Raw genomic sequence first — 127931 nt, forward strand, 5'->3', positions numbered from 1 at the left:
AAAAGAATAAAATTTTGCAATTTACAACAACATGGATGAACTTGGAAGGTAATATGCTTAGTGAAATTAGTCAGTTTGATTCTGGCACTGTGGGTGGTAAATTCCATTGGATTTACAGCATTGGTTGAGCTGCCCTGAACAAGTTTAAGTCAATAGGGTTCATGAGCTTCTCAGATGCACTTTTCAGGAAGGATGCAAAGACTCCAGCCAGCATATGGCTGAAATGACAGCAGATCCATCCCCACTCCAGCAGGCAAATAGAAAGCTAATCTTACATAAAAAAGAAATAAAAAACAACCCTACCAGTTGTTCCTCCTCCAGGCTGGGAGTCAGCAGAAATGATCCCAGGATATCTCAGGCATCGGAAATCTAATCCATACCGGTAATAATAATACTACGAGAAAGAGAAAACTTAACTTTAAAAAGAATCTTTTAAATCAGGTAGAGCAATGCAAAGAATTAACAGCCTTTTCCTCAAACATCCCCCCATACGGTCATCTTAAAATCCTCCTCGAGGAAATGAAGACCCTAGAATTGCCATTTTTCTTTAACAAATAACCCTGAAGTTTGTAATTTTCAAAGAATCACCATTCTGGTGATTCTGGTAATAACATCGTTAGACAACACAGTAAATAACAGATCAGCTGACTGGGGAGTTTCTGTCTTTCTTTGGAAGGAAGACCCTGCTCATTGTCCTGAACCAATCTCCACGAGCCTATCCTAGGAGGCAGTGTTGGAGAGCAGAGGGAAAGAGGGTCGCTGACACACATCAGCTGAAGGGCCAGACACCGGCTAAAATGCCCTTTATGGACATTTTAGTCAAGTGGTGAGGACTCTGCACTTTCAATGCTGAGAGCCCAGGTTCAACCCCTGGTTGGACAACTAAAATCCCATAAGCATAAGCTACAAGGCATGACCAAAAAAAGATGTGCTATACAATTATAAAGACAAAGTGCATTAAAAAAGAAAACCAAAAGGACACTTGAAGTTATTTTAAAGTTAGCTCTGACAATAGTAATATCAGGAGCCTGAAAGAACAGTGGAGTACAAATAAGATGGGCAGCAAATGAAGGAGGGGTGCCACTCAAGGGGCATGTTTGAAGTGCTGAATGTTAGCATAGGGCTGAGGATTCTGCTGGAGCTATGGGTACTGGCCACTTGGCAAACACAATCAATCCCCAAGCATTTCTGGGGGCAGGGATTGGAGGAGGGAGGAAGTCCTCTCCAAGGATGAATTAGCAGGTGTTTGAGACAAAAACAGAAAAGGAAACACTGAGTCACCTTGCCGGACGATGCTTACCTCGCCCATGAGCTCAGCGTGGACCTTGGACACCCCATAGATGGTCCTGGGTCTCTGGATGCAGAGGTCAGGGGTTGGGTTCCGTGGAGAAGTAGGTCCGAATGCCCCGATGGTGCTTGGCACAAACAATCGCAGGCCGTGCTCTGCGGCAACGTCCAGGACATTGTGCAGTCCTAAAACAAGCAGCCATCGTAACCTGGGAGACCTCTTTGCAAGGAACTGGGGAATCCTGCAAACAGGCCATCCGGGGCACGACCAGAGACTCACCAGTGATGTTCACGGCTCTGGCCAGGGACACGTTTGCTTCTCCCACTGCGCTGAGCAGGGCGCTGTAATGAAACAGCCAGGTGATGCGGTTGTTCACCACAATCTCCCGAAGATTCTTGTAATCCAGGATGTCAGAATAAATAAACGGGCCTGCAAGGAGCAGTGAAACAGGCAAGTAAAGGAGTTCAGGGCTTGAAAACATCAACGGATTTTCCCATTGATTTTGAATTCCATTGCTACCAACTTGGTAACAACTATTCGGACACAACTCAGCATTTTCCTTATGCAGAATACAAAGCCCGACCCCCAGGTGTTTCCCTGGTGGCTCAGATGGTAGAGAATCTGCCTGTAATGCAGGGGACCTGGGTTGGATCCCTGGGTCGGGAAGGGTCCCTGGAGAAGGGAATGGCTACCCACTCCAATATTCTTGCCTGGAGAATCCCATGGACGGAGGAGCCTGGCAGGCTATAGTCCATGGGGTCACAGAGCCAGACGCGACTGAGCTACTGACACACACACTCCATGGTTAACAACACCTAAGTCTCACACAGGACTTGTACCTGCTGAGCACTATTCTAAGGGCTTTCTGTATAGCAAATCCCCTACACAGGAATGAGTTCATCCTGAGAGCACGCTCGTAAGCCCCGCTTGTGCATGTGTGTGTTAGTTGCTCAGTCGCATCCAACTCTTTGCAACCCCACGGACTGTAGCCCGCCAGGCTTCTCTGTCCATGGAATTCTTCGGGCAAGAATACTGGAGTGGATTGCCATTCCCTTCTCCAGAGGAACTTCCAAACCCAGGGATAAGTCCAACAAAGTTAGCCTAGGTACCCAACTAACACAATCAGCTATATAGTATTATACTGTAACAGGTTTATAGAACTGTTAATACAAATCATACATACATAAAAAACAAAAAATAAAAAATTTTTAATCTGACAGTGTAGCACCTTGAAAAGTACAATAGTACAGCACAGTAGCTGGCGCACAGAGGCTGGCATGCACCTTCACATCTTTGAACGTTTGCAAATTGAAAGTTCGTATGTAGGGGACTTACTGTATATTTAACTCTCAAACAAACTTTGAGGTGAGTGTTTTGTTGAGGAGGAAACTGAGGCCAAGACAGGTTAAGTAACTTGCCACAATCAAACAGAATTAAGATTAAGAACTGGGATCAAAACCAGGCAGCTGGCTTGAGTCGATGCCGTTCATGCCAAACCTGCAGGTACCTGGTGATTTCATTCCGCTTAAATAAGCTGCATATTTTAAAGGAATAGATAAAATGGGTTTACAAAAGCCAAAAACCCACCGTGATATAAATGACCCACAAATTGTGGGTTTAACACACCTGGTTAGGTTAGAGGTAGAGCCAGATTTCTGCAGTGCCAATTTCCCCCACTTTCAGCACATTAATGCTCTTCCCTAAGGTGAACCGCAAAAGACTGACCTGGAACCAGGAAGGGCTAGGAGATGTTATAAAGATATTTTTGATGAGGAAGTGATCTAGGAAGCCAGCGCCATCTTCTCGGGAATGTCTTGATGGATCCAGCCCTCCCAGACATCTTGTATTCAACCCAATGAAATGAGTTTTAATTTCTGACCTGACCTCTAGAACTTTAATTTCTTAAGTCACTATTTTATGTAGGTTACAGCAACAATAAGATGCAATGCACACATTTATCCAATAAAATATGTTCATGGGAATTTCAAAAAAATAAAAAATACATAAAAACATCTTTGAGGTGGTAAACAACTCGACTATAGGAGTCTGAGATCCGTGTGTATGCACAGGTGTTTAAGAGCAAGTCCATGCTGAAATAGGAGGATTAATTCCTCCAAAACTTAGAGGTTCTTTTCCTCATTTCAGAACTTGATTTCTGTGTGCTTTGTCTCTGAGTTAAGTTCACTAAAAACTGAAAAGTAGGAATCCAAATTTTTATTCCACAGCTATGGCTACAGATTATATCCAAAGATATTACTACACAATTTACACCAAGGTCTAATGAACTTCCATCCTTGGATCACCTGAACAAGCAATGACTATACCAGTGACGTTTTATAGAACTAATGAAGACAAAAACACAAAACTTTTTTTTCTTTTCTGGCTACACTCCCACAGCATGTGGGATCTTAGTTTCCTGACCAGGGATTGAACCCATGCCCCCTGCATTGAAAACATGGAATCTTAACCACCTAATGACCAGGGAAATCCAAAAGCAGGAAACATTTTTAAGTAGCGCAAGTGTGCCTCAAATACTCCTCCTCCTTTAATTCACAAGCCTGGTTATGAGCGATGACATGAATCCTACGAGCTGCCTCTCCAACTGCTCTGAGAGCCTCTTACCACTAAGGAAGACGTGTTCCGGGGGCTTACGAATGTCAGACAGAATCACATTGTCCTTCCCGAATCGTTTCCTAAAGGGAAAGTCAAACATACGAGATGGTACACTTGAGGACATACCGGGTCCCATGAACGCCATCCTGCCCAGAGGAACTGCCATGTACTGCCCGCCTCCATCCCACCTTTACACAGGAGCCTTTCTTCCTCTGCATCCTCAACAAGCACCCCTGCAGTTCCAGCCACACTCGGGGCTGCATCTCCTGTTTGTACCTTACCCCATCGTCGTCCGGGAACCTGTCACCAATGTCTTCCCAGTGCCCTGGAGTCCTTCCCTCTTCCCCCCTGTCCTTCTCTCTTTTCCTTTTATCCCACTTTCTCTAAATCCCACCTTGCTCCTTTTCAGTGTCTACAGGTTCTTCTCTCAGGCCCCAAACACCAAAAAACTGACCGACTCATTTGGAGGCAGGTCTTACTTTGCCTAACCGAGAGAAGGCAGAGGGCAAAGGACCAGCGTGGGGACACGAGTCAGGACCTGAGACAGAGTCTGCCATGCTGAGAGGCACAATGAACCACATTCCCAGCGGCCATTTAGATGCAATGTCGTAAGAGTCAGGAGCAAGAGGGGAGAGCAGAGATTCAGTGGTTAAACAGGAGCAAAGATAAGCTTCACAGACCCCCAAACTCAGATTTTAATTTCAACTTTGAGAGCTCTTACCTCAGAAAGTTAGCAAGCCCCACTCCAAGCTGGCCAAGACCCCCTGGATAAAGAAGAAAAAAGTGAAACTTCAATTTAAATCGAAGCAGTTCAATTATTCCCAGGATGTAATAACAGAATAAAACTCCACTGGTAATCTTAGCTAATTAGGTAAAGCCCCAGGATGGCCTGATGGAGTTGAATCACCTTCTCCGAGCTAGGTCATAGACGAGTACAGATAAGATGAGTTTCAGAGACAGAACATTCTTGAGCCGAGCGATGGCTGAGGGGAAGTCAGGGAACAGGGAGAGAATGGTCACAGGAGAGCAGGAGCATCTCCCAGCCAGGAGCGCACTACCAGCTTTGGCTTTGTTATTTGATGGGCTATGAAGCTTGTCTCCTATGGGTACCAGAACACTAATAGTAGCCACATGTAATAGTTTTTTTTTTTTAAAGAAACTTTTTATTCTGCATTGGGGTATACCCGATTAACAACGTTGTCATAGTTTCAGGTGGACAGCAAAGGGACGCAGCCACACGTATCCACGTACCCATTCTCCCCCAAACTCCCCTCCCATCCAGGCTGACACTGAGCAGCGTTCCATGTGTCATATAGTAGGTCGTGGTTGGTTATCCATTTTAAATACAGCAGTGTGTTCACATTGATCCCTAACTGTCCCTTCCCCTCATCCTTCCCACCCTACCCTGATAATCATAAGTTTGTTATCTAAATCTGAGTCTGTTTCTATTTTGTAAATAAGTTTATTTGCAGATATAATAGTTGGATATCAACCTCTGGTGGGATTATCCAGAGCACTCTCCTCCATTAGACCTGCAGTGGAATAGGAATGGAGAAAGAAGGCAAAAACCAAGAAGTCGCCTGAAAAAAACAGTAGATAACTGGGTGGGTTAGGAGCTGCTAAGAACATTAAACAAATGATTACAGCATCTTAATCTGGATGCTTACAAATGCCATTGGTGGACATGGGAGAGCTGGGGGTCTAGGAACACATTTAGGGGAATACAACCCTAAATTCCATTTTGGGAGAAAGTAATCAGGCAGGAAGATGCAGACTGTGGGATCTCCTGTAATCACGTGTAAACATGTGGCTGAAACCAGCATGCTGATGGTAACACCTGGAGGGTGCTTTGTTGGTGGCGGGAGGAGGGACTCAGAGACACAGAAGATGCTGGGAGAGTCAGGGAGGGAGGCGCTAAGGGAACAGACCTCACTCGAAACCCATTTACAGCAGAGGAGGAGGTGGCAGCAACAGAAAGGTGCACACACTGAGGAAGGGAAGATGGATAAGGACGTGAAGTCAAGGCATGAAACTCTGGCAAACAGAAGACAATAAAATGCGCTAATCAAATCAGCGGTGGGCTCGAGACAGCTGGAAGGACTTGTGGGCAGACGGTCAAATCTGCAGTGAGCAGATGCAGAACCGGGGGTTGGGGGGACAGGAGATGCCAGTCTGTGGACAATGAGATGCGGGCTCCATGAGGTCACGGCGAGAAGTCCCCTGAGCCCCGGGCAGGCCCTGGCTATCTTCTCCACCTCCAAGACACAAATGTGCAGTAACTCCTGGCCAGAGGAGCCTGGCCAAAGAAAGATGCGCCAGACTCCAGAGTCCACGTTTTGTCCACACACCTTGGATCTCGAGCAGGAAAGGGGAACCAAGTCCCAGGATAGCTTTCTCATCCCCAGGTTCCCAGGTCCCTTCTTCAGATGACAAGAAATTCGGGCAGGGAAACCAAGCCCCGTCAACAGCGACAAAATAAACACCAGGGATTCGTACAATTCAGGAGGAAGCCAAGAGTGGGAAGGGAGTTTCTGAAGAATACATGTTACCTGGTGGTATGTCAGACATTCCAAAAGCGAACATACAGTCACACAAAGAAAATAATGAAGCTACAAAGGTGAGAGAAAGAAAAAAAAAAAAACCCAACCTGTAATTAAGACACGCTGCTGGTCTGCTCCCAAGAATGAAGTGGAGTGGAAGTTGGCATCCATTGGAATCTGCCGAGGGGAGGTGCCCAGAAACCGACTGGGCAGGACAGGAGCCCGGCAGCCACAGGCCGGGTTCTGCAGCATCCAGCAGGCAACCCGCCGCAACATCCGAACAACTGGCATGGTCTCTGAGACACACCTGTAACACAAAAGGAGCGGAGTTCAGAAAAGACACACGCATCCCAAGGTTCATGCAGCACCATTTATAGTAACCAAGACACGGACGCAATCTAAGTGTCCATCAACAGATGAATAGTTAAAGAGGATGTGCTTCATATATACACAAGGGAATATCACTCAGCCATAAAAAAGAACGAAGGGCTTGCCAGGTGGCTCTAGGAGTAAAGAACCCACTTCCCAGTGCAGGAGACTGAAGAGATGCAGGTTCGATCCCTGTATCAGGAAGATCCCCTGGAGAACGGCATGGCAACCCGCTCCAGTACTCTTGCCTAGAGAATGGACAGAGGACAGAGGAGCCTGGTGGGCTACAGTCCATAGGGTCGCACAGAGTCGGACATGGCTGAAGCAACTTAGCACTCAGAAAAGAATGAAACAATGCCATTTGCAGAAACATGGATGGACCTAGAGAGTATCATACTGTGTGAAGTCAGTCAGAAAAAGAAAGACAAATATCGTATGATATCATACGTGGAATCTAAAATATGATGCAAAAAAAAATCTACAAAACAAAAACAGATTCACAGATATAGAGAACAGACTTGAAGTTGTCAAGGAGGAGCCGGTAGGGAAGGGAAGGAATGGAGTTTGGGATTAGCACAGGAAAACATCTTATGGAAAAACCGGAATGAATTTTTTGGCCAACGTGATACTCTATATAGGATGGATAAACAACAAGCTCCTTCTGTAGAGCAGGAACTATATTCAATATTTTGTGACAAACCATAATGAAAAATAATATATATATATGTATGTATAACTGAGTCACTTGCTATATAGCAGAAATTAACACATTATAAATCAACTATACTTCAATAAAATTTTAATAAACAAAAAAGCAGAGTTCAACATGTAACTGCTTACCTTCCAGACCCCTCAAGACACAAACCATGTAACCACGACTAACACCAAGATCGCCAGCTCCCAAGCAAAGCCATGCCCTGGATTCATGAACCAAACCCCGCTGAGAGCGGGGCCAGGGAGCCAATCTAGAGACGACCGTGAGCCCAGCCCCGTGAAAAGGGACAAACGTTGCTCATGCAAAGTTCAGGCAAACAAAGGCTGGCTGAGATTTAGCACTGGAGCCGCAAGTGCTGACGACAATGGGATCTAAAGTCACAGTGGAGGTTACTGTGTACAGAGCTGTCCATGCCAGGAACACCAAGTCATGGATCCAAGTGAAAGCCTCCAATCTTCACAACCATTACCATCTGTCCACATACCACTGAAGTGCAAATAGGTCCCGGACTAAATAACACAGCACCCTATGAGACTCAGATGTTCACATCTGAGTGCTAACTCAGACATTATCTTAAGGATGATCCAGACTAGAAAAGCAGATCGCTAAGGTAAAAAGGCCCCCAGCAGTACTGAGTAAGCCGTGACTAATTTCTGTTTCACTGCCATCTCTTAAGAGAGGATAATTTAGAGAGCCATTTTCTCCCCTCTTCCAAGATCATGTGTATTTTACTGCAGTCCAGTTCCTCTTCCTTGCCAACTTTATGCAAGGTGAGCATGTCACAAGAGTAGATCAGAGTGCAGGGCGTACTCTACCGGTTCAAACAGCAACCTTCCTGCCCACCCTCCCCAAGGTCAGGTCTTTGCTCTCTGCACACTGCCCTGTGGCCTCCACCTCTGTCAGAGGTCAGATTTCCAACAGCACTGGGAGATGAAACTTCAGACAATGTATGTTAGTTTAGCAACGTGGACAATTCATGACTATTACTATTCTACAACTATCACTAGCTAACATGTATTGCTCAATACAGGCCACAGGCCCATGAATGCCTTTCTGCATTATAGCATTTAACCATCGTAACCATCACCCATCTCAGGGAACCCGGTTTTTAACCATCAAGCAGCACTACGGTCCCTGTTATGGGATGGCTTTGATTAACAATGCATATACATTAAAAACAAAACCAAAAAGCCCTCCACCCATCTACAGCATGTAGCTTTTCCAAGTCAAGATTATTATCTTGCCATTTCCAAGTTCAGTTGAATGCTTTTAAGGTAGCAGCTCTCACATTTTCTGGTCTCAGAACTCCTTTTGTTGTTCAAGTTGCTAAGTCGTGTCCAACTCTTTGTGACCCATGGACTGTAGCACACCAGGCTCCTCTATCTAGTGTTAATATAAATGTATTTTATGAAAATACATCTTCCAAAACAAAAAAACATCCTGAGCAGAGTGCCACTGTTTTACATTTACTAATCTCTTTGATGTTTTCCTTAATAGAAAAACAACTGGGTTTCTGCACCTGCTTCTAACTCAATCTGTTGCTTTGATTGAAGTAAATGAAGCAAATCCAGACTCACAAAGGAGCAGTGTCTTAAAAGCCTTCTCAGATAATTCTGGATACTCACCTTTGATATCCAGAACTCAACACATAGTAGTTTTTTTTTTAAAGTTAGCTGCAACACAGAATCTGAAGATATTATCATGAAATTTTTGTACCTGTAACATTAGAACCCACTAGTATATCTAATGCTTTGAACAGATCTTTTATTCCTGTATGATTTTACAATTCCATGCATTGGTCTTTCGGAAAATACTCATTCAGTGAGTTATGCAGAGCTTCTGACTGCTAACACACTTGACTGTACAATTCCCCAAAGTTATACTAGTTAATGACACTGATCTCATCAGAAAATTCCTAAGTATTGGGAAGAAGTCAAGTTCAGAATAGTAGATATACAAGTTAACCTGCAACAGATACCATTGGTTGTTTCCTTGACAGGCTCACTAGGTTCTTTTTTTTTTTAATGAAAATGTTTGCTGATTTTCCAGGTATGAATAATCATAGTTCGTCAGTCATTCTTTCAGGTAAAACTAGTACTCTATAAAAAAAAAGTGACCCTGCAAGTGGCCAAAATAGTTCAGTTGGGAGAGCGTTAGACTGAAGAAAAAAAAAGTGACCAGTTCAGCTCACAATTCAATCACACAAAATGCTTTGTCTCAAAACAACCATCATATTTTGATACACAACAAGTACACCCATTTACCACATGATACACAAAAAAGATATATCTCAAGGTTAAGGTTTAATAAAAATTAATCACTTTTTACTGTTTCATAAAGGGCATTCTTAAGTAAGGGGCTTCCCTGGTGGCTCAGTGGTAAAGAATCCACCTGCAGGAGACACGGGTTGGATCCCTGGGTTGGGAAGATCCCCTGGAGAAGGAAATGGCAACCCACTCCAGTATTCTTGCCTGAAAATCCATGGACAGAAGAGCCTGGTGGGCTACAGTCCACAGGATTGCAAAAGAGCCAGACATAACTCAGGGGCTAAACAACAAGAGCAACAACAATCCTTAAGTTTTCCACTTTATGTTTTTTATCTGGAAAGCAGATGGCAGTGAAGAATACCGTGACTTCCAGGACCACGTGGTGCCACTGCCTTGCTTCCTGCAGAGGGACCAGTACTTTCGGCCACTGCGGCTGGCGCACTGTCAGTGAAAACTCAATAGTTATTCCAGGATAAACCATGAAATTCACAAAAGCAATTCTATACCAAAGACTTGGGCACTATTTGTGTTTGCTGTCAAACATTCACTAAAAAGATAGTCTTTGATGATTGGTTTGGTGTTGATAAGTGTATGAAGACAAACAGAATGGTAAGTCCAGCCATGACCACAGATTCTTCCACTTGTAAGATATATACTTCTACTGTCAGTCTTCATGTTTGCAGCTAAGTCTCTGACAAGTTACTGTATTATCAGGCAGTGGCGGTGCTGAGTTTTTCCCATGCTTTTTCATACAAACAAGGATTTATTGTTTCTCTAGCCACTGCAATTTGATAACCTATCTTGTCATACTTCAATAGTTTTTTCCTTTTCTAGTTTGGCAAGCTGTAACAAATAATTTTTGGCTTTTAAAGAGATCATCCTATCTATACTTCATTCATTCAGAACGGTTGGTCTCAGAATAATGCTATTGCCACCAAAATATTACTCAAAACATTCTGTGGCATCAGACACACAAGCTAAATTTCTAACATCTGTAAAACCTGAGGAAAGCGTTCATATTTTCATGTATTATTTAATTTTGTATATTTATCTGGAGAAAAATTCCTCTTTCCATGATTCAGAGAACTCTTGTGCCATTTCTTTTTAGCATTTATACACATAGATGGTATAACTTTGAGTTGAAAAAAATCAAGTCCTCTAATAGCCCTCCTTTTAAGCCAATGATGTATCCTTAAATTAAAAAAAATAAATTAAAATAAACTTTTTGTTATTTTTCCATGTAGGTAAAGGCTCAACTTAGAATTTCAAAGTAATGACATATTGATATTAAAAGAAAATGGGCTCCAAAGATAACAGCAGATATAACAGCATGTAGCTAATAAAAATGCATAGAAGTGATAAGAACAAATGGAGTTTATCTCTGAAAATGCACATATTTATACTTTAAGCTTGCTATCCTTAGAAGATTCTAGAAACACAAGAGTACAGAAGCACACACCCCATTAGACCAGCGGAAAAGCTCATCACAAGCCTCTATGTGGCCTCTAGAAGATTCTACCACATATCTGAGAGAGAAACAATGAAAAAGGCAGAAAAACTTCTGAGTATTACTGTAAAAATAGCCTTGACCTCATGGACCTTACAAAGGTCTCAGGGAACCCCAGGGTTCCCCAGATTACACTTGAGAATAACTGTTCTAGAGTAAGACTTGCTTTGCCAAGATAGTTATCAAACTTACAAATGGAAACCATCAAAGATGACTGGAGATCAAATGAAAGTCCATAGACTTTCTCCCCTAAGCACTTTGCTTACTTTAATTCCAAAGGATGAAAAAGAAACAGGCCATCAGACTTTCCCCCTTAAATAATTGAGCATCTCCCCAGCGCAAGCCTTGCTAGGGTGGTTGTTATACAAACCTTCCCATCTCCAGGCATCTACCTTTCTGCCCTAACCATAGCAGAACTCAAGAAAGCCGTGGCATGGTGAAGAGAGTAAGAGAGATGCAGACTCTGAGCCCAACTGACTGTGACTATTGGGACATGGAGCAACTGGTGAGGAATCGAGAAGAATAACACGGACCTCTAATTTGTGCATGAGCTTACTGGAGGAGCAGATCAGGTAAGAAGACAAACGAGCTTGGTTTTGGACATGCTGGTTTTAGGTGCCAGGAGCCAGTAAGGCTGCCTCTCCCAGGGAGCTATGAGTCCCACTGAGCAGTTCCTAATGCATGTGAGAATTCAAATACCATGTCAAACAGGCAGGCAGGAAAGAGAAGTATCAGGGGTTTGTCTACACCACAATAAAGAGAATGTCCCCTGTTTCCAGAGAACATTACTTCCATTTCTTGGGGAAAAAAACTGTAATTCAATTGTGATTTCTCTGAAGACAGATAATTCTATTTCAAAAATATTAAAAGAAACTCTAATTTGGAATATTGAAAACCAAGAAAATAGACCTTTTCTTCAGAGGATGCATCATCGGTTTCCCTTAATGTTCTTGCTGTCTTGTGATCTTCCCAACTCTCTAGGTCCCATCATTCTCAGCCACAGAGATGTCAGGGAGTGTGTGACGGGAGGATTCCTACATGCTGTCTCTCATGAGTCCTTTGTCCCTCTTCAAGCGGAACAGCACGCTGCTCCCAGGGACTGAGGTCATTGTGTGAGGCAGACTTGGGTCTCCTTTAGTAAACATTCTCTTTTTGACAAAATTGCTTAGTCTTGCTCCCCCTTCATGAGATATGGATTGTCTCCTGAACTTGTGACTAGGATTACCCCTTGTCCCCTTGGTAACAGTTACTGTATGTTTGGTTTTCTGATCTCTATCATTCCCGAAAGAAGTTTCTTGTACCACAGCTTATATATACTCATAGAAGAATCATTAAAGCACCTTTGCTCCATCAGAGCTTAGGTCCCCGGGTCTTTTTTTGTCTCTCTCTCTTTCTCTCTTTTACTTTCTTATCGTTGACTCCGTACCACCAGGTTCCGGTCCATTAAAGGACCCCAACACAGAGATAGTAAATAAAAATGTATTAGGTCATGTCTCCAGCACATTCAGTATGAAGCTACAAGTATCCAGCTCCCAACAGATGAATGGATAAAGAAAATGTGGTATATACATGTGATGGAATATTACTTAGCCTTGAAAAAGGATATCCTGTCAAATGCTACAACATGGATGAACCTGGAGGACATTATGCTGACTGAAATAAGCTGGCCACAAAAGGCCAAATACAGTATGATTCCACCCATATGAGTTACATGAGTTACCTAAAGTAGTCAAAAAGCATAGAAACAGGAAGTGGAAATTTAGTTGCCAAGGGGACGGGAGAAACGGAGAGGGGATACGAGTGCTTAATTAACAGGCACAGCTTTCATTTCACAGGATAAAAAAGTTTTAGAGATCCATTGCACAACACTGAATACACCTGGCAGTACTGAATTGTACTCTTAAAAATGGTAAGGGCAAATTTTATGTTATGTGATTAATTTACCAAATTTTTAAAACTCCAGACCCAAGAAATGGTCAGTGCATACATATATTACTGGGGAGCTAGAAACTTCACCCAGTGTAGATCAATGCTGCCCCAGAGACCCACAAAACCCCCAGCCAGTTCAAACTCCCAAGCCCTTGGTCCCACCAATCCCCTTAAATGGTTCTTTGCCCTCTGCTTAAAAACCAGCTGAAACCTAGCATTCTCATCCAGCTTTCACCTTTCCTTCCAGTCTCAGGGGTCTCCAGAGTGTTTATACTGCTCCAAACCTACATCCCCACCCTCTCCTAGCAGGCCTTCTTGATCCACACTCAGTGAAACTGCTTTCACCAAAGGTCAGTCATTGCCCAGTTGACAACTTCCTGGCCCCAGGACCCTCTCCCAGGGCTGACCATGCCCATCTTCATCTCCCCTGAGTTCTCCCACCTCTCACTCTGCTTTAAGGATCAATAACGCTTATAACTGCTTATTTGCAAGGCAGTCTTGGCTTTATATCCTCCCGTTCATTAAATCATAAAAAATTCATAAAAATAAATGTATCCTCTTTTTTTTTTTTTTTTGGCTGCACCTTATGACATTCTGGATCTTAGTTCTCCCATCAAGGACTGAACCTGTACCCTCGGCAGTGGACACAGGGATGCTTAACAACTGGACCAGCAGAGAAGTCCCCAAACATGTACTCTTCATAGTAACGATCTAACAGGAAAATCTGGCACCTCAACTATTGAGCGCTGAGGCAGCATCTGCTTTCCCGAACTCTTATTTAAGCCTCACAGTAACTCTGAAGCTGGGATCTTTTCTCCATTTTGCAGAATGAATTGACCCGCCCAAGGTCAGGCACATTATTAATTACCAAAAGGCAAGGGGTTGCAAACCATGTCCGTTGAGTCTCAAACCCTCCTGCCAGCACCCCCACTCCTCCCTGCCAAGAGAAAACATCGGGTACCTAAGAGAGGGGACAAAGAGGGAGCATCCTCGTGGTGGCGAAGGGGCCACCTTCCCCGCTGCCCCTCCTCCCCTGCAGCTCGGCTCCTCCTCCTCCTCGCCGCTCCCCAGGAGAAGAGTACCCACCAGCACCCGGGGTTCAAGGCCAGACACCGCCCTCCCTCCAGCGCGAGCCGGCGTACACCAACCTCGCCAACCTCAAGAATCCCCATCCTTAGAAAGGGGACACCACATGCTGACAGGATTTAATAAAAAGCAATTTATAAAAGCACTTATTTAGCAAACTGCTAAAGACTCCATCAACCAGCTGGTAAAGTCTAGACTTAACGTGGGGATGATCTGAAAGCCAGAAAGGGTCGTGGGGGAAAAATCCTGGAGCTCTCGGCGCGAGCTACAGAGGGTCTCAGAGACAGACCTGGCCCTGCGGAGCGGGCGCCCCGCACATTCCCCCCAGTGAACACTGGCCTAAGAGACCCTAAAAGACGTGGAGACAAGGGCCGCTCGCGGATCTCCAGCCTTACCCTCCCACTTTCCTTTGGAAAAGTTCTGGGGGGCCTACCCTCCAGGGAAGATGACTGGATAAACCGGTTTTATGAGAAAAACCGCTCCTGGCAGGGGTGCCCTTTCAAAACTTAGGAAGGGCCGGGAGCCGCGCCTGTCGATTCCTGCAGTACCCCGACCCTCCGTCGGCCTCCCAGTTCCGCAGCGACCGCTGGGGCCCCGCGATCGCCCCGGGGAGCTGAGTCTGGGGCGCTCGGCCTTGTCACACCTATCGGGCCAGTGGGGGGCAGGGAGGTCAGGCAGTCCCGCGGCGTCAGCCTCCGTTTCAAAGAGGCTCAGTTCGCAGGATCAGCCGCGGGGGAACATCCAGCCCCACCGCACTGACCTTCCGAGGCAGCTGCCCAGAGATGCTGCGCCGCTGCGGCGCTGGAGACGCACGTGGCACGGAGACAGCGCGCAGAGCAGAAAGCCCAGCTGGCCCTCGGCGCACAGCGCCTTTATCCTCTCTGCGCGCAAACCCGCCCCCAGACGCACCAATCTCCTTCTTCGGTCCTAGCAGCCTTACGTCAGCGTAGGGTTACCGCGGGGGAGGGCACCGGTTGCCACGGTAACCGACATCGCGGCGACAGCCCCTCTCGCGGGTTCCGCCTCCCACCTTTCTTTAGGAGAGGTCGCGCGCTGCCAGCCGAGCTTTCGAATCCAGGGAGCGGCGTCCCGGGTTTCGGCAGAGCGAGACCGCAGGTCTTCGCGTCGGACTGTGCAGGTGAGGGTAGCTCAAGAGCCTCCCAGCGCACGGAACCTCGGCCCTCCGGAGCCCCAGGGCACAAGCTCATTCTGGCGATTAGCGGAGGACTAGGGGAAGAATGCGGGACGCAGAAAGGACTGGCGGAGTATACCTGGGGACCAGAGTCAGGAGATACGGAAGGAAGAGACCTTGAGCGACTCATTTCATCTTGGTTTCCCACGTGGGAAACTGATGCGAAATTGGATGACCTCCAAGGCCAAGGGACCAGCAGACTCAGCATCACCTAGGAGCTTGTTCGGTTCCGTGTGAGCATGTGCTGTTCTTCCTGCTCGCAGGGTGGGAAAAACCTTCCTGTGAAGTATGTCACTCTCTACCTCTCTCTTTTCAGATTGATCAAAGGCATTGTAACCTCAAATGAGACACTTAAGTCGTCATTTATAATGTAAGCTGTACATTTGGGATCATGTCTTTTATCTCTAGTGGCACAATGCCTAGCTCAATATAATATTTGTTGAAAAAAGAAATAGTTTTCCTTTTAGAATTTGGGTTAAATTTTGCAGGGTGCGGGCTTCCCTGGTGGCTCAGTGGTAAAGATTCTGCCTGCAGTGCAGGAGACCCAGGTTCCATCCCTGGTTTGAGAAGATCCCCTGGAAAAGGAAATGACAACCCACTCAGGTATTCTTGCCTGGAGAATCCCATGGACGGGAGCCTGGCAGGCTACAGTCCATGGGGTCAAACAGTCAGACACGACTGGAGCAACCTAGCACAACGACTCTGCTGTTTGGTGTCTCACCTCTGATGGTCTTTGCTTTTCATTCAGTTTATCTGCTGATACTGAGCAGCACCCACTGTGCATCACGGACTCTGCTTGTTGCTCAAGATGCAGGAGTCCTGTATCGGTTGCTGCCTGCTGCTGCTGCCAAGTCACGTCAGTCGTGTCCAACTCTGTGTGACCCCATAGACGGCAGCCCACCAGGCTCCCGTCCCTGGGATTCTCCAGGCAAGAACACTGGAGGGGCTGCCATTTCCTTCTCCAATGCATGAAAGTGAAAAGTGAAAGTGAAGTCACTCAGTCGTGTCCGACTCTTTGCAACCCCATGGACCGCAGCCTACCAGGCCTCTCTGTCCGTGGGAATTTCCAGGCAAGAGTACTGGAGTGGGGTGACATTGCTGCCTAAATAGTGGGAAAAATTTCAGTTTAGTTCAGCCGCTCAGTCGTGTCTAACTCTTTGGGACCCCGTGGACTGCAGCATGCCAGACCTCCTTGTCCATCACCAGCTCCTGGAGTTTACTCAAACTGATGTGCATTGAGTCCGTGGTACCATCCAACCATCTCATCCTCTGTCGTCCCCTTCTCCTCCTCCCTTCAATCTTTCCCAGCATGAGGGTCTTTTCAAATGAGTCAGTTCTTTGCATCAGGGGGACAAAGTATTGGTTTCAGCTTCAGCATCAGTCCTTCCAGTGAATATTCAGTACTGATTTTCTTTAGGATGGACTGGTTGGATCTCCTTGCTGCCCAAGGGACTCTCAAGAGTCTTCTCCAACACCACAGTTCAAAAGCATCAATTCTTTGGCACTCAGCTTTCTTTATAGTCCAACTCTCACATTCATACACGACTACTGGAAAAACCATAGCTTTGACTAGACGGACCTTTGTTGGCAAAATAACATCTCTGCTTTTTAATATGCTGTCTAGGCTGGTCATAGCTTTTCTTCCAAGGAGCAAGCGTCTTTTAATTTCATGGCTGCAGTCACCATCTGTAGTGATTTTGGAGCTCAGAAAAATAAAGTCTGTCACTGTTTCCCCATCTATTTGCCATGAAGTGATGAGACCAGATGCCATGATCTTCGTTTTCTGAATGTTGAGTTTTAAGCCAACTTTTTCACTCTCCTCTCTCACTTTCAAGAGGCTCTTTAGTTCTCCTTCACTTTCTGCCGTAAGGGTGGTGTCATCTGCATATCTGAGGTTATTGATATTTCTCTTGGCAATCTTGATTCCAACTTGTGCTTCATCCAGCCTGGCATTTCTCATGATGTACTCTGCATAGAAGTTAAATAAGCAGGGTGACAATATACAGCCTTGACCCACTCCTTTGCCGATTTGGAACCAGTCTGTTGTTCCATGTCCAATTCTAACTGTTGCTTCTTGACCTTGTTAATAATGCACATTTGAGGCTGCACCTCAGATTTGCTGAGTCAGAATCTCTGCGTTGGGACTCTTGCGAGAACTGTGGTTTCACAAGCTCTCTAGATGATGATGATATGTGCTAAAGTTGAGAAGCACTGATGTGGGGCAGTGGTTCTCACTTTGCTGCAGATTAGAATCAGGGGGAAGTGATTGAAATAAATCAGTTACGTTGTGTGGAGGGGGAAGGGCTGCAGGACGTCCAGGCAGGAGTATTTTTTAAAGCTTTTTGAGTAATCCCCACGTGCTGTCAAGGTGATAACCACGGGTATGCCCTCAAGGTATACCTCCAAGTGTAGCCCCTGGAGAAAGCAGCCCCCAGCCAGACCTACTGAATCTCAGTCTGCATTTCTAAGGGGCTCTCAGAGTGGTTTTTATGCATGTGAGGGTTTTGGAAAAACATCTGTAAAGCCTCCTCCAACATTAAGAATCTATGATTTTGTGAAGTATGTCTTTCTGTTTTACAGACTCTTAGAAGGCCCCTTTCTTCACCTTTTTCTCTTTGACATGATCTTCATTATGGGTCTTTAGTGCACTCGAATTTTGAAATTTTAATTAGACTTTTGGCCTCTCGAGAGACCCAAGAGATTATCAAGGCCACTGTGCCTGTCTGACAGAGGTGCAGCCCCACCTAAACAGGTGAAGAAATTCTCGAGAGACCAGGGGGACCCTAAAAACTGACTCAGCCATTGGGTCACAGCCCTTTCTAATACACCAAATCATATCATGAGGCGTTACTTTTGGTTTTCCACAAACAGCATGGTGAGGTTGGAGATGATACTGAGCTTGCTTTGAGGGGCTGGAGGCAGGGATGTTTCAGAGTGAAGCTGCCCACTGAAGATGCTGCCAGTTTGGGAGGGGAAAGTGAGGAAGCGTACATTCAACCTTTGCTCCTGAGGACGGGGCAAGAAGTAAGGGTGATTCCCAAGGGACTGAAAGGTGAGTGGTTTCTGGGGTGGATGAAAAATGTTGTCTGCCGTATCAGTCCATGAAGGATGTTGCAGTCACCAAGCCAGCAGCCACGGGCAGATGCCTGGACTGTTCACCCTGAGGGGACCCAGGATGGCAGAAAGCAGGATGCTGGCCCCAGATAGCTGAGGTGCAAATCAAAGGGATGATTTCAATGAACCCAACCTCTTGGATCTTCCTATACTTAGAAAAGCACTAAATTCTTTAACTTGACGTTTGGCTTTTTTTTTTTTTAAATAAACAGTAGTCTTTTGATGTTCTGACTACTTGGCTTTTGTTGCAAAACTTCTCTACACCCTGGCTTCTCCCTGACCTCTTTGGAGCAGCCCCTCAGAGCAATCTGAGGCTGCCTTCTGGGCTTAAGTCCTCAGAAAATTCTCCAAATAAAACATGATTCTCAACTTTTAGGCTGTGCATTTCTTTTAGTCCACAGTTCTGATGACTACGAAGGGACCCAAACAGACTTCTCTCCTTCACCTGAACTCGACGAGGACCTGGAGCTTGGTGCCAGCAGAGGCCTCTTGGGCCCATCCGCCTCTTCAGAGACTCCAGAGGAATCTGGGTGAGTGTCTCCTGGTTCTTGAATCTCTTGTTATTGGCTGATGATCCTAAGTTTTATTCAGTGGTATTTAAATTCTCTGGAGGAGTCAGTTACCCTTGAAACTTAAGTTTCAAGAAGAGGTATCTGTGTTATCCTCAGAAAGATGCGGGGAAGATTTTTGCTCAGTTTAGACACCGAGAAGTTCATCCTCAGTTGAAAGACTGGGACGACTTCGCTCAGTTGAAAGTCACTGGGTAGGGTTGGACCGGGTAACTAAGTGGAAAACTGGTATCATTTTTCCTTGAATTGGTAGTTGGAATACTTTGAATAGAGTTTGTTGAAATAAATGTGATCTCAACAAACCAACCCTGGTATGGGAAACAATGCTTTCAAAAGAAAAAGGAATGATAGATTCAGTTCAGTCGCTCAGTCGTGTCTGACTCTTTGCGACCCCATGGACGGTAGCATCCCAGGCCTCCCTGTCCATCGCTAGTTCCCGGAATCTACTCAAACCCATGTCCAGTGAGTCGGTGATGCCATCCAACCACCTCATTCTCTGTCATGCCTTTTCCTCCTGCCTTCAAGCTTTCCCAGCATCAGGGTCTTTTCAAATGAGTCAGTTCTTCGCATCAGGTGGACAAAGTATTGGTTTCAGCTTCAACATCAGTCCTTCCAGTGAATATTCAGGACTGATTTTCTTTAGGATGGACTGGTTGAATCTCCTTGCTGCTCAAGGGACTCTCAAGGGTCTTCTCCAACACCACAGTTCAAAAGCATCCATTCCATTCTTCGGCACTCAGCTTTCTTTATAGTCCAACTCTCACATCCATACACGACTACTGGAAAAACCATAGCTTTGACTAGACGGACCTTTGTTGGCAAAGTAATGTCTCTGCTTGTTAATATGTTCTCTAGGCTAGTCATAGCTTTTCTTCCAAGGAGCAAGCGTCTTTTAATTTCATGGCTGCAGTCACCATCTGTAGTGATTTTGGAGCTCAGAAAAATAAAGTCTGTCACTATTTCCCCATCTGTTTGCCATGAAGTGATGGGACCAGATGCCATGATCTTAGTTTTCTGAATGTTGAGTTTTAAGCCAACTTTTTCACTCTCCTCTTTCACTTTCATCAAGAGGCTCTTTTAGTGCTTTCTGTCATAAGGGTGGTGTCATCTGCATATCTGAGGTTATTGATATTTCTCCCAGCAATCTTGATTCCAGCTTGTGCTTCTTCCAGCCCAGCGTTTCTCATGCTGTATTCTGCATATAAGTTAAATAAGCAGGATGACAATATACAGCCTTGATGTACTCCTTTGCCGATTTGGAACCAGTCTGTTGGTCCATGTCCAGTTCTAACTGTTGCTTCCTGACCTGCATATAGGTTTCTCATGAGGAAGGTCAGGTGGTCTGATATCCCCAGCTCTTTCAGAATTTTCCACAGTTTGTTGTGGTCCACACAGTCAAATGCTTTGGCATAGTCAATAAAGCAAAAGTAGATGTTTTTCTGGAACTCTCTTGGTTTTTCAATGATCCAGCGGATGTTGGCAATTTGATCTCTGGTTCCTCTGCCTTTTCTAAATCCAGCTTGAACATCTGGAAGTTCACGGTTCACGTACTGTTGAAGCCTGGCTTGGAGAATTTTGAGCATTACTTTACTAGTGTGTGAGATGAGTGCAATTGTGCGGTAGTTTGAGCATTCTTTGGCATTGCCTTTCTTTGGGATTGCAATGAAAAATGACCTTTTCCATTCCTGTGGCCACTGCCGAGTTTTCCAAATTTGCTGGCATATTGAGTGCAGCACTTTCACAGAATCATCTTTTAGGATTTGAAATAGCTCAACTGGAATTCTATCACCTCCACTAGCTTTGTTCATAGTGATGCTTCCTAAGGCACACTTGACTTCACATTCCAGGATGTTTGGCTCTAAGTGAGTGATCACACCATTGTGGTTATCTGGGTCATGCAGATCTTTTTTGTATAGTTCTTCTGTGTATTCTTTCCACCTCATCTTAGTATCTTCTGCTTCTGTTAGGTCCATACCATTTCTGTCCTTTATTGAGTCCATCTTTGCATGAAATGTTCCCTTGGTATCTCTAATTTTCTTGAAGAGACCTATAGACTTTCCCATTCTATTGTTTTCGTTTATTTCTTTGCATTGATCGCTGAGGAAGGCTTTCTTGTCTCTCCTTGCTTTTCTTTGGAACTCTGCAGTCAGATGGGCATATCTTTCCTTTTCTCCTTTGCTTTTCACTTCTCTTCTTTTCACAGCTATTTGTAAGGCCTCCTCAGACAGCCATTTTGCATTTTTGCATTTCTTTTCCTTAGGGATGGCCTTGATCCCTGTATCCTGTATAACGTCACGCACTTCCATCCACAGTTCTTCAGGTACTCTATCAGATCTAACCATAGATTGCCAGCCTCCAACTAATACCCCAGCCAGGTTTATGTATGTCCAAAATTTAAAGTACTTACTTGAGAATTAAAGAAAATCTCGCCCCCAAAATGACTAAGATGGGGTTCTTTTACTGCATGTGCAGTTAACATTTTGCATATGTTTGAGAACTTGGTCTCTGCCATCCAAAAGATATAGTGGTGTGTACTTTTGGCCGTCAACAGAATAGACTGGGATTCTGAGCAGTCCTTATCCGACTGTCTGAACTCTCAGGGACTTTTTGCCATTTTTAACCTTCCTTGCATCAGGAAGTGCGTTACTTTCATAGGCTGTTTTTGGGAATAAACTTTCTGCATCTTGTTTAGGCGACATCATTTATACTCTGTTGTGGGGAAGCCTCTTGGATCTTGTTGATTTGAGTCACAATTAAGATATATCTCAGTATCGGCCAGATGATGAATCCTTTACATTGGAAAAACTCTGGTAAATTCTTAGAGAGTGCTCAATATAAACAACTGTTTTATTGGTATCTCGCTTAAAAAAAAATTAACAGGTGAAAAAAATACATGGTTATTTTTTTAACTCCCTTAATTTAAAACAAACAAGAAAACCACCTTGAGAATTCTTATTTGTGGCTTCCTCTTTCCCTCAATGGGTCTTACCAATGCTAATATAAGATGATAATTAACATTAATTAGATTAACAGCATAAGTGAAAAAACTGAAGGGAAATGTAGAGACTTTATCCAACCAGGTGGACATTTTAAAGGGACTTGTTCCAAATGGATAAAGAAATCTTTAGTTATTTTAAAGCTAGAGAAGTAAAATTGACATTAATAGGATTAAATCAAAGACTTGATACAACACTAACTAAGGTTGCATGGGCAAAAGGAACCCCATATTAGTCCTCAACATTAAAGGGCCCCAAACAAGTCTTCTCCATTTACCCCAGCTTAAAAATATATATGGCTGTAAGAAAATTAGACTGATACACCTGACCAGTGATCACTTGGGACCACAGTTAGATCGATTAATCAAGTTATAAGATTGACAAAAGGACCCGAGTCTCTTGACTTAAACCCTCACTGTGGACCCCAGAAACTTTTATACAAAATAGATAAAATCGTCAGGGGATTAAAAAGTGAGGAAAGCTCTAGGACTCTGTAAAACTAAGGCTTGTTGACTGAGTCCTAAAGGAAACTAAAATATGTAGAGTTAAGATTAAAGTTTGCAAAAATTGGTATGTTTAAATGGTGTGTTTATATAAGATGGTTACTGTCTTTTGCTTAATTACATTGGGGAATAAACATGTTTCACTGGGGAATACTACACCAAATAGATTTGCCCCTCAAGAAATATTAAAGATACTAAAAGAAACTAATATGGTTACTTGAGCCCTTTAACAAAACAACAGCAAAACAAACAAACACACTGGAAACCAATATTGCTAACCAAGGGCTAGTAAAGTAAAAATTTGTTCTGAGTTTAACTTGTGCACTCAGGAAAAGGACTTTTGTTGACTTGCCTTATGAAAGCTCCAGTTCAGTTCAGTCGCTCAGTCGTGTCTGACTCTTTGTGACCCCCATGAACTGCAGCACGCCAGGCCTCCGTGTCCATCAAACTCCCGGAGCTTGCTCAGACTCATGTCCATTGAGTCGGTGATGCCATCCAACCATCTCATCCTCTGTCGTCCCCTTCTCCTCCTGCCTTCAGTCTTTCCCAGCATCAAGGTCTTTTCAAATGAGTCACTTCTTCGCATCAGGTGGCCAAAGTATTGGAGCTTCAGCTTCAGCATCAGTCCTTCCAATGAATATTCAGAGCTGATTTCCTTTAGGATGGACTGGTTGGATCTCCTTGCAGTCCAAGGGACTCTCAAGAGTCTTCTCCAACACCACAGTTCAAAAGCATCCATTCTTTGGCGCTCAGCTTTCTTTATAGTCCAACTCTCACATCCATACATAGAGTATGCAATCATAGAGTAGTCATGTATTATTGGGACTCCCTTTTGGGATTATCTGAGTTTTTTTTCCCCCACTCATTTTAGAAAATAGGAAACTGATGAAGTAAATTGTTCAAGGTCATAACTAAGCTTAGAACTCAGTTCCTTTCCCTCCTAATCCAGTACTCTTTCTCTTGTACTGTCATATATCAAAATTTCGTACTGATATGAGTGTTGGTTTGATACTTTCATTTATTAAAATGAGTAAGATGAAAGGGCAATAGTGAAACCATGTCAGAACTTCATTCATTCATCAGTGTTGTGACTTCTTTGCTGAATGAGGTAACGGTTTCTGAATACTGGAAAAATGATTCCTTAATTTTTTTTGTGCTATTTATGGTGTAATGACTCAGACATGCACACTTTTAAGTCTGATTCTCTTATTAACACAATCTCTGTCAACATCTTAACCAGAAATTGGCACACTTTTTCTGTGAAGGGCAAGAGAGTGATATGTTCGGCTTTATGGGTCTCATATAGTCTGTGTTGCGTTTTCTTCATTTGTTTCTATAACCCTTTTAAAATGTAACAACTCTTGATTTACAGCATTTGCCCATTTCCATGGTGTAAGTATTTAAACCATGACTGATTTCAGCCTACCAGCGTGATGTCACACTGCATTTGGATTTGGGGAGAGATGCCACCATAAAGATAAGGCTACAGTAACTAATCTCAAGAGCATTCGCAGTAAAATAAAATCTAGTAAAATACTTAGGAAGTGGTGAATTTGGTTATTAACTACCTTTGCGATTTCATTTATTTAATTGTTAAGTTCATATAATTTTATTTTTAATAATGCCTGTATTTAACAAGCAGCTGACAAAATTCCTGGAACGTTAACAGTCAGCTTCAGCCCTGGTAAGTTGGTTCAGACTGGCTTCAGCAATGGCAGTTGGTGATGTTATTCCAAAGGGAGGCTTCTAGCAGATGGGTTCACACCATCATTGCTCTATATTATAATACTCAAAATGCTCTGTATTATAATACTCAAAATTAAGTACATTATAATACTCAAAATGGATTAGAGTTCTGAAATGTAAAGGTAGGATAGGTTTCATGTCTTTTCTGCCTTTTTTCAAAAAATTTAATTTGAAAGGAATTTCCAGTGTTAGAAAAATACTTTGTTGAATGGCTTCCTGGAGTTCTGAGAAAGAGCATGTTACTCTGGATCTTGAACTTAAATATAGAAGAGAGCTTTCTCATATTGCTCTAATGACGACATAGTGATTCTGTTATATTTTGAGGTTTATTTTAAAATAAATCTGCACAGCCTGGTCACGTAATCAGCCACTTAGTGTGGTAAAGATTAATTATATGAATCCCAGCATTTTTTTTTAACTTGTGGTCAAATATGTAAACCATAAAATTAATCATTTTAAGCATTTTATTTATTTATTTATTTTTTCATTTTAAGCATTTTAAATGTACAGTTCTCATAAAATATATTCTCACTGTTGTGTAAACATTACCACCATCTGTCTCCCAAAGTTTATTGTCCCAAACTGATACTCTGTACCCATTAAATAGTAAGTTCTCATTGCGCCCTCCCCAACATCCTGGCAACTATCATTCAACAACTTTCTGTCACTATGAATTTGACCACTTTAGGTGCCTGCTATGAGTGGAATTATACATTATTTGTCCTTTTGTGACTTACTTCACTTAACATAATGTTTTTAAGGTTTATCTGTGTGTGGCATGTCAGAATTTCTTTCCTTTTTTAAAGAATGAATAATATTCCATTATATGTATATATCATATTTTATTTATTCATTTATTGATGGAAATTAGGGTTGTTTCCACCTTTTAGCTCTTGTGAATAATGCTACACTGTGAGAAGCCCCAAGTTTAGTTAGAAAAATTCACCCATGAACATGGATACTGTTACCTATGGCATAAAAGCACCAGACAAAAATTCACTTATTGAAAGAATGTATATGAGTATTTTTAGCTTAGTGAGGGTCAGTTCGATATTCTAAGGCTTGGTTTGCAAACACTGTGACATTCCTTCCATGTTTGAAAATGGAGCTATTTATCTTTTTGTAAGATTTAAATACAATATGATCAATATTATAATGGCAGTCTAATCTCCCCCATGAGCTTCCCCAGTGGCTCAGCAATAAATAACCCACCTGCCAATGTAGGAGACACAGACATCTGTTCCACCCCTGGGTCAGGAAGATCCCCTAAAGAAGGGAATGGTAACCCACTTCAGTATTCCTGCCTGGGAAGTCTCATGGCCAGAGGAGCCTGGCAGGCTACAGTCCATGGGGTCACAAAGAGTCAGACCCAACTTAGCTACTAAACAATGTATTTTGGTTATGTCTTCCTAAAATAGTTTCTCCAGATGTTTGCTAACTTGAGTTTTGCTAAGTTAAATTAAATGATGGGAATTCATTGAATTATCCAAGTCAGTTCAAGTAAGATAAAATACCTGAATGTTAATTGCTAAACAAGTCTAAACTTACTTACCTTGTCTCCTTATGAGTGAGTGTGTGTGCTAAGTTGCTTCAGTTGTGTCCGACTCTTTGCCATGCTTCGCACAGTAGCTCCTTAGGAAGGGACACTAAAGATGTGTGGGTTTATTAGACACACATCTGGTCCCACACTGAAGAAAGAAATTGTTCTTTGTTTCTAGAGGTTGTGGACTATTCCAATCAGGAAGTGCTGGTATGGAGAAGACTACAGTTACTTGGTGTGTGGCAGTTTTTGCTAAAGATTAAGATTTTTAAGGGTTAGAATTGTAATATGTAATTGAAGCTACTGAAGATATTAATGGAAATATTTCATTATGGAAAGAATATAGGATGTGGCATTTTCAGCAGAATTAGGTATGAAGAATGGAAAAACATTTTGTTAAGGGAAAACAATGATTGTGTCCTAGACTTAGGTGTGTGTTTGTTTTGGAGGTGGAAAAACAAACTAATAAGGATACAGAAAGTTGTGAATAGTTTGTAGAAAGAGAGCCCTATAAAGGAGTTTTGTACAGCTGAGACTAGATTACATTTAGTTAGACAAGTGGATTTTGTTATAAAAGTAGGCTGACACAAGACTAGATTTTTGTTCCTCTCTCTGTTAAGAGAACAAAGTTTCCTTGCTTTTGGTAACAGATCATGAGTTTGTTTGCCTTTAAGACATTTGTATTTGCTTTTTGAACTCTTTTGTCACTTTAAGTGACTAAGTTGTTTCACAAGGACCTATGATCCTATTGGACCAAGTGTTTGAAAGCTATTTGATATTTTTTAAACAAACTGCCTGCCTGAATAGCAAATTGTAACTAAAGTTCTTCTGACCTCCAGCTCACTCTGGGATACTTCAGAGGAACCCGGGGGCAACTCAGAGGGGAAAATTAAAATAATTAGGCTTATTTGATATGTTAAATTACTTGAGAAGAATTGTCAAGTGATTGGAGATAAACCTTGTATTGTATGGATAAATAACATTAATAGAGATATTCTAAAATTTATATGAATTCCTAAAAATGTAATATATACTGGTATAATGTTATCAGTCATATTCCAGTTATCTTAAAATGTTGTATGTCACAGAAATATCCAAGTTTCTTGTCAATTGGCTTGTAATCAGATCTTTAACCATGCTATTTAAGTCTTCTGTGGTCTATAGACAATCATTGTTTTACTCTTTTTTATAAAATGAAGATCTTCAAGAAAATTCATAAAAGACTTCTTGATAAATGTCTCTGATAACTTATGATAATACTGCTAAACTGTGGAAGAAATTACAAAACTCTGATAGAAAACTTGACAGCTTTATCCAGATCAACAGGAATTACATGGAACTGAATGAATTGATAAATGATTTATAATGCTATGATTTTTTTCTGAAACATACCAGCTTTTAATCTTTTTTTTCCAGAAAAACCTTTACTCTTATGCTATGACTACTATAAGTTGATAAATTGCCCCTTGGTAAACAAAGATGAAACGCATTTTTTTTCTCTCTGCCTGATCCTTCCAGAATTGAGCTTCTCCATCAGACTTGATGGTTTCTTGCAATCAGATTACTACTTATACTACCCACTGTTGTAATTGGTTCTTTATTTTCAGTGTGTTTATGGTTTGTCTCTCTCTACTGGCGTATGACTTTATTAGTGTTACCCATCTGTATTACTTATATCCTATCTGTTTTATAAGATCATTGTCTCTCACATTGCCCAATGTGTATCCAGGGCTCCAACAAAAGAGATGCCTTGAGAGAGTTCATCATATATATAACTGTACATAGAATAATTTTAATTGTGAAACTCTAGGTATGAGAAGAAGCAACAAGAGAGAACATTTCCTGAATCACAACGGACTATTAAGACAGGCAATCTAGAGAATTTTAGATCATCAATAAGGGGCTGATCCAGAAAAGATCAGCAAACCAGATGGCCTAGCAATAGAGTCTTCACCTGATTAGGAATAACACTTCTTAGCACTACGGGACAAGGTTGGTCATGAAATGCTGCTCAAATGTTAGTTGAATTAATGACCAACATGAGGCACTGTGGATGAAAAGTATTGCCATCCTTATCAGTAAACAAAGGATGTTGGCAGCCACCAACCCAGCAGCCACAGCAGCTGCCTGGACTGTTCACTCTGAGGGGATTCAGGCTGCAGACAAGCAGGATACTGGCCATAGATACTTAAGGTGCATAACGAAGGAATGATTTCAGAGAGGCCAGACTCTGGCACCTTACCAAACACAGCAAACCTCTAAATTCATTAACTTGAGATGTTTCCTTTTCTTTAACAGTAATTTTTTGATGTTCTGACTACTTAGTTATGGGCTTCACTTGTGGCTCAGCTGGTAAAGAATCTGCCTGCAATGTGGGAGACCTGGGTTCAATCCTTGTGTTGGATCCTCTGGAGAAGGGAACGGCTACCCACTCCAGTATTCTGGCCTGGAGAATTCCATGGACCAGATAGTCCATGGGGTCACAGAGTTGGACACGACCAAGTGACTTTTGCTTTCACTTTTAGGCTTCCCTGATAGCTCAGTTGGTAAAGAATCTGCCTGCAATGCAGGAGACCCTGATTCAATTCCTGGGTCAGGAAGATGTGCTGGAGAAGGGATAGGCTATTCACTCCAGTATTCTTGGGCTTCTCTGGTGGCTCAGCTGGTAAAGAATCCACCTGCACTCATTCTATGAGGCCACCATCACCCTAATTCCAAAACCAGACAAAGATGCCACAAAAAAAGAAAACTACAGGCCAATATCACTGATGAACATAGATGCAAAAATCCTTAACAAAATTCTAGCAAACAGAATCCAACAACATATTAAAAAAATCATACACCATGACCAAGTGGGCTTTATCCCAGGAATGCAAGGATTCTTTAATATCTGCAAATCAATCAATGTAATACACCACATTAACAAATTGAAAGATAAAAACCATATGATTATCTCAATAGATGCAGAGAAAGCCTTTGACAAAATTCAACACTCATTTATGATTAAAACTCTCCAAAAAGCAGGAATAGAAGGAACATACCTCAACATAATAAAAGCTATATATGACAAACCCACAGCAAGCATCACCCTCAATGGTGAAAAATTGAAGGCATTTCCCCTGAAATCAGGAACAAGACAAGGGTGCCCACTCTCACCACTACTATTCAACATAGTGTTGGAAGTTCTGGCCACAGCAATCAGAGCAGAAAAAGAAGTAAAAGGAATCCAGATAGGAAAAGAAGAAGTGAAACTCTCACTGTTTGCAGATGACATGATCCTCTATATAGAAAACCCTAAAGACTCTACCAGAAAATTACTAGAGCTAATCAATGAATATAGTAAAGTTGCAGGATATAAAATTAACACACAGAAATCCCTTGCATTCCTATATACTAACAATGAAAAAACAGAAAGAGAAATTAAGGAAACAATACCATTCACCATTGCAACAAAAAGAATAAAATACTTAGGAGTATATCTACCTAAAGAAACAAAGGACCTATACATAGAAAACTATAAAACACTGATGAAAGAAATCAAAGAGGACACAAACAGATGGAGAAACATACCGTGTTCATGGATTGGAAGAATCAATATTGTCAAAATGGCTATTCTACCCAAAGCAGTCTATAGATTCAATGCAATCCCTATCAAGCTACCAACGGTATTTTTCACAGAACTAGACCAAAGAATTTCACAATTTGTATGGAAATACAAAAAACCTCGAATAGCCAAAATAATCTTGAGAAAGAAGAATGGAACTGGAGGAATCAACCTGCCTGACTTCAGACTCTACTACAAAGCCACAGTCATCAAGACAGTATGGTACTGGCACAAAGACAGAAATATAGATCAATGGAACAGAATAGAAAGCCCAGAGATAAATCCACGAACCTATGGACACCTTATCTTTGACAAAGGAGGCAAGGATATACAATGGAAAAAAGACAACCTCTTTAACAAGTGGTGCTGGGAAAACTGGTCAACCACTTGTAAAAGAATGAAACTAGAACACTTTCTAACACCATACACAAAAATAAACTCAAAATGGATTAAAGATCTAAATGTAAGACCAGAAACTATAAAACTCCTAGAGGAGAACATAGGCAAAACACTCTCCGACATAAATCACAGCAAGATCCTCTATGACTCACCTCCCAGAATATTGGAAATAAAAGCAAAAATAAACAAATGGGACCTAATGAAACTTAAAAGCTTTTGCACTACAAAGGAAACTATAAGTAAGGTGAAAAGACAGCCCTCAGATTGGGAGAAAATAATAGCAAATGAAGAAACAGACAAAGGATTAATCTCAAAAATATACAAGCAACTCCTGCAGCTCAATTCCAGAAAAATAAATGACCCAATCAAAAAATGGGCCAAAGAACTAAATAGACATTTCTCCAAAGAAGACATACAGATGGCTAACAAACACATGAAAAGATGCTCAACATCACTCATTATTAGAGAAATGCAAATCAAAACCACAATGAGGTACCATTACACGCCAGTCAGGATGGCTGCTATCCAAAAGTCTACAAGCAATAAATGCTGGAGAGGGTGTGGAGAAAAGGGAACCCTCTTACACTGTTGGTGGGAATGCAAACTATCACAGCCACTATGGAAAACAGTGTGGCGATTTCTTAAAAAACTGGAAATAGAACTGCCATATGACCCAGCAATCCCACTTCTGGGTATACACACCGAGGAAACCAGATCTGAAAGAGACACGTGCACCCCAATGTTCATCGCAGCACTGTTTATAATAGCCAGGACATGGAAGCAACCTAGATGCCCATCAGCAGATGAATGGATAAGGAAGCTGTGGTACATATACACCATGGAATATTACTCAGCCATTAAAAAGAATTCATTTGAACCAGTCCTAATGAGATGGATGAAGCTGGAGCCCATTATACAGAGTGAAGTAAGCCAGAAAGATAAAGAACATTACAGCATACTAACACATATATATGGAATTTAGAAAGGTGATAACGATAACCCTATATGCAAAACAGAAAAAGAGACACAGAAATACAGAACAGACTTTTGAACTTTGTGGGAGAATGTGAGGGTGGGATATTTCAAAAGAACAGCATGTATACTATCTATGGTGAAACAGATCACCAGCCCAGGTGGGATGCATGAGACAAGTGCTCGGGCCTGGTGCACTGGGAAGACCCAGAGGAATCGGGTGGAGAGGGAGGTGGGAGGGGGGATCGGGATTGGGAATACATGTAAACCCATGGCTGATTCATATCAATGTATGACAAAACCCACTGGAAAAAAAAAATAATAATAATAAAAAAAAAAAGAATCCACCTGCAATGTGGGAGGATTCGATCTGGGTTGGGAAGATCCCCTGGAGAAGGGAATGGCTACCCACACCAGTATTCTGGCTTGGAGAATTCCTTGGAGTATATAGTTCCATGGGGTCACAGAGTCAGACATGACTGAGCGACTTTCAATTCACTTCACTTAGTTATTGTTGCAAAACCCCTGTATTCCTGGATCCTCCTTGAACTCTTCAGCACAGTCCCTCATACCAATTTCCCTGTTTTTAATTCTTTTCCATGACTTGCCCCTTTAAATTGTTGGAGGGCAGGTATGATTCCAAGCCCAGGCATCCTTGTGAGTGTGAGGCTGCCCAGAAGCCACAGTGTCTGGTTGCTGTTGGGCCATGTGGCTAGAAGGTGCAAGGGTTTCCTGATGCCCAGCTCTGGTTTCTTCTGCAGCCAGAGCTTTAGTGGAAGTCCCATTTAGAGGTTGTAAATGAGGGTGGAGTGTGCCACAAGAAACACCAAATTCCTGGGTCTCGTTTGGTCTGTCTCATTCAATGACTTTTTATCTGGAATGGGAGGGGCCTTGGTACAATATTGTGTGTCCAGAGTCCTTATCTGTTTCACATATAGAGACAGCAACTCGTCTTTCGATTCTGTTTCATGGAGGTCATTACAGTGTTGAGAGGACTGGCCAGACGTGCCTAAGTGCTTGCCTATTAGCTACTGTACATGGGGTAGCTTGATACTGTTCATCTCAACATCCTAATTTATTCCTGGCCCGCTTCATTCTCCTCTGGGAATCAGAAGCTCATTTTTCTGCTGCTCAGTCTGTTTATTGGTTCTTTCCTGAATCAGTTAGCGGTGTGCATTTTTAGATGCATGGGATTGCTTATGATAGTGTTCTTTCTGATTCTGACTGACTTCACTTAGTAGGATTATCTCTGGATTTAACGATGTTCCTGTAAAGCGCATTCTTTCATTCTTCTTCATGGCTGAGTCATCTTCCATTGTCTTCCTAGACAGCGTCTTTCTGCATTCATCTGTCCATGGACATTCTGTGTGCTGCCGTGTCCTCTGTGCCGTACGTGGTGCTGTGGGGCCCACGTGGGTCATTTGTCTCTTTGGAAGCTGGGTTTCTGCAGATATACCCCTAGAGGTGGGTCTGCCCCCAGGAATTGTGTCTCGTTTTTCTCACGTGGAACATACGGTTCTTGGGACAGGGCTGCGTTTGTTTCTGGTGCCCTGTCGGCTGCAGGCATGCAGCATCTCCCCCATGTCCTCCTACACGTCTCCTCCTCCTGGCTTTCTTTGCCCGTGTAGGTTATTCCAGAGTGCCTGGTTCTGCACCCTTGCTCTGCAGGAGGTCCCTGTAGAATCCCTGTTTTCTCTGTATTAGTGGGTATGAGTTTCTCCCAGCTGTCACCTCCATGCCCGCAGCCCCCTTTTTCCATTGACAACCATCCGTTTTGTGTTCTAAACCTGTGTCACTTTCACTTTTGGAACGCAGTCTTTGCTGGGTGCGGATGTCTCTCCATTTCACCTGTAAGTGATAGTTGCTATGTTAGTGTTCGTCTTTCTGACCTCCCTGAGGTCATTGTTAGGCGCAGAAGTTTCTGTGGATAGCATTATGGCCTTCCTTTTCCCAGCTGCAACAAATTCCCTCTTGTGTGTGCATCACTTCTGTCTCCATTCATCTGGCCATGCCCATCTGGTTTGCTTGCGATTTCAGGATATTGTAAATACTTCAATGGTGCCTGCTGTGGTTCACGGGTCCTTTGGAATTCTTGTTTTCAAACCATACACTGTGAAGAGGGGGACTGCCCGATCATACGGTAGCCCATTGTCTGAATTTCTTTTAAAGGCCCCTGCATCCCATTGTCTTTAGTGGCTCTTCCCCACCACACCCTGGGAGGGTCCCCGCTTCCCTTCACCTCACTCCCAGCTTTTCTCGTCTGTTGATGTTCTGATAACGGCTGTTTTAGTGGTGCCTCATGATCCCTCCTCCGTTTGCTTTGAATGTCTCTAATAAGTCGCCGTCCTGAACATCATTTTAAGTGGGTTTTTTTTTTTTTTTTTAATGGTGGGAGTGACAGTTGCCTGGTGATCATTTCTTCTTCCTACTTTCCCATTTGTAATTCTTTTCCATGACTAACCCCTTAAAATGCTGGGAGGACAGGTATTATTTCAAGCTCAGTGGCCTCCATGAATATTAAGTTCTGAGAATCGGTCTTGTTCAGGTTGTTGTTGGGGCATAGGGCTAGAAGGCAGAAGGATTTCTTCATCCCTGGCTCTGGTTTCTAAAGCAGTCAGAGCTTCTGGAAGTCATGTTCTGGGATTGTGAAGGATGGTGTGATGTGCCAGATTGAATGCCAAATGCCTGGGTCTGGTTTCTCTGTTTTACGCCTTTTTCCTCCCCCGCAGTTGGAGTAGTATTGGTGTACGGTACCGTGGGACTGGACTTGACTTTCTCAGTTTCACAGTTGCATGAGACAGCCACTCAACTACTTGCTGATTCTTTTCTCATGTGTGCTATTCCTGAGTCTTCTCAGAACCGCCTTCGTGTCCCCAGGTCCTGGTTGACTATCTACGGTATATGTGATAGTTTGTTTCTTCATCTCAACCTGCATAGTGGATCCCTCGGCCCCTTCATTCTCCTTTGTTAATCACAAGTTTTTCCATTTCTGTGCCTGTTTGTCATGTCCTGCATGTATTCATGATGTGCATTTCAGATTCATGGGATAGCTTATGATATTGTTCTTTGATTTTGACTGACTTCACTGGAAAAGGTCAGTTTTCATGCCAATCCCAAAGAAAGGCAATGCCAAAGAATGCTCAAACTACCGCACAGTTGCACTCATCTCACACGCTGGTAAAGTAATGCTCAAAATTCTCCAAGCCAGGCTTCAGCAATATGTGAACCGTGAAGTTCCAGATGTTTTTAGAAAGCTGGTTTTAGAAAAGGGAGAGGAACCAGAGATCAAATTGCCAACATCTGTTAGATCATGGAAAAAGCAAGAGAGTTCCAGAAAAATATCTACTTTTGCTTTATTGACTATGCCAAAGCCTTTGACTGTGTGGATCACAACAAACTGTGGAAAATTCTTCGAGAGATGGGAATACCAGACCACCTGACCTGCCTCATGAGAAATCTGTATGCAGGTCAGGAAGCAACAGTTAGAACTGGACATGGACCAACAGACTGGTTCCAAATAGGGAAAGGAGTACATCAAGGCTGTATATTGTCACCCTGCTTATTTAACTTCTATGCAGAGTACATCATGAGAAACGGTGGGCTGGAAGAAGCACAAGCTGGAATCAAGATTGCTGGGAGAAATATCAATAATCTCAGATATGCAGATGACATCACCCTTATGGCAGAAAGTGAAGAAGAACTAAAGAGCCTCTTGATGAAAGTGAAAGAGGAGAGTGAAAAAGTTGGCTTAAAACTCAACATTCAGAAAACTAAGATCATGGCATGTGGCCCCATCCCTTCATGCCAAATAGATGGGAAAACAGTGGAAACAGTGGCTGACTTTATTTTCTTGGGCTCCCAAATCACTGCAGATGGTGACTGCAGCCATGAAATTAAAAGACACTTACTCCTTGGAAGAAAACTTATGACCAACCTAGACAGCATATTAAAAAGCAGATATATTACTTTGCCAACACAGGTCCGTGTAGTCAAAGCTATGGTTTTTCCGGTAGTCATGTATGGATGTGAGAGTTGGACTATAAGAAAGCTGAGTGCCGAAGAATTGATGCTTTTGAAGTGTGGTGTTGGAGCAGACTCTTGAGAGTCCCTTGGACTGCAAGGAGATCCAACCAGTCCATACTAAAGGAGATCAGTCCTGAATATTCATTGGAAGGACTGATGCTGAAGCTGAAACTACAAATCTTTAGCCCCCTGATGCGAAGAGCTGACTCATTTGAAAAGACCCTGATGCTGGGAAAGATTGAGGGCAGGAGGAGAAGGGGACGAAAGAGGATGAGATGGTTGGATGGCATCACCGACTCAATGGACATGAGTTTGAGTAAACTCCAGGAGTTGGTGATGGACAGGGAGGCCTGGCGTGCTGCAGTCCGTGGGATCGCAGAGTCGGACACGACTGAGTGACTGGACTGAACTGACCTCACTTAGTAGGCTTAGCTGTAGGTGTTACCATGTTCCTGCAGATGGCACCTTCATTCTTCATGGCCGCGTCGTCTTCCACTGTGATCGCTTGTTTCCGGACTCACCTATCCACGGACATTCTCTGTGCTCCCATGTCCTTCCTCCCTGTTGTGAATGGTGCTGTAGAGCCCGCGTTAGGTCACTTGTGTCTTTGAAATGTGGGTTTCTCCAAATACACTCTTAAGAGGTGAGTCTGCCCAATCACCCGAGGTTGAATTTTCACCTTTTCAGGGCACGTCTCTATTGTTCTTCATAGTAGTTGTTACCATTTACATCCCAGCTGCACCATAAATTAGTTCCCTTTTTCTCCATGGCCTCTCCACCATTTATTCTTTCCTCTTTTTTTTTGTATTGACTTTTCGATGATGGCTTTTCATATGGAACCAGTTTATTCCTTCTCAAATTAAATTTTCCTGTGTATGGATTCACGATATTGAGCATGTTTCATGGACATTTTATAACTGTTAACAAGGAAACTAGTATTTACCAGTTGTAATTAGTTTCCAAGTCTTCTCCTTTTGCAAAAAAATTATTTTCAATTAGTTGTATGAAAATTGTTTGACAGCAGGTATCATTTACAGTCTAGTAGTCCTTTTGAATCAAAAGGAAAAGGTTTTAGGTTCCTGTTGTTGGAAACCGCCACAAGACGGCACAACTCCGGTACTATGCTAATGAAAGCCGTGTGGTCAGTTAGACTATCTGATTCTACATTAGGTTGAATATACCAGCTGGAACCACCGTCAGCTTATGTCTTACTCCTTTTTTTTTCATTTATTGTAGTACATTTGACTTATTGTTGTGGATGTTGTAGGTACACAGGACCTCATTTAGCTATACACGTATACACACCTGTTCAACGTTTGCCTTTTCACGAGTCACTGCAGTGTTGTGTTACCTGCTTTCCTGTATAGCTGTCTGTCCCTTGTTGACAGTCTTTTTATCAGTGTGATACATGACTCCCAACCTCCTAATGGACCCCATCCTACCTTCCTCCTTGGTAACTATGTGTTTGTGTTCTAAGTCTCTGCATCTCTTTCACTTTCATAGATTAGTGGATTGGTATCAATCTTTCCATTTCACATAGAATTGACATATGATGTTTGTCTTTTTCTGACTTACCTCACTTAGTACTGTATACCATATTGTCTCCCAATTCATAGGTTACTACAAATGGCATTCTTTTTCATGGCAGAATCCTATTATATTGTGGAACTGTGTCACTTCCTTATCCATTCATTTATCGATGGACATTTCATTTGCTTTTGTGTTTGGGTATTGTAAATAGTGCTACAGTGCATGCCTGGGTGCACTTGTTTTTGAATTCTTATTTTCTCCTCTTATTCTCTTAGGAATGTGCCTGTCTGATCATATGGTAGCTGTATTTTCACCATTTAGACACACTTTCTTAATGTTCTCTATAGGGTTTGTTACCAATTACATCCCACCAGCATTCTAGGAGGGTTCCCTTTTCCTAAGCTCCCCACTATACCATTTACTGTCAGTAGCCTTTTTTATAATCACCATTTTGACTGGTGTGAGGTGATATGTGTAATTTTCATTTTGCATGTCTCTAATAATTCACCATAATTGAACGCCTTTCATGGAAGTTCTTTTCACTACACACTGGATAGTATTTTCAGTATCTACTCCTACTTCTTAGGAGATACCTGTGAAGTTTAGGTGGAAAGGTCATGATGTCTGCACATACCTGCAGATGTTTCACCAAAACAACAGTGATGGTACACACATAGAGTCTCTCTCTCTCACACACACACACACACTCTCAAGGGTGTTCAAGCCTATGCCTATGTTGATTTATAAAGTATTCCACCTGGGTGAACAGTATGTGGGAGATCACTGCACTATTTGCAACTTTTCTACTGATGTGAATTTTTTCAAAACATAAAGTCCAAAAATATATGAAGTGTCAAGTGTTAGTCGCTCAGTTGTGACCAACTCTTTGCGACCCCATGGACTATAGCCCACCAGGTTCCTCTGTCTTTGGGATTCTCCAGGCAAGAATACTGGAGTGGGTTGCCATTTCCTTCTCCAGGGGATGTTCCCAACCCCGGAATCGAACCCAGGTCTCCTGCATTTCAGGCAGATTATTTACCATCTGAGCTACCCATGTATATAGCAATTTTAATTAAGACACTGCAAAAAGCTTTATAAATATTTGGGGAAAAAGTCAGCCTATAGATTTAATTTCTTGCATTTGAATGTATTCAAATTTTATTACCATTGTCTATAGATATTTAACACTAGCATTTGTGCACCAGTCCTCTTAGGCAGAGGGGGATCATAACACACAAATCTCACACACTAAAAATAACTGTACCATGTTCAACAAGACTGTCTTTTGATTCAGTAAACCAAGCTTGACAGAGCAGCCAATTCAAGAGAAATGATTCTAGGACATAAGTGAACTTACCACTTAAGGGAACATTACAGATTATACTAAAATGTTACACAGACTTACGAAAGTTTGTCATTTTCCCCTAGTACATTACAGCACTCTGAGGTTTTTGCAAAGCATACATTATAGATACATTTTCCATACAGTGCAATTTTTATTGTGTAAGACATGAGTAATAGTGCACTTAAATCCAACAATCACATTCAAATATATCAAGAGTAAACTTCAAGTACCTGGTTATTGAAGAAATACATACTGTTATTATTTTTTTAAATAACTTGTGCAAGTACAAGATTTTCAGTGTAGATGGTAATATATCTATAAGGATTCTAAACAAGAGAACTCGAGGAGTATTTGTATAGAATAATCCACCTCTCCAAATATATGTGCATTTGGAAAATTGAAGCAAATGTCTTGGGTTGACAGACACGGGCAGTGTTACACAACTTTTTATCAGAAACCACACATATAATATGTATACTCACAGATGGTTATAGAGAACTGCTTTTGAAGACAGTGAGCTCTCATCAGGAACCATTTTCAGGACAATGTAGTGTCCACACTGAGTCCTGTTACCTTTCATTAATTAAGCACAAACGACAGTTCTGCACTGTGGTTCAATTATAGGACATCAGTTTTTTGTTTTGTTTTTTGAGGGGATTTAGATAACAAGTTCCGGGAAGGCAATGGCGCCCCACTCCAGTACTCTTGCCTGGAAAATCCCATGGACGGAGGAGCCTGGTGGGCTGCAGTCCACGGGGTCGCTAAGAGTCGGACACGACTGAGCGACTTCACTTTCATTTTTCACTTTCATGCACTGGAGAAGGAAATGGCAACCCAGTCCAGTGTTCTTGCCTGGAGAATCCCAGGGGTGGGAGCCTGGTGGGCTGCCGTCTACAGGATCGCACAGAGTCGGACACGACTGAAGCGACTTAGCAGCAGCAGCAGCAAATAACAAGTTCAGACGTTCTAAAACCTAGCGTAGTTTCAGAAGGTCTTTTCTGGGCTTCTGGCTGAAAGGAAGGAAATGCCCTGGATGGCAGGTTGTAAAGACTGAGTGAAAGGAGAAGCGATTTTTATTTAAGAAACCAAACGTGAGAAAACAACCGTCCCCATCACCCGGGAGTAAATACGGGTGCAGCGACCAGTCCTTTACAGCTTTCTGTTGAGATGGTGAATTACACAAAAATGCTACTAATTCACCTAGTGTGCATGCTCTGGGGGCAGGGGTGGGTGGGTGGAGTCTGTGTCACGTTTAAGAATAAGAAATGACTCCTCTATGTTGTCCTGAGGTATAGGATAACCTGGATCAGATAGACTGAATGACTTCATTCTCTGGAAAATTTCAAAGCTTCCAGGACAGAGGATTAACTGTTCTAAATATTGCCCATTTTTTTTGGTCCAGGAAATACCTCTCTGATAAAGGGTGCTCGTAATAGACTTGTGTCATTTTAATTCATAAAATCTGGATGTGGGTAGATATCAAGACTGTATCTCAGGTGAAGGTCTGATAGATAGTAAGTGAACCTGATGCCCTAGCTAGGACTGACCATTAAAGTAGCTACTCTTGAAACCAGATAACTACGAGAGTTACATCTTTGAGGGGTTTTCTTTGTAATGCAGCACAATGTTCCTCTTGTTTTTCACTTCAAGTGACAATAACTGGTCAGATCTTTTCCATGATATTTTTTTTTCCTTTAACTTAAGAAAGACTGAACCAAAAACTAAAATCTCACTTAATTTCATCCTTTAAAATGAAAAGCAGTAACTTACCTATCACCTCTACAAAAATCAGACTGAGGAGTTCAAAGAAAAGTTTTAAAATAAGATACATACAAAAATATGTATCTTAAATGATTATTGTCTTCCAAAGTTTTCCCCAAAAATCACTTTAAAATCTTGTTTCAAAGGCCTAATTTTTCTTAGGTTTAAAACAAGCTATAAAATTATCTTATTTATATCAGGTTTTTATTATAATTTCTGCTTATTTTCTTCCCATTTAATAAAATCAAAACAAAAAATTTGAAACAATTACTGACAAGTCTTACATCACCCAAAAAGTTTCAGCATTTTGATATAACCAAACTGTTTCTTCTGATTAAAAAAAAAAATTTATTCATTTAAATCTAAAGATCCCTGCACTGCAGCAGTCCTTTGTATTAAAATATTCTTTGTGGAGGGCTTACTTTTTTGTACTCCAAAAATGGAAACCAGCCTTCACAATGAATAAATACAGAAGCTGCATAATGTACATGAACTTGATTATACGTCACGTAATGCTTGTATGGGGCAATCTGCATTCTCACTAATTGAGCCACTATTCTCTTCATTATGAAAGTTTTTAAAGCCGCCTTTATCAAAGACAGTTCTCCAAACTTAACCTTCAGTAAGTATCTTATTACTATATCCACTGTAATTATTCTTTTCATCCAAGGGATGAGTAATTTAATAGTATTACTAAAAACCCTCTTCAAAATTATGTTGATAAAACTTTTGTCTTTGTCAGAATTCTCAAGTTTGGGAAAACCTTAATATTTACATTATTAGATGACCCTTTTGAAAGTGCATTGATACAAAAGTTTGTTTTACGTCCTGTAAACAGAACTATAGTTTGGACAATCCCTAATTATAAATTAACACTAAAACACAAACTTGTCCAAACTGCTTATGATTGCTGTCTCAGTAAGAGAAAGAAAAGAAATGGAAACACTATGTTATCACCATACTCTGGCTCACATGTGAAATGTTCGTCAGGAAGACAGGTTATGAGATGCTGGCATACAGTTTCTCCATGACCAAGCCTAAAAAAGCCCTCTAATATTTCCACCCGCAGAAACCTTACGGCCAACGGCCAACCAACATTACTACTGAGAGTTGCTTCTCTAAAAAAAAAAAAAAAAATCACCAAAAATTCTCTAGTTTTCCTTACGGGTTTAACAGAAGAAAAAGGCTCCTTCTTCAATTTTGAGGATTCATTTAAAAAGTTAGTGTTTCCTTTTTAAAAAATTAACAGAGACATTTCACACAGCACACAAATACCTATAGCAAGAAAGTACATCTTTGCTCCTTCCCTCATTAGCCTTTCTTTAGGTGAGGACTTGAATGCCCCAAGATTCTTAACTATAGTCAAGAAAACAGGCCAGGAGTAAAACTGAACTTAGAGGAGAAAAACAAATTTACCAAAAAGAAAGCGCTGACTATAGATTAGTTGTCTAGCCTTTTGCTCCGAGTCTGAGGAAACAGGGGAAAAAGATGTTTTGGCAACTCTTTCGGAGATAGAAAGTATTTGCTGCTTTCTTTAGCTTCTGAATGTGGCCATAGATTTTGCTAGAGTTGATTTTGAAGAGCTAAAATTTTAACTCGATACATAACTCTAAAGCTGGGTTGTTTTGGTGTGTTTTACAATGAAATGGTCATATATAGATGGGATCGAAATGATATTTAAGATCACCCTTCAACTGTCCTTTTAAGGGGAAACTACAGTTGAAAGTACCTGCTAAAATGAGCAGTGCCACAAAGCAGAAACGCACGTGGACAGCACCCAGGCACGAGCGGTCGGAGTCGCGGGCAAACCAGCCTACAGCACAAGCTCATCACTGTTTCTGCAACACTGAGAGCGTTTCAAATTGGCCTCTGAAGCTTAAAACATACCTGCATCATGTTCATAAACTTCTACTGAAATTACATTTGTCTAATGGACAAACCAGCAGAGTCGAGATAAATTTTCAAAAGGCTCAAGCGAGTAAGAAAATCTTAACCTTAGTATTGGTAAACTTAGAATATTTAGAAACAAAACAATTAAGCACACACTTCTGTACATAAACCAGTGCAATAAGAACTTCAGACAAGGGCAGTGCATCTCTGGTTTAAGGTAACCGTATTTGTAGCTTAATGACAACAAATTAACATCTATTCTAAATGATGGTTTAATGTTACATCCAGCATTTGACACATTTAAAATGTATGACCAAAACCCTGAAGAACCAATTCGACACTACTGACACCTTATCAGTAACAAATTTCTCCTTTATTTCTAAATTGCACATACTTTTAGTGTCTACGGTTAAAATAAATTTACTTCTTCTAAATGTAAATATCAGAAGACTTTAGCTGTTGCCCTTGTAAAAATAATTTACCTTGAATAAATATTCAGCTTTTGCTTTCTTGACAAACCAGAATGAGGACATGAATTCCGCTCTTGTCAGTCCAAAACTGTGTTAAAAGAAGAAGGGCTATTTTATCTGGCAAAGATACTGGAAACAGCATGTCAAACAAAAAAGTCTTGGTTTACCAGCAATTTCAGGTTTGAAAAATATTTCTATACTTGGAGTGCTTAAAAAGTCTGATCCTTTTTTAAACTAACAAATATTCCCTAAAGAGATTAGTCATATCCTTGACTGGTCTGGAGCACTGTTTGCAAAGCAGATGCAGAGAAAAGCTTACAATGAAATGGTGTATAACACAAACGGCATTAAATAGGTCACCTGTTTCACATAAAATGACTAGCACCTCCTTCCTGCTCCCAGAGTGAAGAGCCCCAACAGGTCACGTGTAACATGAGTAATAGTAAGCTTCATTCTTAAAGTATTGAGGAGTCCATTACATTAGAAGGCTCTCACTCCTAAAACCCGTTCAAGGCTGACCGTGTGGCGGTGAGCTGAGGGCAGAGGAGACAGGTGGGCTGCCAGTCTGCACGGTCCTGCGAGGGCCGCAGTGGGTAGGACTCAGGGGCTCTCCTGCACCCCATCCTCGGTCTCCAGTTCCGCCAGCTGCCTCCTAAGGAGATTTACTTTCGCTTGTAATTGCTTGTTGTATTCTATGATGTTAACCATTTCTTCATATGCTTCATCCAAATACTTGGAGGATCTGTTCCAGCGTAAAAAAATACCTATTGAATCCACGAAAGAACAGAAGGGAAAAAGATGCACACCATGGATTAGCATTATACTTGTTGTGGCTAATACATAATCCCATGTATTACAACACTTTTCTTTTCTTACTATCCACATCTGTTTTTTATTGTACTCTAAAATATACAGCAATCTGAGGAACTCAAAGAGTGCAGTTGAATAGTGTTCAAGAAGTCACTATATGCATGCTTATTATTCAGAAAACCCCATAACATTATGAAATAGGTTAAAATGCAGTTCTGATTATATTCAGCAATACAAACTAATCATTTACAATGCCATAAACTTCACAGTTTCACAATACAAATATTCTTTTTTAAAACAATTACAGAACTTTATCCAGACCTGTAAGACCGCCTATAGGTGTGAAATAATTTTCAGCGGGAAAGTGGCAGTTAAAGCAAAAGCAGAACCACACAAATTGTTTAAAAAGCCAGAACTTCAGCACTCTCTCCCCCTCTCTGTTTCTTAAGAGACCATCTTCCAATTCTGTAGGCAACTGCTTTTTTCCCCCACATAACATTAATTATTCTTTTATTATGGATAAAAAGACATTTTCTCCTGTACATACATATATGTTACTGGTATCAGCTCAAAGTGATGTCTTAAAGATATTCAAGTCAGGAGGTACAAATACTTCCAGACTGCAGCATGCATGTACCAGCAGCAACTTACCAGTAGCTGGTAAGTTCACAAAGATTTTATGAGTTATTAGAACACTTTCCATAAACCAAACTGCCATGCACCCTAGACAGTCCTTCTGTATGTGTCCGAATACTACTTACATTCTTATCAAAGAAGGAAGATAGAAACACAGACTAAAGACCGACCTTGTTGATTTTTTTATTGAGTGTATTTTTAAAATCCTGTTCTTCAATACAGGAATTACTTACTTTTAATGGTTAACTTCGGTGTAGATATAAACAGCAAAGAGACATTTTAAGGCCACAATGGTGTCGTTCTACAATCCATATACTTACCATGAGAAAATTTTTATCCAACTTACAATTTCATCCAGTTCTAAGTGGTGAAAGTGAAGTTGCTCAGTCGTGTCCGGCTTTTTGCAACCCCATGGACTATATCCCACCAGGTTCCTCCATGCATAGGATTATCCAGGCAAGCATACTGGAGTGGGTTGCCATTTCCTTCTCCAGGGGATCTTCCCGACCCAAGGATCGAACAAGGAGGGAAATCTTGTCCTTGATGGAGTAGCAGGAACGCATCCACATAAAAAAATTTCCTTCCATCACTTAATCCCTGAACTTTGAATGAGGTTTTGTAAAAACCAGTTAAACTGTCCGTCAGGAGCCTCTGGCTCTCAAGTTTGCCTTGCCTCCCAAACAGCTAGCCTCTCGTTTCTGTAATTAAACATGACAGTGGCTTTTAGGTAAACTGTCCCAGATTCCTAACAAGAAGTGCAGCTGTTATCTCTCCTGCACCTGTGACTGACTACACAAGGAGGAGAAAACTGAGCCGAGGCTCAGAGCCCCGGGAGACTCTCAGGTCGGGGCCACCTTCCCACAGTGCTAAACACGGCACACCTCGACCGATAAGATTAGAAGCGCACGCTGAGGGGGGAGGAGGCAGCTAATGACAGATATCCCATGCAGAACAAGCCACGAGAGCTGACAGCCAGAGGAGTGACGGAAGTAGGCTCCGTGTCAAACCCAGAAAGGAAAGCAACCTGAGACCCCCTCACACATACAGTGGGCAGGCAGTTTCCACAACAGACGTGCCCCTGAGTCGCACACAGGAGAACACAGTAAAATAACGGATGTGGATGGCACCTCAGTTTACCAGACAGCTGCCTTTCCTGTGGGCGTGCCCTTGTTTAACATAAAGATGGCTAAAAATGTACTTACCACCTTCAAATTGATTAAAAAGAAATTAAATGGTATGTTATACCCTTTGTGTAATGAAAAGATAATATATTTTAGATAAGTTTTTTGTAATTTTTAAAAAACAAGCTTCAGTATTTAAGGTATGTGAAGAACTGACTCATTGGAAAAGACCCTGATGCTGCGAAAGACTGAAGGCAGGAGGAGAAGGGCCAACAGAGGATGAGGTGGCTGGATGGCATCACCGACTCAATGGACTGAGTTTGAGCAAGCTCCAGGAGGTGGTGATGGACAGGGAAGCCTGGCCTGCTGCAGTCCATGGGGTTGCAGAGTTAAGACACTACTGAGTGACTGAACTGACTGCACTGAGTATTTAAGGAGATAAGCTTCAGAATCTGAAACCAATGCAGGTATAAACTCTTCTTCAGATATGAAAATCACGTCTGGATTATTATTGTTCCACTTAAACAAGACATCTGCATTACTGCCTTGATGATGACATTATGTACATTTTATGGAAGCTTACTAAAATGGACTAGCTCATTAACCCTTCGACAGCATTTAACAGAAGACTCTATCCTAAAGACTAGCTGATAAAGGGAATAGAAACCATCTCCTAAGAGCTTATAATTTATTCCTGTCCCAACTATCTATCACTTTCTTACAGAAAAAGTAATGTACTTTCCCTTACTCCCATTAGGATGACCTATCAAAGACGGGGGAAAAACCGGAAATAAGTATTGACGAAGATGTGAAGAAACTGTAACCCTTGTCCACTGCTGATGGGTTGTAAAATGGTACGACTGTTATGGAAAACAGTAGGGCTGTCCTTCAAAACACTGAACATAGAATTACGATTCAGCAATTCCAGCATCAAAAGCAGGATCCTGAAGAGATATTTGCATGTCTGTGTGCCAAAAGGTAGAGGCAGCCCAGGTGTCCTCTGACAGATGAATGAATAAGCAAAATGTATACACACAATGCAAAACTGCTCAGCCTTAAAAAGGAAATCCCATCACACGCTACTACATGGATAAGCCTTGAGCACAATAATTACGTTCAGTGAAATCACGCAGTCACAAAAGGACAAGTACTGTACGGTTCCACTCAGGTGAGCAGCAGTAAGCAGAGTGGTGGCTGCCGGGGCTGGACGGGGACTCTGAGAAGCTGCTGCTCAGTGGGCGCTGAGTCGTCAAGTTCCACGAAGAAAAGTTCTGGAGACCTGTTTCACAACAACGTGATACACTTGACCATCTCTGTGTGCAACTAAGTATTACCTTGGTAAATTTTGTGTTTTTATCACAATAAAAAGAAGTAATGTACCTTCTTACCTTGAGAAAATATCTGATATAAACAGCAGTATCCATGTACTCGTGTACCCACAGGCAGTCAAGAGAACATCCTAGACTATCAACAAAGGGTTTGCAAAGGATGCATGACTTACCCTCCCACAGCTGAAGACTCTGTGGAGCAACAGAAGGCCAGATGACAAGATTGTTGGCTTCAAAGAGAGGGTTGGTGAACTTACTCAGTTCACTGGGCCGGTTGACCCAGGACCACAGAGACATCGTTTTCTGCTGCAGCTTCAACTTACATCTGATCAAGAAAGAAAACTGCAGTTAAACCAATTAATGTATGACAACCACTATTAAATGCTCCTTCTAACAGGACCATTTCTTTTCTCTGTACATTGGAAGGCAGAACACAAGATTTTTACCAGAGGAACAAAATGTTGTCAAACTGAAATATTTGTCAGCATTTTTAACTGTCAACAATTACCTAAATTGAAGAAACAGAAAATTTCAGCAGACCTATAACAAGTAAATAAATCTGATTCCATATTGGATCTGTTTCTTTAATTTTTGTATTCTAGTCCTTTTGCTATAAGTTTTATCACTAAAAGGATGCTGCTTATAGCTTGCGGTATACATAATGGTCCATCTCTGGGAACCCTGCCTCCATGTCTGAATGCTAAGCTAAAATATATTTGTTTTGCTCACAGGAAACATCCTTACCAGGCCCACCAATGAATGGCTGCAGGAAAGAAGTTAACACATCCTCTCCCAAATCTGGCTGGAACCAGGAAACATTTCAAACAACTTACTTTTTTTAACTTTACCTCCTTAGCTCCTCCCCTTCTTTGTTTTATAAAAGTACCTAGCATCCAAACCCAGGCAAGACACTTCTTCGGGACACTAATACACCATCTTCCTGATCTGTTGGCTTTCCTAATAAAGTTGCTATTCTTTGCCCTGACAACTTGTCTCAATTTATTGGCCTGTGGTGTGACAAGCAGTACAGTAAGACATTTCAACTTGAACAAGTTAATCCTATCTCAACTCCATACTATCATCAAAGAAAACACTCAGCAAGTACCCTTGGGATACAGAGCAGTATAAAATATAAACATGCCAATTAGTCAAACTGATTATGTGAATCCTGTGGCTGCAGTTAACTACAGCCAAAACACAATGAGAAAACTATGGTGACAGAATTTTCTAGAGCAAATAGTTCTAAATTTTTCCCTACAAGAATCTATAAGAAAATCTAATGTTGAAATATTTGCCAACTCAGCTTTAAAGTTAAAAAAAAAGAAAAACGTATTGCTTGAATTTTCAACTGGTAAAGATTCAGTGATTCCATTCCTTTGTGAAGACTGTTAATTGTTTACATTTATTATTCAACTACACGATGCCAGCTACCAGTCAAGAGACAAATCCTGTCTCTCACCCAGAGGAAGCCCTTGGATTGTACCCAAATGAGAAGATGACCAGTTAAGCATCTTTTAATGATCATTCTGATATGAATCTTCTAATCAAACCTATACACTTGATGGCTTCTGGGTGAGGAAGTGAGACTGGCTCTCTGGGCCTGAGGACAGTTTCTTGGTGCAAGAGACACAACTGAGAACAGCAACAGGAAGGCCCGGTGACCAACTGGCTGGGTGTCCCTGGACAATCGTTAACTTCTCTGGATATTACCTTTCTACTCTGTAAAACTGCACGGAAGGTAGAATTAGATTATACGTTTAAGCTTCTTACAGGTGTCAGGTACTGTTCTTATAAAGGGAAAGTAACATTTTAATGGTTGCTTAATTTACTCAAAGCTTTTTAATCAGTATATGGACTCATTTTAATCTAACAGAACAAAATCTAGGATATGCTCTCATCTAGCATGTGACAGGCTCATAATAAACATGTAGCATCTGGACTCATACAGAAGGACTCTCAGTAATACTAATGGTAACCACCAACATCTTTTAAATATTGATAACGTTAACATAGAAGCAAATCCTCGTCTCTTTTAGGAAATAACCAAAACAACTGAAAATGGCCCCCACATGAGCAATGTACCCACCTTTCACTTTCATTGTTGCCCAGAAATGTTCCAAACTGTGAGGCGTAAGCATGCTCAAAGAGCATGATGAGGAAATTCTCATTAAATTCAAAAGAACAAGGGAACTGACGAAGTATCTGCCACACACAGTCCAAGAAGAGAAGAAACACGGGTGACTCCCACTTCTGCTTGCTATTGCAGTAGGCTGACTGTGCGCAGCGCTGCTGGAACGGGTGACCAGCCTAAGAGAAAAGGTGGAAACGCGGCAGTCACATCCTGGTGAGACCACATTATGGCACGTTATTAACAATTTCACACAGTTGCAACAAAACTACTACATAGAACATCATATAATTTGGGTGACTGATCTTTAGTGACTTCTTAGTTTAAGACAATCTTCAATTAAGGAAAAAGACAAGATTTCCAAATATCGGGCTGACCAAAAAGTTTGGAAAAACTCGAACTTATTGGCCATCCCAGAACTTAACAAGGCTACACAGTTAGCCCTAAGATCTGTGGTTGTTCTTGGAATATCATTTCCTTCTCCAGGGGGTCTTCCCGACCCAGGGATCAAACCTGGGTCTCCCGCATTGTAGGCAGACGCTTTACCATCCGTACCACCAGGGAAGTCCAGTAATAATAAACATAATATAAATCTTACTAGGTTGTAAAAATCTGGAGCAAATTGAAAGAACGTTTTTTAAGTTCTGCAGGTACAAAACAAAGGTCAGCTGTCCCCTTCTATCCAGCCAGGGTGCTGTAGCCGGGAGTAAGCTCCATTAGCCTCACCACTACATGGAGATGAATACATGGGGTTCTCATAGACAGACTTCATCAGGTCACTCCTGATATTAATAAGGCTTCAGAAAACTAAGAGCATGGCATCTGGTCCCATCACTTCATGGCAAATAGATGGGGAAACAGTGGAAACTGTGACATACTTTATTTTGGGGGGCTCCAAAATCACTGCAGATGGTGACTGCAGCCATGAAATTAAAAGATGCTTGCTCCTTGGAAGAAAAGTTATAACCAACCTAGACAGCTTGACAAAAAGCAGAGACAATACTTTGCCAACAAAGGTTCATCTAGTCAAAGCTATGGTTTTCTCAGTAGTCATGTATATCGAAGAATTGATGCTTTTGAACCATGGTGTTGGAGAAGACTCTTGAGAGTCCCTTGGGCAGCAAGGAGATCCAACCAGTCCATCCTAAAGGAAATCAATCCTGAATATTCATTGAAAGAACTGATGTTGAAGGTGAAACTCCAATAATTTGGTCCCCTGATGCAAAGAACTGACTCATTTGAAAAGACCCTGATGCTGGGAAAGATTGAAGGCAGGTGGAGAAGGGGACGACAGAGGATGAGATGGTTGGATGGCATCACTGACTCAATGGACATGAGTTTGAGTAAACTCCGCAGTTGGCAATGGACAGGGAGGCCTAGTGTGCTGCAGTCCATGGGGTCGCAAAGAGTCGGACACAACTGAGCAACTGAACTGAACTGAACATATGAAAAGGAGTTACTGTCATGAAGACATCTGTAGGAATACTTTTATATTAGAGACAAAGCTCTCCTTAGTTTCCTTCTCCTCACCAAAAGAACTGAAGAGTCTGCCATCTACTGACCAAAGGAAATTTTCAAATCATTTGACTCTCCGGCCTACCCAGAACCTGAGTACTGACGTTATCCCCACAATCACATCCTTCTAGGTATTTCACACACTTGTTTTATCTTTGGATCTTTAATGGGCAACCCACTCCAATATTCTTTCCTGGGAAATCCTGTAGATAGAGAAGCCTGGCAAGTGGGCTACAGTCCATGGGATCACAAAGTCGGACACGGCTGAGCACACACACAAATCATACACATTTGTTTGCTATGCTCACAAGGAATGTAGCTGCATAAGATCACCAAATACTTAGGATAGTCCGACTGAGAGATAAAGGACCACTGTCAGAGTGGGTAGATGTGGTAAACATAACAGCATTAACACATAATAAATAAGAATTCTAACTGGAAGGGCTAGAAGAGAGAGAATTCTACTTTCAAGTTATATCTAAACATTTGCTTTCAATCACAATTATATACTAAGTGACACCGTGCACAAACATTTGAATTAATCTCTAGCTTGGAGGATTTCCATCTATTTTATGAGACCTTTATCTTAGCTGCCCTTCAGCATTTCATAGGCCAGCACTGTGCTATGTCCAAGGAGTAAACAGCTGAACTTGGCAAGGGTCTCTGAACTCAAAGAAGTCACTATATTTGGGTCTAGTTCGGGAAACAAAGTGTGACAAAAATGAGATCAATTTTATCTGTGGAGGAAGTTAAGGTCCCAAAGACTTCATGAAAGCGACACTGCGCTGGATCTTACAGGATGAGAAGGACTTCAGCCTCGCTGGGGAAGAAGTCAGGATGGAGCCAGGTGAGAAGACAAAGCACTGAAGCACGTGCTTCCTACTTAGAAGTCCCCACTCCTCCTCACATGCTTGTTTGTGTCTTTTACCTCTAACAAGACTAAGCTCTGTGAGACAAGACCGTGCTTTACACTCTGTGTTTCCCTGTAGGTAACAACAGCCAACTAACGAGCGTTTGTTAGGGGAATAAAGTGCCAAATAAACAAGACAAGCAAAGAGGGAGACAAAAATGGAGAGGCAGTAAAGACCGCAGACATTTACTAAGAGGAAGATAGATGAACTGTCCCCCAGAAAAGTAAACATCTGAATCAATCAAAATTTCATATATCCATTCCCACAAACCAGGATCAAACACCAATTATGAGCAGTTAGCTTTTCTCACCTGCAGCCACTCTCTTTCTATTAAGGCCTCAAAGCCACGGATGGTCCTGCTTCTTGGTTCCAAGATGATCTGGGCCAGGGAGGTAACCTGGAGTGTGGAATCAGTTCCTTCTGTTCCATGGATCAGTATGGATGCTCCTTCCCTGTAAGGAAAATCCAGAGAACAAATGGGACAATCCCAACACTGTCAACTGACTGTGAATAACAAACATTTCTTGAGGGTAACAGTTGAAAGCCTTTGCATTCCATTCTGTCTGGCATCAGATCTAAAGAAAGTACATGAAGAGCTTCCCTTGGGGAAAACACGGAAGTATGGGAAGTCCCAGATCTCGTAGGACAAGAACTCTCTGAGACTTCTTCTCATTATTTTTCAGTTTAAGAAAATAGAAATTGTTAGATTCACAACTTAAGGATTTGTATAGAAAAAAATAGGTCGTTTAGTACTTAAAAAATCTGTGTCATGGATGACATGTGTATGTACATGGTTCACATTAATTTAACGACATTAACAATTAAATGCCAGCCTCTTCACATACACTTCACAGATGCTGAATGGCACTGACTATCTTATAAAATAATGTGACCATAAGATGGGCTTCCCGGGTGGTTCGGTGGTAAAGAATCTGCCTGCCAAGGAAGGAGATGCAGGTTTGATCCTTGGGTCGGGAAGATTCCTGGAGAAGGGAATGGCGACCCACCCCAATATTCTTGCCTGGGAAATCCCACGGACAGAGGACTCTGGCATGCTACAGTCCATGGGGTTGCAAAGGATTGGACGTGACTTTAGCGACTAGACGACGACAACATACAGAACAGACACAAATGGTAACCCAATACATAAGCACAGGTCTGGAAGGAAGCAAGTCTAGCTGGCAGGAGCTCCCCACTCCAGAACCCTGACACTCACTCACCTGTCGAGACACTGCGCAGCCAGACAGGCAGCTGTCAGAACCTCTTTGATGTGCGTCAGCCAGTTGGAGGCCTCCAATTTACTGAGCCATCGGTCCATGTTCTGTGTTTGGTCATTACAAGCTTCCACGAGTCTGATTAAGCTATCCTGAAGAATGTGATACCTTTGAGAGATAAGCAAAAGTAAGTAAGAAGAAAAAAAGGTAACAGAAGATAGAACAATGATGGAAGAAACCAAATAAAATACTCAGCCTCGAATATATCCAAGAGGAAGACCAGCTCAAAATACTCTAAAAACATTTACCTTGCTATGTAATAACTTATAGGGTTAAGGATTGTAAAACTAATATTTAAAATTCTCTGACTGGGGAGAGGGTCAGGGTCCTGTACTTTGTGACCAGTTACAGACAGTGCCCCTGATGTCTGCACCCTACTCCCACGGGCTCACTCTGGACACCTATACTGTCAGCAGAGAACCCAAGGCCAGCTCAGACCACACTATATCATTACTTCCAACTCCCACCCCCTCACCCTCCCAGAAGCAATTAAAAACCATTAACTGCAAGCATAAATGAGATGATACAGGTGGAGGGAACAAGGTGTGGAAGTTAAGTGGGTATGGGGGAAATTAAATGTCCAAGTATTTTTGACTTAAGAAAATGTAGTTGTCTGTAGCATCTCTTTTCAGTAAGTTTGGTGACCGCTGATCTAAAGCAAAGGAGATCTCATGGTGATGAAATTTCAGAGCTAAGAGAGAAAAAAATGCTATTTGATTAAAACTCATTTGTGAGCATCTACCATGAGTTTTCTGCTTATCTTACAAAACACGAGATACCCAGCCAATTTTTGACTCTAACTAATATGAAGGTTCCTTTGAAAACCTGTGATCTTCCAACAGCTGAGGGCTCACCCACTCTAATTAGCTTCAAATAAGAGTCCATTACTGTCTCCTGAATCTTTTACCTCTCAATGGACTTGTGAATCCGCCTCCACTGGGGATAATGAGCTTCTTGCTCAAAGCCGCCTCCTTTGGCTCTAGCCTGCTGAGCTACATTTAGAGGTCGAGTATCAATGATGTAGCCACGCTTTCCTGCCCTGAGGGTAGCATTTATCAGTTTCTCATCTTCTTTGCACCGTCTCCCATTTGTGCCAGTGAGTGGCTGACCACTTCGCATAATAACCTACAAGGACAACAGAGTCTAAAATTTAGTAGTAGCTGCTTTGAAAGTTTCAGAAAACAGAAATGAATTAAGCTAGATTAAGAATGTCTCAAAAAACAATTGTGTGTCATTTCAGAGATGAATTCGATCCTGAAACAAAGAAATATTTCTATGTATTTAACAACAGTTTAAAAAGAGTAAAACAAAAATAAGACTTGGCATTCTTACATGATTTTTCTTCCCATTGTCTCAAAATACTTTCACATAATATAGTTTCTCTTTAAGATCAAATATTATAGTTCATTTAATCAGTGAATTAATCATCCAGTAGATCCAGGCCTGCAATTGAGACAATAATAATGGCCTAGACACCAGGAAACTTTTGCTTCAGCTACGTAAACTTGGGGTTGGCAGATTTTATCAAGAATTATAAAGAGAAAAGGAACCAGTGGTAAAATTAAAAAGGTTATACACTATTATTCTTGCTTTGGGAATCATTTTCAATGTCTTGAAAGCTACTTATTATCTATTCTTTATTCTCCAGTGGCTCTCTTTCAATATTCCAGGACTTAACCACTCATCTTCAAAGACCAACAACTATATACTGGGTTGGTCAGAAAGTTCCTTTGGGTTTTTCTGTTAGATCTTACTTATTTGATACTTTTCTCAAGAAAGCAACATCTATTATACTGATCTCTTCCCTGGTGAATGGTCTGGAATTATTTTAATCTCATCCCATAATATATACTGTTATCTTAACTACTTTGAAATTTAACATAATCAAGGAAGGTCATCCAGAATGGCGAACTCTCAGACTGTACTTACCATGTAATTGAACAATAATATATTTTGTATGAGTTGTTAAAATGCTTTATGGTGAACCCTAGTGAAGAGAAATACTTCTCGGTAAGCAAGGTAGGTGACCTAATTTTTAAAAATCTCTTTATCCTAAATATCTACAATTCAGGGGAAAAGGGAAAATAGCTACAACTTATTCACTAATTTACTACTGGATGCAAAATGAGAAGCAGAATTTACTGACTGAGAGAAAACATGAGGAGAAAAATAAATTTAGAAAATATTTAGGAAGTGAATACACAATGAACACCTGCCTATTCAATGCCTGACTCCTGTTTTTACTAAAGTTATGACTAATGATATGTGTCACTCGTCTCCCTTTTGAAAATAAAAATGTCTGCTCAATTTACCTCACCCAGGGAAAGCTGCTGAGAATAACTAAAGTGTCACAGGGACTCCCCGGCAGTCCAGTGGCTAGGACTCTTGAGCGTCCACTGCACAGGATGCAGACTCAATCCCAGGTTGGGAGAACGGAGACCCCACGGGCAGCAAGGCACAGCCGGGGGTGTGGAACAAACGTGTCATACCATCATTCCAGTCAGAGAAATTTATTTTCTACCAAGGAGTGTCATTTTCAGTATCAGATAACATTGGTTCCCTGTGTCCTGAGTCCTGAAGATAAACCTGCCTGGGCCTTTCTAAGGCTAAGCAGCATTATGGAAAGAATTCAGTCTCATCCTGATCACAGAAAACATTCTACTCCGGATTCCCGAAAGTTTAAACAAAAGTAAAATTCCTGGCAGGAGAGACTAATCATTTCAATGAACAGGTACACAGAAAAGGTGAACAGTTCTAAGAATCTCAAACCAAATCTTCCAGTCGACCATGGAGCAGTGTTCACTTACCATTCCATTCTTTTTATGATAGTAACTGAGAACTGGGAAGCGGCCTCCATGGCGAAATGTGGCTACCTTCCGAAGGGCATCATCGTCGATGGCTTTGGGCACTGTGACAGCTGGTGGGTAAGAGGGGCACACAGCAAATTCCTGATTGACATAGCTTAGCCTCCATTCACTGATCTGAAAGACACAAAATACTTTCAAGCTAAGCAGGTATCTCAATCTCACAAAGTAATCTAAAAACTTTTATTAAAGGAGCTTAGAGATTCATTTTCATACAATGAAGACACCATCTCACAGTTTAATAGGACGACACCTAGCCCTTCCTTAAATACTTTCAGAAAGCCAAGCTTCATTCTTCAGAGCCAGCTTCTTACAGTGCTAGGTATCACTAGCTCCCAAAAAGTTCTTCCATCACTAGCTCCTAAAAAGTTCTTCCTCATGTTGAGTAACATTTATTGTTCTGTAACTTCGATTTTTTTTTAACCATGATTTCAGTACAAGTTCCCTACTTCACAAGGCAGCCAATGGAATGTATGAAAGATAGCTGATTCTCCTTTAGTTTTCTATTATCCAAATTAAATATATTAATTATATTCATGAACATCATCTCATTCATTCTTGTCTGGGTACCAATGGTACCCTTAGAGTATAGCAACAGGAACTACAGTAACTAAAGCAACAACTCCAGATAATGCTTACCCAGAACAGAATAGTGCTACTATCTACATCAAATCCCTTGCTCATTTCTGCTGTTTAACAAAGGAGAAAAAGTGAGGAAAGACTGTTAATATCGTTCTTCAAGCAATAACAGCTTAATACTAAGAAAGATTATACTTATGAGTCAGTGAAATAATTTCAAACTCAGCAAGCTAAGGATCAAAAGTACACAATATAAAACTATCAAATGACAACTTATTTCTAACATGAAAAATGAAAACCCCTTAAAGACTGTAAAAAGCTTTTGTGCATGAAAATTTTGATATTTTCCTGTACGTCAGAGCTGGCCTAACATACTGGCCACGGGCCGCAGCACCAGGACGATGAGCCAAAGCGTGTTTAATATACTGTGCTCCTGGTCCTGCTCAGCTGTGTCTGGCTCTCTGCAGCCTTGTGGGCTTCTGCCGGCCAAGGCCCTCTGTCCATGGAACGGAGGAACCTGTCAAGAGTGGGTGCTTCACTGTTTATAATAGCCAGGACATGGAAGCAACCTAGATGCCCATCAGCAGATGAATGGATAAGGAAGCTGTGGTACATATACACCATGGAATTTTACTCAGCCGTCAAAAAGAATTCATTTGAACCAGTCCTAATGAGATGGATGAAACTGGAGCCCCTTATACAGAGTGAAGTAAGCCAGAAAGATAAAGAACATTACAGCATACTAACACATATATATGGAATTTAGAAAGATGGTAACGACAACCCTATATGCAAAACAGAAAAAGAGACACAGAAATACAGATCAGACTTTTGAACTCTGTGGGAGAAGGTGAGGGTGGGATGTTTCAAAAGAACAGCATGTATACTATCTATGGTGAAACAGATCACCAGCCCAGGTGGGATGCATGAGACAAGTGCTCCGGCCTGGTGCACTGGGAAGACCCAGAGGAATCGGGTGGAGAGGGAGATGGGAGGGGGGATCGGGATGGGGAATAAGTGTAAATCTATGGCTGATTCATATCAATGTATGACAAAACCCACTGAAATGTTGTGAAGTAATTAGCCTCCAACTAATAAAAAAATTTAAAAAAAAAAAAAAAAAAGAGTGGGTGCTTCCTACTCCAGGGGATCCTTCCAACCCTGGGATTGAACTTGAGTCTTCTATGTCCCCTGCACTGCAGATGGATTCTTTACCACTGAGTCACTGAGGAAGCCCCTTGATATACTGTAAATGTATTTGAAAAAACCTTTTAGAAGATGCAGTATCATTTTTAATTACATTTTTTCACTGTTCAAACTTATGCACATTATTAATTTAAAAGATACTTTCTAAAAGATTCAATTATTTTTTTTTTAAAAAGAAGTATCCCTAGTTTCTAGAAAGTTCTTCCTCATATTGAGGAAAATTTATTGCTCAGTAACTTCCTCTATTTTTTTTTTAACCATGATTTCAGTACAAGTTCCCTATTTCACATAGCAGCCTATGGAATATATGAAAGACAGCTGATTCTCCTTTAGTTTTCTATTATCCAAATTAAATTTATTAATTATTCTCATTCACTCTGGTCTGGGTATCATTTACTTTGTTAATGGTACTCTTAAAGTATAGCAACAGAAGACTGCAACTCCAGATAATACTTAACCAGAAGAGAATAATGCCACTATCTCCATCAAATCCCTTGCTCATTTCTGTTATTTAAAAAAGGAGAAAAAATGAGGAAAGACTGTTAACATCATTCTTAAAGCAATACAGCTTAATACTAAGAAAATATTCTGCTAATCTATCATCTAAGTCTCCTTCCCCAGAGTAACCGTTTTCAACTCTTAGATTTTTATTAATTTTGAGTGTTTTTTACTATTAGAGATTACTTACTGGTTTCCTACTCTAGAGAAGGCTATGGTTCTTCACTGACCTGCAATACCACTTGTGTCAAATATTCTATTAAGTTTCCACACACGTTGGGGGTCTGCATTCTGTCCCACAGGTCTAGCCGCAGTGAGTCTCTGGCTTTTAGAATAAGCTTGGCCTTTAGTAGGCCAAGTCTCCTATATCCTCTTCCCTCCTTGTTCTTCAAGAGAATCTTGGTTTCCCTTGACCCTTTGCCCCTTTAATGTAACTTTTTATCAAATTCCATGTAAAATCCCACTGGGGTTTTAATACGATGGCACTGACTATATAGACTGATTTAGAAACAATGACATCTTTATAATATCTAATTTCCTTGTCTATGGGCATAGTATCCCTCCACTTTTAAATCTTTCTTAATTTTTTTCAATAAAGTTATAAAATTCTCTCAATAAACATCTTGCATATCTTTTCCTAGGAACCTAATATTTTTAATGCATTTTAGTTGCATGTCTTCAAATTTGTGTATGGTGTAGAGAAATGCATACAATCTCAAGATTCTTTCAGTTTCCTATGTACAGAAACATATAATCAACAACTAATAGCAATTTTGTTTCTTTCATTTCAATGCGTATACCTTTTATTTTACCTTCTTGACTTCCTCAGCTAGGCATAGTGATGGTGGGCAAATCTCTGTCTCACTCTAGAACTTAGAGGGAATAATGAAAGATTTGCTTTTTGTATGTTTTTACTTTTGTAGTTACCCTTTATTAGATTAAATAAATTCCCTTCAAATTCAAATCTGCTAAGAGCTTTTATCATGAACAGATGCTTAATTTAGTCAAACTGTTTTTTCTCTTCTAATTTTGATTTACCATATATGTAATTTGTCTTTTCTCTTTGGTTAATTTTGTGATATCTCTTTGCCTTACTGTTCAATAGCAGAACTCAATATGTCTTAAGATTTCCTTTTCATTATCCCATGTGGTGTTTGCTGGGATACCTTAATCTAAGGCTTTGTGACTTTCTGATGTTGAAGATGGTAGTCTCCACTATCATCTATTTCAATATTGCCTTTCTTAACAACTTCTCTATTATCTTCTTCAATTTCCATTTACTAAATATTAAACCTTCTCCCTTTACCAACCATGCATGCATCTCACCTCTCTATCATTTTTTCCATCTTCCTTCTTTCTCTGTCCTGTTTGAGTATCTATATTCCAAATCACTAGATTCTCATTTTTAGTTATCCCTAATCAGCTACTTAACCTTTACATCAAGTTATTCTTTTCTCTTCTTTTAAATCAACTTTACTGAGATTTTACTATTTATATGAAAAAAAAACTAGATTCATTTAGAGTACACAATTTCATGACTCTTGACAGCTGTACCCACCCACAAACCACCACCACAATCACAATAAACATTTCAATCATCTTTCACAAAAATTCCTAGTACATTTTTACAGCCTATACCTCTCCATCCACACCCGATACTAGGAATCACCAACCTGCTTTCATTCACTTTTAGTGTTATACCTAAGAAATCTTTGCCTAGTCAGGGGTCATAAAGATTTTCTCCTGTACCTTCTTCAAGAAGTTTTACACCTTTAGCTCTTATGTTTTGGTCTATATTTTTAGTTATTTTTTGTGAAATAAAGGTTTAGATCTATCTTTTTTACATCCAATTGTTCCAATGCCATTAGTTGAAAAAACTATCCTTTATCTCGAGAGTTGTCTAAGCACCTTCAGCAAAAACTGATCACAGATCCAAGAGTTCTTTTTTAAACCTTCTATTCTGTTCCATGTATCACTATATCTATCCTTATGCCAATATACCACATTTTCTTGATTACTGCAGCCTGATAGTAAGTTTTGTAAATAGTTAAGATTTTTCTTCCCCCAAAGCTGTTGTGGCTATTCTAGTAACTCTGCAGTTCCATAAAAATTTCAGGATAATTTTGACAATTTCCACAAAGACACCTACTGGAATTTTGATAGGAAGTTGCGCTGAATCAATAAATCAGCTTGGAGAGAATTAGCAAACTACACTTACTGAGAGATAGCAAACTACACTCCACAACCCGAATCCAGTCCCCTGCTTGTATTGTAAATGCAGGCATACCCTGGAGACAGGGCAGGCTTGGTTCCTGACCATTGCAATGAAGTAAATAGTTCCCTCAAGCGAGTCACACATTTTTTGCTTTCCCAATGCCTATATAAGTTATGTTTAAACTATACTATAGTTTATTAAGTTTGTAAAAATTAAAATGTACTTATCTTAATTTTAAATATTTTATTGCTAAAAAATGCTAACCATTATCTGAGCCTTTAGTGAGTCGTAATCTCTCTGCTGGTGAAGGATTCAAAATATTGAGAATTACCAAAATGCAAGAGAGATATGAAGTGACCAAAAGCTGTTGGAAAAAATGACACTTTAAGACTTGCTCAACATAGGATTGCCACAAACATGCAATCTGTGAACAAAATGCAATATCTAGGAAATACAATAAGATGCAACACAATAATTCAGGCATTCCTATAAAATACCTTTGGAACACAGCACCACTCATTCACTGATGTATTATGTTTTCATGATACAAAAGAGTGGAGTTAACTGCAACAAAGACTTCATGCCCCACAAAGCCTAATGTATTTACTGCTGGGTCCCTTACATAACTCAGCCCACTATTAACCATACTGTCTTTCCATCCATGCACATGTATCTCCATTTATCTAGATGCCCTCTGACTTCTCTCAGCACTGTTTCGTGTTTCTCAGTGTACAGACCCTGCCCTTTGCTAACTTTCTCACTAAGTACGCTATTCACTTTAAGGTGGTGCTGTGCGGTGCTGAGCCGCTCAGTCATGTCACTAATTGGTTTCTGAACACTGACACCAAGCAATCTTGCTAAACTTACTAGTTCTGGTTATTTTATTGATTTCTGCTCTTATTTTTTTATTATTTCATTCTTTCAAGTTACTTTGCTCATATTTTCCCCCTAGTTTCTTAAGCTGGAGCTTAAGTTGGTGAATTTATTAGACCGTTTTTCCTATTTTACATAAGTGCTTTAACATTGTGTCTCTCTAAACACTGCTTTAGCTGTAGTCTACAAATTCTAATATTATCATTCAGCTAAAAATATTTCCTAATTTCCATTCTGATTTACAGGCTATTTACAAGTATTTCCTTTAACCTAGAAATACTCTAGGTATTCCTCAATACATTGTGTGTTAGTCTCTCAGTTCCAACTCTGTGACCCCACGGACTGTAGCCCGCCAGGCTCCTCTGTCCACGGAATTCTCCAGGCAAGAATACTGAAGTGGGTTGCCATTCCCTTCTCCAGAGATCTTCCCAACCCAGGATCTAACCCGGGTCTCTTGCACTGCAGGCAGATTCTTTTACCATCTGAGCCCCCAGTGCTAACTGATCTCTAATATCATTCCTCTGTGCTCAGAGATTATATTCTGTGTGGTTTCAATCCTTTGAAATTTATTTAACAGCCCCGCATATGCTCTCTCTCGGATAATACCATGTGCTCTTGCATACTGTTTATTCTGCAGAAGTTGGGAGTAGTAGTCAATGAATATCAGATAGTGCTGTTCAGATTCTCTTCCTACCCATTTTGTTGTTTTGTTTTAGTCTAGTTGTTCTGTTACTTGCTGAGACGGCAGTTTAAACAATCTACTATGACCACAGAACTTACTTTATTTTCATCAGTTTAGGCTATAAAAATATATATCATTATATTGTCCTGATCAATTTTATCATTATGGAATGATCTCTTTATTTCATAATATTCTGTGTCTTGAAATTTTTCATTTTAATCTGAAATTAATAAAGCAACTTCTTCTTTATACTCATTATTTTCATGGCAAATTTTCTCCACCCATATATTTTCAATCTGTCTCTTTATATTATAAATGCATCTCTTCCAAAAAACTGCAGAGGGAGAACACTCCCAAATTCATTCTACAAAGCCACCTGATACCAAAACCAGAAAAAAGAGAAAATTACAAGCCAAAATCACTGATGAACACAGATGCAAAAATCTTCAACAAAATACTAGCAAACCAAACCCAACAACACATTAAAAGGATTATACACCATGATTAAGTGGGATTTATCCTAGGGATGCAAGGATTCTTCAATATATGCCAATCAAACAATGTGTTACACCATATTAACAAACAGAAGAATAAAAACCACATGATCATCCCAACAGATGCAGAAAAGTCTTTCAACAAAATTCAACACCCATTATTAAAAAAAAAAAAAGTCTTCAGAAAGTGAGCATAGAGAGACCTACGTCAACATAATAAAGGCCATATATGACAAACCCACAACAAATATTATTCTTAACGATGAAAACTGAAAGCATTTCCTCTAAGATCAGGAACAAGACAAGTGTGTCCACTCTCACCACTGTTTTTCAACATAGTCTTGGAAAGTCCTAGCCACAGCAATCAGAGAAGAAAAATAAAAGGAATAAAAATTGGAAAAGAACAAGCAAACTGTCACTGTTTGCAGAAGACATGACACTATACATATAAAATCCTAAAGAGGCCACCAGAAAACTACTAGAGCTAAGCAATGAATTTAGTAAAGTTGCAGGATATAAAATTAATGCATAAAAAGCTCTTGCATTCCTATACACTATAAAAGAGCAGAAACAATAAAAGATCAGAAAGAGAAATTAAGGAAATAATTCCATTTAACATTGCAACAAAAAGAATAAAATACCCAGGAATAACCTACCTAAGGAGACAAAACACCCATATGCAGAGAACTATAAGATATTAATGAAAGAAATCAAAGATAACACAAACAGAGAGATATATACCATGTTCTTAGACTGAAAGAATCAATATTTTTAAAATGACTCTACTATCTAAAGATTCATTGCAATTCCTATCAAGTTACTAATGGCATTTTTCACAGAACTAGAACAGAAACTTTTACAATTTGTATGGAAACACAAAAGACCCTGAATAGCCAAAGCAATCCTGAGAAAGAAAAACGGAGCTGGAGGAATGGGGCTTCCTGACATCAGTCTATACTACAAAGTTATAGTCATCAACAGGGTATGGTCTGGGCACAAAACCAGAAATATAAACCAATGGAACTCCAGGGACAGAAAGCCCAGAGATAAACCCACATGCATCTGGTCACCTGACTGATGACAAAGGAGGCAAGAATATACAATGGAGAAAAAACAGACTCTTCAAAAAGTGGTGCTGGAAAAATTGGACAGCTACATGTAAAAGAATGAAATTAGAACACTATCTAGTACCATTCACAAAAATAAACTCAAAATGGATCAAAGACCTTAATGTAAGGCCAGACACTATAAAATTCTTAAAGGAAAATACAGGCACAAGACTCTCTGACATAATTTGCAGCAGTATCTTTTTGGATTCATCTCTTACGGTAATGAAAATAAAAACAAAAGTAAACAAATGGGACCTAGTGAAACTTGGAAGTTTTTGCACAGAAAAGGAAACCATAAGCAAGATGAAAAGACAGTCCTCAGAGTAGGAGAAAATATTTGCAAATGCAGCTCAATATAAAAAAAAAAACAACCCAATCAAAAAATGGCACAAGACCTAAATAGCTCTTTCTCCAAAGAAGACATACAGATGGCCAACCAACACATGAAGAGATACTCAACATCACTAATTATCAGAGAAATACAAATCCAAACTACAGTGAGATATTACCTCATACCTATCAGAATGGCCATCATCTATAAATGATGATGAGGACGTGGAGAAAAGGAAACCCTCTTGCACTGTCACTGGAAATAAAAACTGGTACAGCTGCTATGGAGAACAACATGAAGGTTCCTTAAAAGACTAAAAAAAACTACCATATGACCCAGAAATCCCACTTACTTCTTTCTCTGGTACTTATCCAGAGAAAACCATAATTCAAAAAGAAACATGTAGGATTTCCCTGGTGGTCCGGTGGTGGAGAATCTGCTTACCAATGCAGGGGGCACAGATTTGACCCCTAGCCTGGGAAGACTCCATATGCCACAGGGCAACTAAACCCATGTGCTACATCTACTGAAGCCCCTGTGCCCTGGAGCCTGTGGGCCACAGCAAGAGAAGCACTGCAACGAGACACCCACACACTCCAACTGAAGAGCAGCTGCCACTCACCACGCCTAGAGGAAGCCCACACGCAGCAAGACCCAGCACAGCCAAAAATAACTAATGTTAAAAAAAGACACATGTGCCCCAATATTCACTGAAGCACTATTTACAACAGCCAGGACACGGAAGCAACCTAAATGTTCATCAACAAAGGAATGGATAAAGAAGATGTGATATGACCCACTCCCTAGAGTAAAGGAAATATAAACGAAAATAAGCATATGGGACCGAATTAAATTTAAAAGCTTCTGCACAGCAAAAGAAACTATAAACAATGTAAAGAGAGAACCCTCAGAATGGGAGAAAATAATCGCAAACAAAGCAACCAACAAACATTAATCTCTAAAATATACATGCAGCTCAATATGAGAAAAACAAACAACCCAATCAAAAAATAGGCAGATCTAAACAAACATTTCTCTAAAGAAGACATACAGATGGTCAACAAACATGAAAAGATGCTCAACATTGCTCATTATTAGAGAAATGCAAATCAAAACTACAATGAGGTTATCAGCCTTGCACCAGTCAGAATGGCCATCATCAAAAAAAATCTACAAACTATAAATGCTGGAGGAGATGTGGAGAAGAGGGAACCCTCTGGCACTATCAGTGGGAATGTAAACTGATACAACCGCTACAGAGAACAGTATGGAAATCCCTTTAAAAACTAGGAGTAAAACTACCACATGACCCAGGAATCCCACTACTGGGCATAAACCCTGAGAAAACTGTAATTCAAGACACATGTACCCAACGTTCACTGCACACAGTTACAGTCACCAGCCACTTAGATGTCCATTGATAGATGAATGGATAAAGACATTGTGGTACACATATATATGTGTACACAATGGAATAATAGTCATTAAAAGGAATGAATTTGTGTCAGCTGAAACACGGTGGATGAACCTCGAGCCTGTCATATGGAAAGAGAAAACAACTGTAGTATGTTAATGTATACACGCGGCATCCAGAAAAATGGCACGGATGCCCTAACCTGCAGGGCGGGAACAGAAACACAGACAGTCTTGTGAACACAGAGGAGGAAGAATGTGGGATGAATTGAGAGAGCAGCACTGACATATACACACCACCACGTGCAAAACCAGCTAATGGGAAGCTGCCGCTGACACAGGGAGCCAAGCCCGGCGCTCTGTGACCACCTCAAGGGGTGGGGTGGTGGGGGAGAGGGGCTCAAGAGGGAGGGGATGGATATATACACTTATGCCTGATTTGTGTTGTTGTATAGCAGAAACCAACACAATATTGTAAAGCAATTATCCTCCAATTAACAAAACTTTTTAAGTTAAAAAAAAAGAATGAATGCAAATAAACAAAACTACCATCTTAAAAAAGAAAAGAAAATGTGAGCTGTCTTTATAACAAAAGGCTCTCTAGAGTTTATAACTAATGGCAAAAGTTATCTAGTTAGGCCCTTCTGAATATAGCCTCCAAATAAAAATAGGACAAGCTGAAAAAAAAAATGTGGTACATATATACAATGGAATATTACCCAGCTATAAAAAGGAATGAAACCGGGGCATTGGACACTAAGAGGAGAGTGGGGGCAGGATGAACTGGGGGACTGGGATTGACATATATACGCTGCTGACACCATGCAGGGAGCCTTACCCAGCGCTCCACAGTGACGTAAACAGGAAGGCCGCCCAGAAAAGGGGATGCATGTGCGAGAACAGCTGAAGCCCTTCGCTGTACGGCAGAGACTAACACAACATTGTCGGGAGCCTACACTCTAATAAAAGCTAAAAATAAGAACACAAAACGCATCTCTGTACACAGCATATATTTGGATCTTACTTTTTCTTTTTTTAGCTGCGTCAACGGCTTGCAGAATCTCAGTTCTCTGACCAGGGATTGAACCCAGGCCCTCAGCAGTGAAAGCCTGGAATCTTAATTAGGCTGCCAGGGAACTCCCTTGCTTTTTTCCTTTAATTCATTCTGATAATCTCTGTGTTTTAATTGGGGTGTTAAGCTCAGTAATACTAAATATTGATATTGCTGGATTTTAGTCAAGCATTTATTTTGTTTGCCCCCCCTTTTTTTTGCTATTTCTTCTTTCCCACTTTCTTTTAAATTACTTTTTAGAACTGCATTTTAATATATTAACTTTAAATCATATTTCTTAACATTTTTAAGTGATTGCTCAGACCACCTTTCCTGTCTCCTGAGAAATCTGTATACAGGTCAAGAAGCAACAGTTAGAACTGGACATGGAACAACAGAGTGGTTCCAAATTGGGAAAGGAGTACGTCAAGGCTATATGTTGTCACCCTGTTTATTTAACTTATATGCAGAATACATCATGCAAAATGCCACGCTGGATGAAGCAGAAGCTGGAATCAAGATTGCTGAGTGAAATATCAATAACCTCAGATATGCAGATGACACCACCCTTATGGCAGAAAGCGAAGAACAACAAAAGTGCCTCTTTATGAAAGTGAAAAGAGGAGAGTGAAAAAGCTGGCTTAAAAAACTCAACATTCAAAACACAAAGATCATGGCATCCAGTCCCATCACTTCATGGCAAACAGGTGGGGAAACAATGGAAAGAGTGACAGACTTTATTTTCTTGGACTCTAAAATCACTGTAGATGGTGATTGCAGCCATGAAATTAAACGATGCTTGATCCTTGGAAGAAAAGCTATGACCAACCTAGACAGCATATTTAAAAGCAGAGACATTACTTTGCCAACAAAGGTCCATCTAGTCAAAGCTATGGTTTTTCCAGTAGTCATGTATGGATGTAAGAGTTGGACCATAAAGAAAGCTGAGAACCAGAATTGATGCTCTTGAACTGTGAGAAGATTCTTGAGAGTTCACTGGACTGCAAGAAGATCCAACCAGTCAATCCTAAAGGAAATAAACCCTGAATATTCACCAGAAGGACTGATGCCAAAGCTGAAACTCCAATACTTTGGCCACTGATGTGAAGAGTTGACTCATTGGAAAAGACCCTGATGCGGGGAAAGACTGAAGGTAGGAGGAGAAGGGAACGACAGAGGATGAGATGGTTGGATCGCAAAGAGTTGGACATGACTGAGCCAATGAACTGAACTGACTCTATGATGACTTTTACCGAACTGAAGTGACAAGGACGATGGTTCTCAACTAGGGGTGATTTTGCCTTGAGGGAACATTTGTTAATGAGTGAAGACAACTGGGGGTTGGGGAAGGCCACTGCTGACATCTAGTGGTAGACCAGCGATACTGCCAAACACCCTACAACGCACAGGACAGCTTCTCACAACAAAGAATTATACAGCCCAAAGGTCAACAGTGCCAAGTTTGAGAAACTCTGCTCGGGATTATAATATATACTGTTAACTTAAACATTAGCCCATGTTACATAATATGTAAAAACCCTGAAACTGTATAGGTCTATGTATCCATTCAGCCACCCCACACCCATTTTTAATGACATAGTTTCCATGTGTAACATGTCTACACACACCATAAACACCACAAAGGCAATGCTATAGTTTTTGTTTTAGTCATACATATTTTAAAGACATTAAAAGGAAAAAACAGCTTGTTATATTTAATTATACCATTTCTAATATTCCTCAATTATTTTGAATATTCAGGTTTCCCTCTGGTATTATTTCCCTTTAGTCTGAGTAACTTCTTTTAGTATTTCTTATAGTGAAGGTCTCTTAGTGACAAGTTCTTAGTTTCTTTTTATTTCAAAATGTTGTCTCACCTTCTTCCTTGGGAGATATTTTCACCAGATACAGAATTCAGGGTTGATAGGTTTTTTTACCTTTCACCACTTTTTAATAAAAGTTTTGTTGGGACTTCCCTGGTGGTCCAGTGGTTAAGAATCTGCCTTGTGATGACACAGGGGTCAAGGGTTTGATCCCTGGTCAGGGAAGAAGTTGCAGAGCACGTAAGCCGGACCACTGCAACTTCTTAGCCCACATGCTTTGGAGCCCATGCGCCACACCTGGAGAGCCCGTGGACCACAGCGAAAGACTGCACATGATGCAGTAACGATCCCGTGTGCCACACCTAAGACCTGACACAGCTAAATAAATTCTTTAAAAATAAATAAAATCTAAAATATAGAAGTCTTATCATCTAGTCTCCATAAATTCTGATGAACAGTCCGTGGTCATCTGAATTATCTCTGTATGTAATGTGTTGATTTTAACTGGCAACTTTCAAGATCTTCATTTGACAATTGCTCTTTGACAATTTGACTATGATGTGCCTAGCATGATTTTTCTCATACTCATCCTGTTTGGGGCTTGCTGAACTTTTTGAACTTATAAAATTGACCAAATTTTTAGCTTCTGAACATGATTTCTTTAAATAATTTTCCTACCTATTGTCTACTCTCTCCTGGATCTGTCATTACACATATACTAGCCATTTTGTTCCACAGGTTTCTGAGGCTCTTTTTTCCACAATTTCTCATCTCCTTTATTTCTCCAAATAATTTCTATTGCTCTAGCTTCAATTTCGCTGATTCTGTCCTGTCATCTCCTCTCTGCTATTTAACCAAGTGAATATTTTATTTCAGATATATATTTTCAAAAAATGCTGAGAGGTTCATTTGACTCTTTAGCATTTCTATTTCTCTGTTAAGATTTCCTGTCTTGTCTCTCATTTGAAATATATTTATATCTTTATGGAAAATCAAGCAATTTAAACAGCTGCTCTAAAGACCATGAATGATCAAACATTTCAACATCTGAGGCATCTTGGGACTGGCACTAGTTGACTGTCTTTTCTTTTTTTGATACTCTCTTTTTCTTGAGAATGGGTCATAATATCCTGACTCAACTTTGGATTATATCCTATATTCACTGTGAATTGTATGTTGCAGAAAATCTGCATTCCATTAAACACCTTTGAAGAGTGTTTTACAAGGAATTAGCTTGTTCAGACAAACCACAAACTTCATAACATCTGAGATGCACGGCAACTCAGGTCTTAGTTCTGACTGCCCCCAGTCTGCCCCAAGCAATGGTTCAAGAGTCAGCCAGAGATTCAGGATTACATACAGAGTCAAGGTTCCCCTCTTCTGGCTCTCTGGTTCCCCAAGCCCTTCCCCTGGTTTCTCCCACCAGAGAGAAAGTGGGCTTTCCGTTAGAATGTTAGCTGTCTGGCACCATCAACGCCATCAGCTGTGCTGACTTCAGGACGAGGCCCCCGAAAAAGGAAATTTACTCTGCCGTTCACTTCCTCTACGTTTCTCCTCCCCTCCCTCTAAAACACACGGCTTTCTGTTCACTCACCAGAGCTTCAAGTTTCTCTATTTTATTCACAGTTTGTCACTGATATCTGCAGGAGATCTTGTCAGATAGGGGCTACTCAACCATTACCTTATCGTCGTCTTTTCTTTGTATATAATTTCTAAAGTGGTAGACTGGGGAAGTACAGATATATACTGTATATGTGTATTTCAGCAAAGTATCTGAAATACTATTTTATTATATCCTATAATAAAAGTATGTTAAAAGGGGAGGAACTCTTACAGATCATTTGTCCAACACTTTGATTTTGTAGACATGGAAACAAAGTCCCAGAAAGTCAAGTAGTCAACATTAATATATGGGATGCAATGTAAATAATTTGAGAGATAGTTTGAGTACTCTGTCTTCTCAATACCACATATCTCTTTTGGATATAAGAGAGAAGTAGGGACTGGCTAATACTATTCAGAAAGCTTTTTAGATGATCAAAAAACCTTCCTCAGGGAATACTGATGAAGTGATATATGTCTACCTGGTGGAGGATTTCAGTGATATATAGAAAGACTTATCATACCTTTGTCCTGTCCTGCATATATGCACACATTTCTGTATTTATTGACTTGACAAATATCTAGTGCTTGCAAACCATGTACTAAGAATGCAGTAGGGAACAAGAATGACATGGTTCCCAGCTTCCTAAAGTTTGTATTCTAGCAGCTTGTATTCTAGCTCAGGAGGCAGTAAACAATGAAAAGAAGCTTTCACACTGGTGACCCCCCTCCTACTTGAAACTTACTCTTCCCTTGGCTTTTTCCTCCACTCGTCTTTACATGGTTAATCCTTGGCCCCTACTGACATTAGGTGTTTTCCCTCAGTAATCTCAACTTCTGCCTATGATTCTTACAACGTACACAATGTATACACTGACGACTCTCAATTTTTCACTTTTAACACAGATCTCTCAAGCTCTAAACTATCTCTTACATATATTCAATGATGCACATTTGCCATCAAATTTGCCATCTTCAAAACTGAACTCAACTCATTCCCTGTCACACACATTTTTCTTTCTGTCTTTCCCATCTCAGTAGGAAAACCTAGATGCCACTGCCTGTTTTACCTCTCACATCCAATGAGTGGGTCGCCAACTCCTTTTAATTCCATTTCCTGAAACTTTCTGCACTATAACCCCTCTGTTATTGATCCAATCATTATTTCAGTAGCCTCCTAAGCAGTTTCTCAGCATTTTGCATCAGAATTGATCTCAGTTCAGCTCAGTTCAGTCTCTCAGTCGTGTCCGACTCTTGGCGACCCCATGAATTGCAGCACGCCAGGCCTCCCTGTCCATCACCAACTCCCACAGTCCACCCAAACCCACGTCCATCGAGTCGGTGATGCCATCCAGCCATCTCATCCTCTATCATCCCCTTCTCCTCCTGCCCCCAATCCTTCCCAGCACTAGGGTCTTTTCCAATGAGTCAACATTTCGCATCAGGTGGCCAAAGTATTAGAGTTTCAGCTTCAACATCAGTCCTTCCAATGAACACCCAGGACTGATCTCCTTTAGGATGGACTGGTTGGATCTCCTTACAGTCCAAGGGACTCTCAAGAGTCTTCTCCAACACCACAGTTCAAAAGCATCAGCTCTTTGGTGCTCAGCTTTCTTCACCGTCCAACTCTCACATCCATACATGACCACTGGAAAAACCATAGCCTTGACTAGATGGACCTTTGTTGGCAAAGTAATGTCTCTGCTTTTAAATATGCTATCTAGGTTGGTCATAACTTTCCTTCCAAGGAGTAAGCGTCTTTTAATTTCATGGCTACAATCACCATCTGCAGTGATTTTCGAGCCCCCAAAAATAAAGTCTGATACTGTTTCCACTGTTTCCCCATCTATTTTCCATGAAGTGATGGGACCAGATGCCATGATCTTAGTTTTCTGAACGTTGAGCTTTAAGCCAACTTTTTCACTCTCCTCCTTCATTTTCATCAATTTCATCACTTAAATTGAAGAAGGTAGGGAAAACCACTAGACCATTCAGGTATGACCTAAATCAAATCCCTTATGATTATACAGTGGAAGTGAGAAATAGATCTGATAGACAGAGTGCCTGATGAACTATGGACGGAGCTTCGTGACATTGTACAGGAGACAGGGATTAAGACCATCCCATGGAAAAGAAGTGCAAAAAAGCAAAATAGCTGTCTAAGGAGGCCTTACAAATAGCTATGAAAAGAAGAGAAGCGAAAAGCAAAGGAGAAAAGGAAAGATATTCCCATATGAATGCAGAGTTCCAAAGAATAGCCAGGAGAGATTTAAAAAAAGCCTTCCTCAGCGATCAATGCAAAGAAATAGAGGAAAACAACAGAGTGGGAAAGACTAGAGATCTCTTCAAGAAAATCAGAGATACCAAGGGAACATTTCATGCAAAGATGGGTTCGATAAAGGACAGAAATGGTATGGATCTAACAGAAGCAGAAGATATTAAGAAGAGATGGCAAGAATACACAGAAGAACTGTACAAAAAAGATCTTCACGACCCATATAACCATGATGGTGTGATCACTCACCTAGAGCCAGACATCCTGGAATGTGAAGTCAAGTGGGCCTTAGAAAGCATCACTACAAACAAAGTTAGTAGAGGTGATGGAATTCCAGTTGAGCTATTACAAATCCTGAAAGATGATGCTGTGAAAGTGCTGCACTCAATATGCCAGCAAATTTGGAAAACTCAGCAGTGGCCACAGGACTGGAAAAGGTCAGTTTTCATTCCAATCCCAAAGAAAGGCAATGCCAAAGAATGTTCGAACTACCGCACAATTGCACTTATCTCACACATTGGTAAAGTAATGCTCAAAATTCTCCAAGCCAGGCTTCAGCAATACATGAACCGTGAACTTCCAGATGTTCAAGCTGGTTTTACTTTATTTATTTTTTTTTAACTGCTTTATTATTTATTTATTATTGGCTGCCCTGGGTCTTTGTTGTTTTGCATGGGCTTCTCTCTAGTTGCATCGAATGGGGCTTCTTCCTGCAGCGCCTTCTCTTGTTGCGGGGCAAAGGCTATAGGCACGCAGGCTTCAGTAGTTGGGGCTTGCAGGCTTGGTTGCTCCCAGCATGTGGGATCTTCCTGGACCCAGGGTCAAACCCGTGTCCCCTGCGTTGGCAGGTGGATTCTTATCCACTGTACCACCAGGGAAGTCCTTACCTATACTGTCTTGATTACTGGAGCTTTGCAGTTGAGATTGAGATTTGGAGGTTTGAGATTGACAAGTGTGAGTTCCGCAGCTTTTTTTTTTCCCTCAACATTGATTTGACTATTATGGTTCTCATGAACTTTCTTGTGAATTTTAGGACCAGCTCGTCAGTTTATTTGAAGAGACCAGCTGGAATTTTGATAGAGATAACATTGAATCTGAAGATCCATTTGGGGAGTCTTGCCATCTAAACAACATTAACAATCCATGAACATAGGACTTCTTCCACTTACTTAGATCATTTGGAATTTTTTTCACCAATGTTTGTAATTTTCAGAGTACACATTTTTTTTTCACTTCTTTGATTAAAGTTATCCTTCAGCATTTTGTTCTTTTGGGGATTATTTTAAGTGGAATGATTTTATTTCATTTTTGGACTGCTCACTGCAAGTGTATAGAAACACAAGTGATTTTGTACATCGATCTTGTTATCTTGCAACCTGCAGAATTTGTTTATTCTAATAATTTTTTGTGGATTTAAAAGGTTTCTATATACAAGATAACGGCGCTTGTGAACAGAGACTGTGCTTCTCGCCGCCTTCTGCTCCATCTTCCCGCCTGAGCTCCCTGGCCAGTGTGTGCACGCTCAGTCGTGTCCGACTCTTGCGACCCTGTGGCCTGCAGCCCACCAGGCTCCTCCTTCCATGGGATTCTCCAGGTAAGAGTCCTGGACTGGGTGCCATTGCTTCCTCCAGGGGTTGTCCTGGTCCAGGGATTGAACCTCTGTCTGTTGCATTGGCAGGTCCCTGGCTAGAACCTCCAGTAAATGGCTGGACAACCACGGGGAGGGGGGCCTTCTCATGTTGTTCCTGATCTTAGAGGGAAAGGATTCGGTCTTCATCACGGCTGCCTCCCCAACCCCAATCTTCAGCTTCCTCACTGAGGGCACCGGGGGTGAGGGCTGTGCAGACCTGGCTCTCACAGGTCCCAGGCAGGCTCTCTGTGTCTGCCTGGGTTTTCCCATCCGAGGAAAGGGCCTGGCCGAAAGGAGGAGTGCCGCTGGCAGGAGGCCCACTGTGTGGTGTGCTACTGCTGTTTGCTGGAGGGGCGCGCCCCCGGCCCCACCGACGACAGTTCCAGGGGTGGGGGACTCAGCCGGGTGCGCCTGCACCACGAGGCTACCCCGGCCTCCTCCTCCATCGTGATGGGATGGGGCATGGTCCCCGCGCCCTACTCGAGCCCGCGGGTGGCAGCAGGTGCCCGGACTGGAGCTGACCAGCAGCGGGAGGCTGGCGACCCTCGCGGCCCTATCCCGTGACCCTGTCCCCTGTCCCATGGCTGGCACTGGGGACTCGGGAGCCAAAGGTTGCACGGGAGGGAGACACAGGCGCAAGCTCCAGGCCAGCACGTTAGGGGCGCCCGTGGCAGCGTCCAGCGTGAGCAGTGGGTCGTGGGGGGGCGGGGTGGGCGATGGCGGTGGCGCCAGACAAGCCCCGAGTGTTGGCGGCTGCCCGACGAGGACCTTGCGAGCGGCCGTCCAGCGACCGGCCGAGCGCATGCGCCCAAGCTGGTTTTAGAAAAGGCAGAGGAACCAGAGACCAAATTGCCAACCTCCACTGATCATCGAAAAAGCAAGAGAGTTCCAGAAAAACATCTATTTCTGCTTTATTGACTATGCCAGAGCCTTCGACTGTGTGGACTACAACAAACTGTGGAAAATTCTGAAAGAGATGGGAATACCAGACCACCTGACCTGCCTCTTGAGAAACCTGTATGCAGGTCAGGAAGCAACAGTTAGAACTGGACATGGAACAACAGACTGGTTCCAAATAGGAAAAGGAGTACGTCAAGGCTGTGTATTGTCACCTTGCTTATTTAACTTCTATGCAGAGTACATCATGAGAAACGCTGGGCGGGAAGAAGCACAAGCTGGAATCAAGATTGCCGGGAGAAATATCAACAAGCTCAGATATGCAGACGACACCACCCTTATGGCAGAATTGATTTGCTCTAACACAAATCTAATAATGTCATTTCCTCTGTGCCTTCATTAGTAATTTAATTCTGAAAGAGGCCCATGCAACTCTGGGCCGCCTTAACGTACCAGTAACAGTGCCATCTACACTGAGCGCTCTGATGCTGTATCTTATGAGAGCCAGTGACACACTGAAGGTCCCGCTGAGGGAAGCAGCCAGGACAGGGCGTGGCCCGAGCTCAGAGGTGCGGGAAAAGGCTGACGTAAACACAGTAAGAGGACATGCGCTCAGCTCCTCCTGAGAGGGCACTGATATCACAATTATTGAACAACCATCAAGAGGAGAACGCTGGAATCCACCAAAACAGATACCCATGTCCAAGCACAAAGGAGAAGTACACCAGTATTAGTAACCCAAACCATGAAATCACAAAAACTATCCCAGAGAAAGAAATCGATATACATTGTTTTCTAATGCTCTCCAGGGTCACAGTGAGTTCAATAGACTTTTGGGGGGATGGTTCAGAACCTAATTACTATATATAAAACTGCTTCTATGGGACACTTTTATAACACCCCCAAATTAAAACAGGTCAGGACTATCTTTATGAAGATCTTAATGCTTTATCAGCAAATCTACTAGAAGGAAAATTACTTAAGCTGTAGCACTGAGAACAATTATGCAAATCTTTGAGTGGCAGAGGCTGCAGCACTAATAGCTAATAGATACTTCTTTTACTTGTCAAAAGGAAGCGATCATTTTCACCAGTAAAGTGCTGGGTTATTTCTCATTATCCAGTAATTCTCTCAAGAGTTACTCACAGCTGAAGAGTAGAGTTCAAACTCTTGCTCAGGGAGAAAAGAATGCCAGCCATCTTCTATCACTTCAAACATGGGCCGGTAAAAGAAAGGGTACATCAGAGTGATGGAGTCCAGGGTAGATAACGCCTAGGGGAAAAAAGAAGTAAAGAAAGAAAAAAGGAACGTGTCACAATTCCAAACATTTTCTATCTGCCAAATTTCTATCTATATGGCCTAAAATGATGGACACCTAATTCATTTCTCTAACATTATATTTATCACTAGATACAATTATACCTTATTTTCAGCCTCTAACACGGTGTCTGGCACATAACACTCTATTAGCATTTGCTGAATGAACGAAAGAAGAAAACAATGTGCACACCCATTCTAGAAGAAAAATGAAAAAAACTTCTTCCTGATACCATGTAATAAGGCCTAAGGCAAAGGTTCAAATATTTCTGGGGATTAGAGAACAGGCTGCAGTTAACCAATAAGGCCTTGGCTCAAAATCCAGTTATTAACTACATATGTAAATTACTTAAAACCAGAGTTTCTGAGCAATTGTGAAAAAGCTTAGTAGCCAAAGAGTCAGACTGCTGGACTCAAGGTCCAGATGCCAGGGCCAACAGTGGCATTACGTAATGCAGCCACTCCACGCCTCAGCTGTCAATGGAGGAAATAACTTCACAGGGCGACGCCGAGGGTTGTTGGGGCATGAAGAGAATGTGTGCAGCAGGGCTAAAATAGTCCCTGACACATAACAAACTCTGATTTCAGCTACCATATGCTCCACGTAGCCTCCATCAATGTGAAATTCCCTCCCTTCCTAGAGTGATCAGATGCCCTCATACCTGCATGCTACACTAACGCATTCTGAAACCGGGGCAGTAACTCCATGGCCCCAAAGTGAGCCTGCAGGTCATCCGAGGTACAACGCCAAGGAACCCTGACTAGATGAAAGACTGAGAGACAGAACACCCCCTGTCACCTGGCGGTTTCATCCTTCTGCCAGGGGAGCTTTAGAAAGCATTTCTATGGCTAGAAAAACAAAGGCACAAAATCAATTAGCACAATTCACACTGCTGTAATTTTGGAGACTCTCGGCTGTAGGGGCGCGAGGGGCCCAACATCATGCTAACATCTCCAAGCTCTCAGAGTAAAGCTACCTCCTTCCTAAGTCACAGAAAGATCAGGTCAGTAGAACCTTTATTTAATTTTTAAATTTTATTATTTTACTACTTAAAAAATATTCTTTGCAATATTAAAAACATTTTTTTGGCTTTACTGCAGTATAAATTGATAAATAAAATGTAAAATATTTCTAATGTACAATGTGATGATTTGATACACACATTGTAAAAGATTTTCCCTCCTGAGTTAATTAACACATCCATCACCTCACATCATCACCTCCTGCTGTTGCTTTTGAGAACATTTAAGTTCCACTCTCTTGGCAAATTTCAGTTACATAATATAGTGTTATCAACCATAGTCTATGTTACACATTAGATTCTCAGGTCTTATAACTGAACATCTGTAACTTATACCAGACTCTCCCTATTTCACCCACCCCTGGCCCCGGGAAACCACTTTTCTACTCTCTGTTTCTATGTGTTTCCCTTTTTCATTTTTGAGATTCCACATATGAGTGATACCATGCAATATCTGTCTTTCTCTGTCTGGTTTATTTCAGTTAGCACAATGCCGTCTAGTTTCATTCACTGTTTGTTCATGCCATTGTTCATGCAGTTGTTTCAACTGGCAGGACTGCTTTCTTTTTGATGGCTGAATAATATTCCATTGTGTGTGTGTGTGTATGTACACATGTGCACTCACTGTATGTACAGTTTTCTTTATTCATCCATCCATCAACACACACTTAGGTTTTTATATACTTTGAATATTATGAATAATGCTGCAATAAACATGGGAATACAGATTATCTCTTTAAAACAATCATTTTGTTTCCTTCAGATATACACCGAGAAGTGGGATTGCTGGATCAATGAAAGATCCTTTTTTAATTTCTTGAGGAACCTCCATACTATATTAATAGTGATTGATACAATCATTATTTTAAATCCATGTTCACAAACATTCCAGCAGGCAATAAGCACTGACTTGTCATGATTACATTTCATGCAGCTAGAGACAGAACTTTTCCTTTAAACACATTAATGCTCAAAGAAATAAAGTCATTTCAACCCTAAAGACAACCGAAACTACACAGAAAAAATGGTTCATCAGACTTTCTACAATAATTTAGAAAACTGAGCACTTGCCAATTATTCTTCCAATGGGATTCTACTTAGGGTAGCAGATTTTGAGTATATGAACTTCGATAATAAAGAATAGCTCAACTATGCTTTATAAGAATTCACTTATTACTACCAAATTATATCATGATATATGGAGGGACAGAGGAAAACTGGATGCCAGGAAAAGGCTAGAGGCCAAGTACACCATGTGTATGTACTATGCTGTGAAAACAATCAATAGAACATTCATTTTCTAAGGTCAGATTACAAGAGTGGCTCAGAATCCGAGACTTCTTTTCAGCCAAAAGGGCTTCTCCATAATCAGTCAGTTTCTACAGTGTTTTACATAATATTTAATATGTATAGCTAAATAAGCAACTGATTAGTGTCAAATGCTAACAAAGCTAAGTAAATGCCATCAGAGTGCGGTAATAGGCTTTTTTGCCCTGTTTCTTCACCACAGGCAATTTCACTAATATCCACTGGCTATCTTACAAGTTATAAAAGGGATAAGAAAAAAAATGTGCATGGGTCAGTGAAAATCCAAGCCCACAACTGAAAAAAAAAATAACATGCTCAACTGAAGTGGGTGAGCGGCATTACCTGGCCCAAAGAGCAAGACAGCATTTCCCTTCAACAGCCTAGAAGGTACAGTATGATTCTCACTCATGTCAACAAATTCAGCCAAGCCAACATTCCTATGTTATTCCCAAATGATGAATATGTAACACAAAGAGTTCATCTTATCTTCTCGTTTTCATAAGAAAAATTTAGCAAAAGCAGAAAGAAAAATACTACATGCCATTTTCTCAGTACCATAACAGTTCTTCTATTTCTGTTTTTGTTTAAAAGCCAAAGGAAATCCTAGTTACAGATTTAAGCCTTTCTGCCTCCTTTTAATAGTTAAGCCAATAGCATTTATTCTGCATACAAAGCCCATATTAGGCACTCAAAGACAGAAAGAAAAAAAAACCTCAATGTGTCTCTATAATTATCTAGAAAATACTGTAAACATAAAGTTAACTGCTATAATTTAGTGGTAACGATTTAAAATAAAGCAATTTTAAAAATGAGTATATACCAAAATAGTTGGTTAAAGTGGGAAAGAAAATAGTGTGTCCCTTGAACTGCAAAGAGATCCAACCAGTCCATCCTGAAGGAGATCAGTCCTGGGTGTTCACTGGAAGGACTGATGTTGAAGCTGATACTCCAATACTTGGGCCACCTGATGCGAAGAGCTGACTCATTGGAAAAGACCCTGATGCTGGGGAAGATTGAGGGCAGGAGGAGAAGGGGGCGACAGAGGATGGGATGGTTGGGTGGCATCACCGACTCAATGGACATGGGTTTGGGTGGACTCTGGGAGTTGGTGATGGACAGGGAGGCCTGGCGTGCTGCGGTTCATGGGGTCGCAAAGAGTCAGACACGACTAAGCAACTGAACTAAACTGATTCAATTAAAACACTAAATTATCCAAGTAAAATTTCTATTATTTGTAATCTGGACATATGTTCAATATCATTTCTATAAATATAAAATGAACACATCCTATCTCAAGCAAACACGATATATGGAAATTCAAATTTACTATAAACAAACAAAAGACTACAATCATTGGTGATAATTACTTGCTTTACAAAAGAAGTAAGATTTTCAAAGTCTCAACATTTATAAACACACAATGGAATGTTATTCAGCCTTAAAAGGGAAGGAAATCCTGTCACATGCTACAACATAGATGAACCTGGAAGAATAAGTAACATTAATAACTGCTATAAGTCAATAAAATCTTTTTACATTCCTGTAACAGTGATTCAGGGTAAGGCTTTGCATTCAGTCTTCCAGATTTGAGTCACAGAACATGACTCAAATGATATTTATCTAAAAAAGAAACATAAGAGTTACAGTGAATCAGAAAATTAAGTTCCTTCTTTTATCACATTTTGTTTCCAAAACACTTACCTCAATGGAACTGGCTATATTCAAACATTCTTCCATTCCAGGAATATCCAACTGAATAATTCGAAAATCCTTACATTTTATGATGATGGTACCCAGTGGTCCCACAAATCTATAAAAAAAAAATAAATTATGCTTAGGGACATATATACTCCCAACTCAAAAGTATATGATTATTTCTTCAAAAAGAGGAGGTTAGTCGTAATCACCAGCTATACAGGCAGACCTCGTTTTATTGTACTCACTTTATTGAGCTTCCCAGATAGGTGTTTCTTAAAGATTGAATGTTTGTTGCAACTCTGTCCAGCAAGTCCATTGGCACCATTTTTCTAACAGCATTTGCTCACTTCATCTCTCTGCATCATATTTTGGTAATTGTTACAATATTCCAAGCCTTATTATTGTTGTTGCTATTTTGTTATACTTGTCATGGTGCTTTGTGATCAGTGGTCTTCGATATTACTACTGTAACTGTTTTGGGGCACCAGTAACCATGCCCACATATGACAGCAAACTTAACTGATAAGTAAGTGTCTTCTGACTGCTACACCAACTGGCTGCTTCCCATCTTCCTCCCTCTCCTCAAGCCTATTTCCTTAGACACAACAACATTGAAATTAAGCCAATTAATAACTCTATAATGCCCTCTAAGAGCTCAAATGCAAGGAAGAGTCACACATCTCACTTTTACATCAAAAGCTGAAAAAGATTAGGCTTAGTAAGGAAGCAATGTCAGTTGAAACAGGCCAAAAGTTAGGGCTCTTATGCCAAATAGTTAGCAAGTTGTGAATGCAAAGGAAAGTCCTTGAAGGAAATTAAAACTGTTACTCCAGTGAAAATAAGAATGATAAGAAAACAAAAAAAGCCTAAGTGCTGATAGAAAGTTTAAGATCAATCAGCCATAACATTCCCTTAAGTCAAAGCCTAACCCAGAGCAAGGCCCTAACTCTAATTCTCTAAAGATGGAGACAGGAAAGAAGCCTATGAAAGAAAAGTCTGAGGCAAGCAGAGGTTTGTCCATGAAATTTAAGGACAGAAGCTGTCTCCACCACATAAAAGGAAAGCAGCAAGTGCTGACGCAGAAGCAGCAGCAAGTTTTCCAGACACAGTTAAGGTAATTCATGAAGGTGGCTGCATTAAACAACAGATTTTCAATGTAGACAAAACAGCCTAGGGCTTTCCTAGTGGCTTGGTGGTAAAGAATCCACCTGCCAGTGCAGGAGACACGGGTTCGATACCTGGTCCAGGAAGATACCACACGCTGTGAAGCAACTAAGCCGATGCCCCACAACTGCTGAGCCTGTGGTCTAGAGCCGGGGAGCCGAACTTCTGACGCTCGTGCGCCGAGAGCCCGCGCTCCACAGCAAGAGAGGCCAGCGCAACGAGGAGCCATGCACCGCAGTGAAGAGACGCCCCTGCTCGCCGCAGCCCAGCAAGGAAGACCCAGCACAGCCAAAAATACATGAACTTTGTAAAAAACAGCCTTATATTGGAAGAAGATGGCATCCAGGACTTTCACAGCTAGAAAGAAGTCAATGCCTGCCTTCAAAGATTTTAAGGGCAGATATACTCTCCTCTGAGGGGATAATGTGAGTGGTGAATTAAAGCTGATGCCAATGCTCATTTACCATTTCCAAAGTCCTAGGGCCCTGAAAAATTATGTTACATCTACTCTGCCTGTGCTCTATAAATGGAACGACAAAGCCTGGATGACGGCACATCTTTTTACAACAAGGTTTACTGAAAATGTTAAGCTCACTGTTGAGATCCACTGTTCAGAAAGAAAGATTCTTTTCAAAACACTGCTACTCACTGACAAGGCACCTGGTCACCTACTATCTGATGGAGACATACAATGACATACATGTTGTTTTCATGCCAGTTAACATAATGCCCATTCTGGAGACTGTGGATCCGACTTGATTTTCAAATCTTATTACTTAAGAAATATATTTCATCAGACTATAGCTGCCATACACAGTGATTCTTCTAATGGAACCGGGCAAAGTAAACTGCAAACCTCCGGAAAGGATTCACCACTCTAGATGCCATTAAGAATATTCATGCTTCACGGAAGAGGTCAAAATAGTAACATTAACAGGAGTTTGGAAGAAGTTGATTCTAACCCTGATGGATGATGTTGAGGGGTTCAAGACTTCAGTGGAGGAAGTCACTGCAGATGTGGTGGAAATAGCAAGAGAAATAGAATTAGAAGTAGCATGTGAAGTTGAACCACATGTTCAAGGAGTTGAACCAAGTGTTTTCTTGAAATGGAGTCTACCCCTGGTAAAGACTGTTGAAATGACAACAAGGAAATCTGAATATTATGTAAGCTTAGCTGATAAAGCACCAAGAAGGTCTGAGAAGACTGATTCTAATTTTGAGAAAAGTTCTACTGTGGGGAAAAACGCAATCAAACAGCACACTGCACACTTCAGAGAGATTGTTCGTGAAAGCAAAGAGTCAATCAATGTGGTAAACTTCACTTTTGTCTTATTTTAAGAAATTGTTAGAGCCACCTCAACCTTGAGCACCCACCACTCTGATCAGTCAGGGTTCATCAGCATTGAGGCAAGACCCTCCACTGGCAAAAAGGTTACAGCTCGCTGAAGGCTCAGATGATAACTGGCATTTTGTTTAGCAATAAAGTATTTTTAAATTAAAAAAAATTTTTTCAGATATAATGCTATTGCACAGTTAACAGACTACAGTATAGTGTATGACAGCTTTTATATGCATTGGGAAACCAAAAAATTCATGTGATTTATTGAGGTAGTCTCCAGACTACCAAACATGCAACACCTCTGCTGTGTGCCTATATTCAACTTCCTTCTCCCTTATTAGTTTAATGAAGGAAGAATCTCATGCCTCCATCATTAAAATTTGAGCCATGAATTACTTAAAATGCATATATTAAAATTTTTTAATATATAAAGTTATTCACACTAGGCCAACTCATTTAGTGGAGATTATTAGGAGTCTTACTTCAAAGAATAAGAAAAATAAATCTGTAGTTGATGTATTAAGTGTTTGTATAGAGATATTTCTGAAGCATAGGAAAAACTGTTCATTTCAGACTTTACTTCCTTCCAAATTTGCAACAGTTGATTTGAAAAATAAGTATCTTTTTTTTCCAGCCTTTAAAACCTATTAACTTGCAATATCTATTCTAAGTCAAGGAAAACTTCAGAGTAAAGGCCATATCTAATCATAAATTTTGTTACCAGTAACTTTTGAATAAATTTGTTTTACCTTAGTTCGGATTTTTGTCTTCCTTTTCCTGTTGTTTTCTTTTGTCTACACTTGTTGATAGTTCTGACTTTCCTTTTGCTTTGCCACCAATTGCCCCAATTCTTTCACATTAATACTTGTGAATATTCCCTGAACTATGACTTCGTATACTGATCCAGAACTGGTAATTTTATTTATACTGTGCCTCGTTTAGGAAGAAGACTCCTACAGCTACTTGTCCTGAATTCTGTAAATACCCCCATGCCCGACATCACTGCACTGTGAATTTGGATAAGCGAAAATTATCAACATGGGTCAAATCCTAGCAAAGAAAATTCCATCAGAGATCCACAACTGATCAACACAGTGGAATGCCTCTTATAAAGTATATTTTGAAAATTCATATTCTTGTCACTTCCACTTCCTGCAAAGTTTGAATTTCAGGGACCATATTTACCCTACTACCTGAAACAACTAAAATAAGGAGGCAAAATATAAGGAAGAACCATTTTCAAGACACCGAACATCAAACAACAATTTTTAAGACATCGAACAAAGATCTCTGGGAGATGAGAAACAAGATGAGTCTGATGATTTTCCCAATGTACTGTTTTGAGATTTTTCCAAGTTATAGTGAAGGCAGAGAAGAATTGGGAGGGGCTGATAGTCTGAGAAGACCATCTTTATTAGGAAAGAAGGAAATTAATGAAGAAAATTTGGGTCACAAATTAGTGACCTCAGATTCCACTATACTAGAAATATACCAGCAAGTTGAATCCAAAGCAGAAAATATTAAATAACAAAGATAGGAGAGGAAAAAATTAATAAAAAAAAAAGAGAGAGACGAGAGAAGATTGTAGGGAAAAACAAAGCAAAAGCGACTGCTTCAAAAGATCACTTAAGAGTGATGATCTTCTAGGCAGACACTAGGAAAAAAGAAAGTCACAACCTAACAATGCCAGAAATGAGAGGTTACAATCACACAGACTCCACAGACACTAAAAATACTGAGGGAATATCAGGGACAATTTTATGCCAATAAATTCAACAACATAAATGATTGGACAAACTTCAAAGAAGACACAACTAAAGATCATTCAAGAACAAATAACTTGGTTAATTCTTTATCTGATAAATAAACTGAAATTTTCATTAAAATGTTTCCCACAAAGAAAACTCCAGTCCTGGGTGGCTTCACTGATGAATTCCAAAAAATATTTAAGGAAAAAATACTATCAAGTCAAGAAAAATTCTTCCAGAAAATTGAAGAAGAAACATTTACTTCTCAACTCACACCTAAAGTCTGGCATTTTCCTAACACAAAAACCAAAGACACGACAAGACAACTACAAACCAGAAGCCCTCATAAACTAGATATAAAATGTCTAAAAACATTAGCAAGTTAAATCCAATAATACATAAAAGAATAATCATGAGTAACTGAGGTTTATTCCAGAAATGCATGGTAGTTTTAACAAAGTTACTGTATTAAACTGAAAAAGAAAAACTATATGCTCATCTCAACAGATATAGAAAATGCATGACAAAATCCAACAGCCATTCAAGATTTTAAAATGAAACAAAACAACCCAACTCTCAGCCAACGAAGAACAGAAGTGAACTTCTTCAACCTAAAATATAGCATTTACCAAAAGCAACTCTACCACTAAGAGTATACTTAATGGTAAAAGGCTGAATGCTTTCTCACCAACACCAGCAATACTACTAAGATTTCACTCTCACCACTTCTATTCAACAGTGTGGAACCAGGGGCTTCCATGGTGGTCCAGTGGTTAAGAATCTTCCTTGCAATGCAGGGACACGTGTTCGACCCCTGGTCTGGGAAGATCGCGCATGCTGCGAACAGCTAAGCCCGGGCCCCACAGCTAGTGAACCCGCTCCACAGCCTGCGAGCCACGAGCGCCGAGCCCAAGCGCTGCAGCGACCGAGGCCCGAGCGCTCCGGAGCCCTGTGTTCTGCAGAGAGAGGCCACCGCAGCGCGAAGCCCAAGAGCAGGCCCCTCGGGCTGCCACTGGAGAAAGCCCGTGAGCAGCAGCAAAGGCCCGGACAGCCAAAGGTTGGTTTTTTAAGATTTTTAAAAATAAAAACATTGTACTACCAGTTACACCCAGTGCTACGGGGCAAGAAAACAAGTGGCATCGAGGTTGAAATGGAGGAGATAACACTGTTTTCAGTTGTGGATAACAACTGCCTACTTAGAAAATCTGAAGAAAGTTATTTTTAAAAAAAGCTATTCGAGTAAATGAATTTAGTAAAGCTGAAGGATACAAAAATATACAAAAATCAATAGCTTGCATATCAACGGCAGGCTAGTAAGCAAATTATTTGCTCTCTCTGGAAATAAGCTGGCTTCCCAAGTGGCTCAATAGTAAAGAATCGACCTGCCAAGAATGAGACTGAAGATCAACCTCTGGGTCAGGAAGATCCCTTGGAGAAGGAAATGGCAACTCACTCCAGCATTTTTGCCTGGAGAATTCCATGGGCAGAGGAGCCTGGTGGGCTACATACAGTTCATAGGTTGCAAGAGTGGGACACGACTAAACAACAGCAAAACCACAATAACAAAAGAAATTAGCTAACCTTGAGAGTGGCAAGCCCTAAGATGACAACGTATGATAAAATACAGAAAGTTAAAAACTTGATTAATACAAATAAGTAATAGGAAGTAGAAATTTTAAAAATACCACTTGAAATAGCATCAAAATATGAAATACATAAGGAGAAATTCTAACAAACGATGTAAAAGATCTAGAGTGAAAAAAAAAAAAAAAGATCTAGAGTGAAAAATATCACACACTGCTGAAAATATTTGAGACCTAAATAGGATAAATGGAGCAACAGGTTTGTTCACTGTCAGAATACTCAGTATTAAGGTGTCAGACGCTAGCTCTCACCAAATTCCTTTATCAACAGATTCACCACAGTCTGGACCAAAATCACAACTGGCTGGGACTTCCCTAGTAACCCCGTGGTTAAGAACCTGCCTGCCAGTGCAGGGGCTATGGGTTCAACCCTGGTTCAGGAAGCTCCCCACATGCCACGGGGCAGCTAGGCCAGTGCGCACAACTACTTCAGTGAACAGTGACTGCAGCCACGAAACCAAAGGATGCTTGCTGCTTGGAAGGAAAGCGATGACAAACCTAGTCAACATATTAAAAAGCAGAGACATCACTTTGCTGACAGAGGAACGTATACTCAAAGCTATGGTTTTTCTAGTAGTCACATACAGATGTGACAGCTAGACCATAAAGAAAGCTGAGTACTGAAGAACTGATGCTTTCAAACTGTGGTGCTGGAGAAGACCCTTGAGAGTCCTTGGTGAGCAAGATCAATCCAGTCCATCCTAAAGGAAATCAGTCCTGAATATTCATTGGAAGGCCTGATGCTGAAGCTGAAGCACCTTTGGCCACCTGATGTGAAGAGCCGACTCACTGGAAAAGACCCTGATGCTGGGAAAGACTGAAGGCACAAGAAGAAGGGGGTGATAAAGGGTGAGATGGTCAGATAGCATCATCGACTCAATTGACATGAATCTGAGCAAACTCTGGGAGATACTGAAGGACAGGGGGTCTGGCATGCTGTGGTGCGTGGGGTCCCAAAGAGATGGACATGACTTAAGGACAGAGCAGCAACAAACTATGCAACCACACATTAAAAGGATCATATACCATGCTCAAGTGAAGTTTATCCCAAGAATGCACACATTCTTCAAAATACACAGATCGATCAATTTGACATACCATGTTAACAAATGAAAGAAAAAAAATCATACGGTCATTTCAATAGACCCAAAAAAAGCTTTTTGACAAAATTTAACAGCTGGCTCAGATGGAAAAGCATCTGCTAACAATGTGGGAGACCCATTTTCAATCCTTGGGTTGGGAAGATCTCCTGGAGAAGGAAATGGCAACCCACTCCAGTATTCTTGCCTGGAAAATCCCATGGACAGAGGAGCCTGGTAGGCTACGGTCCATGGGGTCACAAAGAATTGGACACGACTGAGCAACTTCACAGTATGATAAAAACTCCAGAAAATGGCCAGAGAGGGAACCTACCTCAACATAATAAAGACCATATATGACAAACCCACAGGAAACATCATTCTCAATGATGAAAAACAGAAATGAAAGCATTTTCCCTAAGATCAGGAACAAGACAAGGATGTCCACTCTTACCACTCTTATTCAACACAGTTTTGGAAGTCCTGGCTCCGGCAATCAGAGAAGAAAAAGAAATAAACGAAATACAAATTGGAAAAAAAGAAGTAAAACTGTCACTGTTTGCAAATGACATGTTACTATACACAGAAAATCCTGAAGATTCCACCAGAAAACTACTGGACCTCATCAATGAGTTTGATAGTTTCAAGATACAAAATTAATGCACAGGGCTTCCCTGGAGGTCCAGTGGTTAAGAATCCACCTGCAATGCGGTGCCACAGGTTCAATCCCTGGTCCAGGAAGATCCCATGTATCATGGAGCAACTAAGCCTGTGTACCACAACTCCCAAGCCAGCACTCTCTAGAGACCACAAGCCGCAACACTTGAGTCCATGCAGTGCAACAACTGAACCCCATAAGCCTAGAGCTTAAGCTCCAAAACAAGAGAGGCCACCACAATGAGAAGCCCACGCACTGCAATTAGAGAGCGCCCACACACAGCAACAAAGACCCAGTGCAGTCAAAAATAAATGATGAATGCACGGAAAGTGAGATTAAGGAAACAATCCCATTTACCATCACAACAAAGGAATAAAATACCCACAAATAAATTTACCTAAGGAAAGAAAAGACCTGTACGCAGAAAACCATAAAATACTGATGAAAGAAATCAAAGAGGACACAAACAGGTGAAAAATATACCATGACTAATGCCGAAGAATTGATGCTTTTGAACTGTGACGCTGAAGACTCTTGAGAGTCCCTTGGACTGCAAGGAGATCAAACCAGTCAATCCTGAAGGAAATCAGTCCTGAGTATTCATTGGAAGGACTGACTGATGCTGAAGCTCCAATCCTTTGGCCACCTGATGCAATGAACTGACTCATTAGGAAAGACCTTGATGCTGGAAGAGATTGAGGGCAAGAGGAGAAGGGGACGACAGAGGATGAGATGGTTGGATGGCAACACCGACTCAATGGACGTGAGTTTGAGCAAGCTCTGGGAGTTGGTGATGGGCAGGGAAGTCTGGTGTGCTGCAGTCCATGGGGTCGCAGCGTTAGACTCAAGTGAGCGCCTGAACTGAACTGATACTACCCAAAGCCATCTACAGATTCAATGCATTTTCTATCAAAATTACTGGCAGTCTTCAGAGAATTAGAACAAAAAAATTTACAATTTGTAAGGAAACACAAAAGACCTGAATAGTCAGAGCAAAGTTGAGAAAAAAAAACAGAGGTGGAGGAATCAGGCTCTGCAATTTCAAACTACATCACAAAGCTACAGTAATCAACAGTATGGTCCTGGCACAAAAACCGAAATATAGACCAATGGAACAAGACAGAAAGCCCAGAGATAAACCCAAGCACCTGTGATCACCTGATCTACAACAAAGGAGGCAAGAATATACAATGGAGAAAAAACAGCCTCTTCAATAAATGGTGCTGGGAAATCTGGACAGCGGGAATGAAATCAGAACACTCCCTAACACCACACACAAAAATAAACTTAAAATGATTGAAGACCTGAATGTAAGATCAGATACTACAAAACTCTTAGCTGAAAACAGGAAAAAAATCACTCTTTGACATAAATCACAGGAAGATCTTTTTTGACCCACCTTCTAGAATAATGAAATTAAAAACAAAAAATAAATGAAACCTAACTAAACTTAAAAGCTTTGGCACAACAAAAGAAACCATAAACAAGAAGAAAAGACAACCCTCAAAATGCGAGAAACTTTTTGCAAACACAGTACTGACAAAGGATTAATCTCCTTATATACAAACAGCTAATGGAGCATATATATATATATAAAATAGTCCAATCAAAATGGGCAAAAGACCTAAACAGACATCTCTCCAAAGAAGACATACTGATAGCTAACAAACACAAGAAAAGATGCTCAACATCACTAATTATTAGAAAAACAGAAATCAAAACTACAATAAGGTATCACACCCCACATCAGCCAAAATGGCCATCTTCAAAAAAATCTACAAATAATAATGCTGGAGAAGGTGTGGAGAAAAGGACCCCCTTACAGCACTGGTGGGCATGTAAACTGGCATAGCCACTGTAGAGAACAGTAAGGAGGCTCCTTAAGAAGCTAAATACAGATCTACCATACGACCCAAGAATCCCACTACTAGGCACATACCCTGAGAAAAACACAACCCCCAAAAACTTAAGTATCCCAATGTTCATGCAGATGCAGCACTGTTTACAACAGCCGGGACATGGAAGCAACCAAGATGGCCATCAAGAGACAAATGTATAAAGGTGATGTGGTACAAATAAACAAGGGAATATTACTCAGCCAGAAGGTGGAATGAAATTGAGTCAGTTCTGTTAAGGTGGATGAACCTAGACCTGTCATACAGAGTGAACTGAGTCAGAATCAGAAACACAAACATTGTCTATTAATGCATATACAGGGAATCTAGGAAAATGGCATTGCTGCGCTGTTCGCAGGGCAGGGACAGGCGCAGACAGAGAAGGGACGTGTGGACGCAGCGGGAGGGGCAGGAGGGGGGCAGAGTGAGAGCGTCACGCTGACACACGCACGCTCTCGTGTGTAACGCGAGCCAGCAGGGAGCTGCTCCGCAGCACAGGGGCAGCTCAGTGCTGCTCTCTGAAGACCCCAGAGGGGCGGGAGGGTGGGAGGGAGGGTCCAACGGCGAGGGGGTATCGGTATACATATGGATGATTCACGCTGTAGAGCAGAAACTAACAGAACATTGTAAAGCAATTACATTCCAATAGGCAAAAAAGTTAATACAAAACAAAAAGTAAATTCACAGGGAGAAATTCTCTGGTGGTCCAGTGGTTAGGATATTGTGCTTTCACTGCAGCAAGTGCAGGTTCAATCCCCAGTAGGGGAACTAAGATCCTACCAGCTGCACTGTGTACCGAAAAATAAAGAAAGAACTAAATTTTTAAAAATTCACAGGGAAATGCAAATTACTTCAAATAACCAAAACAAACATGAGTAAGAACAAAACTGGATCTCTAACACTGTATAATTTAAAGATACTTTAACATTGTGGCAGTGATGGCATCAAACAGATCCACACAATAGAGAAGAAAGTCTAGAAATACATTCACTTATATATGGACAAATGAGCGCAAAACAATTCACTGAAGAAAGGGCAGGCTTTTCAAGAAATGGTGCCACAACAATGAGACAGCTATACGGAAAAAAAGATTTTCTATCTTTATAGGAACCATACAGAAAACCAACTAAAAATGGATCATATATCCAAAACCCTAAAACTATAAAGCTTCTAGAAGAAAACCTGGGAGAAATCTTTGTGACCTCTGGTTAGGCAAAGATTTCTTAGGTAAGATATCATGAGCCCAGTCTATAAAAGAACTATAAATTGTATGTCTTTAAACGTTTGCTCTCTGAAAGACACGGTTAAAGAGAATAAAAAGTCAAACCACAGACTGAGAGAACATTTGTGAATCTTATAGTTGATAAAGGACTTGGATCACAATCCACTTAAACACTTCACAACTCAGTAACAGCAAAGGACTCTGGAAGACAGTGGGATCAGAAGAAACAAGAATCTCTCTTCCCACCTGGGTAACAACTGCACTGCCAGAATCTCTCTGATGTAACTACTTTGGAACGCTCATGTCTATTAAACTTCTAGGGAAAGACTTGGACAACAAATTGCAGTTAGTTTGGTATAGATTCTGCTCTTAATAAAAGAGCAGCTACCCATTCCCCACCCCTAGCCAAGTGGCAGGCAGCTGTGTACATGTTCCTAGAGCAACACTTTACAGGAGCCAAGATGGGAAGAGAGGACCCTGTTCTTCAAACACCAGAGATCTGTGCTATGATTGCTGATTGCTAATTCTGATCACAGAGGTGCAAAGAGGCAGGCAGCCACTGTTGCAATTCCTGCCATTGTCGTAAGCTGCCCCCACCTCCAAATGATGACTTCCAGTGGATTTAGACAGTCGGCTCTCTCCTCAGTTCTCTTCATTCTTCACTTTTCCTCTTTCAGGACCAGACACTAAAGATCAGGACATTCGAAAACAACTGTTCATTTAGGGAAAATTAAGAAGTAACTGACTGAACAAACCCAGGCTCAGCAAAGACCTGAGAAAACCTTAACTTTATACTCAGGCTGATCCTTGGCATCGAGACATCACGTAACAGTCAAAAAAACAAAAACAGTAAACAAAAGAAACCCCCCAAAACAAGAAACATCAAACTCCAAGGAAGAGGGAAAAATCTGATCTCCAGAGTTACCACCTTATTAGGTTCAAGTGTCCAGTGTTGAGCAGAGAAAAAAAAAAAAAAATCACAAAGCAGAAAAATAAACAGGAGAGCATGGCCCGTTCAAAAGGTGAAAATAAATCAACAGAAACTGTCTCTGAAAGCTTGATGGAAGATGATGTATTAGACAAACACTAAAATAACACTCTTAAAGATGCTCAAAAAGCTAAAGGAAAATGTGGGTAAAGTCAAGAATATAATATGTGTGAACAAAATGGAAACATTGATAAAGAGATAGAAAACCTAAAAAGAAACCAAAAAATTCTGGAGCTTCAAAGTTTTAAAAACTGAAATGAAAAGTTCACAAGAGGGATTTAAAAGCAGATTCCCAAGAGGAGGAAGAAAAAAATTAGCAAACTTGAAGATGAAAAGATAAGACAATGGAAATTGTCAAGTGTGAAGAACAGAAAGAAAACAGATTAAAGAAAAATGAACAGAACCTAAGGGACCTATGAGATACCAAAAGGCCGACCAACACACACAGAGTGGGAGTTACGGAAAGAAAAGACAGAGAAGAGGGCAGAGAGAACATCTGCAAAAACAATGGCTGAAAATTTCTCAAATCTGATGAAAGACGTGACTATAAACAAGCAGCTCAATGCAGTTCAAGTAAGATAAACTCAGAGAGCCCCACAACAAGAACTCAAGAACGTGGGACCCAAAAGACAGATGGCTAATATATTCAAAGTGTTAAAGGAAAAACTGTCAACTACATATCTGATAGCCTGCAAAACTGTCCCTCAAAAGTGAGGGAGAAATTAAGGCAATCCCAGATAAACAAAGGCTGAGGGAGTCTCTGACCACTAGACTTGCTCTGCAAGTTACGCTCATGGGAGTCCGGCAAAGTGAACTAAGAGGGCACTAGACAGTAGCTTGAAGCTATATGAAGAAATAAGATTTCAAAAAGGTGGCATTCATGGGCAATTATAAAGGCAGTATTATGTAACTATGGGCTGTAACTGCATGTTTTATTTTATACATGATTTAAGAGACTAATAACATTTTAAAGAAATAGATTATGCCCTCAGGCTCAAAGCATAAAGATATAATTTTATGACATGTATGGAAAGGGATGGGGACAGAGCTATAAAGGAGTAGACTTTCTGTATTTTTTTAAATGAAGTTGGTATAAATTCAAATTAGAGTATTTTAACTGTAGGATGTTAAATTTAATCCCCATGGTAACCATAAAGAAAACAGCTATAGAATAAACACAAAAGTAAATGAAAAAATCTTAAATATTTCATTGCCATAAAATCAACTATACACAATAAAAGACATTAACGCAGGAGATGAGGGACCAAAAAGCTTTAAGGCATATACAGAACAAATAGCACAATGACAAATAATTAACCTAAATCAAGAGGATTAAACTCTTCAATTAAAGGACAGACATTGACAGAATGGATAAAAACATATGATCCAACTATATACTCTCATAAGAGACACATTTCTGATCCAAAGATATAGACAAGTTGAAATTGAAGGGATGGTGGGAAAAGATATTCCAAGCAAACAACAACCAGAAGACAGCAAGGAAAGACTTTACTAATATTAGAAAAAAATAGCTTATAAATAAAAAATGGTTGTAAGAGACAAGGGACATTATCTACTAATAAAAGGTTCAACACAACAGGAAAGTATAACAATTATAAACATTTACACATCTAGTGAAAATCAAATATATGAAGCAAAATCTGACAGAAGTAAATGGAGAAGTAGTTCTACAATAATAGATACCTTAACACCTCACTCACAATAATGGACAGAACAAACAGATATATACAAGGAAACAGAGGACTTAATACAATAAACTAACTTTAAACTAACTAGACCTAGCAGATATACACATGCTACCCAACAGGATACACACACACACAGAAAATTTTCTGGGATAGATTGTATATTAGGCCACAAATCAAGTCTCAAGATACTTAAAAAGACAGATATGGAGGCTTTCCTGGCAGTCCAGTGGTTAAGACTTTGCCCTTCCATTGCAGGGGGCACGTGTTCAATCCCTGGTGGGGGAACTAAGATCCTGCATGCCACAGAGCATGGTCAAAAAAAAGACAGACATTATACAAAGTGTCTTCTCTGACCATAGGGGATGAAGTCAGAAATCAGTAATAAAACCCAAATCTCAGTAAATTTAAGAAAACTGAAATCATATCAAGCATCTTTCCCAACCACAATGCTAAGAGATCAGGTATCAATTACAGGGAGAAAAAAAACAACTGTAAAAAAAAAAATACAAATATACGGAGGCTAAACAATATCCTTGTAAATAACCGAGAGATCACTGATGAAATCAGAGAGGAAATAAAAAAGTGCCGAGAAACAAATGACAAGAGAAACACAACGACCCAAAACCTGTGGGCTGCAGAGAAAGCAGTTCCAAGAGGGGATTTTACAGAGTACAACCCTACCTCAATAAAAACATCAAATAAACATCCTGGCCTTACACCCAAAGCAATCAGAAAAGGAAGAACCCCCTCAAAAAACAGTTAGCAGAAGGAAAGAAATCATAAAGATCATGGCAGAAATAAATGGAAAAGAAATGAAGAAAACAACAGCAAAGATCAATAAAACTGAAAGCTGTTTTTTTGAGAAGATAAAATAGAAAAACCATCAGCTAGATTCCTTAAGAAAAAAAGGAATAAGACTCAAATCAGTAAACTTAGAAATATGAAAAAGGAGATTACAACTGACATTGCAAAATAAAAAGAGTCATAAGAGACTACTTTGAGCAACTATATGCCAATATGGACAACTTGGAAGAAATGTATAAATTCTTAGAAAAGTACAACCTTCTAAGACTGAACCAGAAAGAGAAAATACAAAGAGATCAATCATAAGAACTGAAACCAAAACTATGATCAGGACTTCCCTGGTGGTCCATGGGTTAAGACTCACAGTCCCAACTCAGGTAGCCAGGGGTTCGATCCCTTATCAAGAACTAGATCTCACATGCTGCAACTAAGACCCAACTGAGATAAATTAATAATTAAAAAACAAAAAAACTATGATCAAAAATCTTCCAACAAACAAAAGCACAAGGCCAGATTGCTTCCCAGGAGAATTCTCTTAATATCAAACATTTAAAGACGAGCTAACACCTATCCTTCTTAAACTCTTCCCCAAAATTGCAGACAAAAGAAAACTTCCAAACTCATTCCAGTAGGCCACCAATCCCCTGATACAGAAACCAAAGATATCACACACAAAAAAGAAAATTACAGGCCAATATCACTGATGAACATAGATGCAAAAATTCTCAACAAAACACTAGCAAACAGAATCCAACATCACATTAAAAAGGATCATACACCATGATCAAGTGGGGTTTATCTCATGGTTACAAGGATTCTTCAATATACATGAATCAATCCAAGTGACATACTATATTAACAAATTGAAAAATAAAAACCATATGATAATATTTTGATAGATGCAGGGAAAGACAAAATTAAACACCTAGTTATGATAAAAACTCTCTAGAAAGTGGGCATAGAGGGAGTCTCCCTCAACATAATAAAGGCCATATACAACAAATCCACAGCAAACAACTTGGTCAATGGTGAAAAACTGAAAGCATTTCCCCTAAGATGAGGAAAGACACAAGAGTGTGGATTCTTGCCACTATTATAACATAGTCTTGGAAGTCCTAGCCATGGCAATCAAAGAGAAAGAAATAAAAAGAATACAAACTGAAAAAGAAGAAGTAAAACTGTCACTGTTTGCAAATGACATGATACTATACAAAGAAAATCCTAGAGATGCCACTAGAAAACTACTAGAGCTAATCAATGAATTTAATACAGTCACAGAATACAAAATTAATACACAGAAATCCCTTGCTTCCTTATACACTCACAAAGAGAAATTAAGGAAACAATCCCATTTATCATTGCAACAAAAAGAATAAAATACCTAGGAATAAACCTACCTAAGGAGACAAAAGCCTGTACACAAAAAAGTTTAAGACAATCACGAAAAAAATCAAAGCTGAAACAAACAGATAGACACACAGCACATGTTCCTGGATTAGAAGAATACTGTGAAAATGACCCAAAGCAATCTACACATTCAATTCAATCACTATCAAATTACCAATGGCATTTTTCACAGATCTAGAACAGAAAATTTTACAATTTGTATGGAAACCCTCAAGAGCCAAAGCAATCTTGAGAGAGAAAAACAGAGCTGGAGTAATCAAGCTTCCTGACTTCAGACTATACTACAAAGCCATAGTAATCAACAGAGTATAGTAATAGCACAAAAACAGAAATATCAATGTAGATAAATAGGAAGCCCAGAGATAAACCCATGCACCTACGGGCACCTTATCTTTGACAATGGAGGCAAAAATATACAATGGAGGAAAGACCTTCTCTTCAATAAATGGTGTTGGGAAAACTGGACAGCTACATGTAAAAGAATGAAATGAGAACACTTTCTAAAACCCTACTCAAAAATAAAATCAAAATGGATTAAAGAACTAAATATAAGGCCAGACACTGTAAAACTCTTAGAGGAAAAAAAAAAAAAAGGGCACAACACTCTTTGACATAAATCACAGCAAGATTCCCTTGACCCACACCTTCTAAAGTAACAAAAATAAAAATAAACAAATAGGATATAATTAAACTTAAAAGTTTTTGCACAGCAAAGGAAACCATAAACAAGACAAAAAGACAATTCTCAGAATGGGAGAAAATAACTGCAAACAAAGCAACTGACAAAGGCTTAATCCCCAAAATATACAAGCAGCTTATAAGGCTCAGTTTCAAAAAAACAACCCAATAAAAACATGGGCAAAAAATTTAAATAGATGTCTCTTCAAAGAAGACATACAGATGGCCAACAAACACATGAAATGATGCTCAACATCACTCAGTATTAGAAAAAAGCAAATCAAAACTGTAATGACACACACCAGTGACACTGGCCATTATCAAAAAATCTACTAACCATAAATGGAGAGGATGTGGATGCCCTGTTGATGGGAATGTAAACTGATACAACCACTATGGAAAACAGTATGGAGGTTCTTTAAGAAACTAGGAATAAAACTACCATATGACCCAGCAATCCCACTACTGAGCATACACCCTGAGAAAATCATAATTCAAAAAAAACACACATACCCCAATGTTCACTGCAGCACTATCTGCAATAGCCTGGACACCAACAGATCAATGAACAAAGAAAATGCAACGGAATATTATTCAGCCATAGAAAGGAATGAAACTGGGTCATTTGTAGTGATGTGGATGAACCTAGAGTCTGTCATACTGAGTGAAGTCAAGTCAGAAAAGAGGAAAACAAATATTGCATACTAATGCATATATATAGAATCTAGAAAAATGGTACCTATTTGCAGGGCAGGAATAGAGATGCTGACGTAGAGACTGACTGTTTGGACACAGCAGGGGGAAAGAGGGGGGGACAAACCGAGAGCACCGCTGATACGGATCACCACCAGGGTGAAACGGACAGCTAGCAGAAAGCTGCCAAATAACACAAGGAGCTCCGCGTGGTGCTCTGCCAGGACCCAGAGGGGGAGGATGGGGGCGGGAGGGACTCAAGAGGTCGGGGACATACAGATGCTTATAGCTGATTTATGCTGTTGTTCAGCAGTAATTAACACAACACTGTAAAGCAATTATACTCCAATTAAAAACTCTCAAATTGTGAAAATTAATACATTTTTAAATAACCAACAGAGCAAAGAACAAATCACAAGGGAAACTATTAAGTACAGACAGAAATGTGAAAGCAAAAACACAATATTACAAAACTTATGGGGCGCAGCCAAAGCTTTATATATTACATACACATATACGCATAAAACCACTTGATGTATGAAAAATCAGTCAAGGATGGGTTGTTAGATGATGGTTTTAGGAAAACTGACTTGCTGTATGGAGGAAAAAAACAAGGTTGGATTCTTATCACACTTGAATGTAGAATCCAAATGGATTAAAGATCTAAAAATGAAGGGTAAAACTATAAAGATAACATGGAAGAAAATCTAGGAGAATATCCTAGTAATCCTGAAATAAAGAAGGACTTAAGTAACACTTAAAAAGCACAAACCACAAAGTATTGATAAATTCTGCATTAAAATCAAAGACTTCTCTTTAATGAAGGGCACCACCCAAGAGTCAACAAATGGGTGAGATATATGGAGAAGATATGTGTAATGTCTAAGTGAAAAATTAGTATCTACAGAATCTATAAGGAACTGGCCAGAAAAAAAAAGAAAAACCCAGTTTTTAAAAGTGGGCCACGGAAATTCACAGGCAATCCACAGAAAGGTGAAAAAAATTTAATGATTTGCTAACAAATCATTGCCCCTCTACAATCTATTTTCTACCAGGAACCAGAATCATCTTCTACAAGTCTATCACCTGCTACATTTTCATGCTTTCAGCTCTCCAAGGCTCCCCATGAAAACCATCACAGCGGGCATATCCGGTCCCGCACAATTTGGCCACTGCTGAGCCCGCCGACCAGTCTCTGCAGTCTCCCAATCCCCCCAGCCTCTACCCTGTGCTCACTGCCCTCCTGCCACACCGGCCTTTCTTCCTCCTCCTACATGCCAGCCATGCTCCTGCCTCAAGTCTCTGCATTCACACTCTACTAAGAAATACTTAAACTCACTGGTAATGACAGAAGCACAAATTAAAACAAAAGAGACACCATTTCCCAGTCATCACATTGGCAAAAACTTGAAGGACAACAATACCAAATGTTGGCAGGAACATGGGAGAAATAAGAATCATGCTGAGAATATTGGAAATAAAAGCAAAAATAAACAAATGGGACCTAATGAAACTTAAAAGCTTTTGCACAACAAAGGAAACTTTAAGCAAGGTGAAAAGACAGCCGTCAGATTGGGAGAAAATAATAGCAAACGAAGCAACAGACAAAGGATTAATCTCAAAAATATACAAGCAACTCCTGCAGCTCAATTCCAGAAAAATAAATGACCCAATCAAAAAATGGGCCAAAGAACTAAACAGACATTTCTCCAAAGAAGACATACAGATGGCTAACAAACACATGAAAAGATGCTCAACATCACTCATTATCAGAGAAATGCAAATCAAAACCACAATGAGGTACCATTACACGCCAGTCAGGATGGCTGCTATCCAAAAGTCTACAAACAATAAATGCTGGAGAGGGTGTGGAGAAAAGGGAACCCTCTTACGCTGTTGGTGGGAATGCGAACTAGTACAGCCACTATGGAGAACAGTGTGGAGATTTCTTAAAAAACTGGAAATAGAACTGCCATATGACCCAGCAATCCCACTCCTGGGCACACACACCGAGGAGACCAGAACTGAAAGAGACATGTGCACCCCAATGTTCATCGCAGCACTGTTTATAATAGCCAGGACATGGAAGCAACCTAGATGTCCATCAGCAGACGAACGGAAAAGGAAGCTGTGGTACATATACACCATGGAATATTACTCAGCCGTTAAAGAGAATTCATTTGAATCAGTTCTAATGAGATGGATGAAACTGGAGCCCATTATACAGAGTGAAGTAAGCCAGAAAGATAAAGACCAATACAGTGTACTAAAGCATATATATGGAATTTAGAAAGATAGTAACGATAACCCTATATGTAAAACAGAAAAAGAGACACAGATGTACAGAACAGACTTTGAGACTCTGTGAGAGAAGGCTAGGGTGGGATGTTTCGAGAGAACAGCATCGAAACATGTATACTATCAAGGGTGAAAGAGATCACCAGCCCAGGTTGGATGCATAAGACAAATGCTCGGGGCTGGTGCACTGGGAAGACCCAGAGGAACCGGGTGGAAAGGGAGGTGGGAGGGGGGATCGGGATGGGAAATACATGTAAATCCATGGCTGATTCATGTCAATGCATGGCAAAAACCACTATAATATTGTAAAGTAATTAGCCTCCAACTAATAAAAATAAATGGAAAAAAAAAAAGAAAGAAAAAAACAATCATGCTGGGAGGGCAAAGTGGAACAGGCATTTTGGAGAGCTATCTGGCATTCTCTGTGAGGTGACTGCGTATCTGCGTTCTGGCTGAGCCCACCCTAGGCACAGTCTCAGAGAAACTCGGCTGAAGACGCTAAAGGGACCTGAGTGAGGACGTTTACCAGAGCTGTTAGATTGTAGGGAGCTGGGGATCATCAGAGGGTGAGATAAGTAAAGCAGTGTAGGCACTCTGGATGGCGGGCTACGTCCACGGGGTCACAAACAGTCAGACACAACTGAGCGACTAAGCCCAGCGCAGCACAGGCACTTTGGAACTTAACGCTGCAGTCAGAAGCAGTGAGACAGATGTACACACAGCAATATGAAGAGAGCCTGGAAAAAGAGCGCTGAGTTAGAATGCTGAGAAACAGAACAAGCTCTACGACATAATCCTGCTTCGGTAAATTAAACTCACACACACAAATGTGTGCACACCTACACCAACAGTGCTCTATAGTTGACAGTGATGTACACATATCTGAGGACAAGTTGCAACACTTGACATAGTTGCCTGTAGTGCTTGAGGACAAAGTGGAAAGAGAGAATTAGGGCTGAAGAACGCTAAAAAAAACAAAAAAGACTTTGTAATGAACCAATCATGAAAATGATGAGTCATCAACCAAGTAGGAGTAACTCTCTACCATAAAAATAAAAAATAAGTATAATTGTAAAACTTGTGTACAACCTCGTCTGCAGAAGGGATTAAATAAAATTCTGTGTGCACTGTACACGGACATATTCAAGCATGTCAAAGATTCAAATGTAAGCTAATACTGGATATGAGAGGGCCTGTCTTCCTCACGTGGAAGCACTGAGGTTCGGGGAGGTTCAGCAGTTCGCCCAAGGACACCTAACTAACGAGAGGCAGGATGAAGGGGTCGGTTTCACTCCTGCTCTTCCTCTCACAGCCCATTCACAAATTCACAGCAGCTAAACCTTGGAAATGCATCCAGGACTTCCCTGCTGGTTCAGTGGTTAAGAATCGGCCTTCCACTGCAGGGGACACGGTTTCCATACCTGGTCTGGGAAGATTCCAAGCGCCCCAGAGCAACAAAGCCTAAGCACTGTAACTACTGAAGCCCATGTGCCCCAGAGCGCATGCTCCGCAACAGGAGACGCCATGGGGAAGCCAGGGCACCACAACCAAGAGTAGCCCAGGGGCAACAATGAAGACCCAGTACAGCCAAAAATTAATACATTCATTAAAGTGCCCCTCAAACCTGACCACTGTTGATCACACTGCTTCTGCGTCCACTCCTAAGTCACTGTCATCTTTTCCCTGAACTACCCAACAGTCCACCTGGGTCTTCTGCTTACACTCTTGCCCTTCTACCACCCATTTTCTGCCATTGACCAGAATCATCTTCAAGAAGTCTATCAACTGCTACACTTTCATGCTTTCAGCTCTCCAAGGCCTCCCATGAAAACCATCACAGTGGCATCTCAGGCCCTCCATGACCTGGCCACTGCTGGCCCCTCCAACCACAGTTTCCGTGGTCTCCCGTGCTCACGGCCCTCCTGCCACCCTGGCCTTTGTTCTTCCTCCCACTGGCCAGGCAGGCTCCTGTCTCAAGTCTCTGCATTCGCATTCCCTTCGGCTGGAGCTTGGCTGCAGTGCTCCTTCCTCTGATATTCAGGGCAGGCTTCCTCCCTTCATTAATTCAAAAGTCACTTGTCCTCTCGAACATTCCTTCTAAACACACTGCCTCCAGGCATTCTCCATCCTCACATCTCCCTTTTTTTCCTTCCTGGTACTTATTAGCTGATACTGTTACGTATTAATTTGTTGATTTATTTGAATGTCCATCTCCTCCCCAGTATACAAGCGCCTCATCTGTCTCAGCCCCACTGCATGTCCACAGCCCAGGCAGTGCTCACCATACAGAAGACAAGGAAGTAACTCTTTTCTGAAAGCAACAACTTAACAAACTCAGATCTCACCACCTAGCTCCCGCTGGTTCCATTACATCATGCTGCTTCCCAGGTAAAAGCGTGTGCAATCTGTCATTTTTCTACTAACAGATTAAAAGGTCCTATCTTATACATTCATTTAAGCCCAACCAGGCCCACCATGTGCTAAGTTCTAGGTAAATATGAAATGACAAACAGAAAACAAACCACAGAAAGAGATAAAAAAGAAAGAAAAGAGTTGATGGCATGGAGAAACGCTAATTTGTATTCTGTGTCACAACTCTCCACTCAGTGGTTAAGTCTTTTATTTCCTAAGGGCCTATCTGCCCAAGTCACAGACAGGAGCTTTGAAGGAGATAAAAATTAACCAAATTCTTGCCCTGGCTTCAAAGAGCTAACACATACATAACTATCAAAACACAAATTTTAACAAATATTTATGAAAGACATATAAAGAGCTATAGGATTTCAAGGGGAGGGGAATTACTTCTAGTTGTGTGAAAGGGGTGGCCGATTGAAATGGTTAAACTGAATATTGATAAGATGAGTAATGGCTGGATGATAGCCTATAAACCTCCTGCAAGGCAAGAGCTATATTTTATTCATCGTGCTGTCTTTAATGTTTCACAAAATGTCGGAAACATAAGGCATTCAATGAATGTTTAACAAATTTGGGAGGAGCAAGCATTCCTGGCAGAAGGAAGAGCGTCAGTAAAATACAGACGTGAGAGAATGCAGGACACGGATGAACCACCATGAAAAGTGAGGACTGACTTGGAAAAACGGTTCAGGAAAGAGAATGGCAAGAACTGAACAGGGAAAAGTAGATTTGGGTCAGAACAAGGACTGCCACACACGACAGACTAAGGGGTCTTCCCTGGTGGCTCAGCTATAAAGAATCTGCCTACAATGCAGGAGATGAGGGCTTCATCCCCGGGTCTTGAGGATCCCAGGAGAAGGAAATGGCAATCCACTCCAGTATTCTTGCCTGAAAAATCTCATGGACAGAGGAGCCTGGTGGGCTACAGTCCGTGGGGTTTAAAGAGTCGGACTTGATTGAGTGACTAAACCACCACCACCACCACCAAGGCAAAAAAGGAACACTGAAAACTTTTACATAGGAGAGGCTGATCTCAGGAGTCAAACAGGAGTCTGCTGCTTGAAAATAAATCTATCATCACTTCACTCATACTGTTTAACTTTTCCTATTAGAAATAATTTTCTTTTAAGGCATAACCACTTTGGGAATCTTCTTCACCTCCAAATTCTCCTGAGAGGTAACCAAAAAAACTATTGTCATTTATTTACACTTTAGTGTAAGCTGGATGACCAACTTACCTTCTGGCTAAAGTACACAAAACCATTGGGGAAATGGTAATTTTGACTACAGATGAACTATAACTTTTAGTCTCTTGAGACACTACCCTGGAAAGAAAGCCTGGGGTGCAAAAAAAAAAAAAAAAAAAGTCAATTAATTAATACCTTTGTTTAAGAGCCTATTCTGTTCTTTGCAAAGGCACAAGAAAGTAAAGAAAATAAAACACATACTAATCTTCCAAAATGGGAAGTCTTAAATTGATGATCCAGAAGGTAAGAAACAAGGAGAAATATGATAAACTGAACATTTCGGAGAGGAGGGGAGAAGGGTTTGTGGAATTTAGACACTAAGTTGCAAGACTTTGTAATCACATTTACTCACAACTTTATGAACTATGATGGAAAATTAACATTCAAGGAATATGATGGTGCAAGGAAAAGAAATTTAAAATGAAAACGTTAGAAATCCATCCAAACAGTGTTATGTACCAAAAATGATAATCAGTAACAATCACACGGTAACCCAGACTGAATGGAAACCCGGTATCTCAACTGGATGGTTTCAGCTTTCTAAAACGCAAATCCTCAGTCTAGGCCACAGCGAGGGTCGTTCTGCTGACTGGTTGGGCGAGGGGACACAAGGAAAACGCTAGGACGGGTTTCCGCAGACAAGCATCCGAGCTGCGCGCACAACAGGGGATGGATGGGACCAGCACTCACCGCTTGTCGATGGCGTCGATGTTTGAATGGAGAAGCCAAAGCTCCTCTGTGTTGTCCTGCCGGGAGGAGAGGATCAGGTGGTGGCCAGTCAGACACAAGGTCCCCTCGACGGCCGGATAGAAAGGTCGGTGCAGCACCACATTATCCACCCGAGGGGTCTTGATCAGCTCGGCAAACTCCATGTTCTCCAGCGGCCGGAGCCAGGGGACTGCAGAGTCCCAGAGGTGCAAAACGGTCCCACCGCTCCTGGGCTGCGCTGATCCCGCGCCCAGCAGGCAGCAGGGGCGGGACCCGGACTGCGAGGCCGCGCCCCGCCCCAGGTTGGGGTGGGCGCGGCGAGGCCTCTGGCCACTGTCACTGGCCCGAGGAAGGCCCGGGCTGGGCCAGGCTGGGCACCTCTCCCGCACCTCTAAGTAACCTCAGGCCCAGGACTTGGGCAAAAAGAAGGATCTGTGACAGGCCCAGCCGCTGCCGCCTCCACCTTGAGATCTGGCTTCGGGTACCCAGGCTGATAGAAGGAGGAGGCCGCCCCAGGGCCACTTTCCAAGTCCAAGACGCTAAGGACTCCTGGCGGAAGTAGCTGCTCACAGCGGGAACTTAAAGCAACTCCGGGCGGAAGCGATGGACTGAAAACAGGAAAGACGGGACAGTCCGACCCAGAAATCAGTCCCCGCCTAGATGCGAAGAGAATGTCTCCGGAAGCACAGCAGGAGTCAAAGATTTGTGTTCCTAGCACAAAAAGCTCTGCCTTCAGGCACTGCTGCGCCCGCTACTCCTACAAATATTCCGTATGAGAAAATACAGGAGAAAAAGGAAGGACGAGAGCAGGTCCCTGACCTGCCTGCCTCCACTTGAGCAGTAATCCCTATTCAGCGAGTGGGGTTGCAGTAAATTTTGGCGATTTTCATCCTTTCGCCGTGAAGAGGTAACATTTGGGATTGAGGCGGTGACTGTGACCGCAAAGAAGGGACCAGATGTAAGGGAGGAGCCGGCTGGACACGCCCAGTCACAGAGGGCGAGCGCAAACGTGCTGTGAACTTGAACAAGAAAGAGGAAAGGCATACAAACGCCTATGAGAAAACATAGATAGAAATATACACATGCTCAGAAAAGGGAGTAATTAATCCTCAGTTCAATTCACTTCAGTCACTCAGTTGTGTCCGACTCTTTGCGACCCCATGGACTGCAGTATGCCAGGCCTCCCTGTGCATCATCAGCTCCCGGAGTTTACTCAAACTCATGTCCACTGAGTCAGTGATGCCATCCAACCATCTCATCCTCTGTCGTCCCCTTCTCCTCCCGCCTTCAATCTTTCCCAGCATCAGGGTCTTTTCAGATGAGTCAGTCTTGGCATCAGTTGGCCAAAGTATTGGAGTTTCAGCTTCAACATCAGTCCTTCCAATGAACACTCAGGACTGATCTTTACTTGGATCTCCTTTGGTTGGATCTCCTTACAGTCAAGGGACTCTCAAGAGTCTTCTCCAACACCACAGTTCAAAAGCATCAATTCTTTGGTGCTCAGCTTTCTTTAGAATCCAACTCTCACATCCACACATGACTACTGGAAAAACTATAGCTTTGACTAGATGGACCTTTGTTGGCAAAGTAATGTCTCTGCTTTTTAACAGGCTGTCTAGGTTGGTCATAGCTTTTCTTCCGAGGAGAGAGTATCTTTTAATTTCATGGTTGCAGTCACCATCTGCAGTGATTTTGGAGCCCCCCAAAATAAAATCTGTCACTGTTTCTATTGTCTCCCCATCTATTGGCCATGAAGTGATGGGACTGGATGCCATGATATTAGTGTAGTAAACCTATACTTTTCTCATACTCTTTTCAACCAATGCACAGGAAGACAAGTTCTTCATCCCTAATGATTACAGAATGGCAAATCAAAACTCCAATGAGGTCGCCCCTGATAGCAGTCAGAAGGGTCATCGTGAACAAGTCTCCAAGGAGAAAATGCTGGACACAGCCTGGAGCAAAGGGAACCCTCCCACACTGTTGGGAGAAAAGTAAATTGGTAGAGCCGGATAGAGAGGCGTACAGAGGTTGGTTAATGAGGCAGAAAGATTGCCACCAGACCAGCTAGACATGCCACTGCTGAGCACAGGTCCTGCAGAAACCCAAACTGGAAAACACGCTTGCACAACAATGTTCACAGCACCACTGTTTACATAGGGCACACTGGAGAAGCAACCAGACGCCTGGCAACAGGTGGAAGGATAAACTCAGGGTATCAGAATACAATGGAATTATCATGCAGCTATGAAAATAAATGCCAAAGAAGCTAAAGTTGAATGGTTCTATGAAGACCTACAAGATCTTCTAGAATTAACTCCAAAAAAAAAAGATGTCCTTTTCCTCTTAGGGGACTGGAATGCAAAAGTAGGGAATCAAGAGATAAGTAGAGTAACAGGCAAGTTTGGCCTTGGAGTACAAAATGAAACAGGGCAAAGGCTAACAGAGTTTCCCCAAGAAAACTCGCTGGTCATAGCAAACACCCTCTTCCAACGACACAAGGGACAACTCTACTCATGGACATCAGCAGATGGTAAATATTGAAATCAGACTGATTATATTCTTTGCAGCCGAAGATGGAGAAGCTCTATACAGTCAGCAGAAGAAAGACCAGGAGCTGACTGTGGCCCAGATAATGAACTCACTGCAAAATTCAGGCTTAAATTGAAGAAAGTAGGAAAAACCACTAGGCCATTCAGGTATGACCTAAATCAAATATCTTATGATTATACAGAGGAAGTGACAAATAGATTCAAAGGATTGGATCTGACAGAGTGCCTGATGAAATACAGACAGAGGTTCAAAACATTGTATAGGAGGCAGTAATCAAAACCTTCTCCAAGAAAAGGAAATGAAGAAAGGCAACATGATTCTCTGAGGAGGCCTTACCAATAGCTGAGAAGAGAGAAGGAAAATGCAAAGGAGAAAAGGAAAGATATATCCATTTGAATGCAGAATTCCAGAGTATAGCAAGAAGAAATAAGAAAGCCTTCTTAAATGAACAATGCAAAGAAACAGAGGAAAAAATATAGAATGGCAAAGACTAGATATCTCTTCAAGAAAATGAGAGATACTAAGGGAACATTTCAAGCAGAGATGGGCACAATAAAGGACAGAAATGGTATAGACCTAACAGAAGCAGAAGATATTAAGAAGAAGTGGCAAGAGTACACAGAAGGACTATACAAAAAAGGTCTTAATGCCCCAGATAACCACGATGGTGTGATCACTCACCTAGAGCCAGACATCCTGGAGTGTGAATACAAGTGTGCCTTAGGAAGCATCACTATGAACAAAGCTAGTGGAGGTGATGGAATTCCAGCTGAGCTATGTCAAATCCTGAAAGATGATACTGTGAAAGTGCTGCACTCAATATGCCAGCAAATTTGGAAAACTCAGCAGTGGCCTCAAAACTGGGAAAATGGCAGTTTTCATTCCAATCCCAAAGAAAGGCAATGCCAAAGAATGCTCGAACTACCGCACAATTGTACTCATCTCACGTGCCAGCAAAGTAATGCTCAAAGTCCTTCAAGTTAGGCTTCAACAGTATGTGAACCAAGAATTTCCAGATGTATAAGCTAGATTTACAAAAGGCAGAGGAATCAGAGGTTAAATCGTGAACATCTGTTGGATCATAGGAAAAGCAAGGGAATTCCAGAAAAACACCTACTTCTGCTTTATTGACTATGTCAAAGCCTTTGACTGTGTAGATCACAACAAACTGTGGAAAATTCTTAAAGAGATGGCAATACTAGACCACTTTATCTGCCTCCTGCGAAACCTATATGCAGGTCAAGAAGCAACAGTTAGAACTGGACATAGAACAATGAACTGGTTCAAAATTGAAAAGGAGTACATCAGAGCTGTATATTGACAACCTGCTTACTTAATTTACACGCAGACTATACCATGCAAAATGACAGCCAGGAGAAGCTAAAGCTGGAATCAAGATTGCTGGGAGAAATATCAATAATCTCAGATATGCAGATGACAACACTGTAGTGGCAGAAAGCTAAGAGGAAATAAAGAGCCTCTCGATGAGGTCAAAGAGGAGAGTGAAAAAGCTGGCTTAAAATTCAACATTCAAAAAAATAAGATCATGGCATCAGGTCCCATCACTTCATGGCAAATAGATGGGGGAAAAAATGTAAACACAGACTGACTTTATTTTCTTGGGCTCCAAAATCACTGTGCACAGTGACTGCAGCCATCAAGCTGAAAGATGCTTGCTCCTTGAAAAAAAAAAAAAAAGCAATGATAAACCTAGACAGCATATTAGCAAGCAGAGACATAACTTTATTGACAAAGGTCTGTAGAGTCAAAGGTATGTGTAGTCATGTATGGATGTACAGATGTACAAGTACAGTAGTCACGTACAGATTGGAGAGTTGGACCATAAAGAAGGTTAAGCTTAGAAGAATTCATGTGTTGGAACTGTGGTGCAAGAGAAGACTCTTGAGAGGTCCTTGGACAACAAGGAGATCAAACCAGTTAATCCTAAAGGAAATCATCCCTGAATATTCATTGGAGGGACTGATGCTGAAGCTTAAGCTCCAATACTTCAGCCATCTAATGTGAAGAGCCAACTCACTGGAAAAGACCCTGATGGTGGGGAAGACTGTGGGCAGGAGGAGAAGGGGGTGAAAGAGGATGAGGTGGTTAGATGGAATCACCGACTCACTGGACATGAGTTTGAGCAAACTGCAGGAGATAGTGAAGGAAACCTGGCGTGCTACAGTTCAAGGGGTCGCAAAGGGTCACACAGGACTGAGCAAAACAACAACTGGCACAATTCACCCTCTTTTACAACCCTCAAGCAGAGCTCCCACTACACCTCTGACTACAGAACATACCAGAACTGGGTAGGAAGAAATCCTTCCTCCTTCTAGACATAGGGCCAGACAGCCAGCTGAAAACTATTGCTCTGGGAACATCATGTTCATAAGGACTGCTGGTTTGGAAATCATACCTGCCAAAAAAAAGCACCGATAAGGATGCTCACCAAGGCAAATATTACAGTGTGCAAACCAAACTCTGACCAAAGATCACCTGGACCACTCAAATGGCCATGAGCCGAACACTGACAGGAAAGAAAAGCTGAGTGAGGTCAAGGAAAGGGGACCCTTCCCAGAGAGCTGGTGCAGAACAGGCACTAAAGACCCTGCCGTCAGGTGCCTTGAAGAATCAGAAAGCCAGCCGCCCCACGATCAGGCAGTCCTCCTCCACAGAGGACACAGTTTGAAAACCAGAGTTCCCAAAGACACAGGCACCCAAGTGGGCATCGCAGCCTTGAGAACTCTAACCAGGACAGGGAAGCATACCAAATGGCATGGGCAGATGAATGGAGAAAGAGGTGAGGCCCCCAGATACGGAACATGCCAGGGCCAGACAAAGGAAGCAGCTGATCACATCCCTAGGAACCCATGTACCCAGAGGTGACCTTAGACAGTGCGGAAGTGAGAAGGACAAACCCTAGCATCCTCTGATATCGATTAGATGGGGCAACGACACACCGATACACAGTAACTTCTGGACTCTAAAGGATATCTACTCTCTAAGAACTTCCAGCATCGAAAATACAATTTCAGCGGACATGAACAAGGCAAAAGACAAGTTTAACCAGTAAATCCTACTCCCACCTTGAGAGTTTTAAAAGGCCTGAGATAACCTGCTCAAACTCATGAATTCTAAGACACAATCCAAACAAAAACTACAACGAGAGGGATCAATTTGCTCCAGTGTGAAAGGCCCTCGTCAAAAAGTCTAGGGAGAGAAAATGTTAAAAAAAGAAAATGGCAGGAAAGAAGAAACGGTGGAGAGGCTGATTAGAAAAGTGGAAGCCTTTTATGTTGCATCTGGCACGTAAATGGTAACAGCTGTGAAAAGAACAAGAGAGGAGTGCCCTGAAAAGGTGAAAACTCAGCAACCAGGTGATATGGGACACCCAGCTCCAGGGGTATATTTGGAGAGACTCAGCTTTCAAAGAGACTCACGTGGGCACTGCAGCACCATTTACAACACAGGGGACATTGGATGTATAGCACACAGAATGTCCGCAGACACGAGTCCAGAAAGAAGTGATCTGTGAACACGATGGAAAGTGACTCAACCACAAAGAAGAATGAAAGAATGCCCTTTGCAGGAACATCACTATATCCAGGGATAATCCTATTAAGTGAAGTCAGTCAGAATCAGAAAGAACACTATCAACGTCATCGCAAATATCTAAAAATGCACATCATGAACTGATTCAGGAGAAAGCAGACAGTCTGAGCAACGGAGAAACAAACGTCTGACTGCCAAAGGAGAATGAAGGAGGCCTGGGGGAAATTAGGGCGTTGGGGTGAACAAAATCAAACTGTCACACACACAGGAGATACTCAACCAACACTTAGGCACGTCTGGTCAGCTCTCCCAACTCTCTGTAATGACCTTCATGAGAACAGAATCCAAAGATGAGCAGCTGTCTCCACGGAAAACTCCTAAGGACTCTGGAGTCCTACAGGACACATAATCTTGTGCCAAGGCCCCTCCCATTCTGGGTAAAAAGTCATTGAATGAGACAGACAAAATGAGACCCAGGCATTTGGTGTTTCTTGCAGCACACTCCACCCTCATTTACAACCTCTAAACGGGACTTCCACTAAAGCTCTGGCTGCAGAAGAAACCAGAGTTGGGCATCAAGAAACCCTTGCACCTTCTAGCCACACGGCCCAACAGCAACCAGACACTGTGGCTTCTGGGCAGCCTCACACTCACAAGGACGCCTGGGCTTGGAATCATACCTGCCCTCCGCCAGTTTAAAGGGGGAAGTCATGGAAAAGAATATCAAACAGGGCAAACTCTGAAGGATCATGAGGCAAACATTATGACTCCAATAGCTAAACAAAAAGGCACCGAAATGGTGCTCAGCGAGGCTAATATTAGACAGATGCAAATCAGACCCCGACCAGGGACCACCTGCCCCACTCAAAGTGGCCATGAGCTTAAGGTTGACAGACAAAAAAAGCTGAGAGTGAGGTCAAGGAGAGGGGACCCTCCCAGGGCGCTGGTGGGGAACAGCTGCTAAAGACACCGATGTCAAGTGCCTTGACAAGTTCAAAGCCAGCCGTCACGGGAAGGGGCAGTCCCCACCACATGGCACACAGCTTGAAAAGCCGAATTCCGAAAGACACGTGCACCCAGACGGACACCGCCACCTTAGGTACACTAGCCAGGACACGGAAGCACACCAAATGGGCACGGACAGATGAACGGAGAGAGGGGTGAGGCCCACAGAAGGTGGAGTACGGCCCAGCCAGGAAAAAGAAGGACCTGATCACATCCCCAGTAGCCTATGATGACCTAGAGATGGTCAACCTAGAGATGACCTTACGGAGGAAGCAAGAAAGACAAACCCTAACGTCATGTGGTATCTCTTAGATGTGGCAAGGAGACACTGATGCCCATGAAAGACTGCTTCACAGAAGTGAAATCCACATTGAGAACACAAACTGATGGTTGTCAGTGAAGGGAAAATGTAGCAGGAAGGGTCTATTTGGAGGTGGGGTCAAACTGATACCCACTAACACACACAAACTAGCCATTCAACTAGAACCTCTTGGAGAGCAAGGCTGATGAACTCCACACTATGTAATAACCTACATGAGAAAAGAAACCAAAGAGGAACAGACTTGGGTGGGTGGAGAACGGACGATGCTATACACCTGCCACAAACGCGGCTTTGCAAACACACGGGACTCCCATAACAAGCTGCATGTTCCATTTGGAGAAAAGACAAACATTAAGGAGACACATGTTCCTGGAGCCTTCTTCTGGCGCAGGGCATCCTAATTGAAGGGAGAGAACAGGAATGTGTCCAAGGCTCTGCTTATCTTAGAAACAGGAGCAGGAATGGAAACTGCTGCAGCCTTGTGGACATGCCCCCCAGCAGCAGCCTTCAACCTATTGCTAAGTCTGTGCCCCAACCACTAATGCTGAAGAAGCTGAAATTGGCCAGTTCTGTGAAGACCTACAAGGCTTTCTAGAACTAATACCAAACAAAGATGTCCTTTTCATCATAGGGGATTGGAATGCAAAAGTAGGAAGTCAAGAGATACCTGGAGTAAGAGGCAAGTTTGGCCTTGGAGGACAAAATGAAGCAGGACAAAGGCTAACAGAGTTTTGTCAAGAGAACACACTGGCCATAGCAAACACCCTCTCCCAACAAGAGACGACTCTACACATGGACATCACCAGATGGTCAATACCAAATACCAAAGACAGATTGATTATATTCTTTGCAGCCGAAATGGAGCACCTCTATACAGTCAGCAAAAACAAGACCAGGAGCTGACCTGTGGCTTAGTTCATGAACTCCTTATTGCCAAATTCAGACCTAAATTGAAGAATGTAGGGAAAACCATTAGGCCATTCAGGTATGACCTAAATCAAATCCCTTTATGATTATACAATGGAAAATTAGATTCAAGGAATTAGATTCAAAGGATTAGATCTGATAGACAGAGAGCCTGAAGAACTGTGGATGGAGGTTTGTAACATCGTACAGGAGGCAGTGATCAAAACCATCCCCAAGGAAATGCAAAAAGGCAAAATGGCTGTCTGAGGAGGCCTTACAAATAGCTGAGAAAATAAGAGAACTGAAAGACAAAGGAGAAAAGGAAAGACATACCCAACTGAATGCAGAGTTCCAGAAAATAGCATGGAGAGATAAGAAAGCCTTCCTAAGTGAACAAGGTAAAGAAACAGAGGAAAACAATTGAATGGGGAAGACTAGAGATCTCTTCAAGAAAATCAGAGATACCAAGGGAACATTTCATGCACAGATGGGCACAATAAAGGACAGAAACGGTACGAACCTAACAGAAGTAGAAGATATTAAGAAGAGGTGGCAAGAAGACACAGAAGAACTGTACAAAAAAGATCATGACCCAGATAACCACGATGGTGTGATCACTCACCTAGAGTCAGACATCCTGGAATGTGAAGTCAAGTGGGCCTTGGGAAGCATCACTACGAACAAAGCTAGTGGAGGTGATGGAATTCCAGCTGAGCTATTTCAAATCCTGAAAGATGATGCTGTGAAAGTGCCGCAGGCCATGGGACCTGTCCTAGGGACTGAACGACAACCGCATGAACAGCAGATGGCGGTAGAGTTCAACAGTAATGAGACAGGCTTTCATTCTATGGAAATAATTAAGTGAAGCTGTGGTTAAACAAGTTATTATCCAAACTGCCTGGAAATAAGGGTCTCGGAGGATTCTAATCAGCAAATAAGGGGGTGTCACTTATAATGTATATAAAACATCAACACCTCATAGATAGTGTTATCATCATTTTACGTGATACTTGAAACATTTAGACATTATTCTCTCAACTAGTCAACTAGCACGCATTAAGTGCCTATCTGCTTATTGCCACTGTGGGGAATGGAAGCCATAGATCTGACACAGGCCTTGTCTGCAAAGAATAATGTCTGCTCTGTGCAGGACAATGCAGCCTGCACAATAAATGAACAAAGACAGTAAGTGCTAAATTATGACATACACTACAAAGAATGCCACTGATGAAAGAGTAAAGTTATGTCTGTATTGTTTCATTTTTGTTTTACTTCCTTAAAGTAGATGAACGTTATCAACCAACATTACATGGTAACATGGTCATCTGTTAATTGCTTGAAAATAAACAAAAGCATTTTGAGAGAATTGATAGGGATTTATTAAAAGCATATGTTAAAAAAGGAAAAAAATGATGCTTCCTTTAAAAACTGCATATGTTATATTTTATTATTATTTGTAAATTGTTTGCTACGTATCTTTTCTATCTATCAGTAATATTCATAGAAAGGAAAAAATGAAGTACAGATCTACTTTCCTGGTGGTGTGTTTCTCCATTTGGCCTTGAGTAGTTAGTAGAAATGAAGATGGTCTGAAGATAGCAATGCTGGTAAATGACAGCCAGAAGTAGGAGGAGCATCTCAGTGGTGTTAACCACTGATGATCAGCTATTCTCCACGTGCCTTGTAATTATGTGTTGACTGTATGTACCTTGAATGAGCTGATTTTTTCCTGTGTTCTCCATCCATCCTCCAAGCAAATCAGTCGCTGAGCTGTTGACGGCATCTCTGTAAGCTCTTGAATTCCCCCGCTTCTCTCCATCCCCAGGGCAGCTGCCCGAGCTTACTTGACAGGAGAAGCTCTCAGTTGGCCACCTTTCTTCTAGAGGAGTTCTCCTCCAGTCTGCTTTCCACTTGGCAGCTGAAGCCTTCTCTGCCGGTCTAAATTTTTTTCTTAATTTGTTAAGTCCCTTCACGATTGAGTCCCTTAGGCGGCTATCAGCATTGCAGACCGCATCTCTCCTATTTCTCTCCACTCAACACACCCATCCCCGAACCTCGTTCCTTGCAATTTTCACACCAACCATCTTTAAACAGCTGCTGTAAGCTCTTGAGAATTTTTACACCCAACTAGAACCTTGATACCAAGATGAAGTGTAGAACAGGGACCAGCATCATCGCATTCCCTGAGAACTTCATTAGAAATTCTATTCCAGGGGCTTCCCTAGTGGCTCTATGCAGGAAAAAGTTTGACTGCCAGGGGACCGTCAAAAAAGTCTTCTCCAGCACCACAATTCAAAAGCATCAGTTCTTTAATAAGAAAGAATAAATCTGACTCCGTATGAGGTCTGTCTCTTTTACTTTGTCTTCCATTGCCTTTGCTACAAGAATGTTGCCTAGAGCCTGAAATATAACAGGACAGCCCCAGTCTCAGGCTCTGACCTTTAAGGTGTAATATTTTCCCACTCATATAGAGATAAAAAGTTGGGGAACAGAGAAGAGCCGTTTGACTTGCCAGAGGTTTATAGGAACATTGTGAGCAGACCTATGGGGGCAGCTCCAAGAACAAAGGGTTCCAGCACCAAGAAGTATACAGCAAGCAACCATACACCCATCCTTCTTAGCATAAGAGAAGGCTGGATTTTAACTCAGGAAAGATGGTTCTTTGAGACCTAGTTCACCGTCATCTAGGTCTTCTGGCTTTTCTAATACAGTTGATATTCCTTGCCCCAGCAACTCATTTCTTGACTTACTGGCTTGTCATGGAGTCAGCAAAGAGTCGGACACCACTTAGCAACTGAACAACAACAAGAGGCCAGCAGTAGGAGCTTGGACTCAGGAACGCAGCGGCCTCAGCACAGACAGGCTGCGTGCATGGCCGCTGAAGATGTCAAGAGTGAGCATTGTCAAGAGTGAGCATTCCCAAGAGCGAGGCAGAGCTGCATCGACTTTTGCAGATGTCACATAACGTCATTCCCACTGCCCTCTGTGGATCTTAAACAGTCCTAAAACCCACTCGGTTTCGAGGGGAGAGGACACGGGCTCCATCTCTCAATGGGAGCAGTGTCAGAAAGCATCTGCCACAGGGACCTAGCGAACAGTGGGAAACATACATGCATGACTTCCCCTATGCGCATGGGCAGCTGGAGAGAGGAACAAAGAGAATACTTGAGAAGTCAGGATACTGAGAAAGAACTGTTCTACTCATAGCCATAATGAAGTGAACTGAGAATCTGCAATTACATATAATTGGATGTAATTAAAAGAAAGAGACATGTCTAAAATAAAGGCATAATTAAGAAGTAGGAACATTTACTAGGTGGGACTGTCAACAATGCAAATTCAGTGATTACTGTAGGGTTTATTTTATTGTCACTGAACCTAAATTGGGATCGCTGTCCAATTATGTAGGAAGGAAAATCTGCTTTCAGCTCTTAAATCCACCCCTGCCTAGCCACCTGTTCTTTCTTTCCGGACACTATTTAGGGGAAGCTTTGTATACAATTTAAAATGTGACATATACTTTTTAAAACTTTTTATTTTATATTGGAGTACAGCCTACTAACAATGTTGTGGTAGTTTCAGGGGAACAGCAAAGGGACTCAGCCACACATATACATGTATCCATTCTCCCCCAAACTCCCCTCCCATCCAGGCTGCCACAAGGCATTGAGCAGAGTTCCACGCGCTCTACAGTAGGACGTTGTTGGCTGTCCACTTTAAATGCATCAGCGTGTACATGTCCATCCCAAACTCCCTATCCCTTCCCCACCTTTCCCCCCCAACAACCATAAGTTCATTCTCTCAGTCTGTGAGTGACATATAGTTTTGTTTCCAAGCCTTTATTTAACAGACTGTGACACCTGTCCAGTTTCCCCTCTCATCATCCCTCGCTTTCTTTCCTTTGTCCTTCCTCCACCACCCGTTCCTTTCTCATCTTACTCTGCTCTTCTCGCCATTATTTTTCTCAGAGATGACCACCTTAAGAGGACCTACAAGTATCACCCAGAAGATGACTCAGTGATTTCAAAGAGAACAGCACGTCTTCGTACTGGAGAGAGCTGGTGACGGTCACCGTGACCACGAGCTGACAGTACAACGCCCCGACATTCTGTACCTCCCGATACGAGGCAAGGCCGGGCTCACACACGTAACTCAAATCTAGGCATGAGGAAAACATCAGACTCGTCCACAGGGTGGAACATACTACCAGGCAGTTGCCCTGGTCTCCCCTAAAAGTTCAGTGCCACGGGAAACAAAGGCAAGAGGACAAGCAGATTTGAAGAGGTGAAAGGGAAAGAACCACCAAACGCGAGGCAAAAACTTGATTCAGTTCCAATATAAAGCAAGAATGACTGCAAAAAGACATTCTGGAGGGAGTGTTGAATATGGATTGTATACTAGATGATATTATTGAGTCAATGTTAATTTTTTTTACACGGGATAATGGCAGTGCAGTTGTGCAGGAAAATGTCCTTTTTCTCAAGAGATGCATACTGAAATATTTAAAGATGAAGTGAACATATACATACATGTGAAGTGTGTACACACAGAGAATGAAAATATGGCAAATTATTGACAACCGATTCATCTGGGTGAAGGGTTTAAAGATGTGCATACCATTCTTGCAACTTTTTTATACCTGGAAATTTTTTTCCAAGTTAAGGTTGAAAGAAAATCAAAATAAGAAAACACCACCAAGGACTTGCCAGCAGTCCAGCAGCTGACTCAACACTTCCACTGAAGAGGGCACAGGTTCAGCCCCTGGTCAGGGAGCTAAGATCCCACATGCAGCACAGAGCAGCCAAAAAGTTAAAAAAAAAAAACAACACACAAAATATAACCCCATTATATTTTGACACAATATAATGGGCATTAATGAAATTTCTGGGAGTTTCCCTGGTGGCTCAGCAGTAAAGAATCTGCCTGCCAAGCAAAGAGTCAGATACCACTTAGCAACTAAACAACAAAAACGACAACAAATGCAAGTTCTGGCATTTGACGGCTAAACACAAGAACACACTCGGAGCTGTGGCTTAGCATGGCATGTTGTCTGGAGTGGCCTGGCCTGGAGATTCAATTTTAATGTTACCCTGGACCCAAGGAAGCATAATTGCTGAACTTTTTGAGGATGTCTGGATTCCTAAAGCTCACCAAAGACCAAAAGACTTGACAATAGCTAACTGCTGCTGTGAACTTCATTGGTGCATTGTTGGGAGTTACTTGTAGGAACTCAGATATGAGTTGTTAAATCATACATTCATATTTAATGTAATCTCTTCATCAGTTAGAACTTCTCTCCATGTGACAATTCCAAATCCCCAAATCCACCAATCTTTCCTTTTCCTAACTTTCTGTCATGCTAAATCTGCCCTACTCAGGCAGACTTCAGGTCTCTACCTACCAGTCAGTTGGATGGCATCACCGACTTGACGAACTTGAGTTTGAGCAAGTTCCAGGAGCTGGTGATGGACAGGGAAGCCTGGCATGCTGCGATTCATGGGGTCGCAGAGTCAGACACGACTGAGCGACTGAACTGAACTGAACCAGCCTTACTCAGCATTACTTCCTTCCCTGCCCAGATCCTGTCCACTGGTCAATAATTCCAACCACACTCCTTAGCAGCCTCAATTCTACCTGCACGAAGGGAAGGACTGCATTTCCTTTACCCCTGTAGCTCCAGCCATGGGTATATAACAAATACTTGATGATAAACACACCTGAATTAAGTTGAATTTTCTAATCCAACTCTCTCATTTTACAGATGAAGAAATTAGGCTCAGAGATTTTAAATCACTGATCTAAAATCAAATGGCAGATACCGTGGACTAAAATTTTCATTTTTTCTCCTCCAATTTTATTGAAATATAATTGACATACAGCAGTGTATCCTGGAGAAGGAAATGGTAACCCACTCCAGTATTCTTGCCTGGGAAATCCCAGGGACAGAGGAGCCTGCTCTGTCTATAACTCATGGGCTATAGACTATAGCTCATGGGCTATAGTCCATGGACCCATAAAGAGTCAGACATGACTGAGCAGCTAAACAACAAACAGCTGCGCTATATAAATTTAATTGTGCAAGAAAATGATTTGACTCACGTACATCACGAGACGATGACCACACAGTGAGTTCAGTGAAACATCTATCATCTCACACAGATACAAAATAAAATAGAAAAAAGTATTTTCCCTTGTGATGAGAATTCTTAGGATTTACTTTATTAGTGCGTTTCATATATAATATACAGCGGTGTTAAATATATTTATCATGCTGTACATTATATCTCAAGAACATATTTATCTCATAACTGGGAGTTTATACCTTTTGACTACCTTTATCTAATTCCTCCTCTTCCCGCCCCTGCCCCTGGTAACCACAAATCTGGTTTCTTTTTCTGTGGCCTTGTTCGTTTGTTTTTGAAGTATAATTGGCCTACAACACTATGTTAGTTCCTGTTACACAACACAGTGATTCAATATGTCAATGCATTTCAAGATGATCACCACGACAAGCCCAGTTACTGTATGCCATCGTCAAAGTTGTTGCGTAGTTATTGATGATCTTCCCTACACTGTATCTTTCACACCTATGACTCCTTTACTTTCCACCTGCAAGTCTGTACTTCCTAATCTCATGCACCTATTTCATTCTTCCCCCTACACCTCTCCCCTCTGGCAGCCACCACTTTGTTCTCTGTATTTATAGCTCTTTTTTCTGTTTTGTCTGTCTGTTTTGTTTTTTAGATTCCATATATAAGTGAAACCATACAGTATTTGTCTTTCTCTGTATGACTTATTTCACTAAGCATAAGTTGTTGCAAATGGCAAAGTCTCATTCCTTTTTTTTACAGTCAAGTAATATTCCATTGTGTGTGTATGTGTGTGTGTAATATTCCATTGTGTACATGTGTATATATACACACACACAGTGGGATATTACTCAACTGTAAAAAAGAATGAAATTCTGGCATATATGTGTGTGTGTGTATATGTATTAATAAATACTACATCTTTATTCATTCATTTATTGATAGATGCTTAGATTGCCCCTCTGGATGTCGGCAACAATAAATAATGCTGCAAAACCCACTTTTCAACCTTTTTTTCAGTTCTTTCTACCACCAATGCTTCCTTCACCATCATTTATTTAGTTTAATTTTTAACTTTTGAGATAACATAGATGAGGAATAGGGAAAGAATGAAGAACCAGCTTGTCTACAAATACAAATAATGACCCAGAATTTGTCTCCGTAGTCTGGACTCTGGCCTGTGTTTCCGCCAGCTCCTCATTCCCAGGGGAGTGGAGGTGTATGTGACCAGACACCAGAAAGAAGCAGTAGTTCCCTCCTCTGTTTTCCGCTGTTTTTTTTTTTTTTAGGCCACACTGTGTGGCATGCAGGATCTTAGTTTCCCAACCAGGGACCAGCCCCATACCCCTGCACTGGGAATGTGGAGTCTTAACCACCAGGCCCCCAGGGAAGTCCTTTCTGCTGCATTTTTAATCAGTTCCTCCCTGGCAGTAAGTCTCTAGCCCCTTGATTCACTTTCATTTTTTCTCCTTGTTTTCTGTGTGCGTGCGTGCGTGTGTGTCCCTCAGGTTTTTGCTTTTAAGGAACAATGACCGTCTGTTTATCTCAGCTTTCAACTTGAGAACATCTCCTCTCCTAAGACTTAAGAGGACATTCTGTCATCATCAATGTCAAAGATCAACAAATCAGACACTAGTTAGAGTGTTAAGGGCAGATTTAACCAGAGATATACTATTGCAATGAGACTTCCCTGATGGCTGAGTCATAAAGAGTCTGCCTGCAATGTAGGAGACGTGGGTTCAATCTGTGGGTTCGGGAAGATCCCCTGGAGTAGGAAACGGCAACCCACTCCAGTATTCTTGCCTGGAGAATCCCATGGACAGAGGAACCTGGCGGGCTACAGTCCATGGGGTTGCAAGAGTTGGACATGACTTAGCAACTAAGCCATCACCCACAGTACTGCAATAGGTAAGAAGATCCAGAGTGAACTGAACTTTGTTAAAAGGTGACTTGATGTTTTAATGTTTTAAAGGGAGAGTGAGATTATTTTCTTAATTTCTCTAATATTTCATTGTTAGTGTATAGAAATACAAGAAATTTTTGTATACTTGTATCCTACAACTTTACCAAACTCATTGATGAACTCTAATAGTTTTCTGGTGGCATCTTTAGGATTTTCTGTGTATAGCATCATGTCATCTGTCAACAGTGACAACTTTACTTTCCCTTCCAATTCTAATCAGGCCCTCTGAGCCTTCTTCAACTAAGCCTCAGTCTTGGCCTCTAAAAACTTTGGCTGCAAACTTTCAGCACAAGTGACTTCATCTGCCCACCTCTCCTTACCCCACCCACATTTGAAGACTTGAATAACACTAACCTGATTTCTTTTTTAAAAATTAAATTTAACTATGTATTTATTGATTTTGCCACATCGGATCTTGGTTGTCACACAGAGGATCTTCAGTTGCAATATATGGGATTTAGTTCCCGGAAAGTGAAGGTCATTCAGTTGTGTCCAACTCTTTGCGACCCCATGGGCTATACAGTCCATGGAATTCTCCAGGCCAGAATACTGGAGTGGGTAGCCTTTCCCTTCTCCAGGGGATCTTCCCAACCTAGGGATCGAACCCAGGTCATGGCAGGTGGATTCTTTACCTACTGAGCTATCAGGGACACCGCTAGTTCCCCAACCAGGGATCAGACCCACACCCCCATGCTCCATGTATTAGGAGCACAGAGTCTTGGCCACTGGACCACCAGGGAAGTCCTGACACTAATTTGATTTCTAACAGCTCAAGGCCACAGCCCTAAGATGACTCTCTTCACCTTAAAGCACTTGCCTAAAAAACCTCACACCTAAAAAGAATTTAGTGTTTGTTCTACCCAAAACCTGATGACAGGCCCTGACCTGACCTTACAGAACATTTCCTAAAAAGGGCCTACAATTGTGAATTCTTCCTCTGTCCCTTTGAGATATATATATGTATCTCCTACAACTCAGGATTGTCTTTCTCAAGGACCTGGAAGCCACTCCTTTGAAATACAGTCCTCAGAAAGGGGAGGCCCCATCTCAGTCTGTGGGGGGATACCATCCTAACTTGATAATTACCATCTAACAAACACAGAGACCTGATCACTGAACTGTGTCCCCCGAAATTCATGTTTTGAAGTCTAAGCTTGTTTTCTAAGTCTGTGAGTCTGTTTCCATTTTGAAATAAGTTAATTTGTATCATTTTTATAGATTCCACATGTAAGTGATGTCATATACTTCTTTCTTTCACTTCACTTAGCATGATAATCTGTAGGTGTACCCATGTTGCTGCAAATGACATTATTTCATTCTTTTTTATGGCTGAGTAATGTTTGTTGGAAGGACTGATGCTGAAGCTGAAACTCTAATACTTTGGCCACCTCATGTGAAGAGTTGACTCATTAGAAAAGACCCTGATGCTGGGAGGGATTGGGGGCAGGAGGAGAAGGGGACGACAGAGGATGAGATGGCTGGATGGCATCACTGACTCGATGGGCATGAGTTTGAGTAAACTCTGGGAGTTGGTGATGGACAGGGAGGCCTGGCCCTCTGCGATTCATGGGGTTGCACAGAGTCGGACACGGCTGAGCGACTGAACTGAACTGAGCTGAACATTCTATTGTATATCTATGCCACATTTGAAAGATCCAGAAATTGATTTGGTTTTTGTGCTTGTAGCCTAGCTGGAAGAAAGTTTAGCAAAAAGGAACGAAGTGCAAAAACCTAATAGTGGAGGATGGTTTTAATCCATCAACCTCTAGGCTGTGGGCCCAGCACGCTTCCACTGTACCACTCTGCTTGCTTACATGTGTATCGTTTTAAGCCACTACGTCCGTGGTAACGTGTTACAGCAACCCTAGGAAACATACACAGTATGCAAGGGCCGGGCACACAGTGAGCGCTCACTCAGTGGCCGCCCTGCCCCACCTTCACCATCACACACAGACGCGCACCGCCAGCTGCTGACCTTGCTTATGGAATTGTGATGGCACCTGTAACTTCAGAATTGCCCAGGGAGCTTGTGGAACGAGCTCAGGCTTCCAGAGGTTTTGATTCAGGAGGCCTGGGGAAGAGCCTGGGGATTAGCCCAGGAAATCCTAGTGTAAACGTTTTGTCCCCCACAGTTTAAGCAACACCTCCTACAGCCAAGAATGATCTGTTGTTGCTGTCAGGGTTACCCCGAGGGGACGAAGACTGCAGGAGGAGGCTCGCAAGCAAAAACAGTCGAAGAGCAGAAGGTAGGAAGCAGTCTTGGGACTTCCCCTGTGGCCCAGGGGTTAAGACTCTGCCCTCCCAGCGCAAGGATGCAGGGATAGTGGGTCTGACCCCTGGTTGAGGAGCTAAGATCACACGCGCTGTACAATGTGGGAAATTTAAAAAAGAGGGGGCAGTGTCTGCACTTGCAGGACCGTTGTCCTGCAGCTCAGACCTGCCTTCCTGGAGGACCTGCACAGGTCACCTCGGAGGGGGCGGGCTATCAAAGTGCCCTTTCCCGGAATCCATTAAAGGGGAGGGGATCTATATTTCTCACAATCAAACCATTTAAGTTTTCTGAGAACAGTGCTAGGATCAAAAGAGAAGGTGCTAGCTGAACTGCAAACAACAGTGCCCTGCTTTCACAATTCAAAAGCAACAATTCTTCAATGCTCAGCTTTCTTCATAGTCCAACTCTCACATCCATACATGACTGCTAGAAAAGCAATATCTTTAACTAGACGGACCTTTGTTGGCAAAGTAATGTCTCTGCTTTTTAATATGCTGTATAGGTTGGTCATAGCTTTTCTTCCAAGGAGCAAGCATCTTTTAATTTCATGGTTGCAGTCACCATCTGCAGTGATTTTGGAGCCCCCCAAAATAAAGTCTGACACTGTTTCCATTGTTTTCCCATCTATTTGCCATGAAGTGTGGGACTGGATGCCACAATCTTAGTTTTTTGAATGTTGAGTTTTAAGCCAACTTTTTCACTCTCCTCTTTAACTTTCATCAAGAGGCTCTTTAGTTCTTCACTTTCTGCCATAAGGGTAGAGTCATCTGCATATCTGAGGTTATTGATATTTCTCCCAGCAATCTTGATTCTAGCTTCATCCAGCCCGGCATTTCGCATGATGTACTCTGCATAGAAGTTAAGTAAGCAGGGTGACAATATACAGCCTTGACGTACTCCTTTCCCAATTTGGAACCAGTCTGTTGTTCTATGTCCAGTTCTAACTGTTGCTTCCTGACCTGCTTACAAATTTATCAAGGGGCAGGTCAGGTGGTCTGGTATTCCCATCTCTTGAAGAATTTTCCACAGTTTGTTGTGATCTACACAGTCAAAGGCTTTGGCATAGTCAATAAAGCAGAAATAGATGTTTTCTCCAACTCTCTTGCCTTTTTGATGATCCAGTGGATGCTGGCAATTTGATCTCTGGATTCTCTGCCTTTTCTAAAACCAGCTTGAACATCTGGAAGTTCAGAGTTCACGTACTGTTGAAGCCTGGCTTGGAGAATTTTGAGCATTACTTTACTTTACTAGCGTGTGAGATGAGTGCAATTGTGCGGTAGTTTGAGCATTCTTTGGCATTTCTTTTCTTTGGGATTGGGATGAAAACTGACCTTTTCCAGTCCTGTGGCCACTGCTGAGTTTTCCAAATTTGCTAGCATATTGAGTGCAGCACTTTCACAGCATCATCTTTCAGGATTTGAAATAGCTCAGCTGGAATTTCATCACCTCCACTAGCTTTGTTCATAGTGATGCTTTCTAAGGCCCACTTGACTTCACATTCCAGGATGTCTGGCTCTAGGTGAGTGATCACACCATCATGATTATCTGGCTCGTGAAGATCTTTTTTGTACAGTTCTTCTGTGTCTTCTTGCCACCTCTTCTTAATATCTTCTGCTTCTGTTAGGGCTATACCATTTCTGTCCTTTATTGTGCTCATCTTTGCATGAAATGTTCCCTTGGTATCTCTAATTTTCTTGAAGAGATCTCTAGTCTTTCCCACTCTGTTGTTTTCCTCTATTTCTTTGCATTGATCACTGAGGAAGGCTGTCTTATCTCTCCTTGCTATTCTTTGGAACTCTGCATTCAGATGGGAATGTCTTTCAGTTTCTCCTTTGCCTTTAGCTTCTCTTCTTTGCTCAGCTATTTGTAAGGGCTCCTTAGACAGCCATTTTGCCTTTTTGCATTTCATTTTCTTGAGGACGGTTTCAATCACTGCTTCCTGCAGAATGTCATGAAGCCACCTGGGAAGCACTGTAATAAAATAGAATTCTAAAAAAGTAGTGAAAGCAAACTTTTCTATTCTAATCAAAGGGTAGGAAGGGCTTCCAAATTTGAATATTTTAACCTCTAAACAGAAGTTAGTTTTCATTTAGGGTTTTTCTCATTTCTAAAAATTCTGTGGATTATAATTTAAATCTATAACAAAATAATCTATAAATCCTAGAAAATGGCTTAATTTTATATTTACATATGTAATTTTTTTATAGAATTGATGAACTACTGTAGCTCACATGGTAAAGAATCTGCTTGCAATGCAGGAGACCTGGGTTTGATCCCTGGGTCAGGAAGATCCTCTGGAGAAGGGGATGGCCATCCACTCTAGTATTCTTGCTTGGAGAATCCCACGGACAGAGGAGCCTGGTGGGCTACATTCCATGGGCTCGCAAAGAATTGCACACAACTGAGCGACTAAGCACACAGCACACATATAACTGATATTTCAAGAAATTAGGACAGTTCCTCAAACTTGATGGGAATGGAATTTATTCTAAGTTCTGAGTTTCTGTATTTAGATGGGGTTGCATTTACAAATCAGCTATTAACACACTCTTATTAGCATCCTCAGATTACTTTTATCTGGACCCAAACTCAGTCCAAAATCCTAAAATCTACTCATCATCCTAATTCCCCCATCTTTATTCAAGCCCCACAATCCTGGAAGAATCAGGAAGAAAAACAGCGAACGGTAAATAGATCCTCAGTCACAAAGCTCAATGGAGAAAAGCTAGTGTAAGACAACTGAGGAGATGCAGTGAATAAAGCACTATAGAAAAGGTTATTTTGAACCTTTGTATCAATAGGAGTCAGGGCTGGATGGGTAGCAGACTTTTATCAAAGATATGAAAGCAATCTGTTAATTACTTGATATTTGCTTTTGTGCATCATTTTGTTCCTAAAGCTGAGCTCAAAGTTCCTAACACACTCATTTACTGCCCATTTTCCATTGTGCTTTTTTTTTATACTGTTTGAATCTACAGAAAAAATTTAACCTTGCTTCAAACCAATCACAAAAATAAGATCTAGCTGAAATAAAGTTCTAAGTGTAAAAAATAAAAATTCCCACAAAACTATTGCTTTCTACTTTTAGTTTTATAGCAGATTACAAACCCTAATAACCCTTTTTTGTAAAACACCTATAATTATCTTTTTTTTTTTTAATTTAAAACCCAACATACTATTAAATGCCTGGCCTGGCAAAAAAGTAAAAGAAAACTCTCAAAGACCAAAAATTATGGAAATCATGAATTCAGAAATGTGAGCAAGGCTATAGAAGCAGTTACTGTTCAAGGAAACTTTGGGGGCCTGGAGTTTCCATTTAATAGTTTGGTTGAGGGGGAAGGAGATGCAATCTAGCGCCTATACAGGTGGTTAAGTCTACCATCTGGAAACCTTCATTATATGGGGCCCTGAAAGCCACATTTCATTGAGTAATGCAGGGGGGGCGGGGTGGGGCGGGGCGGAATCCCCTTTGGATTTTTCCCTTTCTCTCTTAAGGAGATAGTAAGGAAACATCTCTCTTGACTTCAACTCTGGGTGATGGGGAGACAAATATATTTAAGAATTTGCACTTCACCCTCAGACAGATTTAGGGCCAGAATGTATACTGTCTGAGAGTCCTAAGAACACCAAACTGATCATTTAAAAACATCCTTGATTGCTCGTATATCAGGTGTCTACAAAACCAAACGTGACTATTTGCTCAAGGAATGCCCCTCAGACTCAAGTCAAAGAAGTGTCACAGGTGGGTTCCACCAGACACAGTCTCATAATGACAATTTATAAGACACAAGAGGAAACAAGCCAAAAGAGCAGGATTTAGGAGGAAGAGGAGAGAAACAGTCACAAAAGACTGAAGATACTGGAAAAGAAAGTAAATATTTTAACATGTTTGCAGAAATAAAAGGGAGATAGTGAAGGACAGGAAAGTCTGGTGTGCGGCAGTCCATGTGGTCACAAAGAGTCAGACACGACTAAACAACAACAAGAAATAAATGTAGGTGCTAGAAGTATGACTTTGGATTATCAAATAAGAAAGAATTTTTCAAGCTTACAAGCAATAACTTGGATCTGCTACAATCTGTACAATTTACAGTCAGTACTCATCTTAACAATTAGTTCCCAGAAAACTAGACAGCATCCACTCAGTTGGCTACAAAGACACGCTGAGATCTGGCCACAAAGTTTTATTTAATGCTTAGACCAATATAACATTTTACATGCAATCATCTTGGCAAACAACCTCATGTGAACAACCTAATCCTTCCTCCAAGATCCTCATGGAATCTGTTATTTGACTGTTGACTACACGTACCATAAAATTTTGCCAAGGCTCAATTTTGTTGCTCCTTTGTTTTTAACATTTTTGGAGGTCCAACATAGATCACCCAGAGCTTGCCCCTCAATTCTGGACCAGGGGACATTTTGGCAACCTGAAAAAGTCTGTGTGTCTGTCTCTCGATCTTCCCACCTGAGAGGCCGCTAATAACCAGAGTCCGAGCTGCCACAGCAACTGGGAACCGCTGAGTTACCACCTGTCAGGACCCCTACAAGTGGCTATGAGATTGTTGAAGCTGAATGGTGTGTAGATGAGAGTTCATCATATGCTGCTTCTACTTTTGTATGCATATGGAAATTTCCATTCAAGACTAAAAACTAGGTTCTGCTATATCTACAGAACACTTCTCTCAACAATAGCAAACTGTACATTCTTCCCAAATGCATATGAAATATTCTCCAGGATAGAGTGTATGTTATACCATAAGACAGACCTTAATAAACTTAAAATGACTGAATTAAACTAGTACGTCCTCTGACCAAAATGGAATTAAATTAGAAATCAGTAACAGAAAGTAAGCTGGGAAACTCACATATATGTGAAAATTAAATAACACAGTCTTAACTAACCAACAGACCAAAGGAGAAATAAAAACAAAAATTTAAAAATATTTTGAGATGAATGAAAATGGAGATACAACCACCAAAATTTATGCAGCTAAGGCAATGCCTATAGGAAAATATGTAGCTGTAAATGTCTATATCAACAAAGAACACCTGGAAGTCGATTCATGTAATGCATAATGTCAACAGAATAAAAAACAAAGCCCACATGATTAGCGCAATAGATGCAGAAAAAGTTTTTGACGAGATCAGATACCCTTTCTCATTTAAAGACAACAACAAAAAAAACCACGCAGCAAATACACAGAGAAACTTCTTCAACCTGAGAAAGGGCATTGGTGAGAAATCTACAATTAACATCATACTTAATGGTTCTGAAATGTAAAAAGTAATACAAAATGCTTTTGCCACTTCTATTCAACATTGTACAAAAGGTTCCAGTAAGGCAATTAGGCAATAAAGCAAAATAAAAGTCATCTGGATTAGAAAGGAAGAAATAAAATTATATCTGTTTATACTTAACATCATCTTCCACAGATGGAAGAATTCCATAGATGGAGAACTCACTAAAAAAATCCCACAACTATTAGAACTAATAAACAAGTTCATTAGGATTATAAGATACACATTCAACACACAAAAATCTTTTGTATTTCTATATACTTTCCATGAACAATCTGAAAACAATTCCATTTACAAAAGTATAAAAAATACTTAGGAATAAATTGAACAAAAGAAGTATAAACTTCATATTCTGAAAGCTAGAAAATATTGTTCAAAGAAATTTTTAAAGATCTAAATAAAGAGACGTCTCATGTTCATGGATTGAGAGCTTCAGTACTGTTAAAAAGACAACATTCCCCAAAGTGATCAGGTTCAACATAATCGCTACTGAAACCCCCGTTAGCTTCTTTGTAGAAATTGACAATCTGGTTATAAATATATTTATAGATAAATGCATTCCATATATTTACATGGAAATTCAAGGGGCTCCATATAACCAAAACAATCATGAAAAAGAACAAAACTGGAGGAATCACACTTCTTAAATCCAAATGTTACCGCAAAGCAATGGTTATCCAGATGGCATGACATTGGTACAAGGATAGATACATAGATCAATGCAGTAGAACTGAGAGTCCAAAAATAAACTTACGTGTCTATGGTGAGTTGATTTTCAACAAGAATGCCAACACCATTCAGTGGGATAGAATATTTATATATGTATGAACATATTTATTTCCACATGTGGGATCTTAATTCCCTGACCAGGGACTGAACCCACACCTCCTGCATAGAAAGCACAGTCTTAACCACCTGACCACCAGGGAAGTCCCCCCAAATACTCTTTCAAATACAGATTCTTGAAATCAAATAAATGTAAATCACAACCACAATGAAATACTGATAGGGACAGAGTAAAGGAACACAGTAGGTAGTTAAATAGGTAATTAATCCCATGAGGGGACTGTACATAGAAAAATATGGGAGACCCCTATAAGGTAAATGATTACTCAAGAAAGCAGGCTTGCTTATCTATAGCCTATAGCTTGCTTATCTATAGCCTATCTATATCTAAAGCCATGCAACAAAAACAGAGGACATCCCCCAAACTGTACCACAAGGCTGGCATGAGACCCACACGCTACCCAGTGAGCTCAGGAAATTAACGATCCCCAGGATATGCTCTCTGCACACATAAAAAACAATTTGAGGACCTAGCTTGACCATGCAGAGACAAGAAAACTCCCCTGTTCAGCCTGAAGGGGGAGCTGATGATGGGAACAAGACGTCTACTCAAGAAAGACAAAGAAGTTCTTCTCCCCGCCCACCGTTCCTTCGATTATAAAACTGCAGCCCACTAAGTTCCCAGGCGCCAGTCTCTCGCTTGCCCATTTCTTAGCCTCACAAGCATCCTATCCTAATCAATCACGTCTATCACCTCGCTCTTGATGAATTCTCTGCGCTGAGACTGCGGTGCAGAGCCCTCCGGAGCCCCCAGAAATGACACCAGTGGATTTCAATACTACTTAACATGGCTGGAGTCAAAAAGTCAGACAGTAAGGGTGAGGACTTCGAATCTTAGAATCTTAGAGG

At 41.2% G+C, this 127931-nt stretch overlaps 2 protein-coding genes across 3 annotated transcripts in view; both read right to left on the minus strand.

The window, feature by feature from the left end:
• Positions 1-15217, minus strand: part of LOC122685862 (L-threonine 3-dehydrogenase, mitochondrial) — an 18036-nt gene extending 2819 nt beyond the window's left edge. Inside the window, exons 1-7 of one of the 2 annotated variants that reach the window (XM_043890904.1) lie at positions 15075-15217; positions 6549-6748; positions 4623-4665; positions 3911-3981; positions 1568-1717; positions 1301-1473; positions 304-394 (exon numbers count right to left, since the gene is read on the minus strand). In XM_043890904.1, the coding sequence (XP_043746839.1) occupies positions 304-394; positions 1301-1473; positions 1568-1717; positions 3911-3981; positions 4623-4665; positions 6549-6732 (712 nt within the window). In that variant the 5' untranslated portion in view covers positions 6733-6748; positions 15075-15217. Of the gene's footprint in view, positions 1-303; positions 395-1300; positions 1474-1567; positions 1718-3910; positions 3982-4622; positions 4666-6548; positions 6749-7650; positions 7804-15074 lie in introns of those variants that run through there. The other variant, XM_043890905.1, reaches the window with a different exon arrangement.
• Positions 15218-39057: 23840 nt separating this feature from the next.
• Positions 39058-102831, minus strand: MTMR9 (myotubularin related protein 9). The gene is made up of 10 exons (XM_043890903.1): positions 102256-102831; positions 78582-78690; positions 74380-74505; positions 54499-54672; positions 52599-52816; positions 51638-51799; positions 50728-50869; positions 47950-48170; positions 46037-46188; positions 39058-42732 (listed from the first exon to the last, which is right to left on the minus strand). Exons 1-10 carry the CDS (start codon positions 102435-102437, stop codon positions 42569-42571), a joined length of 1650 nt encoding a protein of 549 aa, XP_043746838.1. The 5' UTR covers positions 102438-102831; the 3' UTR covers positions 39058-42568.
• Positions 102832-127931: the final 25100 nt, after the last annotated feature.

Source organism: Cervus elaphus, chromosome 29 (genome assembly GCF_910594005.1).
Source record: "Cervus elaphus chromosome 29, mCerEla1.1, whole genome shotgun sequence".
NCBI classification, from domain to species: Eukaryota; Metazoa; Chordata; class Mammalia; order Artiodactyla; family Cervidae; genus Cervus; species Cervus elaphus.

Coding starts and splice junctions, on each gene's coding strand:
- MTMR9 (XM_043890903.1), bottom strand. CDS start 102,437: ATGGAGTTTGCCGAGCTGATCAAGACCCCTCGGGTGGATAATGTGGTG. Junction 54,673..74,379: donor TTGAACTCTACTCTTCAGCT/GTGAGTAACTCT, acceptor TGTGTCTTTCAG/ATCAGTGAATGGAGGCTAAG. Junction 48,171..50,727: donor TAGAAAGAGAGTGGCTGCAG/GTGAGAAAAGCT, acceptor CTTTTCTCTTAG/GCTGGTCACCCGTTCCAGCA.